At 52.9% G+C, this 139,861-nt stretch overlaps 3 protein-coding genes and 1 long non-coding RNA gene across 14 annotated transcripts; all 4 read left to right on the top strand.

The window, feature by feature from the left end:
- The first annotated feature begins 20,356 nt into the window (after positions 1-20,356).
- Positions 20,357-24,215, top strand: OBP2B (odorant binding protein 2B). Of its 3 annotated transcripts, none has more exons than XM_024252492.3 (7): positions 20,357-20,428; positions 20,957-21,090; positions 21,357-21,427; positions 22,287-22,395; positions 23,133-23,301; positions 23,581-23,604; positions 24,108-24,215. In XM_024252492.3, exons 1-7 carry the CDS (start codon positions 20,357-20,359, stop codon positions 24,213-24,215), a joined length of 687 nt encoding a protein of 228 aa, XP_024108260.3. The 3 variants fall into 3 exon arrangements, with proteins under 3 accessions (XP_024108260.3, XP_054375586.2, XP_024108261.3); XM_054519611.2 differs by having other exon boundaries at positions 23,581-23,608; positions 24,111-24,190; XM_024252493.3 differs by lacking the exon at positions 24,108-24,215 and having other exon boundaries at positions 22,287-22,397; positions 23,200-23,301; positions 23,581-23,603.
- A 5,266-nt stretch (positions 24,216-29,481) lies between these two features.
- Positions 29,482-66,805, top strand: LOC129048038 (uncharacterized). Its single transcript, XR_008510037.2, has 4 exons — positions 29,482-30,078; positions 59,603-59,761; positions 60,034-60,161; positions 62,382-66,805. It is a non-coding gene; the product is annotated as an uncharacterized LOC129048038 (long non-coding RNA).
- Positions 66,806-68,052: 1,247 nt separating this feature from the next.
- GBGT1 (globoside alpha-1,3-N-acetylgalactosaminyltransferase 1 (FORS blood group)) lies at positions 68,053-79,136 on the top strand. 4 transcript variants are annotated; one of them, XM_054520796.2, is made up of 7 exons: positions 68,053-68,203; positions 69,412-69,601; positions 70,223-70,288; positions 75,835-75,885; positions 75,964-75,999; positions 76,588-76,722; positions 77,653-79,136. In XM_054520796.2, the coding sequence occupies exons 2-7, from the start codon at positions 69,531-69,533 to the stop codon at positions 78,281-78,283; spliced, it is 990 nt and encodes a 329-aa protein (XP_054376771.2). In that variant the 5' UTR covers positions 68,053-68,203; positions 69,412-69,530; the 3' UTR covers positions 78,284-79,136. The 4 variants fall into 4 exon arrangements, with proteins under 4 accessions (XP_054376771.2, XP_003780773.5, XP_054376773.2 ...); XM_003780725.5 differs by having other exon boundaries at positions 68,053-68,298; XM_054520798.2 differs by lacking the exon at positions 68,053-68,203 and having other exon boundaries at positions 69,076-69,601.
- Positions 79,137-82,709: 3,573 nt separating this feature from the next.
- Positions 82,710-136,106, top strand: RALGDS (ral guanine nucleotide dissociation stimulator). 6 transcript variants are annotated; one of them, XM_024252295.3, is made up of 18 exons: positions 82,710-82,958; positions 119,453-119,563; positions 121,098-121,291; positions 121,850-121,945; positions 122,723-122,916; positions 123,172-123,584; positions 124,327-124,542; positions 124,879-124,982; positions 125,610-125,694; positions 127,194-127,262; positions 127,693-127,779; positions 128,264-128,296; positions 128,622-128,743; positions 128,951-129,046; positions 129,382-129,583; positions 129,759-130,001; positions 132,936-133,050; positions 135,051-136,106. In XM_024252295.3, the coding sequence occupies exons 1-18, from the start codon at positions 82,941-82,943 to the stop codon at positions 135,224-135,226; spliced, it is 2,574 nt and encodes an 857-aa protein (XP_024108063.2). In that variant the 5' UTR covers positions 82,710-82,940; the 3' UTR covers positions 135,227-136,106. The 6 variants fall into 6 exon arrangements, with proteins under 6 accessions (XP_024108063.2, XP_063570580.1, XP_054376770.1 ...); XM_063714510.1 differs by having other exon boundaries at positions 82,751-82,958; positions 121,886-121,945; XM_054520795.2 differs by lacking the exon at positions 82,710-82,958 and adding an exon at positions 95,431-100,910 and having other exon boundaries at positions 121,886-121,945.
- Positions 136,107-139,861: the final 3,755 nt, after the last annotated feature.

The following is a 139,861-nucleotide window of genomic DNA, read 5'->3' as shown; positions in this document are numbered from 1 at the left end:
CACATCTACATATGCTGGAGACGCCGCAACACAGCACTGCAGAGCTTGCTTGAAGCAGTCCCACATGTGATAAAGGAACGGAGAGGGTGTTTTCTCTTTACCCACAGACCTTCTGTGCTGAGTGCTCTTTGATCCTGAGTGTACTGTTTCCATGCTGATCATGTCCCTCCAACCTGAAGAATGGCTTTTATGCATTCTTTTATATTTTTATACAAAAGTATATGTACTTTTGTATATATATATATATGTGTATATATACTTTTATGCAAAAGTAATTGCAGCTTTGGCCATTAAAAGTAATGAGAAAAAACACAATTACTTTTGCACCAACACAACCTAATAGCATTTTTTATATTGCTGGCTGCTGCCCACAGATTGTTTCCATTTTGTTTTATCCGCATGTGTTTCACTTTGCTTTTACTCTTGAAGGGTATTTTCAGCAGACACAGAATTCTCGGCCGGGCTGACACATGTAATTGCAGCACTTTGGAAGGCCAAGGAGGGTGGATCACTGAGCTCAGGAGTTAGAGACCAGCCAGGCCAACATGGTGAAACCCCATCTCTACTAAAAATACAAAAATTAGCCAGGTGTGGTGGCGTGTGCCTGTAATCTCAGCTACTTGGGAGGCTGAAGCAGGAGAATCACTTGAACCCGGGAGGCAGAGGCTGTAGTGAGCTGAGATTGTGCCAATGCACTCCAGCCTGGGTGACAGTGCGAGACGCTGTCTCAAAAAAAATAAATAAATAAAATAAATAATAATAATAATAATAATTCTCAACTGCAGTTCTCTTCCTTCCACACTTTACAGATGTGGTTTCCCTGTCTCTGGCCTGCATGGTTTCCGGTGAGATCTCAATGCTTAGTCAGCTCATTCTTCTACTGTATGTAATGTGTCTTTTTTCTCTGGTTGCTTGAAAATTCTGTCTTTAAATCTGGTTTTTGGTACTTTGACTTTGATGTACCTAATGTGTTTTCTTTCTGTTTATCCTGCATGGAGTTTTCTAAGCTTTCTGTATCTGTCATTTCATAAAACTTGGTAGATTTCTATGCATTATATCCTCAAATGATTCAGTGGTTCTTCTGCCCATGATTGTTCTCCACTCCTCTGGGACTCAATTACGTAGGTGTTAGCCCCTTGAATATTGTCTCTTAGTCTCTGAGGCTCTCTTTTTTTTTGAGACAGGGTCTTGCTCTGTTGCCCAGGCCAGAGTGCAGTGGCACAATCGTAGCTCACTACAGCCTCAAACTCCTGGGCTCGAGCTCTTTTCGTTTTCAATATTTGTTCTCTTTATGCATAGGGCTGGATTATTTCTATTAACACATCTTCATTTTGATGGAGGTGTCTCAAGTTTTCTCTTAGCTGTATCTGGTGAATTTTCATTCCATATGTTGTGATTTTTAGTTTTGGAATTTCCATTTGGTTGCTGTTTGCAGTTGCTGTTCCTCTGCTGAGAGCACCTGTCTTTTCGTTCATTCCAAGCACATTTATTTCCCCCACATGCTTCAGTATTGTGGTCGCTTGTTTGGCGTCCCAGTCAGCTGCCTCCATGTTGGCTCAGAGTCAGTCCTCTCTCTTGAGAACGGTCACATTTTCCTTTCTTCATGTGTATAATAATTTTGGATTGTATCCTAAACAGTTTGAATGATGTATAAATTCTGGGTTTTGTTAGGTTCCTGTAAAGAGTGCTGGTTTTTGTTTTCGGTTTTTGGTTTTTTTTTTTTAGACAGAGTTTCGCTCTTGTCGCCCAGGCTGGAGTGCAGTGGCACGAACTTGGCTCACTGCAAGCTCCACCTCCCGAGTTCAAACGATTCTCCTGCTTCAGCCTCCCGAGTAGCTGGGATTACAGGCATCCACCACCAGGCCTGGCTAAATTTTGTATGTTTAGTAGAGACGGGGTTTTGCCATGTTGGCCAGGCTGGTCTCTGTGGGGGAAAGAAAGAAAGATCAGACTGTTATTGTGTCTATGTATAAAGAAGAAGACATAAGAAACTCCATTTTGTTCCGTACTAAGAAAAATTCTTCTGCCTTGAGATGCTGTTAATCTGTAACCCTAGCCCCAACCCTGTGCTCGCAGAAACATGTGCTGTGTTGACTCAAGGTTTGAGGGATTTAGGGCTGTGCAGGATGTGCTTTGTTAAAAAAGTGTTTCTAGGCAGTATGCTTGGTAAAAGTCATCGCCATTCTCTATTCTCGATTAACCAGGGACACAATGCACTGCTGAAGGCCACAGGAATCTCTGCCCAAGAAAGCCTGGGTATTGTCCAAGGTTTCTCCCCATTGAGACAGCCTGAGATATGGCCTCGTGGGAAGGGAAAGACCTGACCGTCCCCCAGCCCAACACCCGTAAAGGGTCTGTGCTGAGGAGGATTAGTAAAAGAGGAAGGCCTCACTGAGATAAGAGGAAGGCATCTGTCTCCTGCTCATCCCTGGGAATGGAATGTCTCAGTGTAAAACCCGATCGTATGCCCTATTTACTGAGATAGGAGAAAACCGCCTTATGGCTGGAGGTGAGACATGCTGGCAGCAATACTGCTTTTTACTGCACTGAGAGGTTTGTATAAAGTCAAACATAAATCTGGCCTACGTGCACATCAAGGCACAGCACCTTTCCTTAAACCTATTTATGACACAGAGATCTTTGCTCACATGTTTTCCTGCTGACCCTCTCCCCACCATTATCCTATAGTCCTGCCACATCCTCCTCACTGAGATAGTAGAGCTAGTGATCAATAAATACTGAGGGAACTCAGAGACCAGTGCTGGCGCGGGTCCTCCATATGCTGAGCGCCGGTCCCCTGGGCCCACTGTTCTTTCTCTATACTTTGTCTCTGTGTCTTGTTTTCTCAGTCTCTCGTCCTACTTGATGAGAAACACTTGCAGGTGTGGAGGGGCTGGCCCCCTTCAGGTCTCAAACTCCTGACCTCAGGTGATCCGCCTGCCTCGGCCTCCCAAAGTGCTGGGCCTCCCAAAGTGAGCCACCGCACCTGGCCTGGTTTTTGTTTTGAAGCAGGAAGTTATTTGACCTCCAGCTGTAAGCTCCGCCTCTTTTGTGGTGCACAGCAATTCAGTTCACATTTCAGTCAGTTCTTCTAGCCTTTGCTGGGGTGCTTCGTGTCTTTCCTATGTGTTCATTTTTTAGGGGTTAGCCTGAGATTTGGACGGTTTCTGCATAGAACTTAGGGCTCTCTTCTTTCTTGAATTTCTCTCTTCACTTTCCAGCAGCTATCATTGCCTAGGACTCTGTCCTCTGGTTCTTCAAGCCAGCAAAATTGCAGGGTGTCTACCAGAGCTTGATCTGCTCCATGTGGTGCAGACAGGGCCTGCCCTCCAGATAAAAGCAGTGAGAATGGGAAACTCATCCAGTGCCATCACCTTCTTCCAGGTGCTGACCAACCTGCAGCGTCTGTTTGCCCTGGGAGAGTGGTTTCTGCATTTTGTCCAGAGTTAATCATTGCTACTTGAGGGAGGCTTGGTCACACGGGAGCTCCTAGACCACAATGGGAAGTGGAACTCACCATTTAGCAAAATGCACTTCACAATCCCAATAGGAGAGGGCACGCTTGAGCTAAGAAATGGCCCAAGTCACTGATGTCTCCCACTCTGCAGGTAGAGCCACTTGTTACTACCGATGCAGGAAAATTTTATCCAGCTTATCTTGACTGGAAAAAGGTACCATCAGGTGTAGAGTCACTATAAAGAGAACACAGGAGGTGAGGGTCTCAGGTGGGGTCTCCCTCGGCCCTGTGTAGAGCACACTCAGATTGCTCTGCCCTCCAATCTGCCTGTGCTGGGTTGAGGGCCACAACAGGGACATTACCAGCCTGCAATGCAATCTGCCTGGTGTGGGCTGGGCACGCTTTAGCATCCAGAGAAAACCTTCAAGCGAGGAGTCATGGGGCATGCGGCCGGGAGCTGCCTGTGTACACAAGGAGGATGCGTCTGGGAGGACACGGTTGGGGTCTCACATGACTGTCTGTCCTCCACCCCTCAAGCCACACAGATACAAGCAGCCCCATGGGATTGTCACTGAAGCTTCATCGGCCATTGCATTTCTGGGCTCCCTTCACCCTCTGGGTTGTTTGCCCAGTGGGGAAGCTGCACATTCATCTCCAAGGTGTCTGAGCCCTGGGTCAGAGCTCTCATCAGGCTCTGGTCATTGTAGTGGCTTTGTCATGGTCACCACTGGGCAGGAAGGCACCCGTGGGTGCTTCCCTGAATCTCCTGAATTTTAGACTCACTCCTCTCTGCTCATCCTAAGTAGCAGCCACTTCACCAGCTCACGATAATCAGGGTCAACTACCCCCCAATATACAGAATCAGGGTCAATAATTACCCACCAATATACATACTCAGGGTCAATAATTACCCACCAATATACATACTCAGAGCCAATAATTACCCACCAATATACATAATCAGAGTCAACTACCCATAAATATACATAATCATGGTAAATTACCCATCAATATACATAATCAGGGTCAACTACCGATCGATACACATAATCAGGGTCAATTACCCACCAATGTACATAATCAAGGTCAACTACACACCTATATACATAATCAGGGTCAATAATTACCCACCAATGTGCTTAATCAGGGTTAATAATTACCCACCAATGGACATAATCAGGGTCAATTACCTACCAATATACATAATCATGGTCAACTACCCACCAAAATACATAATCAGGGTAAAATATCCACCAATATTTATAATCAGGGTCAATTATCCATCAATATACATAATCAGAGTCAATTACCCACCAATATACATAATCAGGGTCAATTACCCACCAATATACATAATCAGGGCCAATTACCCACCAATAGGCATAATCAGCGTCAATTACCCACTCATATACATGATTATGGTCAGCTATCCACCAATATACATAATCAGGGTCAATAATTACCCACAAATATACATAATCAGGGTCAATTACCCACCAATACGCCTAATCAGGGTCAATAATTACCCACCAATACACATAATCAGGGTCAACTCCCACCAATATACATAATCAGTATAAAATACCCACTAGTATACAGTAACTCTGTCCTTTACCTGCTCATCTGGGGGCATGAGAATCCCAGCATGGCCTGGTGGAGCCAACACAGCAGGTTTCCTGGAGCGCTCACTGTGCTTCCTGGTAGCAGAGCTTTCCCTCTTGGTAACCTAAAGCTCTAATCTTACATAACCTAAGGCTGCAGGGGTGGCAAGTTTATAGCTTTAAACGGTTCTAGTAGGAAAAATAAATGCTTAAGTCAATGGCCCAAGCCTCCACCTTAAGAAGAAATGGCCAAATTATGCCTAAAGAAAGTAGAAGAAAGGAAATAATAAAGAGAAGAAATAGACAATGGGGGAAGCAGATGGGGTGGGCGAGTGTGTACCCCCACATTCTGAATCCTTTGCCATTGGGGTTCTATGCCAGCTATGGGTTTATTGCCCCTCAGTTTCAAATTTGCTCTCAATTATCCTGCGTGTGACTGGATCTGGACCCTGTCGATGTTTCTCCTTTGTAGCTGGTGCACTGTTGGGCCCCGTGCACAGAGGGCACGGGGGTCGCTGGAGGAAGGGGCTTCCCTTTGGATTCAGAGGTCTTCTTCATTCTCTGTCCTGAGGGGCTTGGCTGGCAAGAGGGATGCCAGGTGGAGCTCGGCCCCAGTGAAGTCACAGTAGCCCCATGGGTGGCTTTCGGTGAGTTCTTGGGTACCCAAAGTCAGCGAACTTCTGTGCCATCCCCGGGGCCACAGACACACCCTCTCCAGGGAGGCCTGAGCGCCTTCCAGGTTGTTCCTGCCCCGGTGCGCAGCCTCAGCCCTGGGGTAGAGCTGGCTCCCATGTCTGTTATTTCTGTGTTTTGAGAGTCCTCTTTACCCGTTGGTAGCCCCTCTCCTGCTACCAGTTGGGGATTCTTTACAGTAATTCGCTTTTCAAATGACTGCGCGACCTGTCTCCGACACCCTCTCTGTGGGAACCATGGCCTTTACTTTCTGAATTTGGGCGCTTTGATATCTGGGTCCTTGCTAACCCTGGGGGAAGTGCTTCTCCTGGAGTTGGCTAATTTCTAGAAATAGCAGATGACTTGTCTGTAAGTGTGCCTTCCATATGCAAACCGGTAACCAGTCCAGAGTCCACACCCTCCCCAGGGCAGGTACCATCTGTAAGTGTGCCTTCCATATGCAAACCAACCAGTCCAGAGCCCACACTCTCCCCAGGGCAGGGACCAGACAGCTAGGGACAGCCAGCCCCCACACCCCAGGGCCCGGGACCTTATTGAAACCAGCCCGCCCTGAGCCTGTTTACCCTGCTTCCTCCGTTCCTTCCCGTGGGAAACGTGGGAACCGCAGTGCAGGCTCCGCCCGCACTCTCCTCCAGCTCCCGGTGCCTCCAGACAGGCCCTGGTGCTTCTGTGAGGCCCCGCCCCTCCTGCTTCTAGGGGCCTGAGTGTAATACGCCTCCGTCCCACAGTCATTCCTATGGCTGTGTCTCCCCCACCAGCCTAAAGTAAACCCTGGGAACCCTTCAAACACCTGCAGCGCAGAGTCCTTTCTCCATGTTATGTGGGGCCACTCTGGTGTCCCAGCCCCTGTGAATGAGGCCACGACGCCAGCTCAGCCAGACCTAGAAGCCATTGTGAGAGCTGCTCTCCCGCTCAAGCCGATGTGTGAAATACGGCATTTTGGATACATCATCACCAGTGAGCCAAGCTGGACGCTAGTTAAAGCGGTGAGGACAGGTTTTATTCAGCAACTTCTCAGAGCCCGGGACAGACTGGTTCCATGCCACTTTGTGCAGGGGTGAAAGGGCATTGTGAAGGGAGAGTGGGAGGGAGTGTGGGAGGGAGTGGGGGCTCCAGTGAAGAGTTACAGAGGGCTGGTCAGGGTCAGTGCAGTGGGGCCAGCTGTGTGGCAGTTACAGAAGGAGGACTGTGTGCCCCAACAGAGTCTGGAAGAAGGAGGCCCATTCTTCCCGAAGGTCACATTTCTAAGGAATGGCTCTCAGGTCCTTGAGAATGACACTTTTTTTTTTTTTGAGTCTTGCTCTGTCATGCAGGCTGGAGCACAGTGGCACAATCTTGGCTTACTGCAACCTCTTCTGCTTCCCAGGTTCAAGCAATTCTCCTGCCTCAGCCTCCCGAGTAGCTGGGATTACAGGCACATGCCTCCACGCCCGGCTAATTTTGTACTTTTAGTAAAGACAGGGTTTCACCATGTTGGCCAGGCTGATCTTGAACTGCTAATCTCAATTGATCCATCCACCTATGCCTCCCAAAGTGCTGGGATGATGGATGTGAGCCACTGCACCCAACCTGAGAAAGACACTTCTGCATTGTAGGAGAAACACAGACTTCTCAAAGGGGCAGAGGAAGGAGTCACAGGTGTAAGCCCTTTTTAGCAAAAGCTCTAAGAAGGGGCAGCTGGGTGCTGGCCAGGACACACAGCAAATTCACCTGCAGTGCTGAGCTCTCAGGCAAGCATTTAGGGATGCACCTCCTGCTGCTGGATGCCATGAGAGCTTGGCGGTCTCCTGTCTCCTGGTGCAGGGGCTTGGGCAGAGCCGATCCATGCCGAGAGCTCTGCCGTGCTCAGTACATACACGCTGACACACTCAGCTTGGGTCCACACTGGAGTGTGGTTCTCCTGGTGTAAAGCCCCTAGAATCCATCCCTACACAACTGCCTTGGGGGAAGATGTCTGAGAAAGGGAAGTCTTGTCTCCTCACGCAAAGGAGGAGGGGGTGACTGCCCAGACAGGTTCAGGGGGATTGGGAAGGGGAGGAGGGGGTGATTCTGCCCAGGCAGGTTCAGGGGGATTGGGGAGGGGATCAAGATTCTCACTTCCATCTGAGATCACATAAATGTCCCAGTTCTGTGTGTCACGGTCCCACTCCTTAAGCAGTGACCCAACTTTCACATAAAACGCTTTGCGACTTTTGAATCCAACTCACTGTGCAACCCACACTATTAAATATGGAGTCTGATTTTCAGCCATTTCTGCTCTGTGGCTGCAAGAATGAAATATTATTCTAAGGCCAGGATGGAACGTCTCCAGCTCAAGCTCAGACCTTGGCATTTCCTTTCTGAAAGCCCCAGATCAGTCAGGGCCGCCCCCGCCCCATTCTCCTTGCAGTCATCATTACCACGTTTGTGGCCAAGCACAGCAGCCAGTTGGCTTCCCAAAGCCTTGGTTCCGGTGGGTGCCGTGTCCCAGTGAGCAACCGCAGCAAACAATTTAGGGAATTGTGGTGACACTTCATGCCATGCCCATGAGTATCCTATTTTCCATCGACGAGATGCCCTCCCTGCATCTGCACACACCCAAGCAATTTGCACACACGCCCGTAGACGTGAGAAAGCCCTGTGGCTGGCAAGGGTGGGAAGAACGACTCCAAAGTTCCATTGAGTGAGGCGGAGAAGTCAAATAATTCCAAGTGCTTTCCCTCCTTGAGCTGCAGGAGAAAGCCGTGAGGAAACCTATCCTCTGGTTGTGGGGCTGGGACTGGGAATAGATATTCACACTCCCCTTCAGTCGACGGTGCATGGGGTCTTAGAACGCTTTCATTTGTTGGTCAAAAAACCCACAACCACAACCGAGCATGCGGGTTTTGCTGAGACAGCTTCAGATGCTTCATTCCAGCTCTTCTTTTCAGTATGTTTCACGGGGCTAAAACGAAGTTTGGCAGGGCTGGTTCCTTCTGGAGGCTCTTGGGGAGGAATCTGTCCCTGCCATTTCCAACTTCCAGAGGCCTCCACATGCCTTGGCTTGTGGCCCCTCCTCCACCTTCAAAGCCAGCAGCACAGCCTCTTCTACTTCTCTTCATAAATATTCTCTCTCCCCACCCTCCTCTCTCTCCCTCCCTCGCTCCCCAGCCTCTCTCCTATAAGGGCCCCTGTGATAACAGTGGGCCCACCCAGATAATCCAGGGTAATTGCTCATCTCAGATCCTTCACTGAATTATATCTGCAAAGTCCCTTTTACCATACACACACACCCACAGGGCCAGGGATGAGGATGTGGACATCTTTAGGGGACCATTATTCAGTCTACCCATGGGGGAAATTGACAATCAATAGGACTGCAAGTAAATGAACAGGGTGTCTCCGGGGAGTGATGTGTCCTAAATGGAACACAGCTCAGGAAGTGACAGAGAGAGGAGGGGCTGCATCTTCCATTGTGTAGCCTGGAGAGGCTTCTCTGGGGAGGTGGTTTTTAAAATTTTTAATTGATATATATTTCACATGCCATCATACTCACTCTTTAAAAGTGCCCAATTCAATGGGTTTCAATAAATTCACAAGGCTGTGAAACCATCACCACTATCTAATTCCAGGAGATCTCCATCATCTTACAAAGGTCCCCACGCCCATTAGCTCTCACCCCCATTCTTCCCTCCCTGCCCCGGAACCTCTCATCTACTTCCCGTCTGGATAAACTTGCCTGCTCTGGACATTTCATAGAAATGGAATCATATATACGTGTTTCTCATGACTGGTTTCTTTCCCTTAGCATAATGTTTCAACGTTTGCCCATGTGGTAGCATGTGTCGGTATTTTCTTTTTATGACAGAATAATATTTCATTGTGTGGATAATACTACCTTTTTTATCCATTCATCCATTGGTAGACATTTGAGTTGTTTCTACTTCTTGGGTTTTGTAATGTTGCTAGGGACATTTGTGCATAAATGTTTTCGTGGGAACATATGTTTTCATTTCTCCTGGGTGTAAACCTGGGAGTGGAATTGCTGGGTCATAGGGTATTAAATAATTCTATGTGTAACTGTTGGATAAACTGCCAAACTATGTTTTTCTGAGCAGCTGTGCCATTTTACATTCCCACCAGCAGCGCATGAGGGTTCTAATTGCTCCACATCCTTGCCAACCCTTGTTATTATCTGGCTTTGTGATTCTAGCCATCCTAATGAGTGTGAAGTGGTATTTCGCTGTAATTTTGATTTGCATTTCCCTAATGACTAATGTCATTGAGCATATTTTCAGGTGCTTGTTGGTCATTTCTGTATCTTCTCTGAAGAAAGTCTATTCAAGTCGTTTCCCTTTTTAAAATCGGGCTATTTGTGTTTTTATATTGAGTTATAAGTGTATTTTTTATATTGTTGATACTAGACTCTTATCAGATATGTGATTTACAAGTATTTTCTCATGCTCTGTATCTTGTCTTTTCATTTCCTTGATAGTGTCCATTGATGTACAAAAGTTTTTAATTTTGATGAAGTCCAATTTGTCTATTCCTTTGGTTGCATGCTATTTGGGTGTATAGAGAAGAATTCATTGTCAAAGCCAAAGTCACAGAGATTTACGCATCTTCTTCGAGTTGTACAGTTTTAGCTCTTACGCTGAGGTCTTTGATCCATTTTGGATGAAAGCTTGTGTGTGGCATGAGGTCCCACCTCAGTCTTTTGCATGTGGACATCCAGTTGTCCCAAAGGCATTTGTTGAAGACAGTTCTTGTCTTGGCGTCTCAACTCGTTCTTGCACCTGTGTTTGTGGGGTGTCGATTTTCTTCAGTTCCTTGGAATCCTTCTTTACCCAAATGTCATTTTCTCTGGCCCTGTGGAGTTCTACCCTCTGCCTGCGTGGACCGGTATTTAGCTATGGTCTTGAGGACCCCTCTGCACGTTTCTGGAGCTCTTCCTCTGCAGAGCACTCTCCAGTCTGCTTCCTTGTCTCCCACATTCTAGTCATCTGCGATGCCCAGAGTCCAATCTGTGTCCCGTCCACGCCATCTGACTCCTTGCTCTGTTGGGTTCCTCTCTCTGTGGTGGGTTGAAATTCCCTCCAGGTGTAAAGCTGTCATGATCTAGCTGAGCTCGTTAGCTCCCACTCTCGGGGATCACAGCCTGCGCTGTCTGTGTCCAGTGTCTAAACACAGGCGTTTTGCACCTGGGGGCCAGTTTCCCTCTGTTTGTGGTGGGACAGTTAGGTCCATCCCCTGTTCTCCTGGATGCCCAGGTAGAAATCAATGCACCACCCTGGGTTATTGCTGTGTCTTTTCTAACTGCTTTCTCTGCTTCTATATTTGGCCCCCAAATCTGTGCTCAATGCAGCAACTGGAGTGACCCCTTAAATACGTAGGTCACAGCTTGCGTTTGTCAGAGCTCTCCAGGGTCTTTCACTCAGAGCAGAAGCTGAAGTCCTCGTGGTGTCCTTAATCCCTACATAGCAGTTCCACCCACTCCCCAGCCTCACGTGTGGCCGGTCTCCCTGGATCATTTGCTGCGGCTGCTCTGCCGTGTGTTCCCGAAACTGCCAGCATTCTCCACCTCCAGGCTGGCACTGGATGCTGCTGCCACCTGGACTCCTCTTCCAGCTGACGAGCTCATGGCTTGCTTCCTTCATGTCTTAAATTCGGTGTTTGAATGCCACTGTGGCAAGGCTGTGCCGCATCATTTCATTTAAAGGACAAATAACCCCTTGTCCGGACACCCCGTCCAACTTGTCCACTTTGCTTTTTCCATAGCACAGATCACCATTTAAAATAATATATAATTATATGAACCAGTGACCTATCAGGATCCAGAGACAATAGATTGAACAGGGATTGCTTGCACAGTGAACAATCAGCTCTAGAGGTTTAAAGAGAACCACAAAGAATGGCTCAGGATTGCACGAGGGCAGTTAAGGAAGAAATAAACGGGGGCGGGGATCCTTTCCACAAGTCTGGGTTTAGACCTCATGGGAGAAGGTGTGGTTCTCCCAAGGGATGCTGGAGAAGTTTGCTGGGTTGCCCCGGCCAGAGCTGGTCCATGGTCAGGGCAGAGGCCAGCAGGCAGGGAAATGCAGGCTGGGTCTGGCAAGCAGGAAGCCTCTCTTCCCTCCCAAGGCAGGTGGGCTGGGGCTAGGAAGCCTACAAGTGTCACTGGGAACCCACATGTGCAGATGCCACTGAATCTCAATAGGAAGCCATCTGGGGGGGTCCCCTGAATTCAATGTGGTGAGTGCCGCCAGACGTCCCCGACTTGTGCCACTGCCATTTGTAAAGGAAGAGAAAGAAAAAGAAAGAAATGGAAGCATCCTGGAACCGGGCATCCCGGACCCAGGCTGGGAGGCGCTCCCCCTACGCCTCAATCAACAAAGCTTAGCATTGCGCCAGGTGCACAAGAGAAGCGCCTGCTGGCTCCAGCTCCATTGCCTCAGAACCAGCCACGAAGGGTGCGTGTGGAGCTGGAGGCAAGACATTGATAGCTGGCACTGCAATTCACTTATTTATTTTGTTCATTTTATGTCCCCTGCACCTAGAATATAAGCCCCACGAGCACAGGACATTTGTTTTATTGGTCGATGTATTCCTTGTGCCCCAAAGAATGAGAGGCACCTAGAAAGTCCGCAAAAATCAAACATAAAAATGAACCTTTATTCAGTCATTGTTATTTTGATGGATATTTGAGGCATTTCCAAGATTTGTAAGTAACAATTGAACCCTTCCATTGGTTCGTGTGTGGGAGTGTATCTGTTGAAATGATGCTGCTGAGTGGAGTTGCTGAGTCTTTGGCTCTAGTTTTTTGTTTTTTTTTTTAAGCATTTAAGCTCATTGCGGTTTTTAAATTAAATATTTAACCCTGAGACATTGTAGATTCCCATGCAGTTGTAAAAAGCCACACAGGGCTATCATGTGTATCTTCACCTGGCTTGCTCCCGCCCCAACCCCAGCAATGACAGACCTGTTCTCCACTCCTGCAATCTGCTCATTGCAAGAATGTCATCTATTGCAATCATAAAATTGTGGGATTGGCTTTTTTTTCCCTGTGCAGCATCATTCTCTGGAGATTCATCCCATTGTCGCATTTATCAATAGTTTATTCCATTTTACTTCTGAGTAATGCTCTATGGTATGGATGTACCACAGTCTGTTTAACCATTCACCTGTTGGAGGAAGTCTGTGTTTATAGATTTGGGCTATGACACATGTACAGGTTTTTGCATGGACATCAGTTTTCATTTCTCTGGGACAAAGGCCCAGGGGTTCTATTGTTGGGTTCTATGCTTGTTGCAGGGTTGTTGTTTTTTTTTAAACCTGTCAAGCCATTTTCCAGAAGCCATCCAGTTTCCATGCATCCTTACCAGGCTTCAGTGTGATCACTATGATCTTATCTCAGCCACCTTGATAGGTATGTACTGATATATTATAGCTTTTATTTGCATTTCACTGATGACTAATGGCGTTGAGCATCTTTTCATGTGTTTATTTGCCATCTGTATATCCTCTCTAGTCAAGTGTCCCTTCATGTCTTTTGTTTACGTTCTATTTTTGAAACTGTTGAGTTTTGAAAAATTCTTTATAAAGTATAGAAACGAATTCTTTGTTGAATAAGTAGTTTGTCAATATTTTCTTTCAGTCTTTGGCTTGTCTTTTTATTCTCTTAACAGGGTCTCTTACAGAGCAAAAGGTTTTTATTTTGATGAAGTCTATTTTAATAATTTTTCCTTTTATGGATCATATTTTTGGTGACACGTCTAAAATCTCCTGACCCAGCTCCATATCCCAAAGATTTTCTTTCTGTTTTCTAAAGCTTTTATAGTTTTAAGTTTTATGTTTAAGCCTATGATCCATTTTGAGTTAATTTTCATGCAGGGCGTGAGACCTAGGTTGTGGTTCTTTTTGTTTGGTGGTTTTGTCTGTGGATGTCCAGTTGCTCCAGCCCGTTTGCTGCAAAAGTTATCTTCCATTGAATTGCTTTTGCATCTTTGTAAAAACTTAATTGGGTATATGTGTGCAGGTCTGTTTGAGGATTCTTTATTGTCTGTCCCATTGATCTATGTATCTGTCCATCTGCTAGCTATATAATGAGTCTTCAAAGGGTAGCCTGTAGCTGGGTGTGGTGGTGCGCACCTGTAATCCTAGCTACTCGGGAGGCAGAGGCAGGAGAATCACTTGAACCTGGGAGGTGGAGGTTGCAATGAGTGGAGATTGTGCTACTGCACTCCAGCCTGGGCGACAGAGCAAGACTCTGTCAAAAAAAAAAAAAAAAAAAAGGAGAAGAAGAAGAAGAGAAAGAAAGAAAAGGTAGCCTGATTCCTCCCACTTTATTCTTAAAAAAAAAAAAAAGTTTTAGTTATTCTAGTTCCTTTGCCTTTCCATATAAATGTTAGAATAATCTTGTCTATGTCTACAAAAATTCCTTCTGGAATTTTGATAGAAATTGTGTTAAATCTTTATATTATTTGAGAGAAATGACATTTTTATTATGTTGAGTCTCCTAATCCATGGATATAGCACATCTCTCCATTTGTTTAGATCTTCTTTGATTTATTTTATAATCATTGCATTATTTTCAGCATACAAATCCAGCATATGGGTTGTTAAACTTATGCCTAGGTATCTCATTTTTTTAGCCATTATAAATAGTATTGTGTTTTTAAGTTTGGGGTCCATTACTAGTATGTAGACACACAATTGATCTTTGTATATTTATCTTGTGTCCTGCAACCTTGCTGAACTCGCTTAATAGTTCTAGGAGGTGTATTGTTTTCTTTTTCAGTTTCTTGGGATTTTCTACAGAGACGATCGTGTCATCTGCAGATGCAAACAGTTTTCTTCCTTCCTTTCCAATTCACATGTCTTTAATTTCCTTTTTAAAAAACCTATATTGCTCTGGCTAGAACTTTCTGTACCATCTTAAATACAAGTGGTAGAGTGGACATCCTTGCCTTGTCCCTGATGTTAAAGAGAAAGCATTTGTAACTGAGTATCCCAGCCTCAAAATGTGCTTAAAAACCTTTTTCCTTTCTTGCTTTCAGCCTTGAAACATACTTTGAAACTCTTTATTTGTCCCTTTCCCACCAGGCACTTCCGTGAGCAGTGCTCACTTATCTAATTATGTGCCTACTTATCTAATTATGTGCCTACTTAGAAATTTCAGGGGCCAATTTTGAAATAAACCAGGCAGAGAGACCCAGCTGCAGAATCCTCCCTCTTAGGGGGAGTTACAGGTAGCCTGCCACTTCCCGGCTGAAATCAGGATGATGCAAACCAGACCTCTGGACAGGCGATTGCTGACTCACGATAACCATCAGAACAAGATGCAGACCAACATCCTCCTGCACCATTCCCACATATTTCCCACACCTTTTCCTCCTTAAACCCCTTCACTCAGTCCAGAAAGTTTGAATGGTCTTTTAAAGGCATGGGCCTGGCCATTCCTCAACTGCTAGCATTTGAATAAAGCTGCTTTCCTTTAACCACACATCACTTCTCATGCCTTGACTTCTGAGCAGCGAGCAGCTGGACTTGAGCCAGTTACACATCAGTCTTTCACCATTAGAAATAATGTTAGCCATAGGTTTTTTGTAGATGCTCTTTGTCAAGTTAAGGATGTTCTCTTCTATTCCTACTTTTCTGAGAGTTGTTTTCCTGAATGGGTGTTGAATTTAGTCAAATACTTTTTCTGCATTGATCGATATGATCGTGTAATTTTTCTTCTTAACATATTAATATGGTTGATTTTTGAGTATTGTACCAGGTTTCCATCCCTGGAATAAACTGCTTTTGGTCATGGTGTAGAATTATTTTTATATATTATTATTTGCTAATATTTTGTAAAGTATTTTTGTATCTATATTCATGAGGTATATTGTTCTGCAGGTTTCCTTTTTGTGTTGTCTGGTTTTGGTTGGGAGATATTCTCTCATCTTCTGAGATTATGTAGAGTTGGTGTTATTTATTCTTTAAATGGTTGGTAGAATTTTCTAGTGAAACCATGTGGGCATGAAGAATTCTTTTTGGAAGCTTTTAAAATTAAAATGTTAACTTTAATTGTCATAGAGCTATTAAAGTTATCTATCTTATATTGGGGTTGTGTTTTTTGAGAAATTCGTTCATTTCACCTATGTTGTCAAATATATGTGGAAAGGTCTCTTCGTAGCATTCCCTTATTATCCTTTGATGTCTCCAGGGTCTGTAGTGATAGTCCCTGTTTTGTTCCAGATGTTGGTTATTTGTGTCTTTCTTTCTTTTTTTCTTTGTCAGTCTTTCTAGAACTGCCTCAATTGTATTAATTTTTCCAGAGAACTAGCCCTTGTTTCATTGTTTTTCTCTGTTGTTTTTCTGCTTTCGATTTTATTAATTGTTGCTCTTATCTTTGTTATTTCTTTTCTTCTTGCTTTGGGTTTATTTTGCTCTTCTTTTTCTAGGTTCTTGAAGTGGGAGCTTAGATGATTGATTTTGGACTTCTCTTTTCTAATATATGCATTTAGTGCCTCTCAGCACTGATTTAGCTGTGTCTCACAAATTTTGATATGTTTTTGTTTGTTTGTTTTTGAGGCGGAGTCTTGCTCTGTATCCCAGGCTGGAGTGCAGTGGCACTATCTTGGCTCACTGCAACCTCCACCTCCTGGGATCAAGTAATTCTCCTGCCTCCAAGTAATTCTCCTGCCTCAGCCCCTCAAGTAGCTGGGATTACAGGCATATGCCACCATGCCCAGCAATTTATTTATTTATTTATTTTTGTATTTTTGGTAGAGATGAGGTTTTGTCATGCAGGCCAGGCTGGTCTCGAACTCCTGACCTCAAGTGATCTGCCCACGTGGGCCTCCAAAGCACTGAGATTATAGGCATGAGCCACTGTGCCCAGCCTGTTTTTGTTTTTTTTGAGATGGAGTCTTGCTCTGTCACCCAGGCTGGAGTGCAGTGGCAATGATAGCCCACTGCAACCTCCGCCTCCCGGGTTCAAGCGATTCTCCTGCCTCAGCCTCCCAATTAGCTGGGATTACAGGCGTGCACCACCACACTCAGCTAGTTTTTGCATTTTTGGTAGAGATGGGTTTTTGCCATGTTGGCCAGGCTGGTCTCAAATTCCTGATCGCAAGTGATCCACCCACCTAGGCCTCCCAAAGTGCTGGAATTATAGGCGCAAGCCACTATGCCCAGCTGATATGTTGTATTTTCATTTTCATCCAGCCTAGTATATTTTTAAATTTACCTTCAGACTTCCTCTTTGACCTGTGGATTGTTTACAGGTGTGTTGTTTCCAAGCATCTGAAGAAAGATTTTCCATTATCTTTCTGGCATTGATTTATAGTTTGATTCCATGTGGTCAGAGACCACCCTCCATATCATTTAAATTTTTAAAAATTTCTTGAGGCTCATTTTCTGATCCAGGATATGGTCTATCTTGGTATATATTCTGTGTGTACTTGAAAAGAATGTGTATAGTGCTGTTGCCAGGTGGTGTGTTCTACAAATGTCAATTCGATTATGTTAATTGATGGGTGGCCAAGTTCTTTGATGTCCCTGCTGGTTTTCTGTCTAGTTGCTCTGAGAGAAGGGTGTTGAAGTCTGCAACTATAATTGTGGCTTTTAAAATTTCTCCTTTCAGTTCTGTTTTCCTTCACATATTGTGCAGCTAATGTTTGGTGCACACACATTTAGGATTACTATGTCTTCTTTGCAGAATGGCCCACTTATTATTGTATAATTTCCCTCTCTGTTAATTAGTCTTTGTTCTAAAGTCTATTTTATCTGTTATTGAAATAATGCTTCTGCTTTCTTTTGAGTAATATTTATATATCTTTTTTCATGTTTTTACTTTCAACCTGCCTCTATTGTTATATTTGAAGTAAGTTTCTTGTAGACGGCATATAGTTGTATAATGGCTTTTAATTCACTTTGCCAATCACTGTCATTTACTATTTAAACCATTTACATTTAATATAATTATTAATATGCTAGAGTTTGTATTATTTTTATAGGGCTGCTATAACAAAATACTACAAACCGGGTGTCTTAGAACAAAAATTTATTTTCTCACATTCTGGTGGCCAGAAGTCTGAGATCAAGTGAGATTTGGAAGGTAGAAAAACCAACAAAATATGTTAATGAGAAGGTTACCATTGTAGGCAACTGGGACTCAGTCCTTCTGAGGACCATCTGAGAAATGGGGTGGAACCATATTAGATTGTCCCACTCCGAAGGAAGAGTCCAGGCCATTTATCCCATCAGTTACTATCCCTATGGACTGAGGGTGCTGATTCATTTGCACATCTGGGTTTCATTGGTGTCAGGGGAAGCACAGAAGAAGAGAAGGTGCAGGCACTTAAGGTGGGAAGCTGTGAATACGTCCGTGTGCCAGAAACGATCTGCAACTGCTGCAGGTGGGCCGAGAGGGTGGGTCACCAGTGCCTTCAGCCACCCCTTGCACTGCACTGACCCACTCACACAGCAAATCAAGTCCATTTTATAACTGATGCTTCAGCATGGTGGCCAGCCACAGTCTCTGAAATAATTAAAATAGGTGGTTAGTGGCACAGGCGATGGTCCCTACTGTGCAGTTGGTCTTGTAGCCTTAACTGAGATTCATCGTAAGCTCCCCCACCCGCTCCTTCTTGGTGTGCCTCAGTCCCAGCCAGCACATGCTTTGGTCTGGGTGCTTGTTTGGTGGTGCCATCTAAACCTTCTTATGCCCAGATGTCGAGTAAAGCCCAGACACTGTCCACTTCAGTGAAGCACCTAGGAATTAGCAGCCCTGAAAAGCTGTGATCACCCTGAGATTCAAAGAAAAGGGTCGTGCGGGAAGTGGTGAGAGAGAAAGCTGTGTGGTAGCGGCAGCCTAACAGGAGCCACCATCAGAAGGAACACAGCCATCCAGAGAAGTGCCCCAGGCCACAAAGCACTGGGGGCCAGAGATCTCGCCCCTCATGTCTGCCATGGGTTGACCTCCAACCTCCAGCCCTACCATCTCCTGACAGCGTCTGCACCAGTTGAACCCAACCAGTATCTGAAAGAACACAGTTGGCGAATGAGACTGGGACAGAGGGCAAGATGGGTGGACGATGGGAGACTCCTGGAGAGCACCCGTTGCACTAAGCGTGGACCTCATGGGAGAGCCCTGTTCTCTGAAGCATCTGTGCATGTTGTTCCAGCATTTTCTTCAAGGATTGAGCCAGCAGCACCAGTGTTGTAAGGTGCTTAGATCAATGATTCACAAACAACCAAGGAAATACGAGGTGCCTGGGGTACAGTCAACAAACACAGAGAACAGAGAAACTTTCCCGTTGATATAGAGACTCCAGCCTGTTTGCTCATCTCTAGTCCTGAAGAGCCCAGGCCCCACCCTTTCCTGCCTGGCGGGATGAGGGTGGGGGGGTTTCTGCTCGACAGCACTTGCCATGGGAGGGGTGAGGGACTGGGTCACGCCAGCCCGTTCGTTACAGCCCCCAGGGTTTATTAGAGTGTACATTAGTATTATTGAGTAAGTACTTGAGGGTGTCTGATCTTGGGCCAGAGAGGCACAAAGATGCCATTGTGTGGGTCCAGCACCTGTCTGCAGAGCGTGGGTCAGCCGTGGGTCCCAGGGAAGATGACACACGCCCGGGAACTACAGGGTCCGGGAGGGAGAAGGCAAAGTTCTGGCTCAGGTTGGCTGGGGATGAGGCCAGCAGAGCCAGGTGCCCAAGGGACCTCAGCCACGAACTCTGAGCACAGGCTGGCAGGTGGCTCTTGGTGCCTCATGCGACCTTGTTTATCTAGAGGGATGAGATTCAAGGCCTGTCCTGGGGGCTGAGGGCCGTCAAAGCTGACGAGAGAGGGGAATGTATATTCTAACAGGGAGATGGTCAATGAACACGTGCAGGAAGAAATGGACAGGACAATCCAGAGAGATCATGTGTTCTGAGGACAGCACAGCCAGGCTCCGGTACAGAGTGAAGTGGGGTGGGGAAAGTGGCGTGGTCCTTCGTATGGCCCGAGGAGGCCGTATATAAACTGACCCTGAGCCACACAATAGTGCCCTCCTCTGCCCCTAGGATGCTCGAGTGCAGGGTCTGGGCAGGGAAGATTAATGCAGAGTGGGTCCCAGAGTGGGCGGAAGCTTGGGCTCTAGGGCGTGTGGGACTCAGCTGGCAGCAGCCCCACGTCTCTGTGGTTCTAAAGCCCAATCCGTTTCTGCTCAGCAGGGAGACGGCCAGTTCCCCAGAGAACTTGCCCAGGGTCCCAGCCGTGGCCCTGGGAGGGCTCAGGGGTTGGGGAGGGAGTATCCCGAGGCTGTGGGCCCTCCCTCTGTGGCTTGGGGTGCAGATGTGCACCACCCTGCCCTGTCCTCTCAAGTCCTCTGGGCTCATCTGAGTGGGCACGTTCGGGTGGTGCAAACTCTGGATGGCATCGTGTGTCTTTTCTTCTCTGGCTGGCACTGAATTGCTGTTCACCAGATGCCAGCAATGAGGACACTCCCCCTCCCAGATGCAGGACTGGTTGCCACTGAGGGGAGGGGTGCACCGTGCCACGTGCTCCCAGGACACTGGCCAGGGGGCTATAAAGAACATCTCGAGAGGAGGCAGCACAGCCTTGTTCAGACGCCCAGTGACCTGCCCAAGTCGGGCAGCACAGAGCTCTGGAGATGAAGACCCTGTTCCTGGGTGTCACGCTCGGCCTGGCCGCTGCCCTGTCCTTCGCCCTGGAGGAGGAAGATGTGAGCTGGCCTGGCGTGGGTGGATGGAGGAGCCAGGCGGATTCCTGGGCGGGGGGCAGTGCCAGGGGCCCTGTTTTAGGAGGTGTCACTTAAGGCTGGGTTCTGACTCTGTGCTCCCAGCCTGGGGTGGTGGTGGGGGGTTCCTATTGTTCCTTCAGCAGACACGGCCCTGCCTGGGGTCCAGGGCCGGAGCAGGCTCAGCTCAGGGGTTTCTGCTGCACTGACGCCTGAAGCCCGAAGATCTCGCAGGGTTGGGCCCTGTGGAGTGAGGGCTCACCTGGTGCTGGGGCCTGGGGGTCCATGGGGTGCAGACACGCTCTCCTTCCACTGGGGGCTGGGAGCCCTGAGCAGGGGGCTGGCTCTAACTCACTCCAGCTGAGCTCTAACTAAGGTGCAGGAACCCAGCCTGCCTTTAGGGGTAGCAGCCGGGCAGCATGGGTGTCTGGTTATAGCTACAGGCCTGAGTACCAGGGTCAGAGTAGAATCTGGCCCAGCCCATGGTGGGCTCACGGCCTCGGCCTGCTCCAGATCACAGGGACCTGGTATGTGAGGGCCATGGCGGTCGATAAGGACTTCCCAGAGGACAGGAGGCCCAGGAAGGTGTCCCCAGTGAAGGTGACAGCCCTGGGTGGTGGGGACTTGGAAGCCACGTTCACCTTCATGTGAGTGTCGCCCACTGTGGGGCCCCTCAGGCCACTTTTGCTCCCCTCCCCAGACCCGCCTGGTGCCCATTGCCCCACCCACGTTTCGGGTGTTGGTAAGAATCACCCCCTGCCTTGGAGGGAAACAGCCTGGGCATCCTAAAGCTCGGTGGGGTTGGGGGGCAGTGGAATTTTCAGGTTGCCGGGTCAGGGCCATGCACCGGGTGAGCTGAGGATGGGCCAGGTGTGTCCCGGGAGCTGCTGCCCGCGTGTCTCCTGTTTTCCAGGAGGGAGGATCCGTGCGTTCAGAAGAAAATCCTGATGCGGAAAACGGAGGAGCCTGGCAAATTCAGCGCCTGTGAGCCCCTCCCCCACCCCACCCCCACCCTCCCCCACCGCCAACCCCAGCGTACCAGCCCCACCACAGGTAGAGAGTGCCCAGGCTGCCCTTTTGCCAGGGTCCCAGCTCTGCCCACCTCCAAGGAGGGGCTAGCCTCTCCTTCCTGGGGGGCTGGTGGCCCTGACATCAGACACCGGGTGTGACAGGCTTGTCCACAGTGGAGATGGACCAGATCACACCTGCCCTCTGGGAGGCCCTAGCCATTGACACATTGAAGAAGCTGAGGATTGGGACAAGGAGGCCAGGGATTAGGGACGGGGAGGCCGAGGGTTAGGCATGGGGAAGCTGAGGGTTAGGGATGGGGAGGCGGAGGGTTAGGGACGGGGGCCAAGGGTTAGGGATTGGGAAGCTGAGGGTTAGGGATGAGGAGGCCGAGGGTTAGGGATGGGGAGGCCGAGGGTTAGGGCTGTGGAAGCTGAGGATTAGAGATAGGGAGGCTGAGGGAGAAGATGAGGGTTAGGGACAGGGAAGTGGGGCAGGAGCAGCCACTGGAGCTGGGAAGGCCGGGCTCTAGTCCTGGAGCTGGGAAGGCCGGGCTCTAGTCCTGGAGCTGGGAAGGCCGGGCTCTAGTCCTGGAGCTGGGGAGGCCGGGCTCTAGTCCTGGACCTGCTCTGGCCTTGTGGCTCCATTACTTGCACTGGGACCTTCCTGAGAGGAGGCTCCTGCCTCCGTGTCCGGGTCCACACTGTGTGGAGCAGCCAGGCGTGGCTCAGGCTGTCCAGGGTACCCGGGTGACTGCTGAAACATTCCTGAGTGTTTCTTCATGTGGTCCCGAGTGCTCTCTCTGGGAATGACCCATCTTCTCCGTCATCTACAGATGGGGGCAGGAAGCTCATGTACCTGCAGGAGCTGCCCGGGAGGGACCACTATGTCTTTTACTGCAAAGACCAGCGCCGTGGGGGCCTGCTCTACATGGGAAAGCTTGTGGGTGAGGGGCCCGCTGGGGTCTGCGTGTCCTGCCTCATGGTCTCTGCCTCCAGAAGCCAGTGGAACCAGCCTCACCATGCCCTGGCACGGGGGGGAAAAGGAAGCCCCTGTGCCGGCTTTCGTGTGCCGGGCACCGCTGGGCAGCCAGTCCAAGTACCTGAAGTGGGAATGGGGTGGGCCAGGCAGGGACAGACATGGTCCTTGGTGACATGAACCTGCCAAGGACTGCTTCTGGGGTCTCGGGTGTAGGAGGGTCACCTTAAGGGGGAGGTAGCATCCTAACAGAGCTCTTCATGGGGCAGGGACCCTCCAGGGCAGGAGGGTGGCCAGTGCCTCTGGGACACAAGATTCCTCCAGGTGGGGGTTGTGACCCTGCAGGGTGGCTTTGGGAGCTGCCCATGTCCCCTGGGGTTGCTGAGTGGCTTGGAGAGTCCCCGCCACTGTCCCCCTTCCTGGGGACCTCTCATCTGGGCAGTGACCGTCTCCTCTGTCCCCAGTCCCACCCCTGAGCTCTCATCCATTCTCAAGCCTCCTCTCCTGCTTGTCCGGTGCTGGGCTGTGGCCATCTCTTCTGTCCCCAGCCCCACCCCAGAGCTCTGGTCCACTCTTGGGCCTCTCCCCTTGTCCTGGTGCTGGGCAGTAGCCGTCTCCTCTGTCCCCAGCCCCACCCCCGAGCTCTGATCCACTCTCGGGCCTCTCCCCCTGTCCTGGTGCTGGGCCGTGGTCGTCTCCTTTCGGCATCTGCTCCCTGCAGGGCCGTGCCACTGTCCCCATCTCGGCACACCTGGCCACCTCGCCTGCAGGTAGGAATCCTGATACCAACCTGGAGGCCCTGGAAGAATTTAAGAAATTGGTGCAGTGCAAGGGACTCTCGGAGGTGGACATTTTCACGCCCCTGCAGATGGGTGAGAGGACGGCTGTGCCCAGTACCCCGTGTTCCCCCGTGTCTGTCTGTGATCTCCAGTGTCCCATGACCCCTGTGTCCTCCCATGTCCCCCGCATTCCCTGTGTGCCCCGAGTCTCCTCGCAGGGGCTCCCGGGCCCTGCTTAGCGTCCTAGTCGTTGGAGGCTCTGCGCTCTGGGTTGTGATGGGGTCTGGGGCTCTGCGCTCTGGGCTGTGATGGGGTCTGGGCCCTGGTCTAGGGCACCTTCTCATCCCTGGGGTTTTTTTTGGGTCTCTGCAGGAAGCTGCGTTCCCAAACACTAGGGTGAGTGAGGCTTTGGAAGGACACTGGACAAGCCCAGAGTCCTGGGTTCCTGGGGTTCAAGGGTCCATCTGCTCTGGCCCCTCCCATCCCACACAGGCAGGGAGACCCCCCAGGGTCAGGCACGAGGTTGGCACCTCAGAGTCTGCCCACCCACAATTCTAGGACATTCGGGAAGTCCTTTGTTTTACTATTCCTGCACCTGCCAGCCCGAGTGAGGGTCCTCCTCAGCCCTTCCACAGCGAGGCCTCCCTCGGGCTCTCTCAGGTGTCAGCTCGGCCCATCGCCCCCTGCACCTGTCCCCACTTGGTCCACTCCCTGCCATCCACCCACCGAGGATGCTCAGAGGCCTGCCCAGTCATTGGAGGAGCTGAGGTCGCTCTGGAGCCCTGAGGCCGCCCAGCAGTGGCTGATGTGGGGACTGCAGAGCCTGGGGAGGGAGCTCTGGGCCTGGCCTCTGCCCTACCCTGCAGCCTCCCTGACGTCTGCCCCTCTTCCCAGCACAGCAGCCCCCGGGTCTGCACCTCCAGAGCCCACCCTACTGCCAGACACGGAGCCCGGACCACCTGGACCTACCGTCCAGCCATGACCCTTCCCTGCTCCTGCCCACCTGACTCCAAATCAAGAGCTTCTCCCCCAGCTCTGGGCAGGCCGATCTGTGGGGACGGAGGGGCTTGCACCGGCTCCCTGGGAGGCCTGCTGGGAGGGGGAGCCACAAGGGAAGCTGGGGAGATGCTGGACCTAGAAGGGCCAAACCACAAGAGGCATGATGTCCAACAGGCCTGTGGGGCTGCGTGATGTCCTGGAGGGGCTTCCTGCAGAGCCACCCTCAGGTCTCAGGTTCAGCTTAGGACAGGCAGGGGTCTGGGCAGGAGCATTTGGAAAGCCACTGGGGAAGACAGGAGCAGGGACACGGTGTCAGGGTTGCAGCAGTGGGGCCACTGCAGGGCTCCCGCCCCAGGGGTCTCAGAGGGATCCTCCAAGTGGCCCCATTTTAGCAGCCTGGGCTCAGTGGCAGCACTGGAGAGAGGAGCACTGGAGAGAGGGGCACTGGTGCCTCCATCATCACCCCCCAGAGCAAGGCAGAGCCGAGTCTCCGAGATCCTCGGCCCCACCCTGGCCTTCCCATGGCTTGTCCAGGGGCCATGGTCTGCACAGACACTGGGGCTGCTGGGACATGAGGAGCCGAGTGAGGGATGAGAGGCCACTGCACCGCAGTGAGAAACATGCCCCAAGAACCACAAACCCAAGCTGGACAGGCCTCCTGGGGGTTGAGCCTTCAAAGCGACCACCTCTCCCCCAGGCCACACCAAGTAACCACTGCCTGCCTCCCGCCAGACCAGCATCCTCATCTCCTCTTCTCCCACCTGGACATGATTCTTGGCTGAGGCTACGGGGTGGTCCTGAAGTGAGCCAGGCCAGCAGGGCCCAGGAGAGCCGAGGTGGAGCCAGCTTGGGTGTCCACAGGCCACATGTGGAGGGCAGGGCAGACCTCACCCTACAAAGATGGGTGAGCAGTAAGCCATCTCCCTCACCCTGTGCTACCATGCAGATTCCAGAAAGGTTAGGATGTGTGTAAAAATTCAAGATTGGTTGGTTATTTGCTATTGGATAGAAAACTTAAAATACATATATATGAAATTAGCCGGGTGCAGTGGCTCACATCTGTAAGCATTTTGGGAGGCCGAGGAGAAAGGACACTTGAGGCCAGGTGTTCGAGACCAGCCTGGGAAACATAGCGATACTTCATCTTTGTTTGTAAAAAGAAGAAAAAATAGTAAATAGTAAAAATATTTACCTGGTGGAAAAGGATTTTTGACACATCTAAGCAGTGGGGAGAGTGTCCTTGGGAAAGACAGAGATTGGACTGCAGAGCGCTGAGCGTGGGTGCAGGGAGATGCTGGCAGGAACAGGAGGTGGGCACATGAGAAGCTGCGAAGCCTGTTCCTGCCCACTCGGAGGGCCTGGCATGGGCGGCTGTGGGTTTCCCTGCATGCCTGCCTGGGCTGTTTGTCCACTCATCTGCCCTATCCATCCAATGTCCTGGCCACCTCGTGATGGGTGGACCAGGGACCTGTAGCCCCGGGAATGTAGCCCTCGAGGTGGGAGGCTCTGTCCTGGCAGACGTAGGCCCCAACCATCATCCATTTCTGCTCCCAAGAGCCCCGGCCCCATGCAGCTTCCCCTTCCAAGCTCAGCACCCCCCAATTCCACCCACAAACTCTCTGATCACTGAGTCACATGAAGCCTCTTCCCATGGCTCATAACCATGGGACCCTCACAGACACCCAACATCCGAAATATTTGAGGACAGTGTCCCGAATAAGTCACGAAAACTTTCACTCCCAACCCAAGCATGGCAGAGGCACCGACTAGAAACTCCCCGGGAGCAAAACAAGCCTTTCAGTGTTTGAAAATCAAGAAATCACAGAAGTGAAGGAGGGCAGTGGAGCTTTTGTTCTTTCAAAATGAATTTTTAAATATATGTACAAAGGGACACACGTATCGTGGAGACGGGGCACCAGGACAGGTTCTCTCTGACATGACTTGTTCACCAGGGGCCGAGTGTCCAGGCTGAGAGCGAGGGCCCCACGCAGACCGAGAAGTGTGACACGAGGCTTGTGGGTCACCAGCCTTCTGGAAAGTGCTTAACCTCTGTTTCTTTGTTCGTAAAACGAGGACCACAGGAGCACTCGCCAGCAGGGTTGCTGTGAGGAACGGGCACACATCTACACACAGTCTCACACATGAACACACATATGCGCGCACACACACACACTCCTACACACACCTATACATGCTCTTACACATGCACACACACCTACACACACACACTGCCACATGCTCTCTCTCACACATACACACAGTCTCACACCCGCACATACACCTACCTACTCACGATGCACCCCCCTGGTATACATGCCTGGTACAGCCTAAGTCTGCATGTGTGTCAATGATGAGCCTCCTTGCTGGGGAGTGTAATCCGCATGCCTGCAGTTGCCTAACTCCATGTCTGGACTCAATATTCAGAGAACAAAGATGCTGGAGTCGGGTGTGGTGGCGCGCACCTGTAGTCCCAGCTCCTCAGGATGCTGACATGGGAGGATCACTTGAGCCTAGGAGTTTGAGACCAGCCTGGGCAACATAGCAAAACTCTGTCTCAAAAAAAAAAAAAAGTTTTTAAAGACATAAGCAAGCATTCATTATCCATAGAAGGATTTCAAATTACACCACTCCATATAACAAAAAAAAATTAATTTTGTTTTTCTAGTGTGAGTCCCCCAGAAGCAGATGAGGCAGATGGAAGCTCAAGTGGTTTACTTAGGAGGTGGTCCCAGGAGACCCTGGTAGGGTTGGGGAGGTGACGTTAGCAGGGAAGGCCACTGGTGAAGGGTCCAGCATCAAGGTGACCACTTGCGACCAACTGGGGCTCAGTCCCTGGCGCTGCCATGTTTTAGACCAGCTCCAGCCGGTCACTGGATGGGGATGCTTCCATGGGGCACTTATTCCTGCCACTTCCCGTTGCTGCAGGGCAGGGCGGCTTTGGTGGAAAGATGACCCCTCCAGAGAGGAACTGAGGACACTGCGATGGAAACATGGCCAGCGTGGCCTGCAATGGCAAGACCCAAGGGGCTATGACGGCCCCCATGGCACCCACTGCAGTCCACCTCTGGCAGCTTCAGAACACTCATGCCCCACACTGAGCTCACACTTTGCTGCCACCGTGTCTTCAAGGTGACATTTGCCTGTGATAATTTCTAAAAAACAAAAAAGAAAAAAGTCTTAGAACAGAAACATTCTTGGGCTGGGCGAGGCTCCGGCTGCGGCAGTCAGTGCCAGGCATGGCTGATGTTCATCCTTGCCTCCTCGCCGCTGGCCAGGGGCTCAGCTGGACTAGGTCGCTTCTCTGGTGGGATAGCACTGATCTTCACCCCCAGGGTTCTGAGCCCCCGGGTGGGCACCTTGGAGGTCTGTGGTCCTGCTGTGCCAATTCACAGGCCCGGAAGCACCAGAGGGTGCCCAGAGAACCCTGGAGTTCTGTACGTCCACCCTCTATCCCTCTCATGGGACAGTGCACCTGTTGCTTGGTGATAGGCAGATTCACTCATCTGGCAGTAGGTTAGCAAGACTATCATACTGTATGTGCAAAAGAGAGATGGTCAGAAGTTTAAAAAGTTCTGTTTTGCCTGCAAAAGTAAAGGCGGCATCTGGCTTGCTCCTGGGCCCTGAGGAACGCTGAGCACCTGCCCAGAGGATGCCAGTGACGGTGGGGCTGGAGCTGCCCATCTCGCCTGGCATTGCCAAAGGTTGGGTGGGCAGAAACTCTCAGCCGTCTGAAGAAGCGGCGCGTTTCAGATCAGGCCCCAGCAGGAAAGTCCCATGAGGCCCTGGTGAGAGCTGACTGGAGGACATGGGGTCCCAGCCACCTGTTGGACACCATCGTGTGGGCAGGTCTGGGAAGCTTTTCTCCTCTTTTTTTTTTTTTTTTTTAATTTTATGAGACGCTGTCCTTCTCTGTTGCCTAGGCTGGAGTGCAGTAGTACAATCACAGCTCACTGTAGCCTTGATATCTCAGCCTCAGGCAATCCTACCTCAGCCTCCTGAGTAGCTGCCACTACAGGTGTGTACCACCATGCCCAGGTAATTTTTTTTTTCTTAGAGACAGAAACTCCCAACGTTGCTCAGGCTGGTCTCAAACTCCTAGGCTCCGATGATCCTCCCGCCTTGGCCTCCCAAAGTGCCTGAATTCCAGTCATGAGCCACCGACTGTGCCTGGCCTCTTCTCTTCTTGTTGGTGTTTGTCTATTACACATAGTGAACAGCAGGAGAAATATATCCGAGGGCTGGTGGCAGTGTCCTCCCCCTAACTCACCCCTAAACCCCACTAACAGACACAGAACAGAACCAGAGCCGGGAGGTTTATTCTCTCATTGCAGGGGGATTCCTGGAGGTTTATTCTCTCAATGCAGGGGAATTCCTGGAGGTTTATTGTCATTGCAGGGGGATCCCGGGAGGTTTATTCTCTCAACGCAGGGGGATTCACGGAGGTTTATTCTCTCAATACAGGGGGATTCCGTTGCCACTTGCTGCCATCTCTGCACGATCAACTCCTATACATCTTCCCTTGGACTTGACTGTGCTCAGCGCCAGGCCCCTGCCCGCCCGCTTGCCTGGTGAGCTCCTCTCATTGGCTCCTCTCCTCGGATCGGCGCTCGTCTCCCCCTAGGTCGTTTCACTTTCTTCTGTTCCTGGCCTGGTACCGCATTCTTGGACATCAACCTTTTTCTCCGAACAATCCATGGATACTTGTTCTTCCTTTCTGTCAGCGTTTAGGGGTTCGTTTTATTAAAAACAAACAAAAGCGCTTTATATTCTCGATCTTTCGAGATCTTTCCAGGATCATTTATTTTCATCTTTTAAGTCCAAGAGCTTTCCAGGATGCGCAGGCCTGTGTCTCTCCTCACCTGCCTTGCCTGAATTTGTGAGCGCTAGCAATCTCACGCTCACACTCAGCGGCGTTCCCTCTGCTCGGAGAAATTTTATGCCATTCTTGGTCTCCTGTCCTCCACCCGTGCGCCTCGCTGCTCCTGGAACGCCCGGGGTTTGCAGGGAAGGCTCCCGCGCGCCCGGCGCCCTCCCGCCCGCGGGCTCTCGCTCAGCTCCGGCTGCGAGCTTCCTCTTCGCGGTGGTCTTCACCTTCTACGTCTGGCTGCGGTCTTTCCTGCATCTTCTCACTCATTTCTCCGTTTGTAAAGCACGTGTTTCCGAGCCCAGTCTGTTTTGCGCCGTGGCCTCCTGTCCTCAAGGGGCGCGTTACTAGTTTGGCGCCCGCGGTGGCCTCCGCTGCCGTCGGGGCGCTCTGGTTCCCGCTCTCTGGGCCACTCGCGAGCTGCGTTCCTTTGCCCGTCCCCGGGCTCAGGTCCAGGTGCTGCTCCTCCCGGCAGACGTGACCCGAGATTGTCGTGGGTCCCGCAGTCACTGGCTCTGCGGACGTTTTGCTCACCTCCTGCAGAGAATTCTGGAGGAAGCCTTTCTGTCCCCAGCCTCCGTGGGGCAAAGGCCGGGGTGCCCGGGTCTCAGGCTGCGGGGCATCATTGCCTGCGAGCAGTTCTCTGGGGGCAGGCCAGGGGCCGGCCAGCGGGGCCTTGTGGAATGTCACGGGAGTGGCACTGCCTTTCCGTGGGGCCTGTGGGTCACACTCCCTCCAAGAAGGGGAACGGACCCACCCCTGGCGGAGTCCTGGGCCTCTGTCCCTGGCTCCCGGGAGGCCTGCCTGGGAACGCAGCTGCAGCTGGGAGAGGAAGTCACCGGACAGAGGTTCCCACACCGCCGCTCTTCCAGAACTCGCTCCGCCGCCGATTTGGAGCAGCTTGCATTTTGTTTTGTCTCTGCTTCCATCCGCAGTATTTATTTCTGCCTCCTGTGTTTCTGTTCTTCTCCAGTCTCCCCAGAGTCCGCTTCTTTCTTTCCATCTCGGTAAAGAACCGGCTTCTGCCTCCGAGGAGTGTCTCTGACTCGCCCTGTCCCGACTCCCAGCTCGCACTCCTGTCTCACGTTCCCTTGGCGTTTTGGTTTTGCTCTGTTATTTGTTTGTTTGTTTGTTTATTGAGACGGAGTCTCACTCTGTCCCCCAGGCTGGAGTGCGGTGGCGCCATCTCAGCTCACTGCAACCTCCGCCTCCCGGGTTCAAGTGATTCTCCTCCCTCAGCCTCCCAAGTAGCTGGGACTACAGGAGAGGGCCACCACGCTTGGCTAATTTTTGTTTTCTTGGGGTTTTTTTTGAGACAGAGTCTCACGCTGTCGCCCGGGCTGGAATATAGTGGGGCCATCTCGCTCACTGCAACCTCCGCCTCCCAGGTTCAAGCGATTCTCCTGCCTCAGCCTCCTGAGTAACCGGAATTACAGGTGCCCACCACCACGCCCGGCTTGCTTATTTATTTATTTATTTATTTATTTATTTATTTTGTATTTTAAGTAGAGATGGGGTTTCACCATGTTGGCCAGGCTGGTCTGGAACTCCTGACCTTGTGATCCGCCTGCCTCAGCCTCCCAAAGTGCTGGGATTACAGGCGTGAGCCACCGCACCCGGCCTAATTTTTGTATCTTTAGTAGAGACGGAGTTTCACCATGTTGGCCAGGCTGGTCTTGAACTCCTGACCTCGAGTGATCCACCCGCCTCAGCCCCCCAAAGTGCTGGGATTACAGGCATAAGCCACTGCTCCTGGCCTGCTCTGTTATTATTTTTAATATTGATTTGAACACTTGGTTCATTTATTTATATATGTTTCTTTTTTTTTTTTTTTTTTTTTTTTTGAGACAGGGTCTTGCTCTATTGCCCCAGGCTGAAGTGCAGTGGCGTGATCTTGGCTCACTGCAACCTCCGCCTCCTGGGTTCAAGCAATTCTCCTGCATCAGCCTCCTGAGTAGCTGGGATTACAGGTACCCACCACCATGCCTGGCTAATTTTTTTTTTAGTAGAGGCAGGATTTCACCATGTTAGCCAGGCTGGTCTTGAACTCCTGGCCTGAAGTGATCCACCTGCCTCGGCCTCCCAAAGTGCTGAGATTACAGGCGTGAGCCACCGCGCACCTGGCCATATTTCCATGTTTTATGTTTCTAATACTTATGTCTGTAATTTTCTCTGAGTGCAACAAAGGACACCTTTAGCTGCATCCAACAAATGTTGATAGAGATTGCCGTCACTGTTATTCATTTCTCAGTAGTTCATAAATTCCTTTGTAATCCTAAGCGTATACACTGTCAATTATGGGAATCTATTGATACTTCCTTTATGATATATGGCTGAAAAGTTTTTGCAAACATTTCTCATGTGCTTGAATTTAATTTGTGGGTTTTGGTAGTTGCATATTTCCACAAACGCCTATTAGATGAACTTAACTGATCACATTACTTACATCTTACACTCTCAAATATTTTTCTCTACTTCATCCATTTGTTTCTGAATATCTCTGTTAAATAATCCCGCTTCAGTTGTTGATTTCTCATGTTCTCCTTAAATTCAATTAGTTTTTGCTCCATATATTTAGAATTTATAATCGTTTTGGTGTGGCCAGCTCAATGGTGGTGATTTTCTTTTCCCTAAGGATGATCATTCCTGTTATCAGTACCAAGCATCTTTGTGTGTTCACATTTGATGTTTCTCCTCATATTTCACAGCAACTTCTTTTGGAAAATATATTTTCCTTTTCATTCTTTGTTTTCTAACGTGAGTCTCTTTCTGATTTTTTAAATTATTTTATTTTGAAATTCACACAGAAAAAAAGTGTTTTTTTCATGGACAGTTCTGTGGATTTTAGCACGTGTATAGATTTTTTTTTTTAAACAGAGTCTCATCCTGTCGCCCAAGCTGGAGTGCAGTGGCGCAATCACTGTTCACTGCAACCTCCGCCTCGAGGGTTCAAGCGATTCTCCTGCCTCAGCCTCCCAAGTAGCTGGGATTACAGGTGCCCGCCACCATGCCTGGCTAATTTTTGTATTTTTACTAGAGACAGGGTTTCACCATATTGGCCAAGCTGGTCTCAAACACCTGACCTCAGGTGATTTGCCCTCCTCGGCCTCCCAAAGTGCTCGGATTACAGGCGTGAGCCACTACACATAGCCACATGTATAGATTTGTGTAACCACCACTGTCATCAACACTCAGAGCAGATCTGCCACCCCCAGCACCCCCTCCTGCTTACCCTCCACAGTCAAATCCTCCCCCAGCCCCTCACCTCTGGGGACCTCAATCTTTCTTGCATCTCTGTAGTTGTGTCTTCTCTAGAATATCACATAAATGGAATTGCATAGTATGCAGCCTTTTTAGACTGGCTTCACTCATTCAGCATACTGCCTTTGAGATTAATCTATGCTGTTAAGCATATCAACAGCTTCTTTTAATTGCTGAGAAGTATTTCATTGTGTGGATGTACAACAGTTTGCCCTATTGATGGTGAAGGTGTTTGAGTTGTTTCCAGTTTCTAGCAATTATGAATGGAGCTGCTACACACATTTGTTTTTGTACAAGTTTTGTTTTTGTTTTTTTGTTTTGTTTTGTTTTTGTTTTTGAGATGGAGTCTCACTCTGTTGCCCAGGCTGGAGTGCAGTGGTGCCATCTGGGCTCACTGCAAGCTTGGCCTCCCGGGTTCACGCCATTCTCCGGCCTCAGCCTCCCAAGTAGCTGGGACTACAGGTGGCTGCCACCACGCCTGGCTAATTTTTTGTATTTTTAGTAGAGACGGGGTTTCACCGTGTTAGCCAGGATGGTCTCGATCTCCTGACCTCGTGATCCGCCCACCTCGGCCTCCCAAAGCGCTGGGATTACAGGCGTGAGCCACCGCACCCAGCCAATATTTTCTTATACATATATACCACATACCATATTTGCTTATCTGTTCATCTTTTGATGGACATTTAGGATGCTTCCACGTCTTGGCTACAGTGAATAGTCCTGCTGTGAGTATGGATGTGGAAGTATCTTTTCCAGACCCAGTTTTGAATTGTTTTTGCAATACATGCCGGAGTGGGATTGCTGGATGATATGGTACTCGTATTTTTAATGATGTGAGGAACCTCCACACTTTTTTCCACACAGGCTGCACCATTTACATTCCCACCAATGGAGCACAAGTGTTCCAACTTCTCCACATCCTTGCCAACACTTGTTATTGATAGTTGCCGTCCTAATGGATGTGAGGATATTATCTCATTGTGGACTTGGTTTGCATTCTTTGATAATTAGTGACGTGAAGCATGTTTGTGTGTGCTTGCTGGTCATTTGAAAACCATCTTTAAGGCCGGGTGCGGTGGCTCACGCCTGTAATCCCAGCACTTTGGGGAGCCAAGGCAGGCGGATCACCTGAGGTCAGGAGTTCAAGACCAGCCTGGGAACATGGTGAAACCCTGTCTCTACTAAAAATACAAAAATTAGCCAGGTGTGGTGGCAGACGCCTGTAATCTCAGCTACTTGGAAGGCTGAGGCAGGAGAATCACTTGAACCCAGGAGGCAGAGGTTGCAGTGAGCCGAGATCACGCCATTGCACTCTATCCTGGGCGACAAGAGTAAAACTCCGTCTCAAAAAAAAAAAAAAGAAAGAAAAGAAAACCATCTTTAGAAAAATGTCTACTCAAGTCCTTTACTATTTTTTTCTTTTTTTTTTTTCTTCAGCACCTTTTTTACTCATTTTTTTAAATTTAATTGTTTTCTTGTTGAGTCGTAGGGTTTATTTATTCTAGATAAAAATCCGTATCAGAGATATGATTTGCAAATATTTTCTCTCAGCTTGTCGGTTACCTTTTCACTTTGCTGTTAGTGTTTTTTGATGCCTGAAAGTATTTATGATTGATATACTTCTGTCTGTCTGTTTTTGCTTTGGTTTGCCTGTGTTTTTGGTATCATATCTGAAAAGTCAGATATACAATTTCAAATTTTCCTGTATTTTCTCCTAGAGGTTGTGCAGTTACAGGTATTACCATTAGGTCCTTATTTCATTTCTAGTTAATTTTTGGATGTGGTGTAAGGCAAGGGTCTTCCTTTATGCTTCTGCACATGAATATCATTTTTCCCAGCACCATTTGTTAGAGAAACTGTCCTTTCCCCAGTGACAGGTCTCAGCACCATTGTTGAGGATCGCTTGAACATATACACAAGGGTTCTCTGTTTTATTTCATTGATCTATATCTTTGCCTTTGGCCAGTACCACACTGTTTTGATTACGGTAGTTTAGTAATATGTTTTGAATTCAGGAAGTGTGAGTCCTCCACTTTGTTCTTTTTCCAAATTGTCTTGGCTATTTGGGGTCCTTTGAGATTCCATGTGAATTTTGGGGTGAATTTTTATATTTATGAAACAAATACCATTTGGATTTTGATAGAAATTGCACTGAATCACTTCAAGTGGTAGGGAAATTTGACAATATTAAAGTCTTTGAATTCAAGAACACAAGATATCTTTCCATTTATTTGTGTCTTCTCTAATTTCTTTCAGCAACATTTTATAGTTTTCAGTGTACAAGTCTTTGAGCTTGTAGGATAGGTTTATCCATTAGTATTTTATTCTTTTTGATGCCATTGTATTGAAATTGTTTTCTTAATTCCTTTTGGATTGTTGATTGTTAGTGTATGGAAAGGCAACTGATTTTTGAATGCTGATTTTGTATCAGCAACTTGGCTGAATTCATTTACATTTCTAACTTTTTTGGTAACTTTAGGGTTTGCTAAATATAAGATCATGTCATCTGCATACAGGGATGATTTTACTTCTTCCTTTCCAATTTGATGCCTTTGCTTTCTTTTTCTCGCCTAACTCATCTGGTTATGAATTTCAATACTAACTTGAATAGAAAAGACAAGAGCCAGCACCCTTGCTTGTTCCCACTCTTGGAGGAAAAGCATTCAGCCTGTCACCATTGAGTATGATGTTAGAAGTGAGCTTTTCATAAGCAACCTTCATTGTGTTGAGGCAGTTTTGTCCTCTTCCTATGTGTGGAGTGTTGTTTTTTTTTTTTTTACTGTGAAAGGATGTTGAATCTTGCCACATGCTGTTTCTGCATCAGTTGGCATTACTATGGAGTTTGTCCTTCGTTCTGCTAATGTGTCTGCATGGTTCATATGTTGCTTCATCCTCGGAATATACTCTCATGTGTCTGGCTTCCTGCATTCAGCTCATGGGATTCATAAATGTCTATGTTTCAGTCTGGGTTGCCTCCATTCTCTCTCTCTCTTTTCTTTCTTTCTTTTTCTTTCTTTCTTTTTCTTTCTTTCTTTCTTTCTTTCTTTCTTTCTTTCTTTCCTTTCTTTCTTTCTTTCTTTCTTTCTCTTTCTTTCTTTCTCTTTCTTTCCTTCTTTCTTTTTTTTTCTTTCCTTCCTTCTTTCCTTCTTTCTTTTTCTTTCTTTCTTTCTTTTTTTTTTTGAGACAGAGTCTCACTCTGTTCCCCAGGCTGGAGTGCAGTGGCACGATCTTGGCTCACTGCAACCTCCGCCTCCCAGGTTCAAGTGATTCTCCTGCCTCAGCCTCCCAAGCAGCTGGGAATATAGGCATGCACCACCATGCCGGGCTAACTTTTGTGTTTTTAGCAGAGACTGGGTTTCACTATGTTGGCCAGGCTGGTCTAGAACTCCTGGCCTCAAGAGATCTGCTTGCCTCAGCCTCCCAAAGTGCTGAGATTACAAGCGTGAGCCACCCCACCCCGCGAGCCTCCATTCATTTCTGTTGCTCTGTGTGTCTGTTTTGTGCACTACAACCTCACTGCCTTGACTCCTGTAGCGTCATAAGTCTGAATATCTCGAGCATAAGTCCTCCAAATTTGTTCTTATTCAAGATTCTTCTGATTCTATTTTAGTCCTTTGTATTTCTACATAAATTTTTAAATTGGTTCCTCAGATTCCACATAGCAATATCTACTGTTGTATTTCATAAAGAATATATTGCATCTATAGATCAATTTGGAGAGAAATCAATAATGCGTGGTAGGAGGAGCCCCACAATGTGAAAAGGAAGGAATAAGCTGGGAACAAATACCTGCAACTCATCTCAGGAAAATGACTCACATCCCCAATATGTAAAGAGCTACTAGAAATTGATAAGAAAAAGATCAGCAAAAGAGAGTATGAGACCCTTTACAAAAAGAAATACAAAAGGCTTTAAGCATATGAACATATGTTCATTCTCAATGATAATACACAAAATTGTCTAATCCAAAGGTTTGAAAATATACTCCGAAGCTGTGTAGAAATAGGAACTTTTATTCATTGCCAACAGAAATATAAGTTACCTGCCAATGGATGCAGTTTGACCATATCTATCAAATGTGTCAAATATTACAAGCAGTGGCTCACACTTGTAATACTAGCACTTTGGGAGGCCAAAGCAGGTGGATCACTTGAGGTCAGGAGTTCGAGACCAACCTGGCCAACATGGTGAAACCCCATCTCTACAAAAAAATACAAAAATTAGCTGGGCATGATGATGCTTCTGTAATCCCAGCTACTTGGGAGGCTGAGGCACTTGAACCCAGGAGATGGAGGTTGCAGTGAGCTGAGATCGCACCACTGCACTCCAGCCTGGGCAACAGAGAGAGGCTCTGTCTCAAAACAATAACAACAACAACAAAAACCCCACAAAATTACAAATGTATTTACCCTTTCGTTTATCAGTACCAGTACAGGGAATTCATCCCACTTAACACTTCTACACTTGACATGTGTTCACAGTTATTGATTGCGGCTTTCCTCGCAAGAGCAAAAGATTAGAAACAACCCAATTTCCTCCAGCAAGGGTCCGGTTAAATAAATGATGACCATCCACATGACAAAATACAATGTAGTTGGGAAAGAAAATAAGAAAGAGTGAAAGGAGGGAGCCTTTTATGTATCACTCTGGAAAGATCTCTGGCTAAACCCATTTGCTACCAGGGCTAGCACTTACTGCTCTGTGCCTGAGGCACCCAGTTGGATTTTACCAGCACCTTGGGAGATTGCTTTACCAGCATGTCCCCAACACCTGGGTCATCATGGTCACTAGGGGCCAGGCCGGAGCTCTTGGCCCTGCTCAACCACTGACCAGAAGAGAGATATTGGCTAGTCCTCCCGTGGGGGCACATAGCCCAGGTCCTGCAGTGAACTCTAACCCTGGGCCTCCAGGTCACGTGAAGACAGACAAACCGCAGGGATCTCTTCTTTGCTTGTCTTAAAGAATCAAAGCCAACTTCATTATGGAACCAGGAAATGGATATCCTCACATGCCCATTTTACAGATGGGAAAACTGAGGCCCAGTGAGGGGAAAGCCATTGGGAATCATGGATAGCATGGCATGGCCGTTTGGAGCAAGGATCCCACATCCCCTCCACCACAGGCCCTACCCAGGCTGGCCCTGAGCTGCTGGACAGGAACTTGTGCCTGACCTACCGATCCTGGCAGCTGCTCCCACTGAGCTTGGACTACATGCTTGAGACCCGCCTCCCCTCATTGAAACCCTGCTCGGGCAGCCTCACACCAGTGGGGACCATGCTTGTTCACAGCAACTCTCTCAAGCCTCTAGAACAGAGCCTGACACAGGAGGTGCTTAGTGTTTACTGAATAAATAGATGAATGAATCAGTGTAATCCTCCCAACAGCCCTTGGAGGGGGTGCTCTAAAGAATCCTGTGACACAAAGAAGTCTTGGGTTCATTCATTCATTCATTCATGCATTCAGCGCCTGTGTGCTGCTCCCTGTTGTATGCAGACACCTGGAATATGACAGTGAGCCTCAGACACCTGGAATATAACAGTGAACCCCCACACCCCTGGAATATGATGGTGAATGCCAGACACCTGGAATATGATGGTGAACCCCAGGCCCCTGGAATATGATGGTGAACCCAGACACCTGGAATACAGCAGTGAACCCCAGACACCTGGAATACGACGGTGAATCCCAGACACCTGGAATGCGATGGCGAATCCCAGACACCTGGAATATAACAGTGAACCCAGGCACCTGGAATATGCCAGTGAACCCCAGAAACCTAGAATACGACAGTGAACCCCAGACACCTGGAATATGGTGGTGAACCCCAGGCCCCTGGAATATGACAGTGAACCCCAGACACCTGGAACATGGTGGTGAACCCCAGGCCCCTGGAATATGACAATGAACCCCAGACACCTGGAATATGCCAGTGAACCCCAGAAACCTGGAATACGACAGTGAACCCCAGACACCTGGAATATGCCAGTGAACCCCAGAAACCTGGAATACGACAGTGAACCCCAGACACCTGGAATATGGTGGTGAACCCCAGGCCCCTGGAATATGACAGTGAACCCCAGACACCTGGAATATGACAGTGAACCCCAGACACCTGGAATACGATGGTGAACCCTAGACACCTGGAATATGACAGTGAACCCCAGACACCTGGAATACGATGGTGAACCCTAGACACTTGGAATACAACGATGAACCCCAGACACCTGGAATACGACAGTGAACGCCAGACACCTGGAATATGACGGTGAACCCCAGCCCCCTGGAATATGACAGTGAACCTATACACCATCCCTGTCCTGAGAGCTCACAGCCCAACAGAGGGGACAGCATCTCACCCACAGCCAGCAGTGGAGGCTACAAAGCTAGAGCCTGCTCTAGCATAAGGTCTTGTGCCAGCCACAGAGCTAGAGCCACCTCCAGCTCCAACACTCGGGCCAGCTCCAGGGCTAAAGCCATTTTCAGTGTCAGTTCTTGCACCCCTTCTGGCACCAGGCTAGAGTTAGAATCAGCTCCAGAACAAGAGCCAGTTCTAGATCCACCTCCAGCACCACTGCCCAGGATAGAGGCAGCTCCAGCCCCAGCTCAGGCCCCAGCTACTGAGCCAGTTCCACAGCCAGAACGAGCATCGGCCACCACTCCAGCTCCAGTGCAGGAGCCTCGGGGGCACCACCTTCAGCTACAGCTCCTGTGCCAGAGCTTTACTGCCCCTCCCTGGGATGGCAACATTTCATTTTTATAGTATGTTTATATTTCATATTCTTTATGGTTTATTATATTTTGTGATTTAAATTTTATATACAGATCAGGTGCAGTGGCTCATGCCTATAATTCCAGCTCTTTGGGAGGCCAAGGCAGGTGGATCACTGGAGTTCAGGAGTTTGAGACCAGCCTGGGAAACATGGTGAAACCCTGTTTCTACCAAAAAAAAAAAAAAAATTAGCCAAGCGGTAGTCCCAGCTCCTCGGGAGGCTGAGGTGGGAGGATCCCTTGAGCCTGGGAGGTTGAGGTTGCAGTGAGCCGAGATCACGTCACTGCACTCCAGCCTGGGTGACAGAGCAATACTCTGTCTCAAAAACCTAAAACAAATTATACACAATGAAATGAAATTTAAACTTTAATCATTGTAAACTGTACAATTCATGGATATTAAATGCATTTACTATGTGGTATAACCATCAACACTATCTAGTTCTAGAATTTTTTCATCACCACTAACAGACACCCTGTACCCATTAAGCAGTCACTCTCCACCCCTCACCCCTGACAACCACTCATCCACTTTCTGTCTCTATGGAGTTCTGTGTCTGGCCTGTGGCCCCCTCTTGAGCACAGCTGACCATCCTTCTGCCCTTCCCCACCAAGCTGAAGACCCCTGACAACGCCAACACGTTTTCAACCATGAACTCTACCACTGACTATGACTTTGTCCAAAAGAAGCAACGCTTACCAAGGGAACACAGGTCAGGTGTGGAGCCAGCTCGGCACTCCTTGCATGAAGCAGAAGGGACTGGAGATTCCCAAGAGCATCCTCTCAGCCATCTCCTGTGCTGACTCACCACAGGGCCGCCCTCCCCAGGATCTGGCTGGTGGCTAGGCACTTACAGACTGGAGGGGACCAGGCCAGTCAGGCACCTTCAACCCACCTGCAAGCCCAGGCCACCCCAGACTCCAGTGGCTCTGTCCTTCTGTTGGATAAAACACCTGCTGGCCACCAGGCTGACCTGGCCTCAGTGGACCGCCATAAGTGCCCTGGGAACCAGAGGACCAGCTAACCCTTTCCAGCGGGTGCTGCCACCATGCTCCGAGCCCTGTTGGCCCCAGGTGCTGCCTCCTGGCAGCATGTCCCTGACACCCTTCTAGTACAGGTCACTGCCATCCATGCCCAGGGCATCCTAGAGCACCCACTCACCCAGCAGATCTGACCATGGTAAAGCTGCCCTTCCAGCCGCCAGGCCCCCAGCAGGGAGCTCAGGACCGGAGGCAGCTTCCACTCAAGCCCTGAGACCAGCTCAGGTGAGGCTCCTCCTTCAGCAGCCGGGACATTGCCAATGCACTCAGCGTGCACTTAGCCGGCTCCTCCAGCTGCAAAGTGGAGGAGATCAATGTCAGCTTTGTCCTGGAGCCCCCAATGGCAGGGAAAGAAGGCGACTGCTTGCCCTTCTCCCTGACAGCTCTTTCATTCTATGTCCCCTCCCAGCCGGTGCCTGCGTTCCCCACTCTGCACCCACAAAAGAAGCAACAAACCCCTGACTCCCAAATGGAGCTGCTAAGAAGCCCCAGAGAAGAACGCTGGCCTCAGAAGCCCTGCAGGGTCCAGGCTTCTGCTGATCTTGCTATTCCCCTCAGTTCTGGGAATCGACCTTGCTGTCATCCCCGGGGACCTCCGGCATCAACTCCGACTCCAGCAGCACCTCCTCCTCTTCAGCCTCCAGCACACCATGGCTGCTAAACCCACCTTCAAATTCTCAGTCTCAGGGCTCTGCAGCCACAGCTCCTCACGCTGCTCTACAACCTGCAGGTAGGCGACGCCACGTCATCCACATCGGCCTGGACAAGGACGAGGCAACAGGTACAAGAGCGTCCTGGGGTGCCAGGCGGGCGGGCAGTCCCTGGTCCCCTCACTCAGGCCTCTCTGGGTACAGACAGACCTCTCCTGCAGGACTGTTTTGACAAGTAACCAGTTCTGGGCCATTCAGGCAGCATGCGCAGCCTGAGAGAAGGCAGATGGTCCCCACAGGCCTCATCTAGAGCCAGAACCAGCTCCCAAACCAATTTAGAATTGGAGCCAGCACCAGACACAGAGCTAGACCCAGTGCCAAGTTCAGAGGAAGAGCCAGTGGCAGCACTGGCTCTCGCATCAGCTCCAGAGGTAGAGCCCAGGCCAGCACCAGCTCCTGTACCAGCTGCAGAGATACAGACGGCCCCAGCATTAGCTTCAGAGCTACAAGCAGCTCCAGAAACAGCTCTAGCACCATCAGCAGAGGTAGATCTAGCTCCAGCACGAACTTGAACATCAAATCCAGAGTTTGGGCACCTTTATCACAAATTGCTGCAATGGTAGTTCTAGCACCAGCTCTAGAGCTTGAACCGGCTCCAAACTGATTACAGAATTAGAGTCAATGCCAGGCTCATATTATAGCTAGCACCAGATTCAGAGGAAGAGTCAGGTCCAGAGCCAACTCTAGCACTAGCTCCAAGCTAGAGCCTGTGCTGCCTCCAGAGCCTAAACAAGAGCTCTAGCTCCAACACCAAAGCAACCCCAGAGATAGAGGCAGCTCTCTCAACTCGGATACCATCTCTAGAGCTAACCCCAGCTGCAACAAGAGCTCTAGCTCCAACACCAATCTAGAAATCGCTCAAGCACCACCACTCCCAGCAACTCCAGGGATAGAGGCAGCTCTAACCCCAACTCTGGTGCCATCTCTAGAGCTATGACCTGCCCCAGCACCAATTCAAGAAGACAACCAGTGAGAGTTTTCATTTCAGATACAGCTCCAGAACCTCCTGTAGCATCACCTCCTGACCTAGAGCCACTCCAGCATCCACCTCACAGCTAAGGCTAGTGCCGGCTACACGTCAAGACCCGACTCTGCCATCACCTCCAGAGGGAGAGCAGGTCGCTGGCCCAGAACCACAGCTAGAATCAGCTCTGGCACCAGCTCCAGTCCCAGCTCCCAAGATACAGCCAGTGCCAGCCCCAGAACCAGAACCTTCATGACCCTCACCTGTCAAGGCATTTTTTTTTCCTGCCTGGTTTTGTTTTATTCATATACTTTATAGTTACCTGTATTTTATGTTATAAAATTCATATAAAATAAAGGTTACCTTTTTTTTTTTTTTTTTGACACGGAGTATTGCTCTGTCGTCAGGCTGGAGTGCAATGGCATGATCTCAGCTCACTGCAACCTCCGCCTCCGGAGTTCAAGCGATTCTCCTGCCTCAGCTCCCGCGTAGCTGGGATTACAGGCGCTCGCCACCATGCCCGGCTAATTTTTGTATTTTTAGTAGAGACAGAGTGGGGGGGGGGGTGCGGTTCACCATGTTGGTCAGGCTGGTCTCGACCTCCTGACCTCGTGATCCGCACGCCTCAGCCTCCCAAAGTGCTGGGATTACAGGCGTGAGCCACCGCGCCCAGTCTAAAGTTTACTTTTAAAACATATTCAATTGTACAACTGAGTGGTATTCACTACATTCACCATCCTGGGCACCATCGCCACTCTCTAGTTCTAAACCCTTCCATCACCCCAAACGGAAACCTGGCCCCTGGTAAGTAGTCACGCCCCATCTCCCACTCCACGCCTCTAGCACCAGAGCTGGCCCCTGAGCTGGCATTAGAGCTCCCCCTGCTGTCAGCCTCGAATCTGCCACCCATGTCTATTCGTCTACCTTCTCCGGATTTTTCATACAAGTGAAATCATATCACGTGTGGCCTTCGCTGAAGGGTTTCTTGCACTTAGTAAGATGTTTGCAGGGTTCATCCACTTTGTAGCATATATCAATACCTCATCTCTCCTTATGGCTGAATAATATTCCACTGTAGGGACAGACCACACTTTTTTTTTTGAGACAGGGTCTCACTCTGTTGCCTGCCCAGGCTGGAGTGCAATGGCACAATCATGGCTCACTGCAGCCTCGACAACCCAGGTTCAAGCAATCCTCTCACCTCAGCCTCCTGAGTAGTTGGGATTACAGGCACATGTCATCACATCTGACTAATTTTTTTTTTTTTTTTTTGTAGAGATGAGGTCTTACTGTGTTGCCTGGACTGATCTTGAACTACTCCTGGCCTCAAGTGATCCTCCTACCTCATCCTCCCAAAGTGCTGAAATTATAGGCATGAGCCACCACACCCAGCTTGTATTCAATTCTTTTAGGTATATACCTAGGAAAGAAATCACGGAGTCAAATGGTAGCACTATGCTGAATTTTCTGGGGAACTACCAAACTGCTTTCCAGCCACTGCACCATTTTACACTTACTCCAGCAAAATATGAGGCTTTGGTTTCCTCAACATCCTCTCCAGCAGTCGTTACTTTCATTTTTTTAAAATGTAGCCACCTAGTGGGTGTGGAGTGGGATCTCATTGTGGTTTTGGTTTACATTTCTCCAGTATCTCAGGATGTGAATCATCTTTTCCTGTGCTAATGGCCACTTACTTGTACATCTGATTTGGAGAAATGTCTATGCAAGTCTTTTACCCATTTTTAATTAGGTTATTTGTGTTTTGATGTTGAGCAGTAAAAATTCTGTATATATTCTGGATATAAAACCGTTGTCAGATTGAGATTGCGCCACTGCACTCCAGCCTGGGCGACAGAGCGAGACTCAGTTTCAAAAACAAAACAACCACAACAAAAAATGTGAGTGGAAACAGAGATTGTTTGCAGATTAGCTCATGGGAATTTGGGGGAGTGATGGAAATGTTCTAAAACTGGATTGTAGTGATGTGGCAACTTCAGATACATTTACAAAAATAGTCACTGAGTTTTACACTTACAATGGGTGAATTTTATGGTAATGTAAATTACACCTCAATAGAGCTGTAAAAAAAAAATTACATGTGTGATTAGTACTATGCAGGAAAGGTGAGAGAGTTTCCACAGGTTGTAAAGTGCTGTCTGTTCCAGTCTGAGGAGGGGTAGCCATTGAGCTAAGACCTAAAGAATGAGAAATTGTTAATCTAGGGAGAAATTATTCCTGGGGGGTTGGTTTCTGACAAAAGGAACATTATACATTAGTGCCTGAGAGCAGGAGGGGTTTGAGATAGGCTGTTTTTTTGTTTTGTTTTGTTTTTGAGACGGAGCCTCTCTCTGTTGCCCAGGCTGGAGTGCAGTGGTGCGGTCTCGGCTCACGGCAACCTACGCCTCTTGGGTTCAAGCGATTCTCCTGCCTCAGCCTACCAGGTAGCTGGAATTACAGGTGCCCAACACCATGCGCTGCTAATTTTTGTATTTTTAGTAGAGACTGGGTTTCACCATGATAGCCAGGCTTGGTCTCGAACTCTTGACCTCAGGTGATCCACCCGCCTCGGCCTCCCAAAGTGCTCCCAAAGTCCTGTAATCCCAAAGATTACAGGAGTGAGCCACCGCACCCAACCCTGTTTCGTTTATTTTTAACGCTAGTCCCAGCTGGCAAATTGATTTCACTGCCCAGTAAAGGGTTGCAGCCTTAAGATTTTATTTTTTAAGCAGTTTTAGATTCACAGCAAAATTGACAGAAAGGTAGAGAGAGTTCCTATATACCCCCTATTCCCACATGCACAGCCTGCCCCACCATCAACCTCCCCCACCAGAGTGGTGCATTTGTTACAGTTGATGAACCTACATTGACACATCAGCAGCAGCATCCAAATTCCATAGTTTACATAAGGGATAAGGGTTCACGCTTGGTGTTGTACATTCTGTGAATTTGGACAAATGTATAATGATGGTATCCATCATTGTAGTAAGGTACATAGTATTTTCACTGCCCTAAAAATCCTCCCTGTTCTGCCTATTCATCCCTCCCTCCTCCCAGCCCTTAGACAACACTGATCTTTTTACTATCTCCATAGTTTTGCCTTTGCCAGAATGTCATATAGTTGGAGTGATACCATATGCAGCTTCTTCAGATTGGCTTCTTCCACTTAGTGATATGCATTTAAGTTTCTTCCGTGTCTTTTCATGGCTTGACAGCGCATTTCTTTTTAACGCTGAATAATCCTGTATTCCATTGTCTGGATGTACCACTGTTTATTTATTCAGCTCCCGAAGGACATCTTGGTTGCTTCCAAATTTTGGCAGTTGTGAATGAAGCTGCTGTAAATATCCATAAGCTTTTTTTGTGTGCAGGTTTTTGTGTGCACATGAGTTTTCAACTCCTTTGGGTAAACACCAAGGAGTGCAATTACTGGATCGTACAGTAAGAGCAGGTTTAAATTTGTAAGAAAACAACCGTCTTCCAAAGTGGCCGCACCATGTTGCATTCCCACCAGCAATGACAGAGTTTCTGCTTCACATCCTCACCAGCATTTGGAGTTTTCAGTGTTCTAGATTTTGTCCATTCTAATAGGTGTGTAGTAGTTAAATATTTTTTTCAAGTTGGAGAAGTTGATTGTAGAATAATCTAAATTCACTACTAGGAAATTCTTCCTTCTGTCTGAAACTGCCAAAGTGATGCTGTCTACACTTAGATATAACCAGAAATAAGCATTTCTAAAGTGACACTGTAACCCAAAGAGGAATTAAAATTCCTGATGAACTGATTGATAAGGAGGGGAGACTGGACAATGGGGAGTGATTTAAGGGAACTTGGTCTTCTTCAGTCACTAACAGGAGAACATGAATAATGTAGAAACCGGCAAAATTAAAAACGAAATAGTAAAAAGGAGTAAAAAAAAAAAAAAAAAAAACCATTGTCAGATTTATAATTTGCAAATATTTTCTACCATCCCGTGGGTTCGCTTTTCATTCTTTTCAGGGTGTACTTAAGGGGTTTTAATTTCAATGAAGTCCAGTTTACCTGTTTTTTTCTTCTGTTGTTTGTGCTTTTTGTATATTTAAGAAACCATTTCCAAATCAAAGGGCATAAAGATTTGCTCCCATATTTTCTCTAAGAGTGTCATTTTTCTTCCCCCCGCCTAGGCTGGAGTGAGTGCAGTGGTGCGACCTCGGCTCACTGCAGCCTCCGCCTCCTGTGTTCAAACAATTCTCTTGCCTCAGCCACCCGAGTAGCTGGGATTACAGCCATTTCCCACCATATCTGGTTAATTTTTTTGTATTTTTAATAGAGACAGATTTTGCCATGTTGGCCAGGCTGGTCTCGAACTCCTGGCCACAGGCATTCCACACGCCTCAGCCTCCCAAAGTGCTGAGATTACAGGCATGAGCCACCACACCCGGCTGAGTGTTAAAGTTTCATTTCTCAAATTTGGGTCTTTAATTCCTTTTAAGTCAATATTTTATATGGTATTAGGTAAGGCTCCAACTTCCCTCTTTTGCCTGAGGATATCCAGTTCTGCTGGCACCATTTGTGGAAGAGACTGTTTCTGCCTCATTGAATGATCCTGATAGCCATGTTGAAAATCAATTGACATACATGTATGGATTTATCACCTGATTCTCAACTGTATTCACTGATCTGTATGTGTGTTCCTCATCTCTGCTGAAACTTTGCTGAAATTATTCATTAACTCTAACACTATTTTTATTCCATAGAATTTTCTACACGTAAGTTCATGTCATCAATAAATAGAGATACTTGGCCGGGCGCAGTGGCTCACGCCTGTAATCCCAACACTTTGGGAGGCCGAGGCGGGTGGACCACAAGGTCAGGAGTTCAAGACCAGCCTGGCCAACATGGTGAAACCCCGTCTCTACTAAAAATACAAAAATTAGCTGGGTGTGGTGGTGTGCACCTGTAATCCCAGCTACTCGGGAGGCTGAGGCAGGACAGTCACTTGAACCTGGGAGGCAGAGATTGCAGTGAGCCGAGATTGGACCACTGCACTCCAGCCTGGGCGACAGGGAGAGACTCCATCACAAAAAAAAAAAACAAAAAAAAACCAAAAAAAAACAAAAAAAACCCAGATATTTTTACTTCTTCCTTTCCAATTTCAGTGCCTTTGTTTCTTTGTCTTGCCTAATTGCTCTGACCAAACTTCCATCACGATGTTGGAGTGAAGTGGTGAAAGCAGGCATCCTCATCTTCTTCTTCATCTTAGGCAGAGAGCTCTCAGTCTTTCACCACTGAGTGACAGTAGGTGTGAATTCTTCGTAAGTACTCTTTATCCTGTCAAGGAAGTTCCCTTCTATTTCTCTTTTATTGAGTACTCTTATCATGACAGTGTTGGATTTTGTCAAACGCTTTTTCTCCATGAATTGAGATGGTGGGTCTTTCCCTTCATTCTAGGGAGATGGTGTGTCATATTGAAGATTTTGAGAATTCTGAGAAGGATTGGTGTTACCTGTTAAATGTTTGGGAGGATTCGCCAGTGAAGTCACCTGGTTCTGGGCTTTTCTTTGTGGGGAAGTTTCTGATCACTGACTCAATCTCTTCGTTCTTGACAGGTCTGTTTAGATTTTCCGTTTCTTGACTCAGGTGTGGTAGTTTGTATGTTTCTAGGAATGTGTCCATTTCATTCATGTTAACCAACTAGTTGGCCTACAATTGTTCCTAGCTTTCTCTTTATAAATCCTTTTTATTTCTGTGGGGTCATTGGTGATGTCACCCTGTCATTTCTGATTTTAGTAATTTGAATCTTCTCTCTTTTTTCTTAGTCAACTAGCTAAAGATTTCTCAATTTTGTTAACCTTTCATAGAAGGAACATGTTTTCACTGATTTCCTCTAGTGCTCCTCTCTCCTCTATCCCATTTATCTCTGCTCTAATCTTTATTATTTCCTTCCATCTGCTAACTTTATGGCGTTTTGGGGTTTTTTTGTTTGTTTGTTTGTTTGTTTGCTTGCTTTACGACAGGGTCTCACTCTGTCACCCAGGCTGGAGTGCAGTGGCGTCATCTTGGCTCACTGCAGCCTTGACGTCATGGACTCAAGCGATCATGCCACCTCAGCCTCTCAAGTAGCTGGACCACAAGCACATGCTAATTTTTTAAATTTTTTGTAGAGACAGGGTTTCACCATCTTGCCCAAGCTGGTCTTGAACTTCTGAGCTCAAGCAATCCTTCTGCCCCAGCCTCCCAAAGTGCTGGGATTACAGGCATGAGCCTCCGTGCCTGCAAGGGCATCTTCTAATCAACCCCTGGCACCAACCAGGGCTTCCCTTCCTAGGATCTCACTTGCAGAGCGGCTAAGCACTTACAGACTTGAGTGGACAAAGCCATCCAGACAACCTGCACCCACCTGTCAGCCCAGGCCACCTCCAGATTCCAGTTTCACACTGAACCTGTCCTGCTGCTGGGCAGGACACCTCCTGGTCACCAGGTTGACCTGGCCTCTGCGGACTACTCACTGCCTTAGGTGCCTTTTGCTCCCCAGGATCCAAAGGAGTCACTGACTTTTTCCAAGGAGCACTGCCCATGGGGATGGAGCCCTGACACCAAAGGAATGGCTGCCCTCTGTGCACTTCCCTCACACCTACCCAGATATGAGTCACAGCCACCTGTGCCAACGAGCACCCTTAGAACACCCATTCACCCAGCAGGTGTGACCGCTGCAAAGCTGAACCTTCCATCTGGCCGCCAGGCCCCCAACATGGAGCCTGGGACCAGCAGCAGGCCCTACTCCAAGGCTGGAACCAGCTCAGATGCAACCCTCTCAATCCAAGGAGTCTGGGACTCCACATTCTGGGACTCCAGCTAATTTTATGCATAAAAATTATGGGCCCAGAACTTGTGCATTTTTAGAAAAATGGGTTAACCTAACTAAAGAAAACTTAGAATGAAGATGGCTGCAATGGGGAAGTTTTAATTTGGATAAAATTGTTTATTTATGAGGCATATTAGAAAAGGGGGAATGAAAAACCCCATAAAACAGTGGGATGTGTATTCTTTTATTGGTATGCAGAGGTCCCTAAAAGAGTAAATGAATCAAAAATTGACTCCTTAAAAGATTCTTTGCAAAAAGCAAACGAAAAGCTTAAGCAACAGACTAAGGATATGATGAAAGAGGACTGTACTGTGACTGACCTCATCCCGACTGTTCCTTCTCTTTATCCTTCTCTACCTACATACTCTGAGTCCACTAACCTTTTTGCTAAATTACCCTTTCAGGCCAGGCATGGCGGCTCATGCCTATAATCCCAGCACTTTGGGAGGCCAAGGTGGGTGGATCACCTGAGATCAGGAGTTTGAGACCAGCCTGGCCAATATGGTGAAACCTCGTCTCTACTAAAAATACAAAATTAGCCAGGTGTGGTGCTTCGCGCCTGTAATCCCAGCTACTTGGGAGGCTGAGGCAGGAGAATTGCTTGAACCCAGGAGGCAGAGGTTGCAGTGGGCCGAGATCATACCACTGCACTCCAGCTTGGGTGACAGAGTGAGACTCTGTCTCAAAAAAATAAAAAATAAATAAATTACCCTTTCACCCTGAAGATGATTAAAAAAAAAGAAAAAGTAAGTTAGACAGGCACCTTACAAAGTGAGACCTTCTGATCAGTCAGGCCTGCCTGCTGTAATGACTTTCACTCCATGGTCTAAAACTGAGCTTAGAGCCATTGTGAAGGACTTGCCTGATCCAAGAGAATATCCTCAAAAATGTGCTGAGGAATTTAGAATCCTCATAGGAGCTTATGATCCAGGACTTCTTGACCTTGACTTATGTATCCCCGTGATATTGGGGCCTGGTAAAGCTCGGAAATGGACGGCAACAGCAGAATGGGGCAAACCTGAGGAGGATGTTAAAGACCCCTCCAAAAGCTCCTCACAAGAAGGACCAAAAGTCGCTGGAAAAATTGCTGAAAACCTTTTAAATTCAATTCCTAAAATTTTTCCGCAAAAAATGGACTGGTCCATCATACAATCTTGTAAACAAACAAACAAAAAAAAGATTTCAGTTTCACATTACAGAACTCACTTAGAAATGCGGTTTGTGAAAAATTCTGGGATCCAAGTACAGCAAGAAGTATTTCCTGCAAGGACTGAAACGGCATTAAGTGTTCTATTTGTAAATGGACTCCATCCCAAACTCAACAATTTAATTAAAATACGTAAGTTGGGATAGGAAGTTACAGATATGACTAAATTGTTGGCCTTAGCTGGACATTTTGAGAGGACTCTAGAGCAAGAAAAAACTCAAAAGGTTAACAAGCTTATGGCCCTTCAATTACAGCAGTTACAGGGACTGGGACCTAAGGGATCAATCATTTTATTTATTTATTTAGAGATGGAGTTTCGCTCTGTCACCCAGGCTGGAGTGCAGTGGCAAGATCTCGGCTCACTGCAACCTCCACCTCCCAGGTTCAAGCGATTCTCATGCCTCAGCCTCCCAGGTAGCTGGGATTACAGGTGCATGCCACCGTGCCCAGCTAATTTTTGCATCTTTAGTAGAGACAGGTTTTCACCATGTTGGCCAGGCTGGTCTCGAACTCCTGACCTCAAAAGATCCACCCGCCTTGGCCTCCCAAATTGCTGGGATTACAGGGATGAGCCACCGCGCTCTGCCTCCTTCTCATTTTAAATCACAATCAAGAGGTCCTAGAACAAGAAGTTCTTTACCCCAAGATGTCTGCCTGTATTGCAAGCAACCAGGGCACTGGAAAAGGGATTGTCTGCTTTTATATCAGTCCACCAATGAGCCTCCCTTTCGGCCAAACTGTTTCACCACTAGAGGGAGCCCAAGAGACCTTAGTCCTCCTGATAATAATCAACCTTGATGAGGTTCCAAGGGATTCTCCAGTAGATTGCTCTCCATACCTTTAAATCAACGTGGAGAAACAGGTTAAAATAAATGGGGAGTTGTGTACAGTCCTCGGGGATATGGGGGCTACTCTGTCTACCATAAACCGCACTTTCATAAGCCAACAAATCCCTTGGAGTAAAAAGGTCATTTCTGTGGTGGGGGTTTTAAATCAAGTTTAAGAGATTCCTGTATCTGAACCAATCCAATTAACTTTGGGCCCCTTTTCAGAAAAACACCTTTTTACTACGTTATACTGCTCCAGTAAACTTGTTAGGGTGATATTTACTTTCGAAGCTAAAAGGGCACATAAAATTTTTCTCAGGAGAAATAATCTTAGAGTTTCCTGATTCTCCTGGACTAGAATTGTTATGCTGTCTACAGACAGAAATTTATAAGATTGAAACTCAGGCCTGTAATACCCTGATCTTTCAAAAATATCTAAATGTTTTTGGGCCTCTTCCCCAACTGATATGGTAAGAATTAAAAGTTTGGAACCTATAAAAGTACAGATCATTCTAAACCTTTGCCGAAATTACCCCAATATCCTCTAAAACCTGAAGCAGTTCAAGGGCTCTCACCAATTGTAGAGGATTTAATTAAACAAGGACTCATAATCCCATGCACCAGCCCTTGTAACACTCCAATCCCCCAGTTAAAAAACCAAATGGACGAGGCTGGAGATTTGTTCAAGATTTACGGGCAATTAATAAAATTGTAATACCAAGATTCCTGTAGTTCCAAATCCTGATACTTTATTATCTAATGTACCAATTAGTTCCAAGTGGTCCACAGTAATAGATCTCTGCTCAGCCTTCTTTAGCATTCCAATTCATAAAGAAAGCTTGGTGGCTCATGCCTGTAATCCCAGCACTTTTGAAGGCTGAGGCGGGCGAATCACCTGAGGTCAGGAGCTCAAGACCAGCCTGATCAACATGGTGAAACCCCATCTCTACTAAAAATACAAAAAGTAGTCAGGCATGGTAGTGGGCACCTGTTAATCCCAGCTACTCGGGAGGCTGAGGCAGGAGAATTGCTTGAACCCAGGAGGCAGAGGTTGCAATGAACCAAGACCATGCCATTGCACTTCAGTCTGGGTGACAAGAGCGAAACTCCGTCTTAAAAAAAAAAAAAAAAGTCAAAACTTGTTTGCCTTTACTTGAAAAGATAGGCAACACACCTGGGCTGTAATGCCACTAGGGTTTACCAAAGCCACTTCACATTTTTCCCAGGCATTGCATCAGGGCTTAATAACACTACAATTTCCTCAAAATTCTACTCTCATTCAATATGTAGATGACTTATTGTTATGCTCTCCCACTAAGGAGTGCTCTGAAATGGACTCAGTTCACCTTTTACAACAACTTGCATATAAAGATCACAAGGCTTAAATGGAAAAACTTCAGTTTTCAAAAGAAAAAGTCCACTATTTGGGACATGACTTGACTGCCGAAGGGATTTCCTCTCACCTGAGAGGATAAAAACTATTCAAAGTTTTCCTTGACCTGAAACCAAAAGACAATTAAGAGCCTTTCTTGGAATTACAGGATATTGCAGCTCCTGGGTTCCAAATTTTTCCTTAATAGCTTCACCATTGTATGAACTCACTAAAAATGCTGTACCAGAACCTTTACCTTGGGAAGATAGTCATGAGCAGGCTTTTACCCAAATGAAGTTGGCCTTACAACAGCCCCCAGCTTTAGGACTTCCAAATTACCCTAAGCCTTTCACCTTGTTTATTCATGAGTGTGACAATCAGGCATTAGGAGTCCTTACACAAGAACATGGTGCTAAACATAGGTCCATTGCATATGATAGCCTGCAATCAGGCCCAGACTCTAAGGCATATTCTAACTGTTTAAAAGCAGCTGCCAAGCTGGTATAAGCTTCATCAGATCTGGTTTTAGGAAGCGAACTTAATTTGCAAATCTCACATGCTGTGGAAAGTCTGTTAAATTCCAACCAAACCCAGCATTTTTCAGTAAGTAAACTAACATCTTATGAATTACTGCTATCTCCTAATCTTCATCTAAAATGCTGTAATCTACTTAACCCTGCTACTCTGTTACCTCTGCCTGATGATGGTGAAGACCACAATTGTGTAAGTGTAGTGTCAGAAATAGTGGCCCCTCATGTTGATTTACAAGATACTCCACTGGATAATCCTGAATTAATGCTTTTTGTTGATGGGTCCTATCCTAAAATCTCAGGAGGAAAATACCAGGCAGAATATGCTGTTACCACCCAAAATGAGTTAATAGAGAAGGAAACTCTTCCTCAATTTAAGTCAGCCCAACCTGCAGAGCTTTTTGTCCTTACCCAAGTTTGTCATATAGCTAAGGAATAGTCAGTCAATATTTATACAGCTCGTAGATATGCTTTTGGAGTAGTACATGATTTTGGCATGATATGGAAACCACGAGGGTTTCTCACCCCTAGTGGGACCTCCATCAAAAATGGACCCCAAGTAAATGAGCCCCTTTCTGCTATCTTGTTACCATTGTAGATTGTTGTTACTAAGATTGAAGCTCATACTTGTAGAACTGAACCCAAATATCAGGGAAATGCTTTAGCAAATTTTTATGCTAAATCAGCTAGTGCTGAAGCTGTAAGAAATGCAATCTGAATGAACGCCATTGGATTAAGCCGAGCCAACTTCCTTTTGATTACCTGTTTAGTAAACAGTGCGGTGCACCTGATTTGGAAAAGCAAAATTGGTATCTAAAAGGATGTAAATTTAATGTGATGCACAGACTCACAGAGGGCCCAGATGGCCGCCTGGTCCTTCCTGAGTCTTTGAAGCTTCCATTGTTGAAAACTCTGCACTCCACCACTCATCATGGAACAGAAAAAATGATCCAAATTATGAAAAAATACTGGTGGGGTGACTGTTCCAAAATTGCTAAAATGGTTTATAATCAATGTTTGACTTGTCAAACTCATAATCCTGGAAAAACAATCAAAACTTCAGGTCGTATATTTCCACCACCTGATGAACCATTTGCGCATTTACAGATGGACTTAATTCAGTTGTGACCCGCAGTGGGGTATCAGTATGTTCTTGTAATCGTTTGCATGTTTTCTGGTTGGACAGAGGCCTTCCCATATAGGAAAGCTGATGCTGTGACTATAGCTAAGAAATTATTTTAAAATGTCTTTTCTTTATGGGGGATCCCTCTAAAAATCTCCAGCAACAGAGGAACTCATTTTACTGCACAAGTTATAAAGCAGTTCAATAAGGTGTTACTGACAGGGTGCAATTACCATTATCCCTATCACCCTCAGTCTTCAGGAAAGGCTGAAAGAACAAATGGCATATTAAAACCGAAACTGGCAAAGTTAGCTGAATCAATTGGGTTGCCTTGGCCAAAGGTAATAACTTGAATTGCAATCAGATGCACTCCCATTGGAAAACATAAATTGACCCCTTACAAAATAGTCACTGGGCGGTCTATGTCCCTAATAATAGCACTTCTTGCTTCTCCGATCTCTTAAGCTCTGATATGACTAAATACTGCAAGGCTTTAATGTATTATACCAAAGTATACTTCCACCAGGTATAGGAAGCTTTTCCAGATCCACCAACTGAGGACAATCAAATCCTCCATGATCTGGAACCTGGAGACTGGGTCTTCTGGAAACGACATCAGAGGAAGACCACTCTTGAACCTCATTGGAAGGGACCATACCAAGTTCTTCTCACCACCCACACTGCAGTGAAGCTTTAGGGCCTTGAACCTTGGGTCCACGTCTCATGACTCAAAAGGGCCCCTTCAGGCAGGGCACGGTGGCTCATGCCTGTAATCCCAGCACTTTGAGAGGCTGAGGCGGGTGGATCACAAGGTCAGGAGATCGAGACCATCCTGGCTAACACGGTGAAACCCCGTCTCTACTAAAAATACAAAAAATTAGCTGGGCGTGGTGGCGGGCACCTGTAGTACCAGCTACTCGGGAGGCTGAGGCAGGAGAATTGTGTGAACCCGGGAGGCAGAACTTGCAGTGAGCCAAGATCGCACCACTGCACTCCAGCCTGGGCAACAAAAAACAAACAAACAAAAGGGCCCCTTCAGACTCCTGGAACTGTACACCTGTTGGAGACTTTAAAGTGAAGCTGACCCAGGAAATCTCTCCTCAGAAGCAGACAGCATCCTAGTTTTGGACAGCTTTCCCAAGATCATGGATCAAGACTTCTCTATCATCAGGAAAGCCTTATGTGTTTTTCTGTTTTCCTCATCTTCTGCCCTAATCTTGTCCTTTTCCCTACAGGCAAAGCCATGACACCATAATCAGTGGATGGCTTTAGCTCAAGTTTATGCTCTAGCACAAAACCAGAGTAATTGTTGGGTTTGTGGTCTAATGCCAAAAAAATCAGGAAATGATTCCCCTGGTGCCAGTGTCCCTCCGCGTTCCCAATGAGAGTTACCTGAAACTCCAAGGGAAGAACAGAAATTTACTCTTGATATTCTAAACATCACTGCTACTTGCTTCCTACACTCACTAAAAACAACACTCTAACTCTTTCAATTGATAACTCGATCATTACCAAATATAAAAAACCAATCCTAGGCTGGGTGCAGTGGCTCATGTCTGTAATCCCAGCACTTTGGGAGGCCGAGGCAGGTGGATCAACTGAGGTCAGGGGTTCGAGACTAGCCTGGCCAACATGGTGAAACCCCATCTCTACTAAAAATACAAAAATTAGCCAGGCATGGTAGTAGGCGCCTATAATCCTAGCTACTGGGGAGGCTGAGGTAGGAGAATCACTTGAACCTGGGAGGCAGAGGTTAAAGTGAGCCAAGATCGTGCCATTACACTCCACTCCAGCCCGGGCAACAAGAGTGAAACTTCGTCTCAAAAAAAAAAAAAAAAATCCAAGTGATGCCAGCAAAAGATATATTGTGCTTCCAGACATCACACACTCAAGATTTGGGAATTACTTATGTTGATACAAGTGATTGCTTGTATAATGTAACTGGATTAAATCCAGTAGGGTCTTTTTTTTACTAGATATGGTTATATACCCTTACAACATGCTATAAAGGGGCCACAGAAAAGTAAATTTCCCACTGGACGTTGTTCAGGAGGTATGCAGATTTATGGTCGAACAAACCTGACTGATCTCTGCTCAAATGCAACTAGGTGGCCCTCTTTTCCAATCCCCAAGGGTCTATACTGGGTCTGTGAAGAGTCTGCATATCCTGTTCGGCCTCCTCGTTGGTTCAGTTCTTGTTATGTGGCCTGGCTTGCTCCTGCCTTTCAAATAGCTTCCCCTGAAAATTCTCATGATGGCCCTTATGATTGGAGGCCAAAATGATCAATAAATGAAATTAGCACTAGCCTTGGAATATTCGAGGATAAGCTAGTTTCTACTGAGGAAAGATTCCAGTGGGGTTCCTGGGGGTGCACTCTTGGTGGTAGTGAGATACCAGTTGTATGGAATTTAAAGCTAATTTGTAAATTGGGAAAAATCTTGGATTTTGTAATCAATCAGACCTCCCAGGGTTTCAGATGGGTAGAAGCTACTCTCAGAAAAGTAGATGACAGGGCTGGGCGTGGTGGCTCACGCCTGTAATCCCAGCATTTTGGGAGGCCGAGGCGGGCAGATCTCTTGAGGTCAGAAGTTTGAGACCAGCCTGGCCAACATGGTGAAACCCCATCTCTACTAAAAATAAAAAAATTAGCCGGGCGTGGAGGCTCATGCCTGTAATCCCAGCTACTTGGGAGGCTGAGGCAGTAGAATCGCTTGAACCCAGGAAGTGGTGGTTGCAGTGAGCCAAGATAATGCCATTGCACTCCAGCCTGGGCAACAGAGTGAGACTCCATCCCAAAAAAAAAAAAAAAAAAAAAAAAGGTAGATGACAACACACGTATTCAACAAAAACACTTACTGGAACATCGTGCAACCTCAGATCTTTTTGCTCAAGCTGGATGCCTAGGTTTGGTGTTAAAGAAAACTGAATGTTGTACTTATCTCTTACCTGATTTTGTTACTACAGGAAGCTTAATTTAAAAGGTGCTGATACTGCTGTTTCCTTAGACACTGCCACCAAATACATTAAAGACATCTCTCAAGAGAAAGGAGCCCATGACATGTTTACAAGAGCAACTAACGGTTTGCAGGCATCCTAAGGGTGGATGGCAAGCTTGGGTTTTCCAAGGGCTTCTAATCTTTATAATTCTTCTAGTAGGTTTCCAAGTTATTATGACTTGTATTACCAGTGTAACAATGAAAATGAGTAACTCTTTAAGTCAGGCCACTTTACAGCAAACCATGGTCCTTAATCGCTATCATACTCTAAATGAGGATAATGACCAATTAGACCCTAACACTGTTGAACTGGCTGTATTGTCTGAACCCTCACTTGGCTGATTTGGTTCGGTTCGTTTCATAAGCACTCTTATTAAGGAGTATGCCTTGGCATTTGATAGTATCCTCTTGATAGTCATAATAATTGTCACCCTGATACACTGTATCCTCTCAAGTCTTAAATGTTTTGTATGCAGCCATCCATTAAGAGTTGAATGGTCTCTGGCCGGGCGCGGTGGCTCAAGCCTGTCATCCCAGCACTTTGGGAGGCCGAGGCGGGCGGATCACAAGGTCAGGAGATCGAGACCATCCTGGCTAACACGGTGAAACCTCGTCTCTACTAAAAATACAAAAAATTAGCCGGGCGTGGTGGCGGGGGCCTGTAGTCCCAGCTGCTCGGGAGGCTGAGGCAGGAGGATGGCGTGAACCTGGGAGGCGGAGCTTGCAGTGAGCTGAGATCGCGCCACTGTACTCCAGCCTGGGCAACAGAGCAAGACTCCGTCTCAAAAAAAAAAAAAAAAAAAAGTTGAATGGTCTCATTCCAACCAGGTCAAAAAGAACATAAAGAATCATTTAGCTGGTACAAAGCTGCAACTTGTGAATTCTATATTAACACCAAAGAAGACGTGTGAGACTCCATACTAAAACTAAAGAAGACTTGTGAATTCCACATTGAGACCAAATAAGTCTTTAGGATGGTGACAGAGAGTGGCATCAATGCCTAAAGTTTCGGTCAATCTCTCTAAATTGAGAGGCTGACCAAAAGAGGGGAATTGTTAAAGCAAACTAAATATGGCCTAAGAAGGGACTCCCTACCTCTCTGTATTTGAGTCCTTGTGGATGAACCATAAGCTGGCTTAATAGGCAGACAAAATGGAAAACCCAACTTAGTAGTATGCATCTATAACAATGGCTGAGTGTTGGCCAATCCCAGCGGCCATACTTCAACCACTCATAGACTGCTGAGTGTTCAAACTGTGTTCAACTAAGGCAAATACCGAGCTGCAACCAATCTCACTGTTTCTGTACCTCACTTCCAATTCCTGTACATCACTTTACTTTTTTGTCTATAAATTTGTTCTGACCACGAGGAACCCCCAGAGTCTCTCTGAATCTGCTGTGATTCTGGAGGCTGCCCGATTTGTGAATCATTTCTTTTTTATTTTTTTCCAATTAAACTCCATCAAATTTAACTTGTCTGAAGTTTTATTTTAACAGCTGGTAACACCAGTACCGTAGCTTCCTGATGCATTCACTCATTTAGCAAATATTCTCTGGTCCTGCTGTGTGCCCAGCTGTGTGCCTCAGTGAGCGTGATCCGACGAGGTCACTCCCCACTCTGTGGAGCTCACGCCCACTCTGTGATGTGCAGGGACGGTCCATGGGGTTAGCAGGGATGATGGGCACCGGGAATTGGCCACTTTATTAAAAGAGAATCCTGCATTTGAAAGACGTAATGGAGAAAAGGCCTACTTGGCACTTGATCTTGAAAAATGAAATAAAAATATGAAAAATAAATGTAGCCTTTTTTGTTTGCTTGTTTGCTTTAAGACAGCGTCTCACCCTGTCATCCAGGCTGAAGTGCAATGGTGCAATCTCACTGCAATCTCTCCCTCCCTGGCTCAAGCAATCCTCCCACCTCAGACTCCCAAGCAGCTGGGACCACAGGCACACACCCCCACACCCAGTTAATTTTTCTATTTTTGTATTTTTTGTAGAAACGGAGTTTCTGCATGTTGCCCAGGCTGGTCTTGAACTCCTGGCTTCAAGGAATCCGCCCACTTCGGCCTCCCAACGTGCTGGGATTACAAGTGTGAGCCACCACGTCCAGCCAAATGTATATTTAACAAAATGTGGCCCAGTGCAGTGGCTCGCGCATGTAATCACAGCACTTTGGGAGGCTGTGGCGGGTGGATGACCTGAGGTCAGGAGTTTGAGACCAGCCTGACCAACATGGAGAAACTCCGTCTCTACTGAAAATACGAAAATTAGCTGGGCGTGGTGGCGGGCACCTGTAATCCCAGCTACTGGGGAGCCTGAGGCTGAGAACCGCTTGACCCTCACAGGCAGAGGTTGCAGTGAGCTGAGATCACGCCCCTGCACTCCAGCCTGGGTGACAGAGCAAGACTCTGTCCCAACCCCCCCACCGAAAAGGAAGCTATAATAGCAAGTATACACTGAGTTTTAGAAACAACGATGAATAAATAAGTCCACTGTAGATTAGGTAAGTGTGACACAATTTTTATGACAAAACTATAGCTTATCAGCAGAAATCTTCTAGGGCCTCATTAATTTTCCTAAGAGTTCTTAAATCTTCTAGTGCTTACATTGTTCTCTTTGAAATCCTCTGTCGCATTATCTTTTTTGTCAGTTGTCTCTTCTTCCATCGCTAAGCGATCCGACTCCGCCAGGGTCTCCCTTGGCAGTGGCTTGCTATGTCTGGACAGGCTGCCAGCAGCCCTTCCTCAGCCAGGCAAGCTCCGGTTTCTTCCCACGATTTGCATTTCCCTTTGCAATTGATTGGCATTTGACTGTGCATCACTTTGCATGTGCACATGCCGTGTCTCCTTTAATGACTCCATGAGTTAGGACTTTTGTCCCCATTTTACAGATTAGGACACTCAAGTCCAGAAGGTGGAGACCACCTGCTAAAGTCCTGCAGCCAGTGTGGAACCCTGGCAGAGTTTGGGTCCCTGAAAGCAGACAAGGACTTGGGGACACGTCATTTGTTACAGATGATCCCAGGACACCTGAGTGAGGACATGGAAAGGTGAGCCCGGAAGAGGGGAGCCAGAGAGTGGCCCTGATGAGCGAGCTCCGCAGTGGGCGCCTGGGCTCAGTTTTGGCTCAGGCTCCCGCTGTCCCACCTGGATGGGCTCCGTCTCTGTGGTAGAGGGTCATCCCTGGGGCATTAATGCTCTTGCTCTGCTGGCTGGTGCTGGCGTGCAAAAGAGGACACTCCCATGGGGTTTGAGGTACGTGATGCCATCCCACCTGGGAGCAGGGGTCTTCACCATGGATCCCTGTTCTGTTCTAAACAAGGAAGCCAGTGCTCAGAGAGGGAAACAGTCATGACTAAAGTCTCTCAGCCAGAGAGCAGTGCAGCTGTGGTTCCTGCCCAGCTCGGGCTGCCTTGGCACAGAGCCTGAAGCAAATGCACCAGGAGCTTTGTAAGTAGAAAACCCCCGGCACAGCCAGGGGCTGCATCCTCTCTGCCTCCCTGGGGTCTCCGCACGCATCCCCCCTTGTGACAGGCAGGAGTAAGTGGCCTCCTCAGACCAGGACAGCTCAGCTGGGAGGGCACCTGGTGCCTGAGAGGTAACCATAGTGCCTGGTCAAGCTCGGAGCAGCAGGCTGGGTGAGGGAGCTGCCTAGTACAGCCAGGCCAGACGCGGGTGCAGTCATCTACCAGCTGCCATCAGTGTGCGCCAGGGGCTGGAGAGCAAACCGTGTCATCTGCAACCAAGCGTCTGAGGTGGAGAACGCGGTTCCCCCATGCTCTAAGTGGGAAATGGAAGCACCTCCTGGCCAGTAAGTAGCAGTGCTGAGGATTTAGCGGGTCTGTCTGGCTCAAAGACAAGGCTTCCCACTCTCCTGGGAACGGGGAGCCCTGAGCGAGGATGTCAGAGGCTAGGAGGCCTCTCCTGTACAGGTGTCCTGGGCTACCCCAACCCCCTCCCACACTTGCCACACCTGGCCTGTCCCCCATCTGGAACACTTCATGTCTGATGGTGTCCACACACACACACCTGAGACCAGCAGTCCACGAAACCCTAGCCCTTCCTGGGAGGCCACTCTCTAATATTTTCTATTTTGTTTAAAATCCAGGCCAGGCGCAGTGGCTCACACCTGTAATTCCAGCACTTTGGGAGGCCGAGGCGGGTGGATCTCCTGAGGTCAGGAGTTTGAAACCAGCCTGACCAACATGGTGAAACCCCGCCTCTACTGAAAATACAAAAAGTTAGCTGGGCATGGTGGCAGGCACCTGTAATCCCAGCTACTTGGGAAGCTGAGGCAAGAGAATTGCTTGAACCTGGGAGGCGGAGGTTCCAGTGAGCTGAGATCGCACCATTGCACTCCAGCCTGGGCAACAAGAGTGAAACTCCATCTCAAAAATAAATAAATAAATAAAATCCCAGCGTACCCCATTAACTCGGCTCATGGTCCACTGAGGGGTGTGCTGACCTCTGTTTGACACCAGCATTTTTTGTTTCTTTGAGAGAGGGTCTTGCTCTGTCGCCCAGGCTGGAGAGCAGTGGCACGATCATGGCTCACTTCAGCCTCAGCTTCTTGGGCTGAAGCCATCCTCCTGCCTCTGCCTCCCAAGTAGCTGGGACCACAGGTGCATGCCACCACACTCAGCTAATTTTTTTGTAGAGATGGGGTCTCCCTATGTTACCCAGGCTTGTCTTGAAATCCTGGGCTCAAGCGATCCACCTGCCTTGGCCTCCCAAAGTTCTGGGATTACAGGTGTGAGCCACTGTGCCTGATCTGACACCAGCATTTTTTTTTTTTTTGAGATGGAGTCTCACTCTATCACCCAGTCTGGAGTGCAGTGGCGCAGTCTCGGCTCACTGCAATCTCTGCCTCCCGAGTTCAAGCAATTCTCCTGCCTCAGCCTCCCAAGTAGCTGGGACGACAGGAACATGCCACCATGCCTGGCTAATTTTTTTTTTTTTGTATTTTTAGTAGAGATGGGGTCTCACTATGTGGCCAGGCTGGTCTCAAACTCCTGACCTCGTGATCTGCCCACTTTGGCCTCCAAAAGTGCTGGGATTACTGGTGTGAGCACCATGCCTGGCCAACAGCAGCACCTTTAATGGCTGCGGGGCGTGTTTCTTCCTCTAGGGACACCAGATCCCCTGCTCAAGGCTGGGGGGCGAGTGTGCCACTCGGGGCTGTGAGATGGGCAGAGATGAATATCCTCAAACTTGAACCCTTTGTTCATGTCTCTAAACCTTTCCTGTTTTCTAGAAGTAGATAAACTGAATCCAAGGGTGGGTGTGCTGGGGTCTTAGTGCCAACTCACCCTCCAGGAGGAGAGTCCAGACCCCTCTCCCACTGCCAGGCGGAAAGTGTCCATCCCCCTCAGCCACTCCAAGGGTTTCGAATTTCAGGGGTGTGATATCCTGCCAAATATATATATTTCCATCCATGATTCCTGGCTCAGAATTCCCATAGCGCTTGTTATAATGTTGGAGTGTTTTAGGCCTCAGGAGCAGGCCTCAGAAAACAGAATGTCTCTCTCTCTCTCTCTCTGACCTTCTCCTGCCCTCCTTTCACCTGCTCCTTTTTCTCCCCAAGGCAAGAATCTTCCTCTGCCTTTCTGTCTGGCCGTAAATTCTCTGACCTACCTTGTCTAATTGTAGCTCACAAGATCCCCATTTTAGGAGTCCTGCCCCATACCCTGGAGGAAGGAATGCTGCAGGGAGAAGCCAAGAAGAATCTGCACAGACAGGCCTTGTGAGTTTCCCACTCCACTAATGCTAGACCATGCACTAATGCTAGACCGTGCACTAATGCTAGACCATGCACTAATGTTAGACCGTGCGCTAATGTTAGACCGTGCGCTAATGCTAGATCGTGCGCTAATGCTAGACCGTGTGCCAATGCTAGACCATGTGCTAATGCTAGACCATGTGCTAATGCTAGATCATGCGCTAATGCTAGACCGTGCGCTAATGCTAGACCGTATGCTAATGCTACACTGTGCGCCAATGCTAGACCGTGCGCCAATGCTAGACCGTGCGCCAATGCTAGACCATGTGCTAATGCTAGATCATGTACTAATGCTAGATCGTGCGCTAATGCTAGATAGTGTGCTAATGCTAGATCGTGTGCTAATGCTAGACCCTGTGCTAATGCTAGATCATGTGCTAATGCTAGATTGTGCACTAATGCTAGACCATGGCCTTTTTGTCCAACCATTTTCCTACACAGTTGTCCATGCTTCAGTCATGCCTATCCGATTATCCAATGAAGCCTCCATAAAAGGCCCAAGAGGACAGGGTTTAGGGAGCTTCCGGATGGCTGAACACATAGAGGCTCCCAGAGGGTGGATGTCCAGGGAGGGCCGGAAGCTTCGCACGCCTTCCCCCATACCTCGCCCTACATATCCATTCATCTGTATCCTTTGTAATATCTTTTATAATAAACCGGTAAACATGTTTCCCTGAGTTCTGTGAGCTGCTCTAGCAAATTAATTGAACCCAAAGAGGAGGCTGTGGGAACCCCAGTTTGCAGCTGGTGAGTCAGAATCTCTGGAAGCCCAGATATGTTTGTTTGTGTTTTTTGTTTGTTTTGGAGATGGAGTCTCACTCTATCGCCCAGGCTGGAGTGCAATGGCGTGATCTCAGCTCACTGCAACCTCTGCCTCCCAGGTTCAAGCGATTCTTCTTGGAAACCCAGATTTGTGATGGTGTCAGTGGGAAGTGGGGGGGGGGGGCAGTCTTGTGGGACTGAGATCTCAACCCGGGGGATCTGATGCTACCTCCAGGTAGACAGTGTCAAAATCAAATTGAATTAGAGGACACCCAACTGGTGTCTGCTGCCTGGTATATGGGAAACCCCCACACATTGGACCACAGAAGTCTTTTGTGTTGACTGTTGAATGAGGGAAGAGAAAAAGCCCTTTGAGAGAGAGAGAGAGAAAGAGAAGGAGAGAGAGAGAGAGTGTGTGTGTGTGTGTGTGTGTGTGTCTGTGTGTATGTGTGTGTGTGTGTTTTCCACTCAAGGAGCTTTGGGGGAAATGGCTGCACACTTCGTAGGTGAGATATGCTATCTAACTCATTGTCTTATTTTATTGTCCTGATGCAGGCAGAGGCTGGATTTTCATCTTTCCACCACTTCTGAAGCGTGGCCCCTTCTGCTCTCAGGGGAGCCTGCTGAACATGTGTTCTCTGGGCATCCCTGGGGTCAAGATCTAGGTGTGGCTTCCAGCACAGCCAAGAAGCTCCTCTCCCAGGTGCTGGGGGCCCGGGAACAAGCCCTGGGATCCCTCCTCCGGGCCTAGATGGCTGGTTTCAGTTAGTGCTTGGACTGGCTCCCCTGGGACAGGGTGCGGTGGGTTCTGCTTGTATCCAGGCCAGGCCTTAGCTAGTGCAGGATGATGGGCTTGGATCAGAGACTGGCTCCTGGATGCCGCTGGGTTCTGGGTGGGCCAGCTGTATGGATGTGAATGCACTTGTCCTCCTGAACCACCAGGTCAAAGAGGAACACAGTGCAGGGAGCCCCAGAGGAGCAGGGCCAGCCCAGAGTCCACCCAGCCCTGTAGTCTTTAAACCCCACCTTTTTGGGGCAGTGATACGTTGTTCTGATAATACAGATGTAGAACCCCAATGTATCAAACCCAGGACAGAGCTGCTCAGGGTGGAGCTGGGATGAGGTCTGGACTCCCTACCCCCAACCCAGACACACTTCAGGAGCCTCCTCCCTGACACCCCATTCCTAGGCCTCTGAGAGGCACTGCTTGACAAGCACTAAAGGAAACTGTCACTGCGATGCATAGTGGGAAAAACTGAGGCTTTGTCCAAGATCACCCAGCAAAGCAGGGGCAGAACCTTGGGTGATGGGCTGAGACTTGGGGTCTGTCCTCAGGACCCTCCTGCTGCTGCCTACCCCCGGGGTTCCAAGGCCAAGGGGAGCCAAAATCAATGTCTGGGTCCAAATTGAGCTTTGCAGAGTTGCCTGCCGACCACTCAGGAGAGCACTGGCTTTTGCTCCAGACAGAAGCTTCTCCTAAATTGAGGAGAGTGAGGCCCACACAGGGGACCATGGGGCCTGCCTCCACCCCACCCAGTCCCTCCACCCCAGCTTCACCGCCAGGGAAGCTCTGCAGACTCTCCCCACCTCCCCTTAGAGATTAAAGGTCTGGGGCGTTCTGCCACCCCTGCTCACCTGAGTTCCCAGACTTGACCATGAACTCCCTTATTTCTGGGAAACACTCTGGAGCATTCTCTGGCATCCCAGAGGTAGGTCCCAGCTGGGGATCAATTACGGAGGGTCTGTGCATGGTGGGGAGCCCAAAGGCCTCCCTTGCCTTTGATTATTATATTTTTAAGTCATGGAGGTCTCTCTTCTCTGAGCCAAGGGGTCTCAGCCCAGCTCTGCCGCTAACCAGAAGGGGGACTTTAGCCAGTCCCCTACGAGAGGACATTTCCCCGTTCCCTTCATGAATGCAAACCTCAGCCCTCCAGGATTACCAGTGGGAAGAAGGTCACTTCTTTGTCTGCTTCAGAAGATCAAGACCAATTTATGGAGAAACCGAGAGATGAATGTCCTCACAAGCCCATTTTCCAGATGAAAAGCTGAGGCCCAGTGAGGGGAATGGTCACAGAGGGACACTGGATAGCCTGGGAGTTCGGACCAAGAATCCTACATCCCCTCCACCGCCGACCCCACCCAGGCTGGCCCTGAGCTGCTGCACAAGAACTTGCGTGTGACCTCCCGATCCCAGCAGCTGCTCTCGCTGAGCTTGGACCACGTGCCTGAGACCCGTCTTTCCTCATTTAAACCCTGCTCGGGGGGGTGCTCCACACCAGCAGGGAATGTGCTTGTTCACTGTGTGTTCTTAGCCTCTAGAACAGAGCCTCAGGCACAGGAGGCACTTCACATTTATTGAATAAATAGATGAATGAGTCAGTGTCATCCTCCCAACAGCCCCTTGAAGCAGGTACTCTTACTTGACAGAGGAGGAACCTGAGACACAAAGAAGTCTTGGGTTCATTCATTCCTTCACTCATTCATGCATCCAGCACCCCTGTTGTGTGCAGACACCTGGAATATGACAGTGAACCCCAGACACCATCCCTGTCCTGAGAGCTCACAGCCCAAAAGCAGGGACAGCGTCTCACCCACAGCCAGCAGTGGAAGCACCGATGTGAGTCCCAGCTTCAGTGGCCCACCACCTCCTCAAAAGATAGTTAAGTAAGGCTAGGCATGGTAGCTCACACCTGTAATCCCAGCACTTTGGGAGGCCGAGGTGGGTGGATCACCTGAGGTCAGGAGTTCGAGACCAGCCTAGCCAACATGGTGAAACCCCGTCTCTACTTAAAAAAATATAAAAATCAGCCAGGTGTTGTAATCCCAGCTACTCAGGAGACTGAGGCAGGAGAACTGCTTGAACTGGGAGGCAGAGGTTGCAGTGAGCTGAGATTGCGCTACTACAGTCCAGCCTGGGCGACAGAGCAAGACTCCATCTCAAAAGATCACACCACTGCACTCCAGCCTGGGTGACAGAGTGAGACTCCATCTAAAATAAAATAAAATAGCTAAGTAAAACAAAAATCTTATTTATTTACTTATTTTTGAGACATAGTCTCACTCTGGCACCCTTGCTCCAGGCTCATAGCTTCTATGTTGCCCAGGCTGCTCTTGAACTCCTGGGCTCACGTGATCCTCTCACCCTGGCCTCCCAAAGTGCTGAGATTACAGGCTTGAGCCACCGTGCTCAGCCTTAAGTAATATTTAATAAGAGTTTTCTTGAAGTCATATATAGAGAGACAGACAGAAAAACAGAGACAGAGAGAGAGAACTGGAAGGCTAGCAGTGACTCTTCTCCCCACTGCTCTTCTCCTACTCTGCCTGGCTTGGATTTGTTCTTTCTGGTTCCCTTGAACACTGCAAGTCTCTGCCTACATTCCTATTTCAGCCCATTTAACTCCCCGATGAGAAAGATGCCCACATGCACCTACAATGTTTTTTCCCATCTTCCTTTTACCTCCCTTGCCTTTGATTATTATATTTTTAAGTCATGGAGGTCTCTCTTGTCTTTCTTTACCTTTGCACCCAGCCCCCTCCAGGCCAGTGCTGTCTTTAGGCCACATTTTTTCTCCTCTGGGGGTGCAGTGGGGAGGGATGGAGAGACTGCTGGTTGGGCCAAGGGAGGGCTGCGGCCAGTAGGCACAGCCACAGGGCTAGGTCGGCCCTGTCTTGCTCACCTTAAAGCTGTATTAGAAAACAATTCCCAGAGAGGCATCAGTGTCTGGAAGGCAGACCAGGGAACTTTGCAAACATAAACTGAGTAAGGAAAATGAATCAGCAGATCCCAGACCAGGTCCCAGGGAGCTAGTGTTTGCAGTGAAAAGGTGGAAGCATGACCTTTTGAACAGCACTCACCAGCTCCCAGGGCCGGTGCCAGGCTCCCGCAGACTGAGAAAACAGGCCCTGCCTTACAGGAACCCCAAGGTGCTCTAGAGGAACCCCAAGGACACAGGTAATCATCACACCCCTGAGGGGCCTGGGAGGCTGTGCCCAGGCACCAGGCAGGGCTGGGTTTCCAACTTCCAGCTGCACTGTGACCTGGAGCACACCCGTAACCTCTCTGAGCCCGTCTCTGGCTGGGTCCCACCCCTCACCCCTGTGGTTACTCTCTCCTTTATTTTCCCTTAGGGCCCCTTCATTTCTCCTTCCTGCACCCCTCCCGCACCCAGCCTAGGAGAGGTTTCTGCTACGAAAACCTTCTACCCCATGCACTGGCCGATCTCTGGTGAGCTGCAAGAGGGTCTCTCCTGGGGTCCCAGAGTCCCTGGGGTGGAAAAGAGTAGCCCTTCGTGGAAGGGATAATGCAACCCCGACAGGCCTCGGGAAGAAAGTGCGGCCAGTCCCATCTCACAGAAGAGGACACGGAGGCTCCGGGTAATTCTGGGAGCCACTCACTTGTGTCCCCTCGCTGGGCAGGGGCGCCTGGCTCAGAGGCTCCGAGCAAAGGAGGGCAGATCCTAAACCGGACAGCAAGCTGCGTCCAGCTGGTTCTCCCTTTCCGTGACTGCTTCAAAGCTCTTATAAACAAGGTAAGGTTTTCCCCACAAATCGCTTCATTTCTCCATCCGCACCCTTCCCTGGTCCCGGACCTGCGCTTCTTGGCCCCCCGAGCTGGGCCTGCTGCATCCTAGGCAGAGTTCTAGGCGGCTAGCGGAAGCCAGGCCCAGGGGTCAGCTCAGGCGCTCGGTCCCCCGGGATCCTGCTCCCAGGCCGCAGGGAAGGGGCTCTCGGACCGCAGGGGCGGGGCCTGCGGTAGGTGGGCGGGGCTGCGGCTCCCTCTTTCCTGTCCGGCTTCTCCAGCCTCGCCCGCGGCCCCGCTGCCTGCCCTGCTCAAGGCTCCACCTGCGCCTCCGATCGCCCGTGTATCGCGGGGGCCCAGGCCAGCTGAGTCCATTTTCCGCGCCAGGGTGGCGCCCCTCCATCCGTCCTAACGCCGGTCCGGCAGCAAGGAGTAAGTCTGCACCCCGTAGGGACAGTCGCGCTCCCTCGGCCCCACCCAGTCCCTGCCACGCAGGGGGCCAAGGAGGAGGGCCCTGAGCCCAGGAGGTGCGCATCTCGGACCCAGGGTCCCGGGTCCCGACCACGGACTGGGGCCGGCGGCCCTCGGGGCTGGGCTCTGCGTTCGCGAGAGGCGGGGGCGAGACGGGGCTTGGAGGCCCGGGTGGGGAAACTGAGGCCGCAGAGGAAGAGAGAGGGAGAGGGCTCGCCGGACACTCCCGAGTGGCAGCGGCCTAATCCCCAGGACCCCGGCTTTCCGCTCACTGTGGTCCGGGCTGCGCCCAGCGTTTTACAGCCGTTCCCGCGTGTCCTCCCCCCGGGCGCCGCGTGTCGCCTCCATCCACTGAGGCCGGGAGCAGGGGATGACTGGCCCAAGGTCAGCGAGTTGAGGCGCCTTCTCATCGTTCCGTGGAGAACCCGGGCCCTGCCTCCCGGAGAGGTGGACAGCGGCCACCTCGCTCCCCTTGGGGAATCCTGGGCGCCCCTTCCCGCGCATCCTGCGCTAGGACTGCGTGTGTCCTCGCTGTGCGTCGGGGCTTGATTTCCAGCGGAGGGTGGACAGGCCCATGCGCCCCTCTCAGCGGCCTCGGCTCACCTCCGAGAATGGACCTAGTGAGGGAGACGCGGGAGCCAAAGCAGGGGCCCGCCGCCTCCGCGAAGTCGGTCCCAGCCCCTCTCCCAAAGGACAGCTGGAAGCAACAGCTGAGCACCGAGTCACTGCCACCGTGCGCCTCCCAGAGCTGCCAGAGCTGAGCCTGGGGTCCAGCGGGACCTAGAGTCCACATGACCCCAGTGGGTGACCGAGGGGAGGGCAGGGCTGCAGGACTGGGGTCACCGTCTCCCGATAAAGAGCGTTCCTGGCCCGGTGCAGTGGCTCAAGCCTGTAATCCCAGCACTTTGGGAGGCCGAGGCGGGTGGATCACCTGAGGTCAGGAGACCAGCCTGACCAACATGGAGAAACCTCGTCTCTACTAAAAATACAAAAATTAGCTGGGCATGGTGGCTTATGCCTGTAATCCCAGCTACTCAGGAGGCTGAGACAAGAGAATCGCTTGAACCCAAGAGAAGAGGTTGCAGTGAATGGAGATTGTGCCACTGCACTCCAGCCCGGGTGACAAGAGTGAAACTCCATCTCAAAAAAACAAAAGTGTTCCTTTGCAGGTGTTCCTGGGACCTCAGAGACCGGGCTCAGAGCCTGACATCCCTGCGAGGGGACAGCCTCATCCGCCCAGGCTGGTGGGGTCTCTGCAAGTGCCCAGGCTCAGGTGCAGCCCCCAGCAATGCATCGCCGGAGACTGGCCCTGGGTCTGGGGTTCTGCCTGTTGGCGGGCACAAGCCTCAGTGTCCTGTGGTGAGTCTGCCCCACGGAGGTCTCCCTGTCTCTATCCCCACCCAGGACTCCCCTTGTCTCTGCAGGTCAACCCCAAAACCTTGATCTCCTCATAGGATTCCAGATCCCACCAACCCCTCCTGACTCACCTGTTCTCCAACCCCAGCCCCAACAAGACCCAACTAGTGTCTCTGGCTTCTGAATTCTGCCTTGTACTGGCCTCCTGGCCTTTGACTTGCTCTTTTCTCTGCCTGGACCATCCTTCAACCAATGTTGATGGGGAATCCCTGTTCATGTTCCCAAATTCACCCTCTGTTTCTGTCCTTCCATGAAGCTCCTGGGGCTGCCCCTCACCCTGCTGTTTGTGTGGGGGGCCTGGCATCAAGAATATACACTCCCTAGGAATGAATGACTCCATGGGTGAATGAATGACTGCATGGCAGGCCCTGAGATACATGCCGGGAATACCAGCAGGCTTTGTCCTCCAAGGTCAGCCAGACCTACAGAATGACAGGGGATCTGGCCTCCTAACGCACTGTGGGAGACCTGTACTCCCAATGATGTGCATGAGGTGTGTTTTCAGCCTCTGGTGCAGAGTGGATCAACAGATTTTTTTTTTTTTTTTTTTTTTTTTGTTCACAGGGTGTATCTTGAGAACTGGTTGCCAGTCTTCTATGTCCCCTATTATCTCCCCTGCCCAGAGATCTTGTAAGTATGGGTGCAGCTAGGAGAACTGGGGGCCCTGTGGGCTGCTCACAGTTGGGGAGACAGGAGAGTATTTAAGTTCACTTCATCTGCCGGTTCCTGAGTCCTAAGTTCATGTTTCTGATAAATGCAATAGTATTTATGTAATTTAAGGGCTGTGACAAGCGTGAAGCGAAATTCCCATTTCGGTCTTCCAGCATCCTTGCAGCCCCCTGCATTGTCTGACTGTCCACATGTTGCACAGCTGTGAGCCCCGCTTGCTGTGTCTGGCCACTGAGAGAACACAGAGTGCAACGATGCCCATAAACAGCCTGCTGTTGCTCCCGGTGACCAGCAGGGGTTCAGTGCTTTTAGGACTTGACCTTGTTGCTCAGTTTTGTGTTCCATGGATTCAAGGAACAAATGAACATGTGACCAAAGCCCTCCTCACCTAAGGAGTCTTTTTTTTTTTTTTTGAGTCAGAGTCTCACTCTGTTGCCCTGGCTGGAGTGCAGTGGCGCGATCTTGGTTCATAGCAACCTCCGCCTCCCCAGTTCAAGAGATTCTCCTGTCTCAGCCTCCCAAGTAGCTGGGATTACAGGCACCCGCCACCACACCCAGCTAATTTTTGTATTTTTAGTAGAGATGGCGTTTCACCATGTTGTCCAGGCTGGTCTCAAACTCCTGACCTCAAGTGATCCACCTGCCTCAGCCTCCCAAAGTGCTGAGATTACAGGCATGAGCTACTGCATCGGTCCGGTCACCATCATCTTATTCCACCCAGGGGCTGGCACATAATTTTTGAGCCCCTCTCTCTTTCCCACCACCAATTGCTCTCGGGATTTAGGTTGCTCCCAATTTCCCAGGGCTCTAAGTTAGTTTGTGATGAGCAGCATAACCCCTTCTCCATTTCAAAGATCATTTTGTTCAGATACGTTCCCTTAGCGGCTGGAGGATGTGGATAGGTTCTGATCCAACTCATTGGGTTATTTCCAGAAGGACCACAGCACATCGGTCACTCATTCATGTGCCCTGCCCAAGCGGTTCCCAGCAAAGCCACCGTGTAGTACACCTGGGCTACTGCTGGGAATACCAGGGGTTATGAAAACAAAAATGAACCTACCTTGCTGATTGGGAGAGGGAAAATGCTATCCTCTTTGGTATAAATTTTATTTATTTATTATTATTATTATATTGAGACAGAGTCTTGCTCTGCCGCCCAGGCTGGAGTACAGTGGCGTGATCTCAGCTCATTGCATCCTCCGCCTCCCAGGTTCAAGCAATTGTCATGCCTCAGCCACCTGAATAGCTGGGATTACAGGTGCACCAGCTAATTTTTGTATTTTTAGTAGAAACAGCGTTTAATCATGTTGGCCAGGTTGGTCTTTGCCCCCCTCAGCCAGGCTTTGCCCCCCATTGGCCTCCCAAGGTGCTGGGATTAAAGGCGTGAACCACCACCCCTAGCCTTAATTTTTTTTTTTTTTTTTTACTGTTACTAGTGAGACTCTCATTTCCCTACATCTTCCCATTAATTGAATTTTTTCTTGTGTGAAGTGCTTCTTCCCCACCTTCTCTGTTCGGTCCGTTTGTGGGTTCTCTATCATCACTCTTGGCTGAGTATACCTACAACTTGTTTTTTTCTTTCCAGTTTGTCTATCCTGTGTGCGTGTGTGGTTGGGGGAGATAAGGTCTGGCTCTGTTGCCCAGGCTGGAGTGCAGTGGCACGATCACAGCTTACTACAGCCTTGACCTCCTGGGCTCAAGTGATCCTCACACTTTAGCCTCCTGAGTAGCTAGGACCACAGGTACTCACCACCACACCTCCTAGCTAATTTTTTTTATTTGTTTGTAGAGACAGGGTCTCACTACGTTGCCCAGGCTGATCTGGAACTCCTGGCCTCAAGGGGTCCTCCCAACTCGCCCCTGCCGGGATTGCAGGCATGAGCCACCACACCAGCCTGCTTTTGTATTCTTGTGTGTAACTCTTCACTGCAGCTGAAGTGTGTCTGGGCTTGTGCAGAGAAAAGAGGAGCTCGCTGCCAGGGAAACACAGAATGCTGGGCTGTTTGGTACCCCTTCTAACTCCTGACCGCTTCTTGGAATCCTAGCGCTTTCTGAGCAGGGCCCTGAAACATGCTTGCTTGTAGGAAACTAGGGCAGAGGGCCAATTTGACGAACTGACTTTAGAAAATTGTTGATTCAAGAGTAGCAACTTGGCTGGGTGTAGCGGCTTATGCCTGTAATCCCAGCACTTTGGGAGGCCGAGGCTGGTGGATCACTTGAGCTCAGGAGTTCGAGACCAGCCTGGCCAACATGATGAAACCCCGTCTCTAATAAAAATACAAAAATTGGCGGGGTGTGGTGGCGCACACCTGTAGTCCCAGCTACTTGGGAGGCTGAGGCAGGAGAATCACTTGAATCCGGGAGGCTGAGGTTACAGTGAGCCAAGATCATACCACTGCACTCCAGCTGGGATGACAAGGTTACTGAGACTCCATCTAAAAAAAGAGAAAAAAAAGTAGCTACTAATCACAAAAGGACAAAAACTTTCTTATTCCACTTATAGGAAGTCCCTTCCATACTCAAGTTCATAGACGCAGAAGCAGAATTATGGTTCCCAGGGGCTGGGGGAGGGGCAATGGCAAGCTGTTGTTTAATGAGGACCAAGCTTCCTTTTGGGATGATGAAAAAGTTCTGGACACAAATGTTGGATGGTTGCATGACAATGTGAATGTACCTAATGCCACTGAATTGTACACTTAAAGATGGCTAAAGTAGTAAATCTTGTGTTTTGTAGACTTTACTACAAATACAAGACCATAGCCTAGAGGTGGAAGAGTTCAAGGAGGCTTCAGCCACCCCATCATACGTGACATATTGAAACTCACAGGGGGCCAGACAAGGCAGCTCATGCCTGTAATCCCAGCACTTTGGGAAGCCGAGACAGGCAGATCACTTGAGCTCAGGAGTTCAAGACCAGCCTGGGCAACATGGTGAAACCCAGTCTGTACCAAAAATATTAATACAAAAACAGCTGGGTGTGGTGGTGGGCACCTGTGGTCCCAGCTCCTCAGGGGGCTGGTGTGGGACGATCGCTTGAGCTCAGGTGGTCAAGGCTGCAGTTAGCCAAGATTGTGCCACTGCACTCCAGCCTGGGCAACACAGATAGACCCTACCTCAAAAAAGAAAAGAAAGAAAGAAAAGAAACTTACAAGGACCTGGCAGACTACTGTGTCATCAGTGGGTGGGATCCTTATGAGCTTCTGCCTGGGGACTGTCGGCCTCGGGCCTTTTGTTGCTGCTGCTGGCTGGGTGGCCTTTCCCTTATTTTTGAGACGGAGTCTCGCTCTGTCCCCAGGCTGGAGTGCAGTGGCAAGATCTCAGCTCACTGAACCCTCCGCCTTCCGGGTTCAAGCGATTCTCCTCCCTCAGCCTCCCGAGTAGCTGGGACTACAGGTGCCCACCACCACGCCCAGCTAATTTTGGTATTTTTAATAGAAATGGGGTTTCACCATGTTGCCCAGGATGGTCTCAATCTCTTGACCTTGTGATCCGCCCACCTTGGCCTCCCAAAGTGCTGGGATTACAGGCAAGAGCCACCACGCCCGGCTGGTCTTTCCCTTCTCTGCACCTCGCTTCTACCTGCTGGAAACACTCTAAGTGGAAGGTTTTATTGTCCCCATTTTGTGGATGAGGAAACTAAAGTTCACACGGTCAAATGTCTGGCTCCAGGTCCCTGGGCCAGTTAGTGGCAGAGCCAGAGGTGAGCCCAGGGGTCTGACCCTGCAGCCCTGGCACCTCCTTCGTGGACCCCCTTCTTTCTTCTCCATCCAGTTTGACCTTGAAACTGACCATGCAGGCTGCCTGCCAAGACTTGCCCAGGATCCCTCACCTTACTGAGCACTCGCTCCATGCTGGACATGGGTCAAGAGCCCCTCACACACCTTGTGTAATTCTCACCACATCGCTAAGGCTAAGGATGGTTTTGCCCATTTTGCAGACGCAGAGAAATGGCAGTCAGGGTTCCACTAGAGAAACCGAATCAGTAAGAGGTAGGAAGGTAGACAGACGGCCAATGTACCTAGGAAAATTGACTTATGTGATGGTGAGGCTGGCTAGGCAGCTGAAACTCAGATAGGAGCGGACACCACAGCCCACAGGTGAAGTTCTCTTTTTTTTTTTTTTTTTGAGACAGGGTCTCACTTTGTGGGTGGCCCAGGCTGGGAGTGCAGTAGCGTGATTATAGCTCACTACAACCTCCACCTCCTGGGCTCAAACCATCCTCCTGCTTCAGCCTCCCAAGTAGCCAGGATCACAGGTGCACACCACCACACCCAGCTAATTTTTGTTGTTTTTGTAGAGATGAGGTTTTGCCATGTTGCCCAGGCTGGTCTTGAACTACTGGGCTCAAGTGCTTTGCCCGTGTCGGCCTCCCAAAGTGCTGGGACTACAGATGTGAGCCACCTGGGCTGGCCACCAGTTCTGTTCTTAAGGCCTTTCAACCAATTGGATCGGTTCCACCCAGGTTGTCTAGGATACTCTCTTTTACGTAAAATCAACTGATATAGAATGTTAATCACATCTACAAAATACTTTCACAGACCAGCCTGGGCAACATAGCAAGACCCCATCTCTACAAAATTTTAAAAAATCAGCCAGGGGTGGTAATGAGTGCCTGGCAGGCCCAGCTACTCAGCAGGCTAAGGCAGGAGGATTGCTTGAACCCAGGAGGTTGAGGCTACAGTGAGCTATGATTGCACCACTGCACTCCAGCCTGGGCAACAGAGCAAGACCCTGTCTCTTAAAAAAAAAAAAAAGTTTCACAGCAACACTTTGACTTGTGTTTGAGAAACCGGATACTACAGCCTAACCAAGTTAACACATACAACTGACCATTACAGTGGGCTCAGGTTAATTAGCTCCCCCGAGGTCCCAGTCACCAGGCCTTTGCAGCTTTTCTTCCTTTTTTTTTTTTTGAGACGGAATCTCGCTCTGTCACACAGGCTGGAGTGCAATGGTGCGATCTTGGCTCACTGCAACGTCTGCCTCCTGGGTTCAAGCAATTCTCCTGCCTCAGCCTCCCGAGTAGCTGGGATTACAGGCGCCCGCCACCACGCCCAGCTAATTTTTGTGTTTTTAGTAGAGACGGGGTTTCACCATCTTGGCCAGGCTGGTCTTGAACTCCTGGCCTCGTGATCCACCTGCCTCAGCCTCCCAAAGTGCTGGGATTACAGGCGTGAGCCACCGCGCCTGGCCCTTTGCAGGTTTTCAAATCTTCTTTCCAACAACAAGAGCGACATTGTTGGAAAAGCATCAGCCTTGGGAGCAAGCGGCACTGGGTTCGAATCACTGCCCTGCCACTTACTCTCCCAATGACCCTGGACAGATCACTTCTGTAGGGGTCCCCAGCTCCTCTGTGGAGTCGGGTGGGGCTGCGGGGGAAGGTCAGAGGGAGCCTGCATGGACCCTGGGTGCCCGCCCGCAGGGGCCTCTGACTCCTCCTTCTTCCTGTGCTGAGTATCTCTGTCACCAGCCCCATGATGATGACTCTTTCTTGCCTCTGCCACCAGCAACATGAAGCTGCACTACAAGAGGGAGAAGCCACTCCAGCCCGTGGTATGGTAAGGAGACTGGCATTTCCTCTTTTGTGGCCCTGAGGGTGGTGGCTCCCCTCCACCACTGGTCCTTCTTGGTTGCAGGTCACAGTACCCCCAGCCCAAGCTGCTGGAGCACAGGTAGGTGTCATGGAGAGGCCTGACAGGGGCAGGGGGAAGGGCCAAAAGAGCTCTGATTTATAAGTTGGGGTAGTGGGGGTGCTAACATCAGGGTGGCCTTGGGGCCCAGAGAGTTAGGGACTGTGGAAAGACACAGGGCTGGGAGTCAGGGACCTGGGCTGTGTGACCCTGGGCAGTGTACCCAACTGCTCTGAGCTTTTCCTGTGCAGGTGGATAATAGTGCCTAGCTCACTGGAGGCTGGAGGAGCAGATGAGAGGTATTGTAACATCTGCACCGTGCTTGCACTCAGGAGGTGCTCAGGCCGTTGTTCATAACAATGTGGTCTTGCCCTTTTTAATGACCCTCATTTATTAGGGGCTTGGCACACATGAACAATGCCAGGCTTCTTCTTGGTGTGCGTTAACTCCTGGTCCTCCCAACCCTGCTGGGAGATGGCCATCATTATCCCCACTTTCCATATGAGGAAAGGGAGGCCCAGAGATGGGGACGAGGCTGCCCCAGGTCACACAGTGTGAGAGCCAGGGCCGGGATGAGACTTAGGCTTTCACAGGCGAGGGTCTTACTGCCCATGGCCCCCCTGCTGCCAGGCCCACACAGCTGCTGACACTCACACCTTGGTTGGCGCCCATCGTCTCCGAGGGAACCTTCAACCCAGAGCTTTTGCAGCACATCTACCAGCCACTGAACCTGACCATTGGGGTCACAGTGTTTGCCGTGGGGAAGTGAGTAGCGGGCTGGGGAAGGGGAGGGAGGTCTCCCTGAGCCGCAGGAGTTTATAGTTGGGAAGAGACCAGATGTGCACAAAGGACCCTGCTGGGCACCCGGGAGGCTCGGAACCAGGTGCCGAGCAGATAGAAAGTGCAGTATAGGGTGCAATAGTGGGATGGGGGCTTCCTGGGGTAGGGGATCTGGCTCTAGCATAGGCAGGAGGCAGAGTCCAGGTGAGGAGACAGCAAGAGCCTTTGTCAGGAGGCCTCCTTGCCCGTCCCTGTTTCATCTAGACCCCTCCTCTGCCCTCGTCTCTCCCATAACCCCACCTGGCCTTCCTTTAGGAGCTGCCGCTTGGCAGCCTCCCTCTGGGCCTCTGGGACTCCTTCCTGGAACTTCCCGGGACCCCAAGCCCTAAAGCATGGCCTGACGATGAATGGCCCACCTAGGGTCAGGTGACCCCCTTGTCCAGTGAGTTTTGGCCCGGGGGCAGGGCTGTGTCAACCACACCCCCCTCCATGTCCCCAGCATCTAGCTCAGCTTGCCTTCCCTTGATTCGTCCACTTACCTGCTTCTTCGCTACTTTCTTCTCTGTGATCCTCAATGTTCCTGCCTATAAAATGGGCACGCTTTAAGACAGCTTATGAAGATCAAAGATCATAAGAATTCTTAGAACGTCGCTGGGCACTTAGAAATTGCTCAGTAAAAGTTCACCTGGTCTAGGAGCATAAGAATCTCTACCAGGAACATGCTTACAACAGCCGTAAGAGGCTGGTACTAGCATTTTGGGAATTGGACAAATGAGGACCCAGAGGGCCAGAGCAGAGTGACATCTTGACATGGGGAGCTGGTAAGTGGACCCCAGCCTGGCTGACCCCAGCACACAGTGGGGACCCAGGCAGGCTGCTGGTGTAGCAGTGGGTTTACCGGGTGATCATCACTAGGTACACTCACTTCATCCAGTCCTTCCTGGAGTCAGCCGAGGAGTTCTTCATGCGTGGGTACCGCGTCCACTACTACATCTTCACTGACAACCCTGCAGCCGTTCCCGGGGTCCCGCTGGGTCCCCACCGGCTCCTCAGCACCATCCCCATCCAGGGTCACTCCCACTGGGAGGAGACATCCATGCGCCGGATGGAGACCATCAGCCAGCACATTGCTAAGAGGGCTCACCAGGAGGTGGACTACCTCTTCTGCCTTGATGTGGACATGGTGTTTCGGAACCCGGGGGGCCCTGAGACCTTGGGAGACCTGGTGGCTGCCATTCACCCAAGCTACTACGCCGTTCCCCACCAGCAGTTCCCCTATGAGCGCAGGCGTGTTTCCACTGCCTTTGTGGCAGACAGCGAAGGGGACTTCTATTATGGTGGGGCAGTCTTCGGGGGGCAGGTGGCCAGGGTATATGAGTTTACCAGGGGCTGCCACGTGGCCATCCTGGCGGACAAGGCCAATGGCATCATGGCAGCCTGGCGGGAGGAAAGCCACCTGAACCGTCGCTTCATCTCAAACAAGCCGTCCAAGGTGCTGTCCCCCGAGTACCTCTGGGACGACAGGAAGCCCCAGCCACCCAGCTGAAGCTGATCCGCTTTTCTACACTGGACAAGGATATCAGCTGCCTGAGGAGCTGACCACGGAGCTGGGGGCTGCCATGGATGGGGACCCAAAGACCTGCAGCCACCAGTGCTTCACTAGCGTGCAGACCAGCCCTGTCCCGCCTCCCTCTGTCAGTCAGGCGAATTCAACCGGAAAAGGGACGTGGAAAGGCCACTGTGAACTGCAGAGGGCTGTGCACACAGTAGCACACAAGATCTCACAGCAATGCGGCATAGGAATGGTGAGACAGGGGGAGGGGAGGCGCAGTTACAAAGGCAGGGCCCGGCAGGCTTGCCACATTCTGCAGCCGTGCCTTTGCGGGGCAGGCTCTGAAGCCTCAGCCCGACTCAGAGTGCCTGAGCCCTGCTGCGCCAGTCCCCCGTTTATTACATATTGCCCTTAATGTAGCATTTCTAATACCCTAGTGTGAAGGCGCCCTAGACCCCTTTTCTCTGGTCACAGGGGTCCTGGGTCCCTTGATGTCTCCCAACCACATGTAGCCAATTCCTCACTCAGGCCCCCAGAGCGAGCTTTTGAAATGGAGCAGGTCTAGGCTCCCTCTGGTTTCCTGCACCCCAAAGTGAGCCGCACTCTCAGGGAACTAGCCACCTCCTTCTTAAGAGGGTTTGGGGGCAGTTTATAATAAAGGGGGTGTGAGCTCGACCCTAGCTAGGGTCGATTTTTTTGTTTGTTTTGTTTTTTTTTGAGACCGAGTTTCGCTCTTGTCACCCAAGCTGGAGTTCAGTGGCATGATCTTGGCTCACTGCAACCTCTGCCTCCCAGGTTCAAGCGATTCTCCTGCCTCAGACTCCCGAGTAGCTGGGATTACAGGCGCCCGCCACACCCACTTAATTTTTGTAGTTTTAGTAGAGACGGGGTTTCACCATGTTGGCCAGGCTGGTCTCAAACTCCTGGCCTCAAGTGATCCACCTGCCTTGACCTCCCAAAGTGCTGGGATTACAGCCACTGTGCCCGGCCACTAAGGTGGTTTTTACCTGCATATCCAGCCTCCCTGTGTCCCCAGTGTCTGTTCCATCAGGCAGTGGGGACACAGGCAGACTGGATGTCAAACACAATCGAATAGGGATATAGTTACTCCAGAAAATCGGAGCTAAAGCTGGAGGCTGCAACGGACAGGATTTCATTCCAGTTCTCCAGGGAGACTGGGTGAAGCAGAGCATGCTGGCAGATCCACCACACTCCCAACTGTGTAGAGGGGTATGGAGCCCAGCAGCCGGACAACCCTGGGAGCGCCTGTATCCAGGGTCACTGCAGCCCTGTGAAGTCACCAGTGGGCGTGGGACTCTGAGCCAATGGTGCAGGCCAGGATTAGAGGGCATGGGAAGATGACCTCTCCAGTCTGGACCCAGAAGGACTTCAGAGGCCTACAGTGTAGTTCTGTCTGCCTGGCCACACAGAGATGGGGTGGGGTATGGGTTCAGGGCTTGGCGGCCTGGTGCTCACTGCCCTGGAGACAGCAGCATCTTTTTCACGGAAGGAGAAGACAGAGAGGAGGGTGGGATAGACTGGTCATACAGGAACAGGCAGGCACCCACCCACTTGGTCACCCGTGGAAAAGCTGGGGCCAGCCCTGAGTTCATTCTTCCTTCACCTGTGGTTTGGCCGGTGAGCAGGGACAGATTCCAAGAGTGTGGACAGATGGAGTGACCAGTTGGAGGAGACAGACTGGGCTGGAGAAGCCTGGAGTCTTGAAGGGGCTCTGGGTGCCTCCTGGGCAGAGGGGCAGGAATGGAACCATGGCTTCTGTGTCCCTCATGGGGAGCACCTGCTCCAGGGGAGGGGTTCTGTGCTGAAGGAGCAGGCCCTGCCTCCGAGGAGCTTCTGTTGAAAGCACAGAGAGGAACATGGAAGCACTGGACTCAGCTGGGTGGATGGCTGGGAGATGGGGGACCCGAGGTGACAGCAGACTCTGAGGCCTGGGCAGCTCCGCCTAGCAGGGGAGAAATCCCCCATACCCCCCTCACCCCACTTACACCCAGCTTTACCCCTGGCACAAGGAGTCCCTGACCCATTTTCAGTAGAGGAAACTGAGACTCTGAGAGGTCACCATGAGCTTGCCCATGATGTGGCCCAGCTGCAGGTTTGAACCCAGGTCATCTGGGTTCAAGACTGTGCTCTGCACGGGGTAGGAGGAGTGCAGCTCTGAAGGCGAGTGCATTGTGAAGGAGGATACAGGGAGGGGCAGGGCTGGCAGGGGGCTCTGAGAGGGGCAGGGGCTTGATGGGATCCCTGGGTCAGGATGGCCCCAGGAGGCTAGAGTTGGGGTATAGGGACCAGGTCACACAGGGTTCTGAATGCCAAGCAAGGAGGCAGGGGTCTCACTGCAGGTCTGTCCCAGCAGGGGGATCAATATAAATGGGGCCCAAGTGCTGGACTCAGGGGATACCTGGCCAGCGAGGCCCCAACACAGGATGAGGCCTCTGATGACCAGCTCGGGGATGAGTGACAGGGAAGAGTCATGAAGTGGGGTCACCACGCACAGCAGGGCCTGGCCACTTACAGCTGAGTGGCCTGCAGTGCTGGTGCCTTGGCTCTGGTATAAAATTGAATGAAGCCGGGCACAGTGGCTCACGCCTGTAATTGTGGCACTCTGGGAGGCCAAGGCAGGAGGATCTCTGGAGCCCAAGAGTTCCAAACCAGCCTGGGCAACATAGTGAGACTTCGTCTCTACATAGTTTTTTTAAAAATAAAAAGGGCCGGGCACAGTGGCTCACACCTGTAATCCCAGCACTTTGGGAGGCCAAGGTGGGCAGATTACGAGGTCAGAAGTTCCAGACCAGCCTGGCCAACATAGTGAAACCCCGTCTCTACTGGAAATACAAAAATTAGCTGGGTGTGATGGCACATGCCTGTAGTCCCAGCTACTCGGGAGGCTGAGACGGCAGAATCACTTGAACCTGGGAGGCAGAGGTTGCAGTGAGCCAAGACTGTGCCATTGCACTCCAGTCTGGGTGACAGAGTGAGACTCTGTCTCAAAAAAATAAAATAAATCAAATAAATAAATAAATCAAAAGGGATGGCCAGGCACAGTGGCTCACGCCTGTAATCCCAACACTTTGGGAGGCCGAGGAGGGCAGATCACCTGAGGTCAGAAGTTCGAGACCAGCCTGGCCAATATGGTGAAACTCTGTCTCTACTAAAAACACAAAAATTAGTAGGGCGTGGTGGTGGCAGCATGCACCTGTAATCCCAGCTACTTGGGAGGCTGAGGCAGGAGAATTGCTTGAACCCAGGAGGCAGAGGTTGCAGTGAGCCGTGATTTAGCCACTGCACTCCAGCCTGGTCGACAAGAAGGAGACTGCGGCTGGTGAAGTGGCTCATGCCTGTAATCCCAGCACTTTGGGAGGCCAAGGTGGGCGGATCACCTGACGTCTGGAGTTCGAGACCAGCCTGGCCAACACGGTGAAACCCCGTCTCTACTAAAAATACAGAATTAGCCGGGTGTGGTGGCAGGTGCCTGTAATCCCAGCTACTCAGGAGGCTGAGGCAGGAGAATTGCTTGAACCTGGGAGGCGGAGGTTGCAGTGAGCCGAGATCGCGCCATTGCACTCCAGCTTGGGGGACAAGAGTGAGACTTCGTCTCAAAAAACAAACAAACAAACAAACGAGACTCCATCTCAAAAACAAAAATAAATAAAAAATAAAAAGGGACGAAATCAGTGAGCCCTAATAACACTGACTACCCCCAACAGTCGCTCAACCCCAGTGTGAGGCCTCCTTCCCCCAGGCTCCCTCGAGCCCCATCTTACACCAGCTGAAGCTGCAGCTGGACCTTGTGGTCCCGGGTGCTGTCAGGGAAGACAAGGAGGGAAGTGGGGAAGAGAAGGGGAAGGGGAGACCTGACTTTCTCCCTGCCCAGGCTGAGTTCGCTGTCACCTCGGGTCCCCCAGCTCCCAGCCATCCGCCGAGCCGAGTCTAGCAGGTGGCATGGGGTGCTGGGCGACAAGGTGAACATGTATATTTGGTGACGCCGGCGCGCCGACTCAGCGGCCCCCGCCTGGCTGGGGCGAGGTTGGCCCTAGGTCCCAGCGGGGTGGGGAGTACTGAGCAGGCGGCTGGGGCGGAGGAACACGTGAGATCGGCCGCACACAGCGCTGGGAGCGTGGCGCGTGGCGCGTGCGCGCGGCGAGGCGGAGTGACGTGCACGCGCTGTCTGCGGTCCCGCGCAGGCCCCGTGTGCGCGCCCGGCCTTGGACACCAGGCCTGGCTGCCCCGCGGGGGGAACACTCGCGTCGGCCCGCGGGAGGGAGGCCTGAGCGCGCCCCCGAGCGCGTCCCCGAGCTCGCGCGGCGGGGCGCGCCCCTCGCACCTGCGGGCGGGCTGGGGCGGGGCCGCGGCTGTCCCCGCCCACCCGGGCCCGAGCCCCGGGAGCCGGGGCGGAACCGAGCGGCTGGGCCCGAGCGGCCGGAGCGCGGCGCGGCGCAGACAATGGGAGCGGCGCTGGCGGCGGCCGGGGCGGTCCCGAGGGCCGCAGAGTCCCGGGCCCGGCGGGGACCGGAGGCCGCGCCATGAGCCCCGCAGCCGGGCGCACCCCTGCGCCGCGCGCGGGCCGAGGCGAGCGGCCTCTGCGAGCCCCGGGCCCCGCCCTGGGGCCGGCGATGAGCCACCGAGGCTGAGGATGATGGTAGATTGCCAGGTGAGTGCGCGCCGTCCCCAGCCCCGCGTCGCGGGTGGAGGGAGGACCGCATGCCCCCGCCCACACCCACCGGGGGGAGGGAGCCCGGCGCCGCGTCCACGCTGAGCGTGCGCTTACGCAGCTCCGCGTCCAACCCCGCCCGGGACAGTAGGGAAACTGAGGACAGGAGAGGGGCAGGGACTGGCCCGGGGCACACGAAGTTGGCGGAGTCCAGAGATGAAGGGAGGGTTCCGGCCTCTTAGGCCAGGAAGGGCTCGGCTCACCCTTCCCGTGGGGTTTGCTTTGGGAATGACAGCCTCTAAGATCCTGGGGACCCCTGCCCATCTCCCATGTGGGGTCTTTTGCCTGGGCTTCTCCGCGCACGTACAGGCGCAGGCCTGCGCATACATGCTCACACACACGCAGACACACACACCACACACTTCCTGGGGCTCAGAGTAGGACGGGACGCTGGGGAAGTGACTGGGGGAAAGAAGAAAGAGGGCGGGGGCATGGCAGAGGCATCCAGTACCCAGCAACATGCCTGGGGCCATGGCACGGGGTGAGGGGCAAGGGGAGGACACGCCAGCTTGATGGGCGGGGATTCTCCAAGGTTCCCAGGATCTGTCTGGGCTGGGGCAGCCTGGAGAGGACAGATTGTGGGGTTCTGTGTTCGCCGCTGTGATCACCTGGAAGCAGGAAAAGACCCCTTCAGTGTGGACGGGGCTGTAGGAAAGGAAGCCTCAAATTCCTGCTCTATAAATTGGAATGTTTGGCCTGGGTGACCCCAAGGGTCCCACAGGCTCGTAGACGTGTCTGTCGGCCTTAGGTCACCACTGGGGATGCCCCCACTACCCACCGAAGTCTGTGGAAAATGCCTTCTTGGAGGTCTTTCTGAGCAAGAGAAGCCTGGGGGGCTGAAGGGCTGAGGGCCTGGGGTGGTGCAGAGCGTGGCCAAGCACTGGACCACTCTTGTGGGACAAGACTGTCCTTGTTGGAGTCTCAGGGTTCTTACTTGGAAGTGGGGCCGGAGCCGTTGCCCTGGTTGGAGTGAGGAGGCCTCACGAGTGAACTGGACACCCCAGGGCCAGCAGAGGGAAAAAGGGGAGCAAATGAAGCTTCTGAGGCTCCTTGAATTACTCCTGGAGCCTGCAGGTTCTGCTCCTTTGACCTCCTGGGACTCAGGAGAGCTACTACCTTGACAACACCCAAACAAAAGTGTGTGTTTTGTTTTCTGGGTTTTCTGCCTGAGGCTGCTGCTGTGCTATTGCCGGCCACCAGGGGGAGGCAGTGCCCACTGTGCTCCTTGGAGCAACTGGAGTCAGGGAGAGCCCGGCAGGGTCCCTCTAGGGGACCCCGGCCTCCACCCAATGCACACCCCCCATTACTAGCATCCCTCTCCACAATGTTAGCTGCTCAGAGGCGGGAGGGGGCTCCGAGAGCCTCCTGTTTCCCTTCAGCAGGTGTGCCCAAGCACTCACCCTGGGTTGTGGGGGGGGCAGTGTTGGGCTTGGGCGTGGCTCTGAAAATGACCCAGGGGGGCCTGCCCTCCGGAGCTGGCAGTCCGGAGGGGCCGATGGACAGGGCACAAAAGCAAACAGGCACAGAAAGGAAAAAGCAAGTGCTGCAGCGAAAATAATGCCGGGGCTGCCAGGGAGGGCTGGGGCCTGCTGGGTGGGGGTCTGAGAGGTCTCTCTAAGGGGACATCTGTGCTGTGACCAGAAGACAAAGCATGGGCCAGCCCTGCACGAGTCTGGACAGTGTGATGGAGAAGGCTCAGCAGGCAGGACTGGGAGGCAGAAATGAGTTTGGCCAGAGAGGAGTGAGAAAGGAGGCCAGTGTGGCCCAAGTGAGCTGGGGGTGGGAGGGGCAGCCCAGGGGCCTGGAGACAGCTGTATGACAACACTACCCTAATGTACAGCTTCCAGCAACAGACATTGATCATCACACAGTTTCTGTGGACCCAGATCCAGGGCAGCTCAGCTGGGTGCCTCTGCCCCTAGGTCTCAAGGGAGGCTGGGACTGGGGTCTCATCCATGGCTGGACTGGGCAGGACCCGCCCCCAGGCCATTCTCATGTTATTGGCAGGATTCAGTTTTGACTGAGGGTGTCAGTTCCTCTGTGACTGTTGGTGGGGGCCCTCCCTTGGTTCACTGCCATGTGGGTCTCTCTGTAGGGCAGGCAGCTCACGGCATCAGAACTCACTTCCCCAGAGTGAGGGGTGAAGGTGGGGAGGAAAACAAGAGCAAACAAGCAAGACAGAAGTCATAGTTTTTTGTAAATCTTGGAAGTGACCTCACGTCACCTGTACTGTGTTCTTTTGGTGAGAAGCCAGTCACTAAATCCAGTCACCCTCGGAGGAAGGGGATCACTCAGCAACTTATGTACCAGGAAGCAGGGATCTCTGGAGCCAGTGTAGAGGCTGCCTGGGACAGTGTCTGAGAGGAAGCAGTCAGGCCTGATTCTAAACATAATGGAGGCCAGGCGCGGTGGCTCACACCTGTAATCTCAGCACTTTGGGAGGCCGAGGCGGGTGGATCACCTGAGGTCTGGAGTTCAACACCAGCCTGGCCAACATGGTGAAACCCCGTCTCTACAAAAAAGAAATACAAAAATTAGTTGGGCGTCTTGGCAGGTGCCTATAATCCCAGCTACTCCGGAGGCTGAGGGAGGAGAATCACTTGAACCTGGGAGGTGGAGATTGCAGTGAGTCAAGATCATGCCACTGCACTCCAGCCTGGGCGACAGAGCCAGACCCTGTCTCAATAAACAAACGAACAAACAAACAAACATCGCGGGAGCCATTGGAAGGTGTTCCCATTGGAAGATGCTCCCGTATGCCACAGGGGGCCGATATCTGATTTTTGCTTAATTTTCAACCCTTTCATTATGCAGACGAGGAAACCAGACCAAGAAGGGAGTGACTTTCCCTAGATCACAGCACCAGTGCCCAGCCTGTCCGACTTGCATTCTGGGCTGTGTCTCGCCCCTGTGAGAAGTTTCTTTCCTCACAGTTGTAAAGGCCAGAGGTCCAAAATCCAGGGGTCAGCACGGCCCTACTGTCTCTGAAGGCCCCTTCCCTTCCTAATCCTTCCATCTCTAAGTCTCTGAGGTAGCTAACAGGTTTTGTAGTATTGTCTCACATTAGCCTGGTGATGTCACCAGGAAGTAGATGTTAGAACCATCCCCATTGTACAGGTCAGGAGATTGGGGAGGCCCTGAAAGGCACAATGACTAGTTGGGGTCACAGAACTGGCAAGAGGCAGGAGCTCGGTGACCCAGATGGCTTTCCCTCTCTGAGCCACAGGGGCTGGGAGCATGAGAACACACTGGTTGGCTGTCCCAGCTCCCAGGGTGGCTGTGAGTACCTGGAAGTGCCCCTTGTCTCCCCTTACACACCTGCCATCACTCTCCCCATTTCCTTAACCCCCAGCACTGCTGCCACTTGATTTTTACGAACATCTGAATATGACGAAGTAGCAAAGGTGGATATTCGCTCATTCATTTCTTATCTGCCTCCTGGGCCCAGGCCATGCCGGAGGGGGGGAGGGGTAACAGAGTCCGGGGAGTTGCCAGGGGAAGGGGAAGTGCTCATCTGGGGGAGTGGGTAGGCACAGAGAGATTCCAGAAGGAGGTGTCCTGTGGTCGTGGTTGATTCTCGGAGGGGTGGTGTAGTGATGGTACAGAGGGTGATGACTGGGACCAGTGTCTATCGGGTCAGTTTCCCGGGCTGCTGTCACAAAGTGCTGGGTGGCTCAATACAACAGAAATTTATTCTCTCACAGTTCTAAAGGCCAGAAGTCCAAAACCCAGGGGTGAGCAAGGCCCTGCTGTCTCTGAAGGCTCTAGAAGAGGATCCTTTCTTGCATGTTCCAACCTCTGGTGGCTGCCAGTTTCCTTGGCATTCGTTCCTGGTTTTGTAGACGTGTGACTCCAAACGGTGCCTTCATCATCACATGGCCGCCTGTGCGTGTCTGTCCAATTTTCCCTGTTATCATAAGGATAGCAGTCATTGGATTAAGTCCCACCCTAATCCAGTATGACCTCATCCGGATTCTATCCGCACAGACCCTATTTCCAAATAAGATCTCATTCACGGGTACCAGGGATCTTTTTGGGGGACACAGTTCAACCCGTAACAGGATTATTGGGAATGATCCCCCTCCCAAAGGCCAGGTACGCGCGTGCCTACGGGGACTAGGGGAGCAGCGGGGAGTCGGAGGACATCGCAGGAACCCAGCCCCCAGCTAGGGGGTGTGGGGGCGTGAACGGAGGCAGCCCGCTCGCCAGCTTGGCGCGTTCTGGCGGCAGCACCAGCAGGTGGCGCTGTGTCCTCCCGTGCGGCCGCCCAGCCCGGCGCGGAGCTGCCGCAGACAAAGGTCTCGCTTTCGGGTTGCGAGGAGCCTGCGCACAGCTGTAAACAGGCCAGGGGCACGGCCACCTCATGGGTGACACACACGGGAGGAAATCAAACCAGGCGGGGCCGAGGCGGGGTGACTGGGTGGCGACTTTGCGTCGGAGGCCGGCGGGGGGCCGAGGAGGAGGTGACAGGGGTGTGGAGGAGGACCATGGTTTGCAGACCGTGGTGTCAGCGGGGCGAAAAGGAAGGCAGGGAGGAGGGATAGGGGACCTGCGAGGCTGCAGGGGCCGGGCCCACAGGGGCCAGGAGTTTGCCTTTCGTTTGGTTCCTCACCTACAAGCTGAGCCGGCCTTTCTCAGGCCTCTCCAGAGGCCCTGCGGCTGATTACACCTGCGGTTTGCGAATAGCTCCCCTGTTACTGCAGGCCCAGGTCCGCGTGTGCTGGGAAGGCAGCCCTGGGCACAGGTGGGCTGTCTGTGCAGATAGAGACTTGAGGGGTCATTCCCCCCAACCCCAGCCCCAGACCCTGCCTCAGGGGAGTTGGGATGCCTGAGGTGGTCCTGCTACTCCTGATGGGGGTCAGCACGGCCCCTCAAAGGCCCCTTTGATATACAAAGGGGCGAGGCAGTGTGGGGCTGAGGAGCAGGGGTCAGGTCCCCGCCATGGAGCTGCTCACATGGCATCAGCGAAAGGGAGCAGAGTGCACAGCGGGCCGCTGGCCCAGGAGTGGAATGAGTGGAAGCCATTCCTTTTTTTTTTTTTTTTTTTTTTTTTTTGAGGCAGGGTCTTGCTCTGTGGCCCAGGCTGCAGTGCAGGGGCTGGATCTCGGCTCACTGCAGCCTCGACCTCTGGGCTCAGACCTCCAGAGTAGCTGGGGCGGCAGGTTCACGCCAACACTCCCAGCCAATTTTTGGATTTTTGTGTAGAAACAGAGTTTCACCATGTTGCCCAGGCTGGTCTCAAACACCTGGGCTCAAGCAATCCCCCTGCCTCGGCCTCCCAAAGTGCTAGGATTAAAGGCATGAGACACTGCATCCAGCCAGAGGCCATTTCTTGCTGTCACCTCCCTACCCGCACAAGGCCCTCCCACCACCTCCTCGCTCACCGAGCTACCAGGCCCGCCTCTGAGGCTGCTGGTCCTTGACAGTTGGTTCACTGATTGATTCGCACAGCAGATACTGGCCTCTGTACACCTGGCTGGCACTGGGTGCCTGGCCCGTGGGGAGCACCCGGCTTCTGCGGAAGGGTCAGGGGTATGGGGCAGACAGATCTTGTGGAGAAGGCATGGGCCGGGAGCCTGGAGACCTGGATTCAGTGGCCACTCTGCCATCAGCGGCGTGGTCAGTCACCACTGCACACTAGCCACAGGGCTGCTCTCCACAGAGTCCTTCCCTCTGTCCCCTGCTGCAGAGGTGCCTGGTGATTGATGACAGCCAGCCCGTAGGCCTTGTGCTAAAGTGTCCCTTGTATCTGCTCAGCACTCTGCAAGATAAGTGTCACTGCCATCCTCACTTCCAGGTGGGGAAACTGAGGCACTGGAAGGTGAAGGGACTCCCACAGCTAGGTAGTGGCAGTTTGGCAATGGCACCTCCCTATACGCACACAAGCCTGGGAAGGGCCAGGCACCAGAACCACATTCCTTCCAATTACAGTGGCCTTCCAACGGTCAGGGCTGGGCCCGGCTGCTGGGCAGGGCGGGGCTGGGAGGCCCCAGGCCCCAAGCGGTGGTTAATGGCGGCAAGGAGACGTAAACAGAGCTAATGAGCCCCTTTCATAGTCTCCCTGCTCTAATGAAGGCCTTGGACTCTGGGCTCTGCATTTTGGGGGTTCTTGATTCTGGAGCCTCAAAGAGTCTTAGGGCCAGGGGTATGTGGGCCCCCCACAGGGGCAGGGTGTGAGCTTATGGACTCCCAGTGTCCCCTCCCAGGGCAGCCAAGCCAGGGTGAGGAAGTGGAGAGGAAAGGGAATGGGAAGTATCGTGGCATCCCCCTAAAAATGACAAGCCCCAGAAAAAAGGGAGTGTTCCCATGGCAACCCAGAGCAGTTGTTTGGCAACTGCTGGCCCCCAAAATACTTGCCTGCAGGAAGGCTCAGGGCTGGGGCTTTCCGATGGGCTTTCCGATGGCTCACCTCCAACCCCCACCAGCGCACACCCACCCCTGGCCTGAAAAGAAGACTCTGAGGCTGAAAGAGAAAATGCAGAGACCAGGGTCCAGGACCTTCATTAGAGCCTGGGGAGGAAGGGGCCTGACCTGCTGAGTTTCCTTGGATACTTCTCATGGCCCTCCACCCTGACACAGGACCCAGTAGCCTCTGCCCCTGGATCCTTCCTGAGGGACACCCCAGTCCACTCCCCCCTCCCCATCTCCCCACTCTGCCAGCCACCCGGCATCAAGCCAGTCCCCTAGCAACAGAGGCCACTTCCTGGATACCTGAGTGAGAGTTGACAGTGGCAGAATGTCAGAAAACGCAAGGTCAGAAGGCACAGCGATGGCTTGGTGCCAGCCAGAGTGTGTGGGGCCATGGGGTACCATGTGTGGTACCGTGTGCTTTGCCGCCCTGCAGCCGTGGGCTCCCTGGCCTGGGGCAGGATGGCATGCCAGGTTGTGGTTGGGCTGGGTAGAGCCCTTGGAACAGGGGACTGTGGTTCTGGGCCAACTTTGATACTGACTGACTATGTGACCTTAGTGTGTCCTTTCTTACTGGCCTCAGTTTCCCCATTGGTGGCCCATCTACCCCTCTGCCTGTGTGTTCACCGTTCAGTGCATAAACATTGCCCTGTGAATTATGTCACCTACTGGGGCCTTGGGGCAGGAGAGTGAGGGTACCAGGACCAGGCCGCCACTGCCCTTCCTCCTCACATATCGGCATCCACCTTGACCATCAGGCCCCTGGTCCTCAGATGAGGCAGGTGGCTTTGGAGCAGGACACCTGGGTCCGAATTCCAGCTCAGCGCTTATTGCTGGGCATCCTAGAAGAAGCACAGGACCCCTCTGAGCCTCCCTGTCTGCCCTGAGGCCCCCGCAGTTGCTGTGAGGGTGTAAGGAAGCCCTGCCCTCTGGGCTCCCATAGGGGCTGCCTTCGTTTGTGGGCACCCAACCTGCACCCAGACCTGGGCACTGTCGGAGCCAAGGTGAGAACATGGATGAGGGGTGTCCAGCCTGGAAGGAGCGAGGTGGAGCCCCAGACCCTGGGAGAAGGTGGGGCAACAGAATGGTGGGAGAGGGCAGCTGGGGCCACACTGCCCAGTGGGTTGGACTTTGGGGATGGGAAGGCTGTGAGACCCAGTTGCCTCAGATGTTCTCTCTGGGGATGGCAGTGAGGGTAGGACTGTTGGTGACCACTCCCCGGAGCCTCCCGCTGCTCTCATGGAGCCAGGATGCCAGTCTGACCCTGATCATTTGCTCACTGTGTGACCCTGGGTCATGATCTCACCCCTCTGAGCCTCCCTTGCCCCATCTGTCAAATGGGCAAGGGGCTTGCCCACCTCCGGAGTTGGGTGCTGGGCTTGTATGTTCACTTGGGGGTCGTCGGCTGGGCTCAGGGTGATCCCATGGGGACTCTGCCCAGCCGCCCCCAGTTGGAGTGCCACAGGAGGAGAGGCAGGGCAGAGGGCAGCACAGACAGTGGCAGGGAGCTGCCGGCCCACAGCCCAAGGTGCGTGCAGCCCTGGCCCGAGTTCATGCCGGATGCCACGCCAAGAAGGCGGGCGGACGAGGCGAGCCCCCAGCCCAGCACCAAGGAACAGGCGGCAGGAGGCCACTTCAGCTGGTGGGAGGGAAGATTCAGGCACACAGCCCCACCCACCCTGCGTGGGTGCTGCACCAAGGACCCCCCCACCCCCTCCCCCACATTGGCCTCCCCTCCCTGCACTGCCTGGTGGGCACATAATTAACTGAATTGAACTGCCCAGTCCTTCTGGGAAGGATAAGGGGGGCCGGGACCCACTGCCTGCTGGAGGGCACCCCAGTCCTTCTCTCTTTCTAGGTTGGGGTCCAGAAAGGGCTCCCATGGGAAGGGTGCAGGATCTCTCTGCTGGACACCACCTGAGAGGTCAGGTGTGCCCATCTGACCTTTGTGTTCCGAGGGAGGAAGGCAGGGAGGGGTGGGCTTGTCCAGTGGAGAGGAAGAAGAAAGCACCCTTGGCCAACCAGAGGCCCTGAGTCCAGGAACTTCCCCCACCTCTGGCACCCGCCCCTCTTGGGACATTGTCCTGATCCCAGATGTGTGTGTGTGTGGGGGGGGGGGGGTGCCCTTTGCCTGTAATGTAAGTTCAAAACTGGGAGGGTGGGACCGTGGGGAGGGTGAGACTGTGGGGAGGGTGGTGGAAGGTATTTAAGTCCTGGGGGCTGCCACTACCTGACCTGAATCCATTCCAAAGGGATTCCAGCTCCCACCCCACCCCTGCTGGGCTATAGCTGCAGCAGCACTAATCTGTCCCGATGATCAAGTGATCAGCTGATTAATCACCTGACTAGTGCTGTCATCTGTCATGATGGTCACCAGGAACAGCAGCCACAGGGAAGTTCGGGCTGTCTAGAGGTCAGGGGGAGAGAAGCCTGGGAGGCGGGATGGGAGCCCTGGCTTGGCCTCAGGGGACCCAGACAAGTGGGTTCCCTAACTCCTCTGCACCCCCATTGCCTCCTCTGTGGGCCTACAGATGTGGGGGAGTGTGAGATGTTCCTGAGGCCCCTGGCACCGCATGGACAGGCCCTCCGCAGATGGCAGCCAATGTCTGCTCCGCTTCACAGAAGGGAGATGTCTGGTGGCCCACCAGCTCCCGCTGCCCTTGGGGAGCCAGGGTGTGGGTAGAGGGCAGGGACACTTGCAGGCCCTAAGTTGAATCCACAGGTTTTTTCAGGTAGGGGAACTACGGCCCCAAGGAGGCGAATAAGTTGCCCAGGCCACGTGTCCCACTTTCCCCCCACCCCCTTCTTCCCTGAGGCCAAGTTCCAGGCCCTGCTGCCCAGTTGACAGCACTGGAGTTCAAGGGTGAAGCAGTCCACCTGGCCTCAGGCCCTGGGTGGCTGCGGAGGTGACAGCTGGGGGTAGTGGGCAGGTGGGTAGTGCCCAGTGTGGAAGGTCTCAGCTGGCAGCACCACGTGCCTGGTCCCCCTGCCCCCTCGAAACAGCTGCTTGCCGTTCTTCAAGACTCCATAAGGTGTTTCCTTCCCAGCCGCTGGGGCCGGGGAGTCCCTGCATGGAGCCCTGCCTTCTCCCCTCTCTGCAGCCCTGAGGGAGGGTGCTCAGGGGTCTGGGGACGCCGGGGTACCCATTGCTGTCTGGCAGATATGCAGGGAGCAGGGTGTGTATCCGGGGCCTCTGGGCCTGCAGGGGCAGCGGCTGTGTGCTGTGGGATGCCATGGGGTACATGTGCATTCTAGCACGTGTGGCGGGGGCAGGGGCACCTCTCTGCCTTTGGGTGACCCCATATGTCTGCAGCATGCATGTGCTCAGATGTGACAACCTTGACAGTGGCTGAAGGAGCACATATATGAAGGGGTACGTGTGGCTGCTTGTGGGGACACATGGCTGGTGCCTGGGGAGGGAGAGCACGTTGCCTCAGTGAGTGTGGGAGGGAGTGGGGGTTTGCATTTTGCCTTTTTAAAGCACTAGACCTGGACAGGTGCGTTGGCTCATGCCTGTACTCCCAGCACTTTGGAAGTCGAGGCGGGTGGATCACCTGAGGTCAGGAGTTTGAGGCCAGCCTGGCCAACACGGTGAAACCCCATCTGTACTAAAAATATAAAAATTAGCCGGGCGTGGTGGTGCACACCTGTAATTCCAGCTACTCGGGAGGCTGAGGCAGGAGAATTGCTTGAACCTAGGAGGCAGAGGTTGCAGCGAGCCGAGATCACTCCAGCCTGGGTGACAGAACAAGGCTGTGCCTCAAATAAACAAACAAACAAACAAAGCACCAGGCCCAGGCCGGAGCCGTGACCATGAGGAGGGCTGAGTGTCAGTTTTCTCATGTGTTACTGGGTTGACAGCCGGGCCCAGCTCACAGGGTTGTGGTGGCTGGAAACTGCTCAGCCACTGCCTGGCACACCCAGCTGCCCACCGTGATGCTGGCATGGAGACCTGAACTGCTCTTGGTGCTCTTGGTGGGTCCCTAGGCAGAGGAGGGCAGTGGTACCTTGCTGTCCTGTGTCAGGCATCCCAGGTGAGGCAGACAGGAGAGGCCCTTGAGCCTCACCTTACAGGGGAAAAGCCAGGGAAGGAGCCAAGCCCAGGGGTTAACGGGACAGTGGGTGGCAGGAGGGTGGGACACAGCAGTGTCCCTCAGACCCAGGGCCCTAGAGTCCCAAGGGATTGCTCTTCTCTAGCCCTGGGGAACTTCTTGCAGGCAAAGGACTCTGAGAAAGAGGGCAGCGGGCACCAGCCCTGCCACCTCGTGGCAGCCAGCCAAGGCCCTGTGCCCCCTCCGGAGGCCAGGGCAGCTCAGGAGGTCCCCTTCGGAAACGGTAGCCCCACTTCCCAGGCCCTCAGCCCCTTCAGGCAGGCGGCAGGCTGGTGGCGGCACCGGGCACACAGTGTCCCTGGCACGGCAGGCAGCCTCCCAACCACAAGGGCCCGTTTGTCCTGGTTCCCCTGGCCCGAGTGCACTGGGTGACCAGGGCTTGCTGGACACAGGGGCCTGACTATGGGCTCAGCCCCCATCCCCCATCCTCACCAGCCACGGCTATGCCTTGGGGAGGGGTCTCTTTGCCCACACCAGAGCAACTTCTACTTACCTGTGAACAGAGACCCATTCCCCAAGAATTGTTCCTGGGCCAGGAATTTAGGAAGGGAAAATCCCCTAGGTTAAACCAGGGCCAACCTGACCACCTACCACCACCTCCACCATCCCAGGGCAGGCTGTCTTCTGGGAAACTCCAGGGCCCTGCTTCTAAGAAAAAGGGCTCTTGCTTCCCAGAAAGCCTGGCTGCCTTCCTCCTGGCTCTTCCCCCGCCTGGGCTTGCCTCTGCCTCTCTTCTCAGTCTGGCTCCTGGGGGGAAAGCACTTTAATGGGAGGGAGCCAGGTGAGCAGAGGCGGCCCCGCCCTTCCCTGGCCGTCCACCCCCGTGCCCTCCCTCAGTCTCCTCTCCAGCCTCATCACCTCCACCAAGGAGCTCTCCTGGTGATCTTCCCACAAGAACCTCCATATATTTTAGAGTCTGGCCCGTCGAGCTCACTTGTTCATCTAGGCATTTATGGAGAGCCTGCTGTGTGCTAGATGCTGTTCCAGGCATCAGGACCCTGGGGAACACAGTCCCTGCTCTCAAGGAGTTTACAAACTCCCCGCCATGGGGGGCATGAAAGGACCCCGTGGTAGGTGAATTGTGTTGTTTTGTTTTGTTTTGTTTTGAGATGGAGTCTTGCTCTGTCGCCCAGGCTGGAGTGCAGTGGCACGATCTCAGCTCACTGCAAACTTTACCTCCCGGGTTCAAGCGGTTCTCCCGCTTCAGCCTCCTGAGTAGCTGGGACTACAGGCACACCACCACACCCATCTGTTTTTTGTATTTTTAGTAGAGATGGGGTTTTACCGTGTTGGCCAGGCTGGTCTCAAACTCCTGAGCTCAAGTGATCCGCCTGCCTCGGCCTCCCAAAGTGCTGGGATTACAGGCGTAAGCCACCACACCCAGCCTTGTTTTGTTTTTTGAGACAGAGTCTTGCTCTGTCGCCTAGGCTGGAGTATGCAGTGGTGCTATCTCAGCTCGCTGCAACCTCCACCTCCTGGATTTAGGCCATTCTCCTGCCTCAGCCTCCTGAGTAGCTGGGATTACAGGCACGCACCATCATGCGCAGCTAGTTTTTTTGTTTGTTTGTTTTTGAGATGGAATCTTGCTCTGTCGCCCAGGCTGGAGTGCAGTGGCACGATCTTGGTCACTGCAACCTCAGCCTCCCAGATTCAAGCAATTCTCTGCCTCAGCCTCCCGAGTAGCTGGGGTTACAGGCACCCGCCACCACGCCTGGCTAATTTTTGTATTTTTAGTAGAAACGGGGTTTCACTATGTTGGCCAGGCTGGTCTTGAACTCCTGACCTCATGATCCACCAGCCTCGGCCTCCCAAAGTGTTGGGATTACAGGCGTGAGCCACCGCACCCGACCTAGTTTTTTTGTATTTTTAGTAGATGCAGGGTTTCACCACGTTGACCAGGCTGGTCTCGAACTCCTGAGCCCAAGTGATTCACTTGCCTTGGCCTCCTAAAGTGCTGAGATTACAGGCATGAGCCACCGCGCCCAGCCTAGGTGAAATGTTTTAATGTCCCTCCTTCCATCCGTACCCACGCTGCCCGCTCAGCTCTCCTGGCCTGTCTGCAGTTGTAGCACCTGCTCCTGCCCCATGGTCACCATCAGCCTTCCCTGTTCTGTTTTTGCCTTCTGGAGCATTCTTATTTTCAAAAATGCATTTTACTTATTATGACCCAGGCCAAAGGTGATTTTTATATTTTGTGTTTTTTCCCTGGTCTATCACTGGCGCTTGAATAGTGCTTGGCATCTAGTAAGTGTTCAGTAAATTCGCGTGGTCTGGCTGTGTGAATATAGTTGTGCCCCGGGCCCTCTCTGTAGTCTGCAGACAGTGCAGGCTACAAACTCTGTTACTGATCCTCATCTCCTTCAGTAGAGAAATGGACATTGTTTAGAAACTCTATGGCAGTTGACATTGCTGCAACATTTCAGTTGCATTTTACGGAAGTATCAGCTGGCCTTGAATTCAAAATAAGAACTCTGGTTCTTCCCTGCAGAGGATGCCACCTTGGGGTGCCATTTTTTGACACGGAGCATGTGCCAGGCCCTATCTTGAGTGCTTCCCATCCAGTGTTTCATTTCAGAATGCAGTCTTTTTGAGGCAGAGATGATCCCTGTTTATGGGCCAGAACCAAGGCTCAGCAAGGGAAAGGAACCTGCCTGGCTCACCCAGCTCCACCCAGCCAAGAAGTGACAGGACGAGGGCTTGGCCCCAGACTCCTGGTACTGTAGGCCCCAGCTCCAAGCCACTGCTTGGATCCTTACAGTTAGACGTTGGGTTCCTCCTGGAGCTGGACCTGGGGGCAGGCAGGGTTGGGGAGGGGAGCTGCGGTGCCCTTGGCAGGGCTGGGTCCTGCTGGGCTCAAAGCCAATGGGAGCGGCTGGGGCAGGGCCTGGATTCTTGGATCCTCAGCTTCTTGGCAACCTGCGTGACTCAGTGGGCTGGTAACAGGGGCCGGCGGGCAGGCAGCCAGTGCAGGGGAGCCCTGCGGTGGGTGAATCAGCCAGTTGCTGAATTACTGTCCTGCCTGGGGTGGTGCCAAGCCCCAACTGCCAAAATAAGCACAGCCCCTCTTTGCCTTTCTCTCCCCACTCCAGGGTGTCCCACCTTCCACACATGCCTTGGCAGATGTGTCCCGTGGCTCTGCTGCTCCTGGGAGTCCCTGGGTCTCCCTAGCCTGGAGCAGGAGAAAGGGCCTCCCCACTGGGGTGTGTAGCCTTCCACAAGTCATTCTGAGGCTCTGCCTCCCCACCACACACAGGGGCCCTCCTGTGAACTGGAGGTTATTGAGGTACTTGCACCCTGAACTTAGAAGGGCACCGTGAGGATAAAATCACCTTTGACTCTTTATGAAGAGTCATAAAGAGTCTTCCCGCTAGGAGTTTGCAGGAAGGAGTGACTGGGAGCGCAAACCTCAGAGCCAGACAGGATTGGAAGCCCTGCTCTGCTGTGTGGCTTTGGGTGAGTTTTGTGCTATCTCTGAGCTTCGTCCTCAAACTCACCTGCAAAACCTGCCTCACATATCATGATGGTGAAATGATACCCGCATTGGCATGGCAGTGCGTAGTAGAAATTAGGAGAGGGTTGTTGACTCTGGTTTAGGCGCCAGGTTGGAGGCAGCAGTGATCAGCAGAAATGGAAGTCAGAGTCCCCAGCCTAGGCCTCCTACAGGGGACAGACCACCCACCCCAGGGACAGGGTCCCAGCAGCGTCAAGTCTGTGTGCTGCCTGGAACAAATCTACTTGTGATCCTTAATTTGGAACAGAGTAGAGGAAAGGGGGCCGGACTTACACCCTGCCTTGGCACTAACACGCTGTGTGACATCAGGCAAGTTGTTCGCCCTCTCTGGGCCTCAGTTTTCTCAGTTTTACAACAGAGATGATGACTGTGGCTTCATCTTTCTGGCAGAGGCTGTCTGGAAAAGTGCTTTGTCCCCACTGAGGTATGCTAAAGGCAGCGCCAGACTAGGCTCTAGGGTACGAAGGGGTGTCAGGAGTTGATCCTGCCTCCCAGGCTTCTGAACGTGGCAAGAATTTGCCTCTGGGCTGCACGATGACAGGTGTCAGTGGTGCCCCCATCCCTGGGAGTCTCCTAGTCAGAGCCAAAGAGGGAGGGGATGCCAGGCATAGGTGCAGCCTCCGGGGGCAGGATCTGTCTCGTGCACGGCCACAGCACCATCACTACCTAGCAGAGCCGGCTGGGCCTGAATGTGTGTTGAGCGACTTGACGGGGCCTCAGGTTCCCAGAAGCCAGAGGGAGGGGAGCTGGAGTGTCCCCCCAGCTGGACACCGAGTCTGGTCAGCAGGTCCCTGAGTCAAGTTAGCAGCAGGAAAGAGGAGCAAAAGCCAGGCCTCGGCCTCTGCTATCTGCTTCCTGGACAGGATGTGGTGCTGAGTAAACAACTTCGCTAGGAGTCACTGCTCTGGCTCTGAGTCACAGCTCCTAGCGACAGCTGCACAGTGTTTGTAAACAGTGGGCCTCGCACCCAGCCAGGGCCTGCCCCTACCTAGAAAGGTGCCTGTGGATTGGGTTTTGCTAGCCTGGGCTTGTGTGTGGCCAGGTGCGTTATCCCAGGCCACCCGGAGTGCTGGGCAGAGCATCGTGGGACCACTGGCAGGTCGTGTGTCCTGGGAGAAGCCTGGGGTCAGGGTCGTCGTGAGCTTCACGCACAGTAGCTGGAAATGTTTGTGCCATATATGGCCCTCACTAGGCCCAGCTCCTGAAGGCAGCCAGAGTTGGGGTGGGGAGGCTGCAGGTGGAGCTCCTCCAACTGGCCTCACCCGCAGGCCCCAGCGCCTGGGCTGTCCATGGCGGTCTTCGTTCCAGGCAGTGACAGTGATGTGGCGCATCACGTGGCGGCCTGGCCGGCAGGGAACAAAGACCCTGCTCTCCCCCAGGCTGGCGGCAGAGGCAGGGCCAGGGACCACGTGGGTAGGAGGAGGGGTGCGTGGCCCTGCTGCTACCCTCCCGCCAGCACCACCTCCTCGGGGCTCCTGCATTTCTGCGTGGCAGCTGGTGCTGCTCCTCCTGCGGCCTGACTGTGTCAGCAGTCCCTCGATGGCATTTCTAGCAAGCTCAGTGACCACTGCCCTGGGTAGCCCTGCCCACCCTGGCTCCGAAAGGAGGAGCCCCAGGATTAGACCCTGAGGCCAGGCTGACCTGTGCTGGAGGTGGGGGCAGGGGAGATATGGGGGTAACAGGCTTGGGAAGCTGGGCTAGAGTGGGCTATTCAAGAATAGCACAGAAAGCTTGCGTGAGAGATGCAGTGCCCTGCAGAGGGCCTGGTACCCGGGAGCTGCTTGTCCAAGCAAAGGCATTAGCTCACAAACACACCTAGCAGGGTGGCCTGGTTTGCTGCCACTTCCCTACTGGTCCCCCATCCCCACCATGAAAGTTGAGCGCTTCTGGCCAGGCACCGTGGCTCACGCCTGTAATCCCAGCACTTTGGGAGGCTGAGGCGGGCGGATCTTGACGTCAGGAGTTTGAGACCATCCTGGCCAACATGTAAAACCCCATCTCTACTAAAAATACAAAAATTAGCTGGGCGTGGTGCCGCATGCCTGTTATCCCAGCTACTCGGGAGGCTGAGGCAAGAGACTCGCTTAAACCCAGGAGTCGGAGATTGCAGTGAGCTGGGATGGCGCCACTGCACTCCAGCCTGGGTGACAGAGCGAGACTCCGTCTCGAAAAAAAGAAAGTTGAGCGCTTCTTTCCAGGGCTCTTTAAGCCCCCCACCCAACCAAACACGCGCACACTGTAGGAAACACCGTCTCGGCCACTGAGCCCTCCTACGGGGCTGGGCTGAGAAATCACACTTTGCAGACAAGGAAACCAAGGCTCAGGGAAAGCCCTCCCCACCCCCTCAAACCACGTGGTAAGCTCCCTGTTAAACCTGGAGTGGCAGCCGAACCACACCACACAATGCCCACAGTCACATGGCCAGACAGTTGGCAACACCGGGGTGAGAGGCCGAGGCTGGGGACAGCCTCAGATCCCTGCTCGGATACCAACCCCTGCCGCCTGCCTCACCCAGATCCTGCCTGTCTGCACTGGGCTTCTCTCCCGTTAATAGTGTGTACCCAGACAGTGTCCTCTTCACTGGTCCCCTCTCCCAGGACCGGGCCTGCCTTGCAGTACCCATCTGTGTGTGCTTCTACATCAGCAAACATTTCCAAGCTATCTGCTAGGATCCAGTTACAAGCCACACTCTGAGCACTGGGCAGACCCCGGACTGCCATCTGGACCTTGCTCTCAGGGATAGAGTCAGGCTATGGCACTCCTGGCGCAGGGGCAGCATCCACCAACATTGATCAAATGTCTGTTATGTGCCTGGCACCGGGGCAGGCATGTGACCCTGTGGCACCTGAACTCCTCAGTCCCCGCTGGAGATGATCATTGCACATCTGCCAAGCACGGCCATGAGCTGAGCCCATGCTGAGTTCTTGTGGAATCCTCCAGCGCCCTTGTGCCCATTTTATAGAGGAGCAAACTGAGGCCCAGAGATGCTAAATCATTGGCCCAGGGTTCCAGAGTCCCTGGGGATCAGAATTTCAGTCCTGGGCTGACCAATTCACAGCCTGGTTGGCTCTGCTGTTTCTCGAAGGTCAAGGTTGAGTCACTGTGTGCAAGAAAGGCCAGCGGTGATGCCTGACTTTCCCAGGGGACAGGGCCTTGGAGCCTGGCACAGAGGAGGAAGTGTGCCAGATGAAAAAGGACAGGGAATGGGTGGCTGGGGCAGGGATGGTGTTGCTGCATTAAGACAGGGGTGTTGGAGAAGGCTGCTCTGACTGGGGGCCGAGTCCTGAGACCAAGGGGGAAGAACATGGTTCCCAGCAGAGGACACTGGCAGCTGGAGTTAGTAGGAGGGGGCTGTGGGCAGGTGAGGACTTGGGATTCTCTTCTGGGTGGGATAGAAATGGTGGAGGGATTTTAGTGGAGGTGACTTGTTCTGGCCATAGGGTGAGTACAGGGAGGTAGGTTTCAGGGCCCCCCTGAAACTCTCTAGCTCCATTTCTCTGATGCTCCCCCAGCCCAGCCTGGCCCCCACCCCCAGATGCCCACCCACATCCCCTGAGAGTCCCCACCCTGAGGGTGGCAGAGCTCCCAGGCCCTGAACTGTCTGCTCAGCTGGGTCCCCTGAGGCCCACAAAGCCACCGGAAGAGGATGTGAGATGCTCAGAGGAGCAGGGCTGGGAGCGAGGTGCTGCTGGGGCAGTGTCTGGGCGGGAAGCTGGGCCCCGGGGCCTGATGTGCCTGTGGGGGCACTCCACAGCCCCTGCCCACACCCTCTCCTCCCTGCCTCTGCTGTTCTGCTCCCTGCCCTGTGCCCTCCACTTGCAGCCAGGGACTGGGCATCCACCTGGCCAGGGTCCCAGGAAGGTAAGGAAGTAGCTGAGACTCTTGGCCTCTGACTTCGCCCTGGCATCTCTGGGCTTTGGGGTTGGGGCTCTGAGTGTTCTGACCCCCAGGTCAGGATGGAAGGAGCGTCTGCAAGCTTTGCAGAGCAGCTGGACAGACACTTTTCCTGTGAGATCTTGGGCAAGTCCCTGCTCGCTCTAGGGCTGTCTTTCCACTTGTCAGATGGGTGTGTTAGATGCGTCCGATGGCTTCCAATGTCTGGTTTGCAGCAAAATGAGAAAAACAGGGACAGGGACAAGGTAGTAAGTTGTTGTGTTGTTGTAGTGGTGGTGGTTGTTGTTTACAACCCCAGTAGTCACTCTAGTAAATTATTCTAAAAGCCAAATGTACTCATTTCATGCCTGCCCTTCTTTCTGATGGCAGCCCTTTCTTGTCACCTTTGGTGGTGGTTTTTCTGAATAGCGGGAGTAGTGATGGTAATATTATTATTTTTTACCACCCTACTTAATGAAACAAACCGTTGGCAACCCCCACCCCTGCGCCCAGTTAAAATGAAATCTTGTGGCCGGGTGTGGTGGCTCACGCCTGTAATCTCACCACTTTGGGAGGCCAAGGCAGGTGGATCACCTGAGGTCAAGAGTTCGAGACCAGCCTGGCCAACATGGCAAAACCCCATCTCTAATAAAAATACAAAAAAATTAGCCAAGTGGCTGAGTGTGGTGGCTCACGTCTGTAATCCCAGCACTTTGGGAGGCTGAGGCAGGCATATCATGAGGTCAGGAGTTCGAGACCAGCCTGGCCAATGTAGTGAAGCCCCACCTCTACTAAAAATACAAAAATTAGCCGGCTGTGGTGGCACACGCCTGTAGTCCCAGCTACTCGGGAGGCTGAGGCAGGAGAATCGCTTAAACCTGGGAGGCAGAGATGCAGTGAGCCGGGACCATGCCACTACACTCCAGCCTGGGTGACAGAGTGAGACGATGTCTCAAAAGAAAAAATTAGCCAAGCATGGTGGCGTGTGCCTGTAATCCCAGATACCTGGGAGGCTGAGGCAGGAGAATCACTTGAACTGGGAGGCAGAGGTTATAGTGAGCCAAGGTCGCACCACTGCACTCCAGCCTGCGCGACAGAGCGAGATTCTATCTCAGGAAAAAAAAAAAAAAAAAAGAGGAAGAAGAAAGGAAATCTCGTGCCTGGGTGCCAGGGATGGAGGAGCTCAGGTCTAGGAGGCAGGGAAGCCTTCCAGAACAAGTGAGTGGGGGTCTCCTGCCTACCTCCCAGTGCCTCTGGCTAGACTCACATCCACCTGGTGACTCTGCTGACCGAGCCCTGTTTTGATTTGGTTACTTGTATCTGTCACCTTTCTGGCTCTATATGGTGGTTCCCAGGCCCCCGACACAGGGGGAATGAGAGTGGGGACTTGGAGAATTAAGGGAGAAAGCTAGGCTAGCTTGGGGCAGCCTCTCCACTCGTCCTCAGCTGGCCCATGGCCTGGTACAAGCGGGAATTCCTGGCCCTGCCTGTCACAGGAGCAGGTATGACAGCCACGCGGGTGACACCAGGCCTAGGCACTCGGGTGCTCCACTCCACTAGGGCACACAGGCGATGAGCACACTGGCAGAGGGCCTCCCGCAGGGCCCACTCCCCACCTGGCTCTCGCCCCACCATGGCCGGGGAAGGAGGCCAGGTTTGTGCCAGGCCTGCCGTGCCCAGGGGGAGGAAGGGCTCTGTGTTCTTTGCCTGTGCCTCTGTGGTGACTGCCAGGAGAAGGGCCATCGCCCGTCGTGCCGCTCTCCAAAGCCCGACACCTTGGCCGGCACCTCTGCCAGCACCGGCCACCACCGAGGTGAGTTTCCAGGGCAACCAGTGCTTCTGCTGGGGAAGGGCTGGGTGGGTCACCGCCGAGCCCCAGGCGCGGGAGTTGCTTTCCCAGGACTCCCTTTCTTCCCTGCCAGAACTGGTTGGAGGAGTTTGGAACTCACAGGGGAGTCTTCATCTCCCATCTCGGGTATGAGAGAGGAGACTGGGGGTCTGCTCTGCTGCTGGTGCCCGTGTGCACACACTTGGCCTCCCCAGCTGCCCCCAGCCCCACGGGTCAGTCCAGGGTGGCTGCGGACTGTCCTGGCAGCTCCGTCCAGAGGGTGCTTCTTGGATTACCAAGGACTTCTGTGCACTGCTTCACTGTCTGCTCCCCTGAGAAGCCTGAGAGCCTGGTGCTATGACGGTTACCGTCCCCATTTTACTGATGGAGAAACTGAGGCCCCAGGAGGTGAAACTAAAGCTAGGAAGACACAGAGCAGGCACTGGAACCTGAATCTGTGCTCCAGATCTTAAAAGAGTTCCCCAAACCCACAGGAAAGAATGGCCCCTTGGGGCTGGCTCATCCCAAGGCTGTGACATCCCAAGGCTCATCCCAAGTGCTGTGACATTTCCAGCTGGCACTTTGTGGAACATTTCCAAGGAGTCCGGGGCCAGGATGGCGGCTGACCACCCTCCAGGAGGGGAGATCATGGATGCCGGGGCCCCTCGGGGTGTGATGTGCCCCACCTATCACAGCTGTGGGATAGACGTCGCTGCCTTGTGATCAGGGCCCCTGGGCTTGGGGACAGGTAGTAGGCTGAGACTATGGGACCCTCTGGGCCTTTGGTCCCTTCCTCAGCCAGGTGTGCCCAGCGCCCCCCGCAGCCCCTCTGCGCCCTGTCTCCTCGCTTCCATTTGCCTGCTGCCTCCCTCTCCCGCTGTGGTCCTCAGGCTCACTTTTGGGTCTTGGGTTCAGTTTCCCTCTATGTCTTCCTCTCTCCTCTGCTTCCCTCTACTTCGGCCTGTCACATGTTGAATTGGTAGCCCCTCGGGGGTGGCAGTGACTCCTCACGGTGCCAGGCAGCGAGCACTGCAGGAGTGGGGGACAGCTGTCCGAGCGGCCCCTGGTTTGCAGCCCATGGATGCATTTATCACGATTGTTCCTCTGCGTGCCTCCCCCTCAATATGCCGGGGGTGTACCCATTTCCAGGGGATGACAGCAGGGCCCCACAGCGAGCCCCAGGCTGATCCGGAGCCCTCTGCATCCCTATCCAGGACCGTTTCCACTGCTCCTGGCATCGGCACACATTGTTCTGGTTGTGCTGGGATAGCAGCGCCCTGTGAGGTCAGAGGGTTGCTGACACATCCACCATCCAGTGTGGTCTCCTGGAGATTTCAGTGGTTCGGTGCTTCGCTTCTCACCTGGCCAGCTCTGAGTTCAGCCTCTCGCCTGTGGGGACCCCTGCATCCTGGGGGCAGAAGGAGGAGGAAGAAGCCACCAGAGGTTGCCAGGAACCCAGTGGCAGGGGAGGTGGGGCTGAGCCAGGCCCACCCGCTGTGCCGGGAGTTCCCACGCGTGGTCCAGCTGCGTCACCTCCTGCCAAGGTGTGTGCTCACCCGCCCACAGAGGGCCACCCCAGGACCTAGGCAGGCTAGGAATGGTGACATCAGTGTTGGGAAATGACCGAGGAGCGTGTCCAGGCCTCACCCTTTTCATGTCCTCCCCAGGCTCTAAATATAGATCACAAGAGACAGAAAGGGGTCAGTGACCTCTACCTGCCCAAGAGGAGGTGACAGGTTTTCCACCAGGGCCTGACCTGAGTCAGGGTACCTGGCTGCCATTCCTCCCGGCCTTGGCCAAGCCCAGGTTGGAAAACGTGATAGCCAAAGGCCACAGTCACCCAGACACTGCCCTGTGCCCAGTTCCCGCTCTGAACTGCTGTGTGTCCGGCAGCCCCCAGAACTGCACCCCAGGCCCAAACCCCATTGCCCGGGGCCCTGCGTAAAGGCAGGCCTGGGTCCCGACTTGAAGGTCCACAGGGGCAGCTTTTATGATCCGCCTCTCAGGTACCGGCCAAGGATGTACTGGCCAAGGAGTGGATGGAAGGAGGGACACACCAGCCAGACAGAAGGGGCGGCATGAAGAAGGAGCTGCAGCAGTTCTGCTGAGAGGGAACCTGGAGTGGGGAGCGGGGGCCACACCGAGCCAGCGGTCTTCTGCCTGAGGGCAGTGGGGGGCTTTGCGGGATCCAGACCCCACTGGCCGCGGTGTCTGGGTATGGGAGCAGGGAGAAGAGGGACCACAGAGATTCAGCCTGAACACACCTTTTCCTTAAACGAGACAGCTGCTCAGGGGCCGGAGAGTGATGTAAGATGCTCAGGGAATCTCTCTTCGCCTCCGTCTGCCTGCAGCCTCCCTCTCCCGCTGTCCCTCGCTGTGGTCCTCAGGCTCACTCTTGGTTCTTGGGCTCAGTGTCCATCTGTGTGTCCCCCTCTGTCTCTTCCTCCTCTGCTTCCCTCCACTTTGGGTTGTCACACGTTGAATTGGTGGCCCCGCCGGGGTGGCAGTGATTCCCCAGGATGTCGGGCACTGGGCACTGCGGGAGTGGGGGATAGTTGTCAGAGCGATCCCCACACATGCCCTGGCTACAGGGGGCAGCTGCAGTCAGCTTCCGGCGGCACTCGGGAACACAGACCCGGTGTGGTCAGGTCAGCCAGAGTTACAGGAGAAAAGGGAAATGTGGATTTTTATGTGAAGTCACCTGACCTTTTACTGTTGGCTTAAAATTTTAAAAACACTTCGCAAGCCAAACAAAACACATGCGTGGGCGGGATCTGGCTGCCAGCTGTCAGTTCACAGCCTGTCTTTTAAAGTTCCTCTGCGAGCAGCGTCCCGACTTCCGAAAGGTCTGTGCAGCCGTGCTCTCCAGGGGCTTGTGGTTGTAGCCCCCAAGGAAAGGCAGGTGCATGTCCCGGGGGGAGGTTGGGAACCTGGGAAGGCTATAGGTGGGAGTGGGGGGGGGCGTGAGCTGGGGCAGGAGGGACGAAGGGATCGACGCCGATTCCTAAGAACCCCCCACTTCCGGGCGGTGCTTAGTGCTCTCGAGAGTCCTTAGTTCCTCCCAGCAGAGGCTCCAACTGCCAAGCACAGGGTTGTCATTGGCCTTGAGTGTCAAACCCACCCAAGTTCACCTGGACTGCCCCCAGCCACCTCTGACAGCCCCATCTGGGCATCTGGACTCGGGTTCTAGCTGCCCACGGCCTCAGTCCCCACAGCAGAGCCCCCAACCCCTTTTGTAGTGAAGATGCCATCAGTGACCCCTGTGCCCACAGAGAGTAATACAGGAAATGGTGAGCCTGGCAGGAGTCACTGCCCAGGGTCAGAAGTTTGTAGCCCTCTCTGGAGGACTGCTGGGAGCCTCAGAGGCATCAGAGGGTGAGTCTCAAGCTGTGTCCTTTTTCTTCTCTTTTTTTGAGACGGAGCCTCACTGTGTCGCCCAGGCTGTAGTGTGGTGGTGCAATCTCGGCTCACTGCAACCTCCACCTCCCAGGTTCAAGCAGTTCTCCTGCCTCAGCCTCCCAAGTAGCTGGGATTACAGGCACGCGTCACCATGCCCGGCTAATTTTTTTGTATTTTTAGTAGAGACGAGGTTTCACCACGTTGGCCAGGCTGGTCTTGAACTCCTGACCTCAAGTGACCCACCCAGCTCAACCTCCCAAAGTGCTGGGATTACGGGCATGAGCCACTGCGTCCGGCCATTTTTCTTCTTATAACTTTTATTATGGATAATTCCAAATAGACACAAAAATAGAGAAAATGGCATAAAGACCCCCAGCTTTCATGACCATCGGTGCGGGGCCACTCTTGTTCACCTCTCACTGCCCCATTCTCTGCCCGCCCCTGGAGATGTTTACATGAATCCCAGGCATGTGATGCCATCCACAGATAGCCCAAGATGTAACTCTACTAGTGACCGCAACACCATTGTCACACCTAAAAAGATGTCTAATGTCATCCAATGTGCAGCAGTGTTCAGACAATCCACGTGTCTTGTAGTTGTTTTTTTTTAAACCGTTGTCTTGCTGACATCATGATCCAAAATCCACACAATGCATTTGTTAGATGTCTCTTACCCTTCTTTTAATCTAGTTTCCCCTTTCTTTTTTTCTGAAATGTATTTGTTGAAGAAACTGGGTTGTTTGTCCCATAGAGGTTCCCACAGCCTGGATTTGTGGATTGCACCCTTGTGGTGTGTTGAACATGTTCCTCTGTCCCCTGTAATCCCACAAATGGCAGTTATACGCAGAGGCTTGCTTTGATTTAGGTTTGGGTTTTGAGGAGAACACTGTGAGTGGCGCTGTGTTCCTCCACTGGTGAAACGTGCTGTCCCAGGATGGCCTTGCCCTTGGTTAGGGTGTCCCCACAGCTTGCAGGAGGCACAGGAGGCCTCAGGAGAGGGTCTTGCATGCAGGAGGCGTCCCATGAATGCCAACCCCAGTTGCTAACAGTGTGGGGCAGAGTCAGGCCCGCCCGATCTGAGGGCATTGCACAACACATCCTGTGCAGGGAACTTTATCTGTGCATTCATTTGGGGGGCGTGTGTCTCTGTGTCTCTGTCTCTGTGTGTGTGTATCTGTGTCTATGTCTCTATATCTGTGTGTGTGTGTGTGTGTGTGTGTGTGTGTGTGTGTCTGTGTCTATCTCAAACTTGTTTTTTCCCTTTTTGTGGAGAATGGGGTCTTGCTATGTTGCCCAGGCTGGTCTCCAATTTCTGGGCTCAAGAAATCCTGCCTCTGCCTCCCTAAGCTCTGGGTTACAGGCATGAGCCACCACGCCCAGCCTCTGTCTGTCTCTATGTCTCTGAGTAGGTATGTCTCTGTCTGTGTGTCTCTTTCTCTGTGTGTGTCTCTGTTCCAATGTCTCTGTGTGTGTGTCTCCGTCTCTAAATGTGTGTGCCTGTGTCTGTCTTTGTGCGTCTGTGTCTCTGTGTCTGTCTCTATGTGTCTGTGTGTGTGAGTCTATGTCTCTGTGTCTGTGTCTCTGTCTCTATGTGGGTCTGTGTGTGTGTGTCTGTGTCTCTGTCTCTATGTATGTGTCTCTGTGTGTGCATCTCTGTGTATCTTTGTGTCTCTCTATGTCTGTGTGTGTGTGTCTCATGTGCAGCCAGAGCAGTGATCAGGCTTCCCAGAAGTTGGTAGGGGAGTCCCAAAGGCAGGGGAACAAGGCAGGAAGAGGAACTTTGTAAAAACAGACACCAGCCAGAGGGACTGGCTAAGTAATGTCCTCCCCCGCCCTGGCTCCTGTAGATGATATAGTCAGATGGGAGGGAGCCAGGCCAGCCGTGTTGGGGGGTTTAGTGTGATGAATTCTTTACTCTTCATCTCTCCAGCCTCCTTGGGGCCACCCCTCGCCCCAGCACCCAGGACCTTCAAGGCCAGAATAGTGGTGACTCCTGTATGTCCTCATGAGTCACTTGTCCTTCTGGGCTATAAAATGGGTGGGCGCTTGTTCCCAGGCCCATCACTCAGCGAGGGAGATAAAGAGAGCAGAGGAGATAAAGTCAATGGCAGGCAGCTTCTGGACTTTCAGTTTCTGGAGGCGTTGGGAGCTTGGCCCCAGAAGAAAGGGATGGAAGGAGGAGCTTAGGGCCAGAGGGCAATGTCTAGGTCACCTCTTTGTGGCCCTGTGGGGACCTCCTGCCTCTAAATGTGCCTCACCCACATTACCCTCCCTGGCCAAATGGCTTGGAGGCTTCCTAAACAGCCTCTAGGGATCTCCATCCCAAATCAAATCTACCCATCTTGCTTCTTAAAAAAAAAAAAACAAAAACAGGCAGGGCGTAGTGCTCATGCCTGTAATCCCAGCTCTTTGGGAGGCCGAGGCAAGCAGTTCACTTGAGGTCAGGAGTTCAAGACCAGCCTGGCCAACATGGTAAAACCCTGTCTCTATGAAAAATACAGAACTAGCTGGGCATGGTGGCGGGTGCCTGTAGTCCCATCTCCTCGAGAGGCTGAGGCAGGAGAATCACTTGAACCCAACAGGCGGAGGCTGCAGTGAGCTGAGATCACACCACTGCACTCCAGCCTGGGTGACAGAGTGAGACTGTCTCAAAAACAAAATCAAAAACAGCATTTATCACATACAGCTGATTATTAAAATACTGATTTTAGAAATTAGAAATTCAGAGAAGTAAAATGAAAACCAGCATAGCTTCCACCCAGCTGCAACTTACCACCATAATTTTTGTGAAGTAGGCCCTTCTAGTCGTGTGCACATTGAGGGTCTGGTTCTGAAAGGATGACCTGCCGCCTCACTCCAGTCACAGTAGAAGTGTTTCGTGGGTGTCTGAGGATTGGCACTTGGGAAGGGGGCAAGATGTGCTTGTGGAATGTGCTGTCTGGTCCCGCCCTCTCAGTTTACAGATGGAGAAACTGAGGCCCAATGGTACGGACCAGACCTGGGGAGGTTGGCATGGCCAGGGCTGCTGGCAGCAATTGCTGGCCTCCGTGAGGACTGAAGGCTGAGACCAGGGCAGGCCCAGTGATGGGTGAGGCATGAGGAAGGGTCCCATTCATTCATCCATTCTCCTGGCCCTGCTGTTAACCCCCAGGCTGTCTTCCTTCCTCACTGGCTTCCAGAAAGAGTAGTTGAAGATCTCCCTGTCCCTGCTTCCCCTTCAGCCACAGCAGCCCCACTTCCACCCTGAGACCAGGGATGTCCAAGCGACAAGCAGCCCCAGCTGACAGGCCACACAGCCATGTGCTCTGCCCAGCGTTGTCACTCTTGATGCCTTCCTCCTTGTCAGATGCCTCTCAGCCCCAACCTTGGTGCCTCCCGCTCTCCCCCGCCTCCTCTGAGGCGTCTGTAAGGCGTCTCAGAGGCGTCTTCCCCTCCTCTGTGGGTGTCTGTAAGGCTGAAAGGGGATCGTGTGGGGCTTTGCCCCAAAAATGGTAGGGCCCCACTCTCTGACCCTTTCCCCCACTGCACACACAGCCCCACACTCAGGATTTCCAACTGCACTGACAGGGTCACTGAACGCATGGTCAGCCTCTCCAAACTCCGCATGAGCCTGTAGTCAGGTGCTGAGTGCTGAGTGCTTTATGTCCATTACGTAATGTCATCCTCCCCGCAACTGAGGAAGTCATTTTCACTACCCAGATTTTCCAGATGAAGAAACAGTGAGGCTCAGAGGGGTTAAGCAACTTGTGGAAGGCCACAGAGTTGGGGAGAGGCTTCACTGGAATTCGGGGTAGCTGACTCCAGGGCGGCTTCCCCACACATCATCAGCACGTACACATTTCAGCCCTACACAACACACGCACTGCAGCAGCGTGACACGCAAACGGTGCCTAACCGGGGTACCCAAGGCCCCACGACACACGTGACGGCCGGTCCTGCGGGAGACCCAGCCAACGCGCGCCCCTCGACCTCCCCCGGCCCCGCCCTCTTTGCTCAGACCCCGCCCCTCCAGGCTCCCGGTCCCGCCCCAGGTCTGACCTCGGCGAGGGCGGGGCCGCGGGCGCGCGCACGCGTCCCTCGGACTCTCCGGTTCCGCCCCTCCCTGGCCCCACCCTCCTCCCACTCCGGCCCCGCCCCCAGCCTGACATCAGCGGGGCCGGGCCGCTGGCTCACAGCGGAGGCAAAGCCCAGTCGCGCGGGCCGCGCCGCCGCCCCCGCCGCGCGCCGGGCCGGCCCCGCGCCCGCGCAGCCCCGGGTCCCGCGGCCCGGCCCCCGCCGCGAGCCTTCCATGGTGCAGCGCATGTGGGCCGAGGCTGCCGGGCCTGCTGGCGGCGCCGAGCCGCTGTTTCCGGGCTCCCGGCGGAGCCGCAGCGTGTGGGACGCCGTGCGCCTGGAGGTGGGCGTCCCCGACAGCTGCCCGGTGGTGCTGCACAGCTTCACGCAGCTAGACCCTGACCTGCCGCGCCCGGAGGTGGGTGAGCTGGGGCGGTCGGGGAGGGGGGTGCGTCGGAGCCTCCCCACCCGCGGCAGAGCTGGGCAGGCCGAGGCGAGCCCCGGACGGGGCCGGGCGATCCCAGCGGGCCGCCTCCCTCCTCTCTCCTCCATAGGTGGGGGTCGGGGCCTTCTGCAGAAATCAGCCAGCAGCGTGGGCAGGGGGGCTGCCGCCGCGCCCCGTCCAACAATAGGGACCACGGCTGGGGTTTTGCCCCCCTCAATACCGTCCCAGGGCCTGCTGTCACCGAGCCCCTGCAGCCCAGGTGGACCTTTTCCTGCGGCACTGTCACTGTGTACATCGGTGGCCTGGGCCTTATTTCACTCAGTTGCCCACCCAGGGCCTGCAGCGTATCGTTAGCCTTTACAATGCAGGTGTGGAACAAGTGGTCGGGAAGGCCAAATCCTAGAATCCTCAGAGGTGATGAGACCATAGGGGCCTTCCATACAGACCCTACTTGGGGCAGATGTGGCTCTGGTGACCAGGGGCATCGGGGCTGCTCAGATAGGGGGGGTGTCGAGGGATGGGGCGGAGCAGCAGGCCTCCAACACGTGGGACCAGATGTCCTGGTGGTGAGGGGAGGAGGGTGGCCCAGGCTCGGGGCGGGCAAGACTTGTTTCTGCTTAACTGGAAAGAGTGCCAACACCCTGAATCGGTAAGGACGGGGTAGGATTCAGAGAAGGGAATGGTGTACCTGTGATGGATGGAGGGGAGGGTGACTAGGTGAGGGCGGGGGCTTGTTTCTCGTGTGCCCTGGGTCTGTGGGTGGTGCCATCTGCTCTCACCTGACTGCTCCTGACTACACAGCAGAGGGAGTGGAATCCAGAGACGCCCCCCCTCGCCCTGCTCTGCCTGGGCACAGGGCCTGCACAGAGGCCATCCCTGGATCGGGGGCTCAGGGCCCATCAGAGCTTTGGCTGGGCTGCAGCCTTCACAGGGAACCTCCTGAGTCCCCGTGCTGCATCGTGTCGCCTTGGTGCATCTCCAGTCGCTTCATGGCTTTAGACTGGCGGGTTGTGATTGCTGGAGGTTGTTAGCCTGAGTCTCATGCCTCTTGGTGTCCTGGTACCTAGACAGGGCCTGGATGAGACCTGTTTCTCTGCCCAGTGTTGGGCAGAGCTCTTGGTGGGGGAACACCCCACGCCTGAGAGACCCTTTCCTCCTGAGCTTGGCAGATGGCCGGACCAGACGTGTTCCCTCAACCCTCATCTATCCAGGGCTCTGGTCCTCATTGGCAGCTGGAGAGGGACCCCTGGGAGGGTGGGGGTGGGAGGCTGACACCAGCCCAGCACTCATCTGGCTTTCATTACCTCTGGCAGCAGCTCGGGCTTTGTGTGCTGGGAGGGTCCGGGTGAGCGCTCACAGGGGCCGTGCAGGTTCCCTCTCTCCGTCCCTGAGGAACCGAGGGAGAGGCAGAGCTGAGCCTCACCCCGCCTGGGGGTCTTGTCTTCCCTCTCTCTGGCCCTGGTGCTCCTCACCCAGCTTCAGCACTGAGATCCAGACCGCGGCTGCTATTTAGAAATCAAAGGGGAAGCTTCTGGCTGGGTCAGGAAAACCAGGATCCTGGCAGGAGAGGAGGCCACTGCCGGAAACTGAACACAATGACCATTTACCAAGGGCCCAAGGGAGGGGGCGGGGAAGTCCCTGTCCCTCCTGCCAACACCCCCCATCCTGGGGCTGGTTTCCTGGTGGCTCTGTGGCCTGCCGGAGCTGACGCTGCGCACTTGGTCCCTGTCCTCTCTGGAAACCACCAGACAGTTTCTGCCTTCCCCCGCATCCCCGTTTCCCTACCTAGCTTCCACCCGGTGCTTCCCTCTGGGCTGCCAGATGTCCTCACGTCTGGGCTTCCGCTTATCTTCCCGATTCTAAGCCAAGCCACCACCAACCCAGCTTGGCCTGCACAGTTCTTGCTTTCTGGAGGTGACCTGGTCCGTGCCCGCATCTCTGGACAGGCTGTTGCTTTGGCCAGGCAAAAAGTGCAGGTTGTGGGCTACCCCCTCACTTCATCTGCCTTAGACCAACCCTACAGAGTAGGTGCCAACACCACCTTCTAGGAAGCTAGGGGGTCAGAGAAGGGAAGTCTCTGACCTAAACACCCGTGTAGCCAGCAAGGGCCGCAGCCAGGATTTAAGCATGGGCTATGTTCTCTGTGGCACCTACTGTGTGCAGGAGCCGTCAGGAATCGGAGAAGGCCCAGGCAGCCCAGAAGCCCTGAGGTCAGGTGAGCAGTAGGGAAGCTTATGGCTCAGAGGAAGGCAAAAGCGCTTTGGGCCACAGGACACTGGGGAGAGCTACCCGGAGGAAGCAAGCCCAGAACTGGATCCCGCAGGTTTAAAATAACAGCTAATAAGAGCCAGCAGATTTTGGGGAGGTCCTCGGCTGAGTAATTTGCATCAGTTCCTTTTGGGGTCAAGACTGTTAAGAGCTCACTTGACAGATAAAGTCATTGAGGCAACAGAGGTTAATTAGATTGCACAGAGTGACCAAGCTGGTCAGTGGCAGGGGCAGGATTCTGACCCAAGGCCTGAGGGCAGTTGTAGGTGGGCTGCAGTGAAGAGGGCCTCTCTGTATTCACAGGGAGCATCTCCCTTCAGCCTCCCATGTCTTTCCACTGTTTGATCTCTTGATCACACTGTGTGCAGGTCTTCGGTTTAATCCCCAGGGCTCATGAGCACTTTGACACTGAAGACCCCAAGACACGGGGCCTGTCCCTGTGTGGGTGTGTGTCCCCGCGTGCATGTGTGCAGACTGTGGTCTTCCAGGAGAGCTTCCTAGGTGACTCTGAAGGGGCAGTCCCCGGGACCCTCAGGTTCCCCACTTGCTCTACTCGGGAGGGTCCCCCAGGAGAAGAGGGGGACCAGGCTGGCTGGTCCTGGGTCTTTGTTCCTTCTCCAGGTGGGGGATGCTCAGGCATGCTGGCCTGTTTCCTGGGAGGCTCAGGAATGGCCCTGGGAGATATTAAGCTGCTCATTGGCAGGGCTGGGGTCTGATTCTTAACCTGGAAGTTGGGCATTTCCAGGACCTGTCTGCGTTACCAATGAGAAAAGAGTAGGGTGATTTATCACTGGCCCTCTGCAGGCAGGCTCTGAACGAGCCAGTGGAGCGGTTTCAGGAAGCTGCGCCCAGGCAGTCAAGGACTGGTTCCCAAGGGCTGCTGGTTGGCCGCCCAGATGGCTCCCATGGCGTCGTGCCACCATGCTGTGGCCACCCAGTCCCAGGGTTGGACTTCCAGCGTTGCAGGCCCAGAGTCACTGTGTTCCCAGATACACAGCACCAGCAGAGCAGTGCTCCCCATTTGATTGTCAAGGGGCAGACACTGATGTCTGCAGCCTCATGCGGGACAAGCTGAGCTTTGAGCAGACCCAGTTCTCCCAGTTCCGCACACCTTGGCTGCCCACGGGCCGGGGAGGCAGTGGGATGACAGCCAAACGGTGGCTTGGCGGGCGGGGCAGGACACCTGCGTCGGAGGGTTTTGGCGTCTTCCTCCATGGGGAAGCTTGCATGCTTTGGCAGCCTCCCCTGCCATCATTCCTGGAGACTTTTGTCCATCTCAACCGAGGGGCAGGGAGCCTGGGCTCTGGAGAGAAGAGAGCTATGTTGGGATGCCAGCTCAGCCCCCTAGCAGCTGTAGACGTGCTCCTGAGCCTCAGTTTCCTCATCTATAAAATGGACATGATGCCAGCTCTCCTCTTAGGGTTCTGGTGAGGACCCTCGAGTTAAACAAGAGGCCTGAGGAGCAGCCTGCACAACACTTGGCACAGTGGACAGGTGGCAGCTGCCACAATGAAGTTTTCTGATTAGGTGCCAGGGAGTGGCCTGAGCCTTCCAAGTGCCCTGGGCTCCTGGGGTGCGTCACCTGGCACCTTCAGCATGGCACTTCCCTGGCCTGGTGTCTTGCAGGCCTTTTGCCCAGGGCGCATCCACAAACCTCTCGGAGCTGCAGGTGCTGGAAAGCTGGCCCTGCCACCCTCCCCTGCAAATTTGCTGTGTGACCTGAGGAAATCCTTCCTGTCTCTGGCCCCTCTTCCACATCTGTGCCACAAGGGGCTGGACTCTGCTCCAAGCCTGAGACTGTGACAGAGGCAGCGCCAGGCCTGGGTGGGTCCCAACAGGCCAGGGTTCAAATCCCTGTTCTAGCTGCCACTTCCTGGCTCCCGGCCTGGGCAAGTTCCTCTCAGGCTGTTTCCTTATCCATCAGGCAGGGCGTTAGGAGGATTAAACGTGATGGGTGTCCAAAGGGCCTTGCACCCAGGAAGTGCCCGCATGTGCTGGGCACCGTGGCTGGTTAAAGTTGGGTCTGGACCTTCAGCTGGCCCTGCCCTGCACCCCCTTGGGACCAGCCCACCTTCCTCCTCAGCTGCCACCAGCCACGCCCCTCCCGGGCCTGGCCCTGTGTTCACCTGACTGTCAGGGGCTGGGTGTGGACAGGGACCCTGGATGCCCAAGGCTTGCGGCTGACCTGGAGGTCTGGTTCTCCCTCCTCCTGCTTGAGGCACGATTTTCCCATCAGTGAGTAGCAGGGCACAGGCCGGCAGGGAGGGTTTCTGGAGAGATGGGCCGGCTTTTGCAGGGCTCAGCACAGGTTGGTTCCCAGCCTCCACTTTCTGAGGCCAGGGAGCATCCTGGTGGGCAGGCACCACGTGTCGTCCCGGTCTGAGGCCGCCTCTGTGGGCTGCCGTGCCCAGGATCCAGGAGTGTGGCCCACCCACACCCCGGGCTGGCCTCCTGTCAGCTTGATGCCTTGTCCGTGCGCTGGGGATCAGGGTTGGGTCCACCCACCCAGAGCTGGAGGGCAAGCCCAAGGGCAGGAGGGTCACGGACACCAGGCCCTTGCGTTCCACCTCCCTTGGTGGGGCTCATGGTCCGAGCTCATGACTTGAGAAGTCCTGGGCTCTCACCTCTGTCTCAGCCAGCACACACCCCACTGGCTTCCCTCCTCGGGCCTGGTTCCCCACCTCTGTAGGACGGAGAAGGGCACAGCAGCGTGGGCCCTGCACTGTCACAGGAGCCTGGGCTCTGTAGAGAGCGAGCAGCCTTCTCATGCGTTTTACGTTTGGCTGCTGTATTGGAGCGGAAAGCTGAAGTCAGAAAGCTGCTCCCACCCACTGGGTTTCAGGGTGACTCAGCCTATCTTTACAGTGTCCCTCGGCTAGGTCCCTGAGCCTTAGGCAAGCCTCAGACAAGTTTCCCTCAGGTTTTTATGGCCCAGCGTCCGTCGCCGGCCCCGGGGGGATGTGATGTCAGGTGTCATCCGGTACCACTCCATCAGGTCCCAGTGCGGGTCGCCGAGCTGTGTGCAGTCTCTCTTGACCCCCACTGTTGCCTGTGACAGGTGGTGCTGCCCTCCCCAGATGACACACCAAGGCCAAGGGCCAGGGGCTGGGCGGAGCCAGCGAGAGACAGCTGCCGTCTGGTGGGCCAGAACTGTGAGATGCTGGCAGGGGGGCGGCAAGCACCCCGGGGTGACCTCTGGTGACTGGGACCTGAGCAGCAGCTCAGAGGGGCTTGGGAGGTCACCCAGGACGATCTCACGCACACGGAGGCGCTGCCATGAGCCTTTCCACGCACAGGCCCTGGGAGGACCAGGGGCGGAGCAGGCCGCGGTGCAGGCTGGAGCCCTCTCCTCACTCCGCTTCAGCCCTCAGCCAGGTCTCCTTGGGAGGGGCCAGTGAGTTCCTGGAGCCATCCATGGGGCAGGGGGCCACTAGCTACGGTTTCCAAGGAAAGGCATCTGAGTCCGGAGCTGCACCAGAAGGCTGATGCTGGGAGGAGGTGCCGTTGGCCTGGGCGGGGAGATGGCAGGGCTGGGGCAGGCCCCGTAGGGTTCCTCAAGACCCTCACTATTCTACCCAGAGGGAGTCTGGGTTTGGCCTGTGGCTTCCTCCTTCTGTCAGCCAGGGACACGGCATCCTGCTGGCCTGTCACTCTGAGAAGGCTGATCAGGTGACACACTCACCAGACACCACCAGGCCCTGTTTGGCCTCCTCATCTTCAGGGCTCTGGGCTGTGTCCCTGGAGACATTGGGTTGTGGGTGCCCCTGCTCACCGGGGACCGCATGCCACCCTCACTGCACTGACCCAAATGTTAGAAGGCCAGACAGTGTGTTCACAGGCACAGCTGCCGACTGGGTCCCCCAGAGCCCAGGGACATCAGCATGCCTGCTGGGGGGTGGGACAGGAGTGTCCCTTGAGAACAGAGCCAAGCATGTGGTATTCTTTTCTCCTCCTAGCAGTCAGCTCATAGTGGCTGCCTGGGCACCTGCCCTCGGGGGAAAGCGTTTTCTCTGCATCAGCTGTTCACTAGGCCGTTCCTGCTCCTCCCGCTCTGAACTCCCAGCCCGGCCAGAGTGCCCTGGGGCCCAGGCGCTGCCCAGATGGGCTGTCTGCTAACAGAGTGACCTAGGGTGGCCTGTGGGTGCTGGAACCCTGCCTTTCTTGCTGCAGAGGGTCCTGGGGCAGCTGCCAGGGCTGTTGGCTGCTTTGTTTCTCTGTTCTGTGAGGGGGCTCAGAGCAAGGGATAGAGGCCTTACTCTGCCACTTTGTTCCCAGACCCCAGGGCAGCTCTCTCTGCAGCCTGCACCTCCACCATCTGAGCAGGCGGTTTAAACGGCCCCTGTGCTCCACGTAGCTCTATGGTCTGGTTCCATGCCTGCTGCTGCTGTGACGGGAAGCGGCCAGAGAAGACAGGCCAGCTCCACGCGGGCTAGAGCGTCTCCCCGACTGTGTGACAGGGTGGCAACTCCCTTACCCCAAGCATGCGTGGCTCTCAGCGTTGGGCCTGCATCCCTCCCCACCACCCGGCTGGCAGAAGAGGGCCCGCCGGGGGTGGGGGAAGGGTGCAGGGATCACATGACACCAAGGACACCAAGCAGGGCTGGGCCAGCTGCTGGCCTCCCAGCTCACGGAGGAGCTGCTCTCTAGACCTGCTCAGGGACAGCCAAGGCCACCTGGCTTCAGCCCCTCCTGGGGATTGGCCTGCCTGGGGACACCTCTGTCCAGCAGGCACTGATGGTGCTCAGCCAGGACCTGGGTGCTGTGCCGGGCTCCCCCAGGGTTAATGTTTAGTCCCCTGTGGCGGGCTTGTCCTACACGAGATCTCAGAGCCACTGTGGGTGACTTGGACACTCAGGATACTGTCTGCCTCCCAGCTGGTCCAGATGTGGCTAAAATCCCTGGGAGAGAGAGAGAGACTCCCAGCTGAGCCAACGGCCTTCACAGGAGGCAGTCTGGGACCCCTGAGAAGGCCCGGGTGGTTGGGGGCCCTGGTCGCTGTAATCTCTAATGCTTTTCTTTTCAAAGGAACAATTTTCTAGGCAGGGGAGAGACGTGTGAGTCAGGAAAAGGAGGGTGAGCGTATGTCTCTTTTCCTGTCAGTGGAAGGGCCAGACCTCCCCTGGCGGGGCTGTTTGTGGAGTGTGGGTGTGAGTGTGCCTGTGGGTTCCCTGCTAACTTCCAAGAAATGGGGCTGGCTCTCTGTCCAGAGGCGGTGGCGGTCAGGAGCCCGGCACAATGCCCGCAGCTTTCCTGTCGTACAAAGCCCAGCGTGGGAGGCGACCTCAGGTCGGAGGAAGTGGACTTCCAGGATGGCTCCTGGTACTCTGAGGGTGCGCAGGAGGCCAGGGTCCCATCCACAGCGTGCTGGACAGTCTACCTGGCTCCTGCTGGGGTTGAGGGAAAGGTCTGAGTCAGCACTGTCTGCCAGGCCTTCTCTGAGCTCCACGCCCACCTGGGTTGGGGCATTGACTGCGCGGTTAATGACCCTGGGCCAGGCCATTACCTCCCTGCTCCTGCCTAACCTCTGAGGTTGGTGTCCCTACCCCCCCGCCGCCCGGCTCCTCTACGCGCTGCAAGCTCATTCCGTCCCTGGACAGAGCAGGTGGCATAGGGGGCTGTGAGGCCGGGCGTTATTGTGGCTGAGGCCAGCCTGCCAGGTGGGGGAAGTCTGTCTCCTAAGACAACGGCCTTTCCTTACTGCCTGGGGCCAGATGCCCCCTTCCTGTTCCAGCCCAGGCCTGTGGTTTAGGGCTCTGTGGAGCCCCAGCATCTGCCTGGATACCAGCACCGTCACCTCTCACACCCGTCCCCTCACGTGATGATGGTCGGGGAGCTGGGAACTCCCATTGCCCAAGCAGGCATGAGGGCATGAATGAGCAGAGGGGAAGGAAGTGGCTGGGATGTGGCTGTCGGGGGTGCCCCACACCTGCCCAGACCTGGGCTGCCGACACACCAGGGCTGGGCCCAGAGGAGCTGCCCATTCCTGCTGGGTCAGCCAGGTCCCCCCAGGCTGGGTAGAGGAGGGGTGAGTGTAAGGACGCCCACGGGCCTCTGGCCCTGGGGAGGTAGGGGGACCTTCTCTCGGGGCATAGCTGCCTGGATGCAGCCAGCCATGTCAGAGCCCTGGGATCCCTGCCTCACCACTTACCCAAGGCAGCATGACCTTGGACCAGTTGTTCCTCTCTCAGCCCCCATTTACCCATCTGTGCAATGGCTGAATAACAGTCCTCTGTGTGGAGGGGGATGGCTTGAGGGTGGGTCTGTCGTGGGCAGGAGCAGAAGCCAGTTACTCGGGGATTGGAAGCCTGGTGGACTCATCATGCTCATGTCCCAGGTTGTGGCTAGCCGGGTTGGGGAAGTGGAGTGCCGGGACAGTGGCCCTCGAGCTGTGATCTCATTCCACCCCAGGCTGTAGGTCTGTGCAGCCGCCGGTCTGTGCCCTATCTGGGAAACAGGTTGCACAGGTGCATCCCCTCCACGGTGGCCAGGCAGGCCCTTGACGTCCCCACGCCCGGCTGCTGGGCGTTGTCTTCACAGAGCTCCACGCAGGAGATCGGTGAGGAGCTGATTAACGGAGTCATCTACTCCATCTCCCTGCGCAAGGTGCAGCTGCACCACGGAGCCAACAAGGGCCAGCGCTGGCTCGGGGTGAGTGCACTCTGGGTCTCCACTAGGAGACGCAGCTGGGGATCCCTCCCAGGGCTTTTTCACTTGAGGGCCCCACAGTTCTGATCCCAAAGGAAATGGCCCTCACTCCCTTCCCGACCCGCACTGTCCAGCCCAGACTTAATCAGGTTTTCTGCAGCAAGTTTTCATGTTTGACCTCCCTTCCCCGGGTGTGCAGCCATCAGCCTCACCATCCGCCATGCCTTCTCCCAGGTGTGCACACCATCTGGAGTAGTGGGGCTGTCTTCACCCAAGAACAAAAAGGCTTCAGGCTGTTAGGTCTCTGCAAGTTGCCATCTCCCAGAACACATCCCTGGGGTTCCTCCAAGTTGAGAGTCGGGGCCTGACTCAGCTGCGTAATATTCCAGAAGGGAGGCTGGAGCCACTGCCCCAGTTCAGCTCCTCATGGCTGTGGGGCCGCTGTGAGTCCTCTGAGGACACTTCAACAGTGCTGCAGGAGCCAGGTGCGGTGGCTCATGCCTGTAATCCCAGCATGGAGGATCGCCTAAGGTCAGGAGTTTGAGACCAGCTTGGCCCACATGGTGAAACCCCATCTCTACCAAAAATACAAAAATTAGCCAAGCATGGTGGTGTGTGCCTGTAATCCCAACTGCTTGGAAGGCTGAGACATGAGAATTGCTTGAGCCCAGGAGGCTGAGGTTGCATTGAGCTGAGATCACACCACTGCACTCTAGCCTAGGTGACTGTCTCAAAACAAAACAAAACAGTGCCACAGGGAAGATGCTGTGCATCCTAACGGGCCAGTCCCTCCCAGCCCCTGGATAAGCCTCTATTTCCTCATCTCTAGAGTGGGGATATTTTGTTAGAACTCTCAGATGACGCTCTTCCCACAGGGCAGCTACCATTAGTCAGCTAACAACTGACCTGAAGCTGTTAGTATTTAAATCATTCCTGCACCTCAAATTCTACTTTAAAAATTTTTTCACTCTTTTAGAGACAGGGTCTCACTCTGTCACCCAGGCTGCCATGCAGAGGTATGATCATAGCTCACAGCAGCCTTGACCCCCTGGGCTCAAGTGATCTTCCTACCTCAGTTCCCCAGGTAGTTGGGACCACAGGCGTGCGCCACCACACCCGGCTAATTTTATATTTTTTGTAGAGATGGGGTTTTGCCATGTTGCCCAGGCTGGTCTCAAACTCCTGGGCTCAAGCAATTTGCCCACCTCAGCCTCCCAAAATGCTGGGATGATAGGTGTAAGCTACCGTGCCTGGCCCTGGCTAATTTTTAAGTTTGGTAAACAATTTTTTGTAGAGCTGGGGGATTTCACTTTGTTGCCCAGGCTGGTCTCGAACTCCTGGCTTCAAGCCTCCCAAAGTGCTGGGATTACCGGTGTGAGCCACCACACCTGGCCTGAAATTCTACTTTTAAAGCTGATAACCTTTTTCTGCTAGAGACACTCAGTCCTGCCTCTTGCCACAAGCTGCTGAGGGCTCGGGGTTCCATCTGAGCTCCAGGAGATTCGTGTGCTACCACTGACTGCCTGTCCCTCCCCAGTATGAGAATGAGTCGGCCCTGAACCTTTATGAGACTTGCAAGGTGCGGACCGTGAAGGCTGGCACACTGGAGAAGCTGGTGGAGCACCTGGTGCCCGCCTTCCAGGGCAGCGACCTCTCCTACGTCACCATCTTCCTGTGTACCTACAGAGCTTTCACCACCACCCAACAAGTCCTGGACCTGCTGTTCAAAAGGTGAGCAAGAGCCCTCCACTGCACAGGGCACACAGGGGCCCCCACCCCCACCCGGCTGCGGGTCTTGGCAATGCTGATTCACCTCTCTGAGCCTCGCTTTGCTCATATGAAAGAAAAACAGTGCTAAGAGGACCTCATGGGGTTGTCGTCAGGCCTGGGCGGGATGAGGCGTGGAAAGTGCTCCCCCAACGCCTGGCCCTATAGGGAATGGGCTGCGGGGCTGTGGTGGTCGTTTTTATGATTTTCCCGTCCCCCATGGGGAAGCTCTCTGCCCCAAGCCTCTCTTGTATGTGGCCTTGGGTGAAGCAGTTTTCCCACTTGTCAAGGGGATTCTATCTGGGGGCTGTTGGAGGGGCCCAAGGGGCGCCCAGATAGCTGGGAAGGAGCTGGTTGGGGCTTATTCATTGAACAAATATATATGAAGCACCTACTGTGTGCTGGCCCTTTTCTAGGCATTTAGTATAATTTGATGAAAAAAAGCAAAAAACAAAATCCCTGCCCTCCTGGGCCTCCGTTCTAGTCGGAGAGTCAGACAGTAACACTAGACGTCGTAAGCAGGTACGGTAGATGTGACGCCCTCACGGCCTCCTCTAGATACGGCTGCGTCCTCCCCTATTCCGACGAAGATGGCGGACCCCAGGACCAACTTAAAAAGTGAGTGAGCTTTGAGCCAAGAGGAAGGGACCCTGTCTCCACCGAACAGTGGGAGAGTACATGGGGCTGGGGCTGGAGCTGGCTGGGCAGAACCCTGGCTCCCACACCTCTTGTCGTTCCTGCTAGAGGGCTGGGGCTGGGGGCTTCGCCTGCAGGAGGAAAGACAACTGAGAGCTGTGGGGAGGGGTCCTGGGGTGGCTGGGGCTAAAAGCAGCCCCCGGTGGGAACCCATCCCACCACAGCCTTATCCCAGCTGGGCTTGGCTCAGTGTGCCCTGATCTAGGGGCCCAGGGCAGGAGGTGGGGTGAGCCTCTGCTCTCACATTGCCTCGCCCCTCAATAGTGAGTGCTCAGCAGGCAGGCTGCACCCCACCCTCTGGGAGAACGGGATTAGTGGGAAGATGAAACCCACACAGCTCTGAGAGAGTAAGGCAGCGCACCAGCACTGAGCTACAAGTTAAGGAGCCGCCAGGGACCTGCAGATGCCGGGCAAGAGGACCGATCCCTCATGGAGTTTACGTTCCAGCGAGGAGTGGGGCTGGGAGACATGCAGAGGCGTGGGCGGGGCTTCCCTGGAGAAGGGGAGAGGTGGTCGCCACTGACCGGGGCCTCCTTGGTTCTTTTGCCTGGACAGCCAAGGGGGCTTGGGCGGGGGCGGGTGGCCTTCAGATGGACAGGGGCCAGTGCAGGAGCCCAGCCTGGCTCAGGGGAGCCCTGGGAGGGCCATGGGGAAGGGGAGCCCAGGCCTCTGACTCTGCTGCCACCCACCTGTCCCCAGTGCCATCTCCTCCATCCTGGGCACCTGGCTGGACCAGTACTCGGAGGATTTCTGTCAACCTCCGGACTTCCCCTGCCTCAAGCAGCTGGTGGCCTACGTGCAGCTCAACATGCCAGGCTCAGACCTGGAGCGCCGTGCCCACCTTCTCCTGGCCCAGCTGGAGCACTCGGAACCCACTGAGGCAGAGCCTGAGGGTGAGGAGGACTGGGGTGGGTGCCAGAGGGTGAATGAGGAGGGGTCGGTGCTGGGCCACACGAAGAGGCGGCTCCAGGGTCTGGGGCTGGGCCGGGGGCACAGATGAGCCTCAGACCACACAGGCAGGGACCACAGGCGGGAGGGCGGCCTGGTACACATTTTGTGGGTTCGGGGGGAGAGGCTTCTCTGGAAGCCGGGGCTGTTCTGTGTCTTTGGAAAGGCTGGCATGTTGTTGAACTTTTCTCCTCTTGCAGCTCTGTCACCAGTGCCAGCTCTAAAACCAACTCCAGAGCTCGAGCTAGCTCTAACACCAGCTCGAGCACCCAGCCCAGTGCCAGCTCCAGCCCCAGAGCCAGCTCCAACACCAGCTCCAGGTTCAGAGCTAGAAGTAGCTCCAGCACCAGCTCCAGAGCTCCAGCAGGCTCCAGAGCCAGCTGTGGGACTGGAACTGGCTCCAGCGCCAGCTCTGGAACTAGAGCCAGCTCCAGAACAGGATCCAGCTCCCTCACAAACTCTAGAGCTGGAGCCAGCTCCAGCGCCAGTTCCATCATCAGAGCCTTCGTGGCCTTCACCTGTGGTTGCAGAGAACGGGCTGAGTGAAGAGAAGCCTCACCTCTTGGCGTTCCCTCCCGATCTGGTGGCAGAGCAGTTTACACTGATGGATGCGGTGAGCAGCTCAGCTTGGCAGGGCAGGGGTGGGCCTGCCTTCTGGCATCTGCTGTCCCAGAACTACCATTTCCTGTCCGTAGCTGATGTTCTGGTCGAATCCCAGCTCTGCTGCTACACACCAAGTAACCAGGGCAAGTTTCTTAACCCCGAAGTCCTGAGTTTTCCTCTAGACAGTAGAGATGAGGTCACCCGTCCTCCAGAGTGACTATGCAGATTCCAGATGGAACAGACAGGAAGCTCAGCAGGCCTGGCCTGTGGGAGTGGAGGGTGCTCACCAAGGTGCACCCATGGGTCACCCCCATCTGTTTAGGAGGCTCACCAGCCTTAGCACTCAGTAGGCACTTGGTGTGTCCTAGAGCCCATGGCAGACACTGGACAAAGCCCCTAGTTGTAGCACCCACAGCAGATGTACATCTGGATGGGGAGCAGACTGAGGTGGGGGGATGGGGGAGTGTGGCACGGGGGGGTGGGCCGGCGGTGCCGTTTGGTCCATGCAGGCGTGAGCCGCCTGTTGGCACTGGGGCTTGGTGAGGCTGCGCAAGGCAGTGCTCCTCTTCTTCCCACCAGCATTTTGTCCTGGGTCACTTGTGTGCTGGGCACCCTGCATGGACACGGGATAAAACCCAGAGACCCCCACAAGGCTCAAGCTGCATCCTCAGCTTCCCGAGCGCCAGCCCAGACTGCTGGGGCAGGACCAGACTGCTGGGGCAGGACCAGGTGACACTTAGTCTCCTCCCCAGGAACTGTTCAAGAAGGTGGTGCCCTACCACTGCCTGGGCTCCATCTGGTCCCAGCGGGACAAGAAGGGCAAGGAGCACCTGGCGCCCACCATCCGCGCCACCGTCACCCAGTTCAACAGTGTGGCCAACTGCGTCATCACCACCTGCCTCGGGGACCGAAGCACGAAAGCCCCAGACAGGGCCAGGGTGGTGGAGCACTGGATTGAGGTGGCCAGGGTATGCCACAGGAGGGGCCTGGGCCCCCACTTTGCCTTCATCTGTTCTCAGGTTGTGGTCTGCAGTCCAAGGCCCTGTACAGGCCCCAGTCTACTCTTCCCAGGGGCACGCTGGCCTTGACTCTCCCAGCCCACTGCCTGGACGCTCACGTCTTCCTTACACTCTTTCCTTGGGTTGAGCTAAAATCCTCCTGTCACCCCCGGGTTGCAGGCGTGCCCTCTGGGGACTCCCTGGGTGTCTGTCTCATTAGGAGGGGAGGCTCAGCCAAGGGGGACTGAGGCCCGGCAAGCTGGGAGCTCCAGCCCCACCTCATGCCTCCCGCTCTTCCCGCCCCAGGAGTGCCGGATCCTCAAGAACTTCTCGTCACTGTATGCCATCCTCTCTGCCCTGCAGAGCAACTCTATCCACCGTCTGAAGAAGACGTGGGAAGACGTTTCCAGGTGGGCATACCTCTGTAGGAGCTCCTGGTGCACCAGGGACCTTCCACAGGGCTGGCATCGCCCCTTTAGTGAGCCCATGGGAGGCCACAAACCCTGAGGGCAGGGACCCTCCACTGACCTGAGTTGGCAGCTCTGCCTCAAGAGCTCAGCTTCCTAAGCTGTCAGATGGTGGGCTGAGCCACATCAGAGATTTTCAGGTATTCGTGTTGTAGCCACAGAACCCTCATCCAATTGAAATCAAAACCTTTGTGCCAGGCGCAATGGCTAACGCCTGTAATCCCAACTACTTGGGAGACTGAGGCAGGAGAATCTCTTGGACCCGGGAGGTGGAGGTTGCAATGAGTTGAGATCTGGCCACTGCACTCCAGCCTGGGTGACTGAAACTGTCTCAAAAAAAAGAAAAAAACCCCTTTGGAAATAGCTGCTCAGTGGAAACGGGAATAGGGGTCCTGTTGCACCAACATGAAGGCCCCCTCCCCAGACCTGCAGAGCATTAGTGCTCTGGGGAACCCTGTGTGCTGCATTCAGGCAGTCTGGGGTCTTTCAGCTCTAAAATAAAATGGATTTGCACTCACACTCCTCCCTGCCATTCCCAGCTTTCTCCTTCCTTCTTTGCCCTTCTGACAGGGACAGTTTCCGGATCTTTCAGAAGCTGTCGGAGATCTTCTCAGATGAGAACAACTACTCATTGAGCCGGGAGCTGCTCATCAAGGTGGAGTGGCGGCGGGCTGGGGGCTGGGGGCTGTATCATTCGCTTCTTGCTGGGAAAGTTCCTTTCCCATGTGTATGAAGGGGGAAGAGGGATCTGTTTGGCCCCTGGGCGTTTGAGGGACAGGCCCCCAGTTAATTGGACACAGTGAGGGTGGCAGTGGAGGTTCCAGGAGGAGTAGATGGGCTTCAGGACCAGCAGGTCTCTGGCTTCCTCGCTGGTCCCTCCTGCTGGGTGGGAAGGGGACGCGGCTCCTGCCCCCACACCGGCCCAGTCTGTCCCCAGGAGGCCAGGCTCCTGACACTAACCTCTGTCTGCTCTACACACCCAAGGAGAAGGCAGCCTGCCTACCCCAGGGACAGGAGCTGCAGGGGATGCCAGGGGCCAGGTGGCCAGACCTGGGAGGCAGATTTGGAGGCCCTGTGTGGCTTCCCTGCCCTGCCCTGAGAAGAGACACTGACCAGAGAACCCTGTAGAATTCTTCCCATGGCACCCCATTAGCTGTGGCAGATACCCCAGATGACTAAGGAGAACTTTCAGTGACTAATGGATTCACGAGGCCTCAGAGGGAGTCAAGTGTCACTGCCTGGTGCCCCTGGCGTACCCGGTCAGTGAAATGGCATCTAGGGCCCCCCTCCTGCGTGGACAAACACAGAGTTCCCCACAGGGGAGCATCGCAGGGGGCTCCTGGGACACCTGTCCCTCTCCCTCCATTGTACAGCTCCACCGGGGGCCCTAGCACGCACGAGCACCCCAGAGGATGGTACCCTGATCCAGTGGCCAAACAGGGGTAAAGGCAGACGGGGCAGAGCCTCTGGCTAGGACAGAAGAGCCTGTTCTGAGTCCCTGGGGCGCCCAGGGCAAGTCGCTGCCCCTCTCAGGGCCATAGTTCCCTCATGTGGAAAATGGAGGAATGCCAGCCCTGGGGTGCTGACCTCATGGAAGGCTCAAGGGAGAAAGGAGTGTACAGCCATAACAGGACTGTAGCGCAGGGTCTCTGAGGCCCTGCAAGGCAGGCGGAGGTTTTTTTTTTTTTAGAGAAGGAGTCTCGCTCTGTCTCCCAGGCTGGAGTGCAATGGCATGATCTCGGCTCACTGCAGTCCCCACTGCCTCAGCTTCCCAAGTAGCTGGGATTACAGGTGTGCACTGCCAACCCAGGTAATTTTTGTATTTTTTAGTAGAGATGGGGTTTCACTGTGTTGGCCAGGCTGATCTTGAACTCCTGACCTCAAGTGATCCACCTGCCTTGGCCTTCCAAAATGCTGGGATTACAGGCGTGAGCCGCCGCACCATGCAGCAGGCGGAGTTCTCATCCGCACTTTCCAGAGCGGGAGGCAGGCTCAGGAAGGCCAGGCCACCGGCCCAGGGACCCCACACTAGTGAGTATTGATACAGGATCAGCCCTGGAACCCGAGCACACTGGCAGCACCCCAGGTCAGGGTGCCTGAGGGCTAAGGGCTGAGGGGATAAGGCCTCACTGACCCTGTCTTCTACCCTGGCAGGAGGGGACCTCCAAGTTTGCCACCCTGGAGATGAACCCCAAGAGAGCCCAGAAACGGCCAAAGGAGACGGTGAGAGTGCCCAAGGCCACGGAGGGGCAGGGGGCTGGCCTGGGGGTAGGGAGGACAGCCCTTTCCTCTGTAGCCACCGTGCCTTATGGGCCCCATTAGAGGTGGCCTCCTCTGGACCCTGGCAGAGCCATGCCTGGATCAGCTGGTATCTGGGAAGACCAGCTGCAGCCACAAAAGGACAGGCCTGGCAGAGCTGGCTCAGGCGGGTGTGGGGCTGGGGAGGGCCAGGGGCCACACGACTCGGGAACCTGGCATTTCCCAGATGCCCGCCAGGGAGATGGCTAGAGGGAGTCTGGGGTCCAGGGAGGCAGCAGGCCCCAGGAGGCCCCCAGAGGTCCCCCAGCTGCTCCAAGTGAGGCCGGTTGGGGCTGGGGGCTGAGAAAGCCTTCAGGGGAGGGGCCTTGCTCATTCTCCTACCCCAATGTCACAGGGCATCATCCAGGGCACCGTTCCCTACCTGGGCACATTCCTCACCGACCTGGTGATGCTGGACACCGCCATGAAGGACTATCTGTATGTGAGTGTGCCGGGCGGGGCTGGAGTAGGGCTGGGGATGAGAGACCTTTCCTGAGCCCTGGGGGCTGGGCTGCCACACCTGTCCCAGCAATGAGTAAACAGCTCAGTGCCCTGCTGGTGACACCCCAGGGCTGCCCAAACACAGAGCTGCAGCAGGGTTTGGCCAAGTGAGACACAGCCCGTCCCTCAGGCAGTGACCCTGAGCACAGAGGGAAGCCAGGCCTTCAAAGGTCAGGTGGCACGTGGTGGCTGAGCAGGGCCTTCTGGCCTGAGGCCTCAGTCCATTGTCCTCGGAGAGGGCTGGACAAGAAGTCCCCAGGCCTCTGCCCGCATGTCCCCTTGCCCTGGTGCCCAGCACCGGCTTCAGTCCAGGGGTGTGCGTGCCCTGCCCCCTGGTGGGCGCTCTTGATAGTGCAGCATGAGGTGGGGAGGCTGTAATGGTCAAGGGGTCACTTTCTGACGGCCATTGGGTGTCCACCTTCCAGGGCAGACTCATCAACTTCGAGAAGAGGAGGAAGGTAAGCAGCTGCAGGCAGCCCTGACTTGGGGAGGGGTGGAAAACAGACCCACCAGGGTAGGACATTTGACCCCTACCCTCTCCTTAGATTCATGGGACATTTGGACACAGAGAGAAGGGGGTCCCCTCCTACTGGAAGGTGAGGGTAGGAGGTTATAATCCAGGACCACCTCCTGGGGAATGGCTGTTTGAGCCCAGCTTTGAGAACAGGAAGGCCTGGATGGGAGTAGAGGGGAGGAAGGGACCCCAAGAGCAAAGACCCAGAGACTGGCCCCAGTCCTGCCCGGGGGGCCTTATCACCGCCCTGTGCTTCCCTCTGGCCCCAGGAGTTCGAGGTGATCGCCCAGATCAAGCTGCTGCAGTCGGCCTGCAACAACTACAGCATCGTGCCAGATGAGCAATTTGGGGCCTGGTTCCGGGCCGTGGAGCGGCTCAGCGAGACTGAGAGGTGAGGCCGGGGCGGCAAATGGGGACAGTGGGGGCAGGCTGTCCTGGGGGGCCAGCTCCAGAGGGCCAGCAGCTATGACCCATGGTCAGTGTCAGCCCCTGTTGCCTGAGGATGGCCGGGGCACCCCGACTCCAGCTTCTGGACAGGTGCTGGGGGAAGGCTGGAACATGGCCCCTGGTCGTCACACCACTGCCCCTCTGGTCATAGCTACAACCTGTCGTGTGAGCTGGAGCCCCCATCCGAGTCAGCCAGCAACACCCTCAGGACCAAGAAGAACACAGCCATTGTCAAGCGCTGGAGCGAGTAAGGGCCTGGCCAAGGGTGGTAGGGGCAACTGCCTTGGGACTCAGAAGCTTCAGGGCTGGGCCTGGGCTCAGGGAGTCAGGGAGGCTAGCCCTGGACTCCTACCCTGCTGCTGACTGGCCCTGAGACCTGGATGAGTCCCCTCACCTTTTTGGGCCTCAGTTTCCTCCTCTGTGAAATGGGGTGATACTAAATGCTCTCCCAGATGGCTGTGGTGAATGGAGTACTGGCAACTGTCCCAGCACTTTGCACAGTCCTCGGGCGCAGAGTGCAGGGGTATGGGGTTGGGATGTGTCCTTGGGGCGCCCTCTTAACTAAGCCAACCCTTCAACCAGCCGCCAGACCCCCAGCACTGAGCTCAGTACCAGTGGCAGCTCCCACTCCAAGTCCTGTGACCAGCTCAGGTGTGGCCCCTACCTCAGCAGCGGGGACATTGCTGACGCACTCAGCGTGCACTCGGCCGGCTCCTCTAGCTCCGATGTGGAGGAGATCAACATCAGCTTCGTCCCGGAGTCTCCTGATGGCCAGGAAAAGAAGGTGACTGCCTGCCCTTCTCCCCAGTATCCTTTCCCATCTCCCCACTCCAAATCCATGCACGCGGCCAGGAAGCCCTGGATCCTGAACACAGCTTCTAGAAGGTTCCCCATCTGGCAGCTGGCCTGGGGTGCCCCCACAGGGCAGGGGGATCTGCTGATCATACCGTCTCCCTCAGTTCTGGGAATCAGCCTCACAGTCATCTCCGGAGACCTCCGGCATCAGCTCGGCCTCCAGCAGCACCTCGTCCTCCTCAGCCTCCACCACACCCGTGGCTGCCACGCGCACCCACAAGCGCTCCGTCTCAGGGCTCTGCAACTCCAGCTCTGCGCTGCCGCTCTACAACCAGCAGGTGGGCGACTGCTGTATCATCCGCGTCAGCCTGGACGTGGACAACGGCAACATGTACAAGAGCATCCTGGTAAGCCGGGTGGGCGGCCTGGGTCCCTCCCTCCACTGGCGGCAAATGCACCTTGAACACAGTGCACCATCTCTGCCCTCCCGGGGCCCACCTTGTAGTTGAGGGGGGAAGGACAGATGTCAGCCAGGTACAGAAATGAAGAAGGTAGTGATCAGGGACAAGGCTGGCCTGAGGGCAGAGGGGGAGGGAAGGAGTGGCCGTGCAGAGCTCCCAGGAGGCGAAGGGGCGGTGCTGCGGGGGAGATGAGGTCCAGGAAGTATCCGGGGCCTGGCCACGTAGGCCCTGAGCACTGCCAGGACCTCGACTTTCTCGGGGAGGAAGACAGGAGCAATGATGGCTGGCTTCCTCTCGGGGAGGAAGACGGGAGCAATGATGGCTGGCTTCCTCTCGGGGAGGAAGACGGGAGCAATGATGGCTGGCTTCCTCTCGGGGAGGAAGACGGGAGCAATGATGGCTGGCTTCCTCTCGGGGAGGAAGACGGGAGCAATGATGGCTGGCTTCCTCTCGGGGAGGAAGACGGGAGCAATGATGGCTGGCTTCCTCTCGGGGAGGAAGACGGGAGCAATGATGGCTGGCTTCCTCTCGGGGAGGAAGACGGGAGCAATGATGGCTGGCTTCCTCTCGGGGAGGAAGACGGGAGCAATGATGGCTGGCTTCCTCTCGGGGAGGAAGACGGGAGCAATGATGGCTGGCTTCCTCTCGGGGAGGAAGACGGGAGCAATGATGGCTGGCTTCCTCTCGGGGAGGAAGACGGGAGCAATGATGGCTGGCTTCCTCTCGGGGAGGAAGACGGGAGCAATGATGGCTGGCTTCCTCTCGGGGAGGAAGACGGGAGCAATGATGGCTGGCTTCCTCTCGGGGAGGAAGACGGGAGCAATGATGGCTGGCTTCCTCTCGGGGAGGAAGACGGGAGCAATGATGGCTGGCTTCCTCTCGGGGAGGAAGACGGGAGCAATGATGGCTGGCTTCCTCTCGGGGAGGAAGACGGGAGCAATGATGGCTGGCTTCCTCTCGGGGAGGAAGACGGGAGCAATGATGGCTGGCTTCCTCTCGGGGAGGAAGACGGGAGCAATGATGGCTGGCTTCCTCTCGGGGAGGAAGACGGGAGCAATGATGGCTGGCTTCCTCTCGGGGAGGAAGACGGGAGCAATGATGGCTGGCTTCCTCTCGGGGAGGAAGACGGGAGCAATGATGGCTGGCTTCCTCTCGGGGAGGAAGACGGGAGCAATGATGGCTGGCTTCCTCTCGGGGAGGAAGACGGGAGCAATGATGGCTGGCTTCCTCTCGGGGAGGAAGACGGGAGCAATGATGGCTGGCTTCCTCTCGGGGAGGAAGACGGGAGCAATGATGGCTGGCTTCCTCTCGGGGAGGAAGACGGGAGCAATGATGGCTGGCTTCCTCTCGGGGAGGAAGACGGGAGCAATGATGGCTGGCTTCCTCTCGGGGAGGAAGACGGGAGCAATGATGGCTGGCTTCCTCTCGGGGAGGAAGACGGGAGCAATGATGGCTGGCTTCCTCTCGGGGAGGAAGACGGGAGCAATGATGGCTGGCTTCCTCTCGGGGAGGAAGACGGGAGCAATGATGGCTGGCTTCCTCTCGGGGAGGAAGACGGGAGCAATGATGGCTGGCTTCCTCTCGGGGAGGAAGACGGGAGCAATGATGGCTGGCTTCCTCTCGGGGAGGAAGACGGGAGCAATGATGGCTGGCTTCCTCTCGGGGAGGAAGACGGGAGCAATGATGGCTGGCTTCCTCTCGGGGAGGAAGACGGGAGCAATGATGGCTGGCTTCCTCTCGGGGAGGAAGACGGGAGCAATGATGGCTGGCTTCCTCTCGGGGAGGAAGACGGGAGCAATGATGGCTGGCTTCCTCTCGGGGAGGAAGACGGGAGCAATGATGGCTGGCTTCCTCTCGGGGAGGAAGACGGGAGCAATGATGGCTGGCTTCCTCTCGGGGAGGAAGACAGGAGCAATGATGGCTGGCTTCCTCTCGGGGAGGAAGACGGGAGCAATGATGGCTGGCTTCCTCTCGGGGAGGAAGACGGGAGCAATGATGGCTGGCTTCCTCTCGGGGAGGAAGACGGGAGCAATGATGGCTGGCTTCCTCTCGGGGAGGAAGACGGGAGCAATGATGGCTGGCTTCTCTGTCTGGCGTGGGCTGGTACCACAGCCACAGGGGTGTTGGTTAGGAGGCCGCTGTGGCAACCAGGCTGGGAGCCCTGGAAGGGGCCAGCAGGGTCAGAGTCTGGATAGGATTTGGAGACAGCCGATGGGAATTGCTCACAGAATGGGTTTGCCTGGGGGCTCTTTCTTCATCCTCCAGGTGTCCTGCGACAGATGAACCATTTGTAACCCCCACCCTCTGTACCCCAGCCCTGGGTCAGGTACCCCATTATTCACACACCCTCCCAACCCCTCGTTGCCAGGAGCTAGCATGGTTGTCATTAAGCAGTCACTTGTGGCCCTATGTCCAAGTTCCGCCTGTGCTCTGGCCCTCAGGGTCAAGGTAGCAGGGGCCTGGCCTGTGCTCACCACACTGAGCATCCTGGCTGGCCCCTCCTTTCTTATCTCCAGGGCTTAGACTAGGGACTGTCTGTTCCCCAGGCTCAATGATGCTGTTATCCTGGAGAGGCAAGTGCTGCCCAAGGAAGCGTGGGAGGAGGGAACAGGCTCTTATAGGAGAAGCAGGGTAGGCACTGCTGGGACAGACCCCTCCTCATTCCACGGAGGCCTCACATGGGGAGCAGGAGAAGGACGGAGGCCTCACTTGGGGAGCAGGAGAATGTGACAAGGCCCTCTCCGGACCCAGCACCTGGCCAGAGGCTGTGAGTGCCTGTGCTTAGTGCTGAGGGGACTCCAGAGGGTCCTTGGCCACTGCACTCTGGCGGAGCCGCTCCAGGGTCTTCTCCCTGATGGTCCATCCCCCGCCGCGATGCAGGTGACCAGCCAAGATAAGGCTCCAGCCGTAATCCGCAAGGCCATGGACAAACACAACCTGGAGGAGGAGGAGCCGGAGGACTATGAGCTGCTGCAGATTCTCTCAGATGACCGGAGTAAGTCAGAAGACCAGAGGGCGATGGCGGAGGGGGCAGGTCCGCACCACTCCCCTCCCCAGGTTGGAAGGCTTTGGCCCCAGAAAATTCACCAGCAGAGTGTGGGTAGACACTGTGGACAGGGCAGCCCTGGCTGCCCCCATTGTCTGCTTGCTGTCCGCAGCCACCACTGGACCTCCCCAGTGTGTGCCCTTCCCTAGGCGTGAACAGGCAGTTCAAAGCTCACATCAGTGAGGAGCAAAGAGAAAAGGCATTTTCACTGGGACAGGTTAGCCAGGTGGCCCACTGGAAGGGACGCTTTCTGGCTAAGATAAAACATGTGCTCTACAAAGAATGGTGACTGCTGTGGACCAAAGTGTCGAGTGTTAAAATCCATGAGTGTATGATTCTAAAAGCAGAACAGGCTGCTAGGAGGCCAACTCAGTATTCTAGAAACTGGGAAAGTGTCAAGAACCAGTGCAGGCTCAGAGTGGGGTGTGCTGGGCCTGGAGACGCTGTGCAAGCTCCTTAAGCCCTCTGTGCTCGTGTTCTCATCCCCCAAATGGAAATGAAAGTAGCCAGTGTGTTCATCGTATATATAAAAATCTGTATGTAAGTGTATATGTGTGTATATATATATATGCATGCATACGTGTGTGTATATATATATGCATGCATACGTGTGTGTATATATATATATGCATGCATACGTGTGTGTATATATATATGCATGCATACGTGTGTGTATATATATATGCATGCATACGTGTGTGTATATATATATATGCATGCATACGTGTGTGTATATATATATATGCATGCATACGTGTGTGTATATATATATATGCATGCATACGTGTGTGTATATATATATATGCATGCATACGTGTGTGTATATATATATGCATGCATACGTGTGTGTATATATATATGCATGCATACGTGTGTGTGTATATATATATATGCATGCATATGTGTGTGTGTATATATATATGCATGCATACGTGTGTGTGTATATATATATGCATGCATACGTGTGTATATATATATATGCATGCATACGTGTGTGTGTATATATATATATGCATGCATACGTGTGTGTGTATATATATATATGCATGCATACGTGTGTGTGTATATATATATGCATGCATACGTGTGTGTGTATATATATATGCATGCATACGTGTGTGTATATATATGCATGTATATATAAAGCATCTATGTGCACCATAAAAGTTAACTACAAATACTATCATCGCTGCTTTCTTTCCAGTGAGCTGAACACCATCCCCCACCATTAGCCCAGACAGTAAGCAATGACTCCTATGATCCCTAGAAGTTATAGTCTAAATCCTCTGGCAGCTTCTTGGCACCATTTTGGTTAGGTGAGCAGGGTAGGTGGGAACCCCATCTTACAGAGAAGGAAGACTGAGGCCTAGAGAGGTTAAAGAAGATGATGAAAAGCCACACGATGTCGGCAGGAGCACAAATCGAACCCAGCTCTGGCTTATAGCAGGCTGTGGGCCAGAGGAGATGGTGGGAAATGGAGCCAAGAGGAAGTGCTTGCTGGGTGCCAGGGTTCAAGGAGTACAGGCCTCCCTGGAACGGACACCAGAGCCCTGGGGCAAGCCTGTCCTTTCCTGGTCCTTGGAGCCCTTGTCCTGAGTAGGGCAGGATTCTGGGAGGTGACCTGGATTCTAGAAAGCCTGTTCCAGCTGGGCAGCCAGCACTGCAGTATGGGCAGGACGGGGTGACCCTCTGCCAGCTCAGGCCAAGCCGGGGGGGTTCTGGCATCAGTCCCTGTTTAAACAAGAGTCATCAGGTTTTGTGAGGACCTCAGCAGAGTCTGTCCTCAGGCAGGAGTCATTGAGAGGGGTCCTTGGAGTCCTGGAGCTGTATTGGAGGGGATCTGAGGTCTGTGGCTCAAGACAGTCCTTGTATGGGCTCTCAAGCGGTAGGGGTATCCTGCAGGGCCCCCAGGAGCATCACTGATCACCCCTCTGCCCCTCCCCCACCAGAGCTGAAGATCCCTGAAAACGCCAACGTCTTCTATGCCATGAACTCTACCGCCAATTATGACTTTGTCCTGAAGAAGCGGACCTTCACCAAGGGAGTGAAGGTCAAGCATGGAGCCAGCTCAACCCTCCCTCGCATGAAGCAGAAGGGACTCAAGATTGCCAAGGGCATCTTCTGAGGGCATCTTCCCAGGGTCTGGCTGGCTGGTAGCCAAGCACTTATGGACCAGAGTGGCCCAGGCCAGCTGGGCACCTTCCTACCACCTGCCAGCCCAGGGTACCCCAGACTCCAGTTTCATCCTGAACCTCTCCTGCTGCTGGGATTGACGCCTGCCATTGGTCAGGCTGACCTGGCCTCCCGTGGACCACTCGCTGCCTTAGGTGCCTTCTGCTCTCTGGAACCAGAGGACTAGCTGACTTTTGCCAAGGAGCAGTGCCAACGGGCATGGCATGGTGCCCTGCCTGCCCCCAGGCACCACCTCTGTACACTTCCCTGACACCTTCCCAGGTGTGGGTCACTGCCACCTGTGCCCATGGGCACCCCACAACACCCACCCACTCACCCACCGTGTCTGACCGCTGCAGTTCTCTCCTCATGCCCACGGGCACTGGCCTGTGACCTTTGCAGGGGTCCCGGCCCCTCCCACCACTCTAGCCTTTCTCAGGCTGTACCAAAGATTCCATCATCAGGGCCGACTGAGAGTGAGGGAGTCTCACCCACCACTTACCCCAGCCCTCCCCTGGGAGCAGAGAGAGAAACCCTCTTCATGGACCAGACTCTGCACCCGGTGAGTGAGGACGGTCCCAGCTGAGTCCCATAGATGTTGAATCTCATGCCACTGCAAGTGCCATTCACCACTGCATCCTGGGCTTTACGAGACCATGCAAGACGGGGGTTAGTGAGGAAGGAGGATTTGGGGTGGGGGTGGGGTGACTGAATATTTGTATAAAAAGCAAAAAGAAAAAAAATGTTTACTGATTGGGGAGGGGCAATATTTATTTGTTGTAAATAGCAAATGTTAGACTTGAATATTATATTAAAATCCTGTTTCTACTATAGCCTGGTCATTGCAGTTTTGTTCTTTCATTACCTGTCTTAATTAAAATGAGATAGAGACTCTCACATTCCATGTTTAAATAAGGACCCTTGCAGGGTTATCTAGTTATTTTATGCACAGGAAAAGCCAGCCACCCTTCTCAGCACACTGAAGGAAACACAAAAGTTTACCTTTCATACAGCAGATGTTCATTTCGGCACCATTAAACTGGGAAATGTGCTGAGACAGCCCTCAGAACTCCTGGGACTAGAGTTTGGAGGTACTTTCACAAGGCATAGCAAGAATTTCTGAAATTTAGCTGTCTTTAAAAGTAACATTTGTGGCCAGGCATGGTGGCTCATGCCTGTAATCCCAGCACTTTGGGAGGCCAAGGCAGGTGGATCATGAGGTCAGGCGTTTGAGACCAGCCTGGCCAACATAGTGAAACCCCATCTCTACTAAAAATAAACAAAGTTAGCTAGGCATGGTGCCAGGCACCTTTAACCCCAGCTACTCGGGAGGCTGACGCAAGAGAATCGCTTGAACCTGGGAGGTGGAGGTTGCAGTGAGCCGAGATCACGCCACTGCCCTCCAGCCCGGGCAACAGTGTGAGACTCTGTCTCAAAAAATAATAATAATAAAGTAATATTTGTGACAAAAGATGGCAGAGTAGGAGTCCCCAGGGTTCAGTCTCTCCACAGAAACAACGATTAAGCTGGAATAAAGAAAACTATCAGAATAAACTGTTTTGGGACTCTGGAACCTGGTTGGACATAGTCACCAGGGGAACACTTGGTGAAGGGAGATGCTGCTGAACTCCAACAGTTAAGGGGATCTCCATCAAGTCACAGGCTGACCAAGAGACAACAGAACAGAAACTTCGTGACTGTACACAACGAGGAATACAAATATAAGCCTGGCAAAAATACAAATATAAGCCTGGCAAAAATACAAATATAAGCCTGGCAAAAATACAAATATAAGCCTGGCAAAAATACAAATATAAGCCTGGCAAAAATACAAATATAAGCCTAACAACTATAAGCCTGGAAAAGTCACTATGGACACAGAAGACTGCATCCTTCAATAAGCAAAAAAGCAATTCCTGAGGGAGACAATCTGATTTCCAGAGTCACTGCATTATAATACTCAATATTCAGTTCTCAAAAAATTACAAAGAAACAAAAATATGGCTCCTTCACAGGGGAAAAGAGGATTTGACAAAAACTATCCTTGAGGAAGCTCAGACATTAAAATTACTAGTCAGAGACATTAAATCACTTGTCCTAAATATGCTTGATGAGCTAAAGGAAACCATGGAAAGTAATGTATGAGCAAATGGGTGATTAGCAATAAAGGGACAGAAATTATAAAAACCAACTAGAAGTTCTGGAGCTGAAAAGTATAACTGAGAAGAAAAATATACTAGCGAGATTCAACAGCAGATTTGAGCAGGCAGAAGAAAGAATCAGTGTACTGGAAGATAAAGCAATAGAAATTATTCTGTCTAGGGAACAGAAAGGAAAAGGAAGAAGAATGAACAGAACTAGAGGTTCTTGTGGGACACCATTAAATGTACCAACATACATTTAATGAGAGTTCAGAAAAGGCAGAGATTATTTGAATAATGGTCCAGAACTTCCCAAATTTGATGAAAGACATAAATCTCCACATCCAAGAAGCTCAATGAGTTTCAAACAGGATAAACTCAGATCCATACCCAAATTTATTAGTCAAATTGTCAAAAGACAGAAAATCTTGAAAGCAGCAAGAAGAGATTCATCATATACAAGAGATCCTCAGGATTAACAGCTGATTTCTCATCAGAAACCATGGAGTCTAGAAGGTAATAGGATGACATATTTAAAGTGCTGAAAGAAGGCTGAGCATGGTGGCTCACACCTGTAATCCCAGCACTTTGGGAGGCCAAGGTGGGCAGATCATCTGAAGTCAGGAGTTCGAGATCAACCTGGCCAACATGGTGAAACCTTGTCTCTACTAAAAATACAAAAATTAGCCAGGCATGGTGGCACATGCCTATAGTCCCAACTATTTGGAGGCTGAGCCAGGAGAATCGCTTGAACCCGGGAGACGGAGGTTGCAGTGAGCCAAGATCGCACCACTGCACTCCAGCCTGGGCGACAGAGGAAGACTCCATCTCAAAAAATATTCTCAAAGTGCTGAAAGAAGAAGCAAAACATCCTTTAAGGATGAAGGAGAAATTAAGATATTCTCAGATAAAAGCTAAGGGAGTTTTATTAGTAGACCTACCCTACAATAAATGGTAAAGGGAGTCCTTCCAGCTAAAATAAACACTAGACAGTAACTTGAAGCCATATGAAAAACTAAAGAACACTGGTAGTTAGCAAAGCCAGTGTTATTTCACTTTGGGTTTGTGTAACTCATCCTTTTTTCTTATGATTTAAAGGTAAAATTCATAAAGCTATAAATCCACATTAATGGAAACAATGTATAAAGATATAATCTGTGACTGACAGAGGGAAGATGTGTAATAGCAGTGTATACTACTTAAATTCAGTTGGTATTATTGAAACTAGATTGTTATATCTTTAAGATGTTACTTGTAATACCAAAAGTAACAAAAAAATAACTAAAAAGTATATAGGAAAGCAAAGAAAGGATCAAAATTGTATAAAAGTAAATCCATAAAAAGCAGTAGTGGAGGAATTAAGGAACGAAAATCATAAGACATACAGAAAACAAACAGCTAAATGGCAGAAGTAAAGGTTTTCTCATTAATTACTATAAATATAAATGGGTTAAATTCTCCAATTAAAAAGCAGAGATTGGGCCAGATGCAGTGGCTTACACCTGTAATCCCAGCACTTTGGGAGGCTGAGGTTGGAGATGGCTTGAGCCCCGGAGTTTGAGACCAGCATGGGCAACATGGTGAGATTCTATTTCTACAAAAAAATTTTAAAATTAGCCAGGCATGGTGGTGTGCATCTGTGGTCTCAGCTCTCAAGAGGCTGATGTGGGAAGATCGCTTAAGCCCGGGAGGTCAAGGTTGTAGTGAGCTGTGATCCTGCCAATGCACTCCAGGCTGGACAACAGAGCAAGAGCAAGACCCTGTCTCAGGAAAAAAAAAAAAAAGATTGGCAGAATGGATTTTTTAGAACTTTGTCTATCTATATGCTGTATAGACAATTTTTTTTTTTTTTTTGAGATGGAGTTTCACTCTTCACCCAGGCTGGAGTGAAGTGGCACGATCTTGGCTCACTGCAGCCTCCACCCCCTGGGTTCAAGCAATTCTCCTGCCTCAGTCTCCCAAGTAGCTGGGATTATAGGCACCCGCTATCACACCCAGCTAATTTTTGTATTTTTAGTAGAGACAGGGTTTTGCCACATTGGCCAGGCTGGTCTCAAACTCCTGACCTCAGGTGACCCATCTGCCTTGGCCTTCCAAAGTGCTAGGATTACAGGTGTGAGCCACTATGCCCAGCCTGTACAGACAAATTTTATTTTATTTTGAGGTGGAATCTCTGTCGCTTAGGCTGGAGTGCAGTGATGCAATCTCAGCTCACTGCAACCTCCGCCTCCCAGGTTCAAGCAATTGTCCTGCCTCAGCCTCCTGAGTAGCTGGGATTACAGGTGTCTACCACCACACCTGGCTAATTTTTTTTGTATTTTTGGTAGAGACAGGGTTTTACCATGTTGGCCAGGCTGGTTTTGAACTCCTGACCTCAAGTGACCCACCCGCTTTGGCCTCCCAAAGTGCTAGGATTACAGGCGTGAGCCACTGCACCCGGCTGAGAC

Source organism: Pongo abelii, chromosome 13 (assembly GCF_028885655.2).
Source record: "Pongo abelii isolate AG06213 chromosome 13, NHGRI_mPonAbe1-v2.0_pri, whole genome shotgun sequence".
In the NCBI taxonomy this organism is placed as follows: Eukaryota; Metazoa; Chordata; class Mammalia; order Primates; family Hominidae; genus Pongo; species Pongo abelii.
The sequence above is the reverse complement of the archived record's forward strand: the minus strand, read 5'-3'. Positions and strand labels throughout refer to the sequence as shown.

Coding starts and splice junctions, on each gene's coding strand:
- OBP2B (XM_024252492.3), top strand. CDS start 20,357: ATGAAGACCCTGTTCCTGGGTGTCACGCTCGGCCTGGCCGCTGCCCTG. Junction 21,091..21,356: donor GAAGCCACGTTCACCTTCAT/GTGAGTGTCGCC, acceptor CCTGTTTTCCAG/GAGGGAGGATCCGTGCGTTC. Junction 23,605..24,107: donor CTGCGTTCCCAAACACTAGG/GTGAGTGAGGCT, acceptor TTCCCAGCACAG/CAGCCCCCGGGTCTGCACCT.
- GBGT1 (XM_054520796.2), top strand. CDS start 69,531: ATGCATCGCCGGAGACTGGCCCTGGGTCTGGGGTTCTGCCTGTTGGCG. Junction 70,289..75,834: donor CTCCCCTGCCCAGAGATCTT/GTAAGTATGGGT, acceptor CTCTGCCACCAG/CAACATGAAGCTGCACTACA. Junction 76,723..77,652: donor ACAGTGTTTGCCGTGGGGAA/GTGAGTAGCGGG, acceptor GATCATCACTAG/GTACACTCACTTCATCCAGT.
- RALGDS (XM_024252293.3), top strand. CDS start 110,438: ATGGTGCAGCGCATGTGGGCCGAGGCTGCCGGGCCTGCTGGCGGCGCC. Junction 110,621..119,452: donor CTGACCTGCCGCGCCCGGAG/GTGGGTGAGCTG, acceptor TTGTCTTCACAG/AGCTCCACGCAGGAGATCGG. Junction 127,263..127,692: donor AGAAACGGCCAAAGGAGACG/GTGAGAGTGCCC, acceptor CCAATGTCACAG/GGCATCATCCAGGGCACCGT.